Source organism: Nematostella vectensis, chromosome 4 (genome assembly GCF_932526225.1).
Source record: "Nematostella vectensis chromosome 4, jaNemVect1.1, whole genome shotgun sequence".
NCBI classification, from domain to species: Eukaryota; Metazoa; Cnidaria; class Anthozoa; order Actiniaria; family Edwardsiidae; genus Nematostella; species Nematostella vectensis.
This window is the reverse complement of record NC_064037.1, coordinates 16,017,325-16,158,956: the sequence shown is the minus strand read 5'-3', so window position 1 is coordinate 16,158,956 and position 141,632 is coordinate 16,017,325. Positions and strand designations below refer to the sequence as shown.

The window sequence follows — 141,632 nt, the reverse complement described above, 5'->3', positions numbered from 1 at the left end:
TGTCGTTATGTGGCTACTGTGTGCGTGTCGTTATGTGCCTACTGTGTGCGTGTCGTTATGTGCCTACTGTGTGCGTGTCGTTATGTGCCCACTGTGTGCGTGTGGTTATGTGCCCACTGTGTGCGTGTCGTTATGTGCCCACTGTGTGCGTGTCGTTATGTGCCCACTGTGTGCGTGTGGTTATGTGCCTACTGTGTGCGTGTGGTTATGTGGCTACTGTGTGCGTGTCGTTATGTGCCCACTGTGTGCGTGTCGTTATATGCTTACTGTGTGCGTGTGGTTATGTGCCTACTGTGTGCGTGTGGTTATGTGCCCACTGTGTGCCTGTCGTTATGTGCCTACTGTGTGCGTGTGGTTATGTGCCCACTGTGTGCGTGTCGTTATGTGCCCACTGTGTGCGTGTCGTTATGTGCCCACTGTGTGCGTGCCGTTATGTGCCTACTGTGTGCGTGTCGTTATGTTCCTACTGTGTGCCTGTCGTTATGTGCCCACTGTGTGCGTGTCGTTATGTGCCTACTGTGTGCGTGTGGTTATGTGGCTACTGTGTGCGTGTCGTTATGTGCCTACTGTGTGCGTGTGGTTATGTGCCCACTGTATGCGTGTCGTTATGTGACCACTGTGTGCGTGTGGTTATGTGACCACTGTGTGCGTGTGGTTATGTGCCCACTGTGTGCGTGTGGTTATGTGCCTACTGTGTGCGTGTGGTTATGTGCCCACTGTGTGCCTGTCGTTATGTGCCTACTGTGTGCGTGTGGTTATGTGCCCACTGTGTGCGTGTCGTTTTGTGCCCACTGTGTGCGTGTCGTTATGTGCCCACTGTGTGCGTGTGGTTATGTGCCTACTGTGTGCGTGTGGTTATGTGCCCACTGTGTGCGTGTCGTTATGTGCCCACTGTGTGCGTGTCGTTATGTGCCCACTGTGTGCGTGTCGTTATGTGCCCACTGTGCGCGTGTCGTTATGTGTCCACTGTGTGCGTGTCGTTATGTGCCCACTGTGTGCGTGTCGTTATGTGCCTACTGTGTGCGTGTCTTTATGTGCCCACTGTGTGCGTGTCGTTATGTGCCTACTGTGTGCCTGTCGTTATGTGGCTACTGTGTGCGTGTCGTTATGTGCCCACTGTGTGCGTGTGGTTATGTGCCCACTGTGTGCGTGTGGTTATGTGCCTACTGTGTGCGTGTGGTTATGTGCCCACTGTGTGCGTGTGGTTATGTGCCTACTGTGTGCGTGTCGTTATGTGCCCACTGTGTGCGTGTGGTTATGTGCCCACTGTGTGCGTGTGGTTATGTGCCCACTGTGTGCGTGTCGTTATGTGCCCACTGTGTGCGTGTGGTTATGTGCCCACTGTGTGCGTGTGGTTATGTGCCTACTGTGTGCGTGTGGTTATGTGGCTACTGTGTACGTGTCGTTATGTGCCCACTGTGTGCGTGTCGTTATATGCCCACTGTGTGCGTGTGGTTATGTGCCTACTGTGTGCCTGTCGTTATGTGCCTACTGTGTGCGTGCCCACTGTGTGCGTGTGGTTATGTGCCTACTGTGTGCGTGTCGTTATGTGCCCACTGTGTGCGTGTGGTTATGTGCCTACTGTGTGCCTGTCGTTATGTGCCTACTGTGTGCGTGTCGTTATGTGGCTACTGTGTGCGTGTCGTTATGTGCCTACTGTGTGCGTGTCGTTATGTGCCTACTGTGTGCCTGTCGTTATGTGCCTACTGTGTGCGTGTCGTTATGTGCCTACTGTGTGCGTGTCGTTATGTGCCCACTGTGTGCGTGTCGTTATGTGCCTACTGTGTGCGTGTGGTTATGTGCCCACTGTGTGCGTGTCGTTATGTGCCCACTGTGTGCGTGTCGTTATGTGCCCACTGTGTGCGTGTGGTTATGTGCCTACTGTGTGCGTGTGGTTATGTGCCCACTGTGTGCGTGTCGTTATGTGCCCACTGTGTGCGTGTCGTTATGTGCCCACTGTGTGCCTGTCGTTATGTGCCCACTGTGCGCGTGTCGTTATGTGTCCACTGTGTGCGTGTCGTTATGTGCCCACTGTGTGCGTGTCGTTATGTGCCTACTGTGTGCGTGTCTTTATGTGCCTACTGTGTGCGTGTCGTTATGTGCCTACTGTGTGCCTGTCGTTATATGGCTACTGTGTGCGTGTCGTTATGTGCCCACTGTGTGCGTGTGGTTATGTGCCCACTGTGTGCGTGTGGTTATGTGCCTACTGTGTGCGTGTGGTTATGTGCCCACTGTGTGCGTGTGGTTATGTGCCCACTGTGTGCGTGTGGTTATGTGCCCACTGTGTGCGTGTGGTTATGTGCCTACTGTGTGCGTGTCGTTATGTGTCCACTGTGTGCGTGTCGTTATGTGCCCACTGTGTGCGTGTCGTTATGTGCCCACTGTGTGCGTGTCGTTATGTGCCTACTGTGTGCCTGTCGTTATGTGCCTACTGTGTGCGTGTCGTTATGTGCCCACTGTGTGCGTGTCGTTATGTGCCCACTGTGTGCCTGTCGTTATGTGCCCACTGTGTGCGTGTCGTTATGTGCCCACTGTGTGCCTGTCGTTATGTGCCTACTGTGTGCGTGTGGTTATGTGCCTACTGTGTGCCTGTCGTTATGTGCCCACTGTGTGCGTGTGGTTATGTGCCCACTGTGTGCGTGTCGTTATGTGCCCACTGTGTTCGTGTGGTTATGTGCCCACTGTGCGTGTCTATCTGTGCCCACTGTGTGCGTGTCGTTATGTGCCTACTGTGTGCGTGTTGTTATGTGCCTACTGTGTGTGTGTCGTTATGTGCCCACTGTGTGCGTGTCGTTATGTGCCCACTGTGCGTGTCGTTATGTGCTCACTGTGTGCGTGTCGTTATGTGCCCACTGTGCGTGTCTATCTGTGCCCACTGTGTGCGTGTCGTTATGTGCCCACTGTGTGCGTGTGGTTATGTGCCCACTGTGTGCGTGTGGTTATGTGTCCACTGTGTGCGTGTCGTTATGTGCCCACTGTGTGCGTGTGGTTATGTGCCTACTGTGTGCGTGTCGTTATGTGCCTACTGTGTGCCTGTTGTTATGTGCCTACTGTGTGCGTGTCGTTATGTGCCTACTGTGTGCGTGTCGTTATGTGCCTACTGTGTGCGTGTCGTTATGTGCCTACTGTGTGCGTGTCGTTATGTGCCTACTGTGTGCGTGTCGTTATGTGCCCACTGTGTGCGTGTGGTTATGTGCCCACTGTGTGCGTGTCGTTATGTGCCCACTGTGTGCGTGTCGTTATGTGCCCACTGTGTGCGTGTGGTTATGTGCCTACTGTGTGCGTGTGGTTATGTGGCTACTGTGTGCGTGTCGTTATGTGCCTACTGTGTGCGTGTGGTTATGTGCCCACTGTGTGCGTGTCGTTATGTGCCCACTGTGTGCGTGTCGTTATGTGCCCACTGTGTGCGTGTGGTTATGTGCCTACTGTGTGCGTGTGGTTATGTGCCCACTGTGTGCGTGTCGTTATGTGCCCACTGTGTGCGTGTCGTTATGTGCCCACTGTGTGCCTGTCGTTATGTGCCCACTGTGCGCGTGTCGTTATGTGTCCACTGTGTGCGTGTCGTTATGTGCCCACTGTGTGCGTGTCGTTATGTGCCTACTGTGTGCGTGTCTTTATGTGCCCACTGTGTGCGTGTCGTTATGTGCCTACTGTGTGCCTGTCGTTATATGGCTACTGTGTGCGTGTCGTTATGTGCCCACTGTGTGCGTGTGGTTATGTGCCCACTGTGTGCGTGTGGTTATGTGCCTACTCTGTGCGTGTGGTTATGTGCCCACTGTGTGCGTGTGGTTATGTGCCTACTGTGTGCGTGTCGTTATGTGCCCACTGTGTGCGTGTGGTTATGTGCCCACTGTGTGCGTGTGGTTATGTGCCCACTGTGTGCGTGTCGTTATGTGCTTACTGTGTGCGTGTGGTTATGTGCCCACTGTGTGCGTGTGGTTATGTGCCTACTGTGTGCGTGTCGTTATGTGTCCACTGTGTGCGTGTCGTTATGTGCCCACTGTGTGCGTGTCGTTATGTGCCCACTGTGTGCGTGTGGTTATGTGCCCACTGTGTGCGTGTGGTTATGTGCCCACTGTGTGCGTGTCGTTATGTGCCCACTGTGTGCGTGTGGTTATGTGCCCACTGTGTGCGTGTGGTTATGTGCCTACTGTGTGCGTGTCGTTATGTGTCCACTGTGTGCGTGTCGTTATGTGCCCACTGTGTGCGTGTCGTTATGTGCCCACTGTGTGCGTGTCGTTATGTGCCTACTGTGTGCCTGTCGTTATGTGCCTACTGTGTGCGTGTCGTTATGTGCCCACTGTGTGCGTGTGGTTATGTGCCCACTGTGTGCGTGTGGTTATGTGCCTACTGTGTGCGTGTCGTTATGTGCCCACTGTGTGCGTGTCGTTATCTGCCCACTGTGTGCGTGTGGTTATGTGCCCACTGTGTGCGTGTGGTTATGTGCCCACTGTGTGCCTGTCGTTATGTGCCTACTGTGTGCGTGTGGTTATGTGCCCACTGTGTGCGTGTGGTTATGTGCCCACTGTGAGTGTCTATCTGTGCCCACTGTGTGCGTGTGGTTATGTGCCTACTGTGTGCGTGTGGTTATGTGCCCACTGTGTGCGTGTCGTTATGTGCCCACTGTGTGCGTGTCGTTATGTGCCCACTGTGTGCCTGTCGTTATGTGCCCACTGTGCGCGTGTCGTTATGTGTCCACTGTGTGCGTGTCGTTATGTGCCAACTGTGTGCGTGTCGTTATGTGCCTACTGTGTGCGTGTCTTTATGTGCCCACTGTGTGCGTGTCGTTATGTGCCTACTGTGTGCCTGTCGTTATATGCCTACTGTGTGCGTGTCGTTATGTGTCCACTGTGTGCGTGTCGTTATGTGCCCACTGTGTGCGTGTCGTTATGTGCCCACTGTGTGCGTGTCGTTATGTGCCTACTGTGTGCCTGTCGTTATGTGCCTACTGTGTGCGTGTCGTTATGTGCCCACTGTGTGCGTGTCGTTATGTGCCCACTGTGTGCCTGTCGTTATGTGCCCACTGTGTGCGTGTCGTTATGTGCCCACTGTGTGCCTGTCGTTATGTGCCTACTGTGTGCGTGTGGTTATATGCCTACTGTGTGCCTGTCGTTATGTGCCCACTGTGTGCGTGTGGTTATGTGCCCACTGTGTGCGTGTCGTTATGTGCCCACTGTGTGCGTGTGGTTATGTGCCCACTGTGCGTGTCTATCTGTGCCCACTGTGTGCGTGTCGTTATGTGCCTACTGTGTGCGTGTCGTTATGTGCCTACTGTGTGTGTGTCGTTATGTGCCCACTGTGTGCGTGTCGTTATGTGCCCACTGTGCGTGTCGTTATGTGCTCACTGTGTGCGTGTCGTTATGTGCCCACTGTGCGTGTCTATCTGTGCCCACTGTGTGCGTGTCGTTATGTGCCCACTGTGTGCGTGTGGTTATGTGCCCACTGTGTGCGTGTGGTTATGTGCCCACTGTGTGCGTGTCGTTATGTGCCCACTGTGTGCGTGTGGTTATGTGCCTACTGTGTGCGTGTCGTTATGTGCCTACTGTGTGCCTGTCGTTATGTGCCTACTGTGTGCGTGTCGTTATGTGGCTACTGTGTGCGTGTCGTTATGTGGCTACTGTGTGCGTGTCGTTATGTGCCTACTGTGTGCGTGTCGTTATGTGCCTACTGTGTGCGTGTCGTTATGTGCCCACTGTGTGCGTGTGGTTATGTGCCCACTGTGTGCGTGTCGTTATGTGCCCACTGTGTGCGTGTCGTTATGTGCCCACTGTGTGCGTGTGGTTATGTGCCTACTGTGTGCGTGTGGTTATGTGGCTACTGTGTGCGTGTCGTTATGTGCCCACTGTGTGCGTGTCGTTATATGCTTACTGTGTGCGTGTGGTTATGTGCCTACTGTGTGCGTGTGGTTATGTGCCCACTGTGTGCCTGTCGTTATGTGCCTACTGTGTGCGTGTGGTTATGTGCCCACTGTGTGCGTGTCGTTATGTGCCCACTGTGTGCGTGTCGTTATGTGCCCACTGTGTGCGTGCCGTTATGTGCCTACTGTGTGCGTGTCGTTATGTTCCTACTGTGTGCCTGTCGTTATGTGCCCACTGTGTGCGTGTCGTTATGTGCCTACTGTGTGCGTGTGGTTATGTGGCTACTGTGTGCGTGTCGTTATGTGCCTACTGTGTGCGTGTGGTTATGTGCCCACTGTATGCGTGTCGTTATGTGACCACTGTGTGCGTGTGGTTATGTGACCACTGTGTGCGTGTGGTTATGTGCCCACTGTGTGCGTGTGGTTATGTGCCTACTGTGTGCGTGTGGTTATGTGCCCACTGTGTGCCTGTCGTTATGTGCCTACTGTGTGCGTGTGGTTATGTGCCCACTGTGTGCGTGTCGTTTTGTGCCCACTGTGTGCGTGTCGTTATGTGCCCACTGTGTGCGTGTGGTTATGTGCCTACTGTGTGCGTGTGGTTATGTGCCCACTGTGTGCGTGTCGTTATGTGCCCACTGTGTGCGTGTCGTTATGTGCCCACTGTGTGCGTGTCGTTATGTGCCCACTGTGCGCGTGTCGTTATGTGTCCACTGTGTGCGTGTCGTTATGTGCCCACTGTGTGCGTGTCGTTATGTGCCTACTGTGTGCGTGTCTTTATGTGCCCACTGTGTGCGTGTCGTTATGTGCCTACTGTGTGCCTGTCGTTATGTGGCTACTGTGTGCGTGTCGTTATGTGCCCACTGTGTGCGTGTGGTTATGTGCCCACTGTGTGCGTGTGGTTATGTGCCTACTGTGTGCGTGTGGTTATGTGCCCACTGTGTGCGTGTGGTTATGTGCCTACTGTGTGCGTGTCGTTATGTGCCCACTGTGTGCGTGTGGTTATGTGCCCACTGTGTGCGTGTGGTTATGTGCCCACTGTGTGCGTGTCGTTATGTGCCCACTGTGTGCGTGTGGTTATGTGCCCACTGTGTGCGTGTGGTTATGTGCCTACTGTGTGCGTGTGGTTATGTGGCTACTGTGTACGTGTCGTTATGTGCCCACTGTGTGCGTGTCGTTATATGCCCACTGTGTGCGTGTGGTTATGTGCCTACTGTGTGCCTGTCGTTATGTGCCTACTGTGTGCGTGCCCACTGTGTGCGTGTGGTTATGTGCCTACTGTGTGCGTGTCGTTATGTGCCCACTGTGTGCGTGTGGTTATGTGCCTACTGTGTGCCTGTCGTTATGTGCCTACTGTGTGCGTGTCGTTATGTGGCTACTGTGTGCGTGTCGTTATGTGCCTACTGTGTGCGTGTCGTTATGTGCCTACTGTGTGCCTGTCGTTATGTGCCTACTGTGTGCGTGTCGTTATGTGCCTACTGTGTGCGTGTCGTTATGTGCCCACTGTGTGCGTGTCGTTATGTGCCTACTGTGTGCGTGTGGTTATGTGCCCACTGTGTGCGTGTCGTTATGTGCCCACTGTGTGCCTGTCGTTATGTGCCTACTGTGTGCGTGTGGTTATGTGCCTACTGTGTGCCTGTCGTTATGTGCCCACTGTGTGCGTGTGGTTATGTGCCCACTGTGTGCGTGTCGTTATGTGCCCACTGTGTGCGTGTGGTTATGTGCCCACTGTGCGTGTCTATCTGTGCCCACTGTGTGCGTGTCGTTATGTGCCTACTGTGTGCGTGTCGTTATGTGCCTACTGTGTGTGTGTCGTTATGTGCCCACTGTGTGCGTGTCGTTATGTGCCCACTGTGCGTGTCGTTATGTGCTCACTGTGTGCGTGTCGTTATGTGCCCACTGTGCGTGTCTATCTGTGCCCACTGTGTGCGTGTCGTTATGTGCCCACTGTGTGCGTGTGGTTATGTGCCCACTGTGTGCGTGTGGTTATGTGCCCACTGTGTGCGTGTCGTTATGTGCCCACTGTGTGCGTGTGGTTATGTGCCTACTGTGTGCGTGTCGTTATGTGCCTAATTTGTGCCTGTCGTTATGTGCCTACTGTGTGCGTGTCGTTATGTGGCTACTGTGTGCGTGTCGTTATGTGGCTACTGTGTGCGTGTCGTTATGTGCCCACTGTGTGCGTGTGGTTATGTGCCCACTGTGTGCGTGTCGTTATGTGCCCACTGTGTGCGTGTCGTTATGTGCCCACTGTGTGCGTGTGGTTATGTGCCTACTGTGTGCGTGTGGTTATGTGGCTACTGTGTGCGTGTCGTTATGTGCCCACTGTGTGCGTGTCGTTATATGCTTACTGTGTGCGTGTGGTTATGTGCCTACTGTGTGCGTGTGGTTATGTGCCCACTGTGTGCCTGTCGTTATGTGCCTACTGTGTGCGTGTGGTTATGTGCCCACTGTGTGCGTGTCGTTATGTGCCCACTGTGTGCGTGTCGTTATGTGCCCACTGTGTGCCTGTCGTTATGTGCCCACTGTGTGCGTGCCGTTATGTGCCTACTGTGTGCGTGTCGTTATGTGCCTACTGTGTGCCTGTCGTTATGTGCCCACTGTGTGCGTGTCGTTATGTGCCTACTGTGTGCGTGTGGTTATGTGGCTACTGTGTGCGTGTCGTTATGTGCCTACTGTGTGCGTGTGGTTATGTGCCCACTGTATGCGTGTCGTTATGTGACCACTGTGTGCGTGTGGTTATGTGACCACTGTGTGCGTGTGGTTATGTGCCCACTGTGTGCGTGTGGTTATGTGCCTACTGTGTGCGTGTGGTTATGTGCCCACTGTGTGCCTGTCGTTATGTGCCTACTGTGTGCGTGTGGTTATGTGCCCACTGTGTGCGTGTCGTTATGTGCCCACTGTGTGCGTGTCGTTATGTGCCCACTGTGTGCGTGTGGTTATGTGCCTACTGTGTGCGTGTGGTTATGTGCCCACTGTGTGCGTGTCGTTATGTGCCCACTGTGTGCGTGTCGTTATGTGCCCACTGTGTGCGTGTCGTTATGTGCCCACTGTGCGCGTGTCGTTATGTGTCCACTGTGTGCGTGTCGTTATGTGCCCACTGTGTGCGTGTCGTTATGTGCCTACTGTGTGCGTGTCTTTATGTGCCCACTGTGTGCGTGTCGTTATGTGCCTACTGTGTGCCTGTCGTTATGTGGCTACTGTGTGCGTGTCGTTATGTGCCCACTGTGTGCGTGTGGTTATGTGCCCACTGTGTGCGTGTGGTTATGTGCCTACTGTGTGCGTGTGGTTATGTGCCCACTGTGTGCGTGTGGTTATGTGCCTACTGTGTGCGTGTCGTTATGTGCCCACTGTGTGCGTGTGGTTATGTGCCCACTGTGTGCGTGTGGTTATGTGCCCACTGTGTGCGTGTCGTTATGTGCCCACTGTGTGCGTGTGGTTATGTGCCCACTGTGTGCGTGTGGTTATGTGCCTACTGTGTGCGTGTGGTTATGTGGCTACTGTGTACGTGACTTTATGTGCCCACTGTGTGCGTGTCGTTATATGCCCACTGTGTGCGTGTGGTTATGTGCCTACTGTTTGCCTGTCGTTATGTGCCTACTGTGTGCGTGCCCACTGTGTGCGTGTGGTTATGTGCCTACTGTGTGCGTGTCGTTATGTGCCCACTGTGTGCGTGTGGTTATGTGCCTACTGTGTGCCTGTCGTTATGTGCCTACTGTGTGCGTGTCGTTATGTGGCTACTGTGTGCGTGTCGTTATGTGCCTACTGTGTGCGTGTCGTTATGTGCCTACTGTGTGCCTGTCGTTATGTGCCCACTGTGTGCGTGTCGTTATGTGCCTACTGTGTGCGTGTCGTTATGTGCCCACTGTGTGCGTGTCGTTATGTGCCTACTGTGTGCGTGTGGTTATGTGCCCACTGTGTGCGTGTCGTTATGTGCCCACTGTGTGCGTGTGGTTATATGCCCACTGTGTGCGTGTGGTTATGTGCCTACTGTGTGCGTGTCTTTATGTGCCCACTGTGTGCGTGTGGTTATGTGCCTACTGTGTGCCTGTCGTTATGTGCCTACTGTGTGCGTCTCGTTATGTGCCTACTGTGTGCGTGTCGTTATGTGCCTACTGTGTGCGTGTCTTTATGTGTCCACTGTGTGCGTGTGGTTATGTGCCTACTGTGTGCGTGTCGTTATGTGCCCACTGTGTGCGTGTCGTTATGTGCCTACTGTATGCGTGTGGTTATGTGCCCACTGTGTGCGTGTCGTTATGTGCCCACTGTGTGCGTGTGGTTATGTTCCCACTGTGTGCGTGTGGTTATGTGCCTACTGTGTGCGTGTCTTTATGTGCCCACTGTGTGCGTGTGGTTATGTGCCTACTGTGTGCGTGTCGTTATGTGCCTACTGTGTGCGTGTCGTTATGTGCCCACTGTGTGCGTGTCGTTATGTGCCCACTGTGTGCGTGTCGTTATGTGCCCACTGTGTGCGTGTCGTTATGTGCCCACTGTGTGCGTGTCGTTATGTGCCCACTGTGTGCGTGTCGTTATGTGCCCACTGTGTGCCTGTCGTTATGTGCCTACTGTGTGCGTGTGGTTATGTGCCCACTGTGTGCGTGTGGTTATGTGACCACTGTGTGCGTGTGGTTATGTGCCCACTGTGTGCGTGTGGTTATGTGCCCACTATGTGCGTGTCGTTATGTGCCCACTGTGTGCCTGTCGTTATGTGCCTACTGTGTGCGTGTGGTTATGTGCCCACTGTGTGCGTGTGGTTATGTGGCTACTGTGTGCGTGTCGTTATGTGCCTACTGTGTGCGTGTGGTTATGTGCCCACTGTATGCGTGTCGTTATGTGACCACTGTGTGCGTGTGGTTATGTGACCACTGTGTGCGTGTGGTTATGTGCCCACTGTGTGCGTGTCGTTATGTGCCTACTGTGTGCGTGTCGTTATGTGCCTACTGTTTGCGTGTCGTTATGTGCCTACTGTGTGCGTGTCGTTATGTGCCTACTGTTTGCGTGTCGTTATGTGCCTACTGTGTGCGTGTGGTTATGTGCCCACTGTCTGCATGTCGTTATGTGCCGACTGTGTGCGTGTCGTTATGTGCCCACTGTGTGCGTGTCGTTATGTGCCCACTGTGTGCGTGTGGTTATGTTCCTACTGTGTGCGTGTCGTTATGTGCCCAATGTGTGCGTGTCGTTATGTGCCCAATGTGTGCGTGTCGTTATGTGCCCACTGTGTGCGTGTCGTTATGTGCCCACTGTGTGCGTGTCGTTATGTGCCCACTGTGTGCGTGTCGTTATGTGCCCACTGTGTGCGTGTCGTTATGTGCCCACTGTGTGCGTGTCGTTATGTGCCCACTGTGTGCGTGTCGTTATGTGCCCACTGTGTGCGTGTCGTTATGTGCCTACTGTGTGCGTGTCGTTATGTGCCCACTGTGTGCGTGTCGTTATGTGCCTACTGTGTGCGTGTCGTTATGTGCCTACTGTGTGCGTGTCGTTATGTGCCTACTGTGTGCGTGTCGTTATGTGCCCACTGTGTGCGTGTCGTTATGTTCCCGCTGTGTGCGTGTCGTTATGTGCCCACTGTGTGCGTGTCGTTATGTGCCCACTGTGTGCGTGTCGTTATGTGCCTACTGTGTGCCTGTCGTTATGTGCCTACTGTGTGCGTGTCGTTATGTGCCCACTGTGTGCGTGTCGTTATGTGCCCACTGTGTGCGTGTGGTTATGTGCCTACTGTGTGCGTGTCGTTATGTGCCTACTGTGTGCGTGTCGTTATGTGCCTACTGTGTGCCTGTCGTTATGTGCCCACTGTGTGCGTGTCGTTATGTGTCCACTGTGTGCGTGTCGTTATGTGCCCACTGTGTGCGTGTCGTTATGTGCCCACTGTGTGCGGGTCGTTATGTGCCTACTGTGTGCGTGTCGTTATGTGCCTACTGTGTGCGTGTCGTTATGTGCCCACTGTGTGCGTGTCGTTATGTGCCCACTGTGTGCCTGTCGTTACGTGCCCACTGTGTGCGTGTCGTTATGTGTCCACTTTGTGCGTGTCGTTATGTGCCCACTGTGTGCGTGTCGTTATGTGCCCACTGTGTGCGTGTCGTTATGTGCCTACTGTGTGCCTGTCGTTATGTGCCTACTGTGTGCGTGTCGTTATGTGCCCACTGTGTGCGTGTCGTTATGTGCCCACTGTGTGCCTGTCGTTATGTGCCCACTGTGTGCGTGTCGTTATGTGCCCACTGTGTGCCTGTCGTTATGTGCCTACTGTGTGCGTGTGGTTATGTGCCTACTGTGTGCCTGTCGTTATGTGCCCACTGTGTGCGTGTGGTTATGTGCCCACTGTGTGCGTGTCGTTATGTGCCCACTGTGTGCGTGTGGTTATGTGCCCACTGTGCGTGTCTATCTGTGCCCACTGTGTGCGTGTCGTTATGTGCCTACTGTGTGCGTGTCGTTATGTGCCTACTGTGTGTGTGTCGTTATGTGCCCATTGTGTGCGTGTCGTTATGTGCCCACTGTGCGTGTCGTTATGTGCTCACTGTGTGCGTGTCGTTATGTGCCCACTGTGCGTGTCTATCTGTGCCCACTGTGTGCGTGTCGTTATGTGCCCACTGTGTGCGTGTGGTTATGTGCCCACTGTGTGCGTGTGGTTATGTGCCCACTGTGTGCGTGTCGTTATGTGCCCACTGTGTGCGTGTGGTTATGTGCCTACTGTGTGCGTGTCGTTATGTGCCTACTGTGTGCCTGTCGTTATGTGCCTACTGTGTGCGTGTCGTTATGTGGCTACTGTGTGCGTGTCGTTATGTGGCTACTGTGTGCGTGTCGTTATGTGGCTACTGTGTGCGTGTCGTTATGTGCCTACTGTGTGCGTGTCGTTATGTGCCTACTGTGTGCGTGTCGTTATGTGCCCACTGTGTGCGTGTGGTTATGTGCCCACTGTGTGCGTGTGGTTATGTGCCTACTGTGTGCGTGTGGTTATGTGCCCACTGTGTGCGTGTGGTTATGTGCCTACTGTGTGCGTGTCGTTATGTGCCCACTGTGTGCGTGTGGTTATGTGCCCACTGTGTGCGTGTGGTTATGTGCCCACTGTGTGCGTGTCGTTATGTGCCCACTGTGTGCGTGTGGTTATGTGCCCACTGTGTGCGTGTGGTTATGTGCCTACTGTGTGCGTGTGGTTATGTGGCTACTGTGTACGTGTCGTTATGTGCCCACTGTGTGCGTGTCGTTATATGCCCACTGTGTGCGTGTGGTTATGTGCCTACTGTGTGCCTGTCGTTATGTGCCTACTGTGTGCGTGCCCACTGTGTGCGTGTGGTTATGTGCCTACTGTGTGCGTGTCGTTATGTGCCCACTGTGTGCGTGTGGTTATGTGCCTACTGTGTGCCTGTCGTTATGTGCCTACTGTGTGCGTGTCGTTATGTGGCTACTGTGTGCGTGTCGTTATGTGCCTACTGTGTGCGTGTCGTTATGTGCCTACTGTGTGCCTGTCGTTATGTGCCTACTGTGTGCGTGTCGTTATGTGCCTACTGTGTGCGTGTCGTTATGTGCCCACTGTGTGCGTGTCGTTATGTGCCTACTGTGTGCGTGTGGTTATGTGCCCACTGTGTGCGTGTCGTTATGTGCCCACTGTGTGCCTGTCGTTATGTGCCTACTGTGTGCGTGTGGTTATGTGCCTACTGTGTGCCTGTCGTTATGTGCCCACTGTGTGCGTGTGGTTATGTGCCCACTGTGTGCGTGTCGTTATGTGCCCACTGTGTGCGTGTGGTTATGTGCCCACTGTGCGTGTCTATCTGTGCCCACTGTGTGCGTGTCGTTATGTGCCTACTGTGTGCGTGTCGTTATGTGCCTACTGTGTGTGTGTCGTTATGTGCCCACTGTGTGCGTGTCGTTATGTGCCCACTGTGCGTGTCGTTATGTGCTCACTGTGTGCGTGTCGTTATGTGCCCACTGTGCGTGTCTATCTGTGCCCACTGTGTGCGTGTCGTTATGTGCCCACTGTGTGCGTGTGGTTATGTGCCCACTGTGTGCGTGTGGTTATGTGCCCACTGTGTGCGTGTCGTTATGTGCCCACTGTGTGCGTGTGGTTATGTGCCTACTGTGTGCGTGTCGTTATGTGCCTAATTTGTGCCTGTCGTTATGTGCCTACTGTGTGCGTGTCGTTATGTGGCTACTGTGTGCGTGTCGTTATGTGGCTACTGTGTGCGTGTCGTTATGTGCCCACTGTGTGCGTGTGGTTATGTGCCCACTGTGTGCGTGTCGTTATGTGCCCACTGTGTGCGTGTCGTTATGTGCCCACTGTGTGCGTGTGGTTATGTGCCTACTGTGTGCGTGTGGTTATGTGGCTACTGTGTGCGTGTCGTTATGTGCCCACTGTGTGCGTGTCGTTATATGCTTACTGTGTGCGTGTGGTTATGTGCCTACTGTGTGCGTGTGGTTATGTGCCCACTGTGTGCCTGTCGTTATGTGCCTACTGTGTGCGTGTGGTTATGTGCCCACTGTGTGCGTGTCGTTATGTGCCCACTGTGTGCGTGTCGTTATGTGCCCACTGTGTGCCTGTCGTTATGTGCCCACTGTGTGCGTGCCGTTATGTGCCTACTGTGTGCGTGTCGTTATGTGCCTACTGTGTGCCTGTCGTTATGTGCCCACTGTGTGCGTGTCGTTATGTGCCTACTGTGTGCGTGTGGTTATGTGGCTACTGTGTGCGTGTCGTTATGTGCCTACTGTGTGCGTGTGGTTATGTGCCCACTGTATGCGTGTCGTTATGTGACCACTGTGTGCGTGTGGTTATGTGACCACTGTGTGCGTGTGGTTATGTGCCCACTGTGTGCGTGTGGTTATGTGCCTACTGTGTGCGTGTGGTTATGTGCCCACTGTGTGCCTGTCGTTATGTGCCTACTGTGTGCGTGTGGTTATGTGCCCACTGTGTGCGTGTCGTTATGTGCCCACTGTGTGCGTGTCGTTATGTGCCCACTGTGTGCGTGTGGTTATGTGCCTACTGTGTGCGTGTGGTTATGTGCCCACTGTGTGCGTGTCGTTATGTGCCCACTGTGTGCGTGTCGTTATGTGCCCACTGTGTGCGTGTCGTTATGTGCCCACTGTGCGCGTGTCGTTATGTGTCCACTGTGTGCGTGTCGTTATGTGCCCACTGTGTGCGTGTCGTTATGTGCCTACTGTGTGCGTGTCTTTATGTGCCCACTGTGTGCGTGTCGTTATGTGCCTACTGTGTGCCTGTCGTTATGTGGCTACTGTGTGCGTGTCGTTATGTGCCCACTGTGTGCGTGTGGTTATGTGCCCACTGTGTGCGTGTGGTTATGTGCCTACTGTGTGCGTGTGGTTATGTGCCCACTGTGTGCGTGTGGTTATGTGCCTACTGTGTGCGTGTCGTTATGTGCCCACTGTGTGCGTGTGGTTATGTGCCCACTGTGTGCGTGTGGTTATGTGCCCACTGTGTGCGTGTCGTTATGTGCCCACTGTGTGCGTGTGGTTATGTGCCCACTGTGTGCGTGTGGTTATGTGCCTACTGTGTGCGTGTGGTTATGTGGCTACTGTGTACGTGACTTTATGTGCCCACTGTGTGCGTGTCGTTATATGCCCACTGTGTGCGTGTGGTTATGTGCCTACTGTTTGCCTGTCGTTATGTGCCTACTGTGTGCGTGCCCACTTTGTGCGTGTGGTTATGTGCCTACTGTGTGCGTGTCGTTATGTGCCCACTGTGTGCGTGTGGTTATGTGCCTACTGTGTGCCTGTCGTTATGTGCCTACTGTGTGCGTGTCGTTATGTGGCTACTGTGTGCGTGTCGTTATGTGCCTACTGTGTGCGTGTCGTTATGTGCCTACTGTGTGCCTGTCGTTATGTGCCCACTGTGTGCGTGTCGTTATGTGCCTACTGTGTGCGTGTCGTTATGTGCCCACTGTGTGCGTGTCGTTATGTGCCTACTGTGTGCGTGTGGTTATGTGCCCACTGTGTGCGTGTCGTTATGTGCCCACTGTGTGCGTGTGGTTATATGCCCACTGTGTGCGTGTGGTTATGTGCCTACTGTGTGCGTGTCTTTATGTGCCCACTGTGTGCGTGTGGTTATGTGCCTACTGTGTGCCTGTCGTTATGTGCCTACTGTGTGCGTCTCGTTATGTGCCTACTGTGTGCGTGTCGTTATGTGCCTACTGTGTGCGTGTCTTTATGTGTCCACTGTGTGCGTGTGGTTATGTGCCTACTGTGTGCGTGTCGTTATGTGCCCACTGTGTGCGTGTCGTTATGTGCCTACTGTGTGCGTGTGGTTATGTGCCCACTGTGTGCGTGTCGTTATGTGCCCACTGTGTGCGTGTGGTTATGTACCCACTGTGTGCGTGTGGTTATGTGCCTACTGTGTGCGTGTCTTTATGTGCCCACTGTGTGCGTGTGGTTATGTGCCTACTGTGTGCGTGTCGTTATGTGCCTACTGTGTGCGTGTCGTTATGTGCCCACTGTGTGCGTGTCGTTATGTGCCCACTGTGTGCGTGTCGTTATGTGCCCACTGTGTGCGTGTCGTTATGTGCCCACTGTGTGCGTGTCGTTATGTGCCCACTGTGTGCGTGTCGTTATGTGCCCACTGTGTGCCTGTCGTTATGTGCCTACTGTGTGCGTGTGGTTATGTGCCCACTGTGTGCGTGTGGTTATGTGACCACTGTGTGCGTGTGGTTATGTGCCCACTGTGTGCGTGTGGTTATGTGCCCACTATGTGCGTGTCGTTATGTGCCCACTGTGTGCCTGTCGTTATGTGCCTACTGTGTGCGTGTGGTTATGTGCCCACTGTGTGCGTGTGGTTATGTGGCTACTGTGTGCGTGTCGTTATGTGCCTACTGTGTGCGTGTGGTTATGTGCCCACTGTATGCGTGTCGTTATGTGACCACTGTGTGCGTGTGGTTATGTGACCACTGTGTGCGTGTGGTTATGTGCCCACTGTGTGCGTGTCGTTATGTGCCTACTGTGTGCGTGTCGTTATGTGCCTACTGTTTGCGTGTCGTTATGTGCCTACTGTGTGCGTGTCGTTATGTGCCTACTGTTTGCGTGTCGTTATGTGCCTACTGTGTGCGTGTGGTTATGTGCCCACTGTCTGCATGTCGTTATGTGCCGACTGTGTGCGTGTCGTTATGTGCCCACTGTGTGCGTGTCGTTATGTGCCCACTGTGTGCGTGTGGTTATGTTCCTACTGTGTGCGTGTCGTTATGTGCCCAATGTGTGCGTGTCGTTATGTGCCCAATGTGTGCGTGTCGTTATGTGCCCACTGTGTGCGTGTCGTTATGTGCCCACTGTGTGCGTGTCGTTATGTGCCCACTGTGTGCGTGTCGTTATGTGCCCACTGTGTGCGTGTCGTTATGTGCCCACTGTGTGCGTGTCGTTATGTGCCCACTGTGTGCGTGTCGTTATGTGCCCACTGTGTGCGTGTCGTTATGTGCCTACTGTGTGCGTGTCGTTATGTGCCCACTGTGTGCGTGTCGTTATGTGCCTACTGTGTGCGTGTCGTTATGTGCCTACTGTGTGCGTGTCGTTATGTGCCTACTGTGTGCGTGTCGTTATGTGCCCACTGTGTGCGTGTCGTTATGTTCCCACTGTGTGCGTGTCGTTATGTGCCCACTGTGTGCGTGTCGTTATGTGCCCACTGTGTGCGTGTCGTTATGTGCCTACTGTGTGCCTGTCGTTATGTGCCTACTGTGTGCGTGTCGTTATGTGCCCACTGTGTGCGTGTCGTTATGTGCCCACTGTGTGCGTGTGGTTATGTGCCTACTGTGTGCGTGTCGTTATGTGCCTACTGTGTGCGTGTCGTTATGTGCCTACTGTGTGCCTGTCGTTATGTGCCCACTGTGTGCGTGTCGTTATGTGTCCACTGTGTGCGTGTCGTTATGTGCCCACTGTGTGCGTGTCGTTATGTGCCCACTGTGTGCGGGTCGTTATGTGCCTACTGTGTGCGTGTCGTTATGTGCCTACTGTGTGCGTGTCGTTATGTGCCCACTGTGTGCGTGTCGTTATGTGCCCACTGTGTGCCTGTCGTTACGTGCCCACTGTGTGCGTGTCGTTATGTGTCCACTTTGTGCGTGTCGTTATGTGCCCACTGTGTGCGTGTCGTTATGTGCCCACTGTGTGCGTGTCGTTATGTGCCTACTGTGTGCCTGTCGTTATGTGCCTACTGTGTGCGTGTCGTTATGTGCCCACTGTGTGCGTGTCGTTATGTGCCCACTGTGTGCCTGTCGTTATGTGCCCACTGTGTGCGTGTCGTTATGTGCCCACTGTGTGCCTGTCGTTATGTGCCTACTGTGTGCGTGTGGTTATGTGCCTACTGTGTGCCTGTCGTTATGTGCCCACTGTGTGCGTGTGGTTATGTGCCCACTGTGTGCGTGTCGTTATGTGCCCACTGTGTGCGTGTGGTTATGTGCCCACTGTGCGTGTCTATCTGTGCCCACTGTGTGCGTGTCGTTATGTGCCTACTGTGTGCGTGTCGTTATGTGCCTACTGTGTGTGTGTCGTTATGTGCCCATTGTGTGCGTGTCGTTATGTGCCCACTGTGCGTGTCGTTATGTGCTCACTGTGTGCGTGTCGTTATGTGCCCACTGTGCGTGTCTATCTGTGCCCACTGTGTGCGTGTCGTTATGTGCCCACTGTGTGCGTGTGGTTATGTGCCCACTGTGTGCGTGTGGTTATGTGCCCACTGTGTGCGTGTCGTTATGTGCCCACTGTGTGCGTGTGGTTATGTGCCTACTGTGTGCGTGTCGTTATGTGCCTACTGTGTGCCTGTCGTTATGTGCCTACTGTGTGCGTGTCGTTATGTGGCTACTGTGTGCGTGTCGTTATGTGGCTACTGTGTGCGTGTCGTTATGTGGCTACTGTGTGCGTGTCGTTATGTGCCTACTGTGTGCGTGTCGTTATGTGCCTACTGTGTGCGTGTCGTTATGTGCCCACTGTGTGCGTGTGGTTATGTGCCCACTGTGTGCGTGTCGTTATGTGCCCACTGTGTGCGTGTCGTTATGTGCCCACTGTGTGCGTGTGGTTATGTACCTACTGTGTGCGTGTGGTTATGTGGCTACTGTGTGCGTGTCGTTATGTGCCCACTGTGTGCGTGTCGTTATATGCTTACTGTGTGCGTGTGGTTATGTGCCTACTGTGTGCGTGTGGTTATGTGCCCACTGTGTGCCTGTCGTTATGTGCCTACTGTGTGCGTGTGGTTATGTGCCCACTGTGTGCGTGTCGTTATGTGCCCACTGTGTGCGTGTCGTTATGTGCCCACTGTGTGCCTGTCGTTATGTGCCCACTGTGTGCGTGCCGTTATGTGCCTACTGTGTGCGTGTCGTTATGTGCCTACTGTGTGCCTGTCGTTATGTGCCCACTGTGTGCGTGTCGTTATGTGCCTACTGTGTGCGTGTCGTTATGTGCCCACTGTGTGCGTGTCGTTATATGCCCACTGTGTGCGTGTGGTTATGTGCCTACTGTGTGCGTGTGGTTATGTGCCCACTGTGTGCCTGTCGTTATGTGCCTACTGTGTGCGTGTGGTTATGTGCCCACTGTGTGCGTGTCGTTATGTGCCCACTGTGTGCGTGTCGTTATGTGCCCACTGTGTGCGTGTGGTTATGTGCCCACTGTGTGCGTGTCGTTATGTGCCTACTGTGTGCGTGTCGTTATGTGCCCACTGTGTGCGTGTCGTTATATGCCCACTGTGTGCGTGTGGTTATGTGCCTACTGTGTGCGTGTGGTTATGTGCCCACTGTGTGCCTGTCGTTATGTGCCTACTGTGTGCGTGTGGTTATGTGCCCACTGTGTGCGTGTCGTTATGTGCCCACTGTGTGCGTGTCGTTATGTGCCCACTGTGTGCGTGTGGTTATGTGCCTACTGTGTGCGTGTGGTTATGTGCCCACTGTGTGCGTGTCGTTATGTGCCCACTGTGTGCGTGTCGTTATGTGCCCACTGTGTGCCTGTCGTTATGTGCCCACTGTGCGCGTGTCGTTATGTGTCCACTGTGTGCGTGTCGTTATGTGCCCACTGTGTGCGTGTCGTTATGTGCCTACTGTGTGCGTGTCTTTATGTGCCCACTGTGTGCGTGTCGTTATGTGCCTACTGTGTGCCTGTCGTTATATGGCTACTGTGTGCGTGTGGTTATGTGCCCACTGTGTGCGTGTGGTTATGTGCCCACTGTGTGCGTGTGGTTATGTGCCTACTGTGTGCGTGTGGTTATGTGCCCACTGTGTGCGTGTGGTTATGTGCCCACTGTGTGCGTGTGGTTATGTGCCCACTGTGTGCGTGTGGTTATGTGCCTACTGTGTGCGTGTCGTTATGTGTCCACTGTGTGCGTGTCGTTATGTGCCCACTGTGTGCGTGTCGTTATGTGCCCACTGTGTGCGTGTCGTTATGTGCCTACTGTGTGCCTGTCGTTATGTGCCTACTGTGTGCGTGTCGTTATGTGCCCACTGTGTGCGTGTCGTTATGTGCCCACTGTGTGCCTGTCGTTATGTGCCCACTGTGTGCGTGTCGTTATGTGCCCACTGTGTGCCTGTCGTTATGTGCCTACTGTGTGCGTGTGGTTATGTGCCTACTGTGTGCCTGTCGTTATGTGCCCACTGTGTGCGTGTGGTTATGTGCCCACTGTGTGCGTGTCGTTATGTGCCCACTGTGTGCGTGTGGTTATGTGCCCACTGTGCGTGTCTATCTGTGCCCACTGTGTGCGTGTCGTTATGTGCCTACTGTGTGCGTGTTGTTATGTGCCTACTGTGTGTGTGTCGTTATGTGCCCACTGTGTGCGTGTCGTTATGTGCCCACTGTGCGTGTCGTTATGTGCTCACTGTGTGCGTGTCGTTATGTGCCCACTGTGCGTGTCTATCTGTGCCCACTGTGTGCGTGTCGTTATGTGCCCACTGTGTGCGTGTGGTTATGTGCCCACTGTGTGCGTGTGGTTATGTGTCCACTGTGTGCGTGTCGTTATGTGCCCACTGTGTGCGTGTGGTTATGTGCCTACTGTGTGCGTGTCGTTATGTGCCTACTGTGTGCCTGTTGTTATGTGCCTACTGTGTGCGTGTCGTTATGTGGCTACTGTGTGCGTGTCGTTATGTGGCTACTGTGTGCGTGTCGTTATGTGCCTACTGTGTGCGTGTCGTTATGTGCCTACTGTGTGCGTGTCGTTATGTGCCCACTGTGTGCGTGTGGTTATGTGCCCACTGTGTGCGTGTCGTTATGTGCCCACTGTGTGCGTGTCGTTATGTGCCCACTGTGTGCGTGTGGTTATGTGCCTACTGTGTGCGTGTGGTTATGTGGCTACTGTGTGTGTGTCGTTATGTGCCTACTGTGTGCGTGTGGTTATGTGCCCACTGTGTGCGTGTCGTTATGTGCCCACTGTGTGCGTGTCGTTATGTGCCCACTGTGTGCGTGTGGTTATGTGCCTACTGTGTGCGTGTGGTTATGTGCCCACTGTGTGCGTGTCGTTATGTGCCCACTGTGTGCGTGTCGTTATGTGCCCACTGTGTGTCTGTCGTTATGTGCCCACTGTGCGCGTGTCGTTATGTGTCCACTGTGTGCGTGTCGTTATGTGCTCACTGTGTGCGTGTCGTTATGTGCCTACTGTGTGCGTGTCTTTATGTGCCCACTGTGTGCGTGTCGTTATGTGCCTACTGTGTGCCTGTCGTTATATGGCTACTGTGTGCGTGTCGTTATGTGCCCACTGTGTGCGTGTGGTTATGTGCCCACTGTGTGCGTGTGGTTATGTGCCTACTGTGTGCGTGTGGTTATGTGCCCACTGTGTGCGTGTGGTTATGTGCCTACTGTGTGCGTGTCGTTATGTGCCCACTGTGTGCGTGTGGTTATGTGCCCACTGTGTGCGTGTGGTTATGTGCCCACTGTGTGCGTGTCGTTATGTGCCCACTGTGTGCGTGTGGTTATGTGCCCACTGTGTGCGTGTGGTTATGTGCCTACTGTGTGCGTGTCGTTATGTGTCCACTGTGTGCGTGTCGTTATGTGCCCACTGTGTGCGTGTCGTTATGTGCCCACTGTGTGCGTGTGGTTATGTGCCCACTGTGTGCGTGTGGTTATGTGCCTACTGTGTGCGTGTCGTTATGTGCCCACTGTGTGCGTGTGGTTATGTGCCCACTGTGTGCGTGTGGTTATGTGCCTACTGTGTGCGTGTCGTTATGTGTCCACTGTGTGCGTGTCGTTATGTGCCCACTGTGTGCGTGTCGTTATGTGCCCACTGTGTGCGTGTCGTTATGTGCCTACTGTGTGCCTGTCGTTATGTGCCTACTGTGTGCGTGTCGTTATGTGCCCACTGTGTGCGTGTCGTTATGTGCCCACTGTGTGCCTGTCGTTATGTGCCCACTGTGTGCGTGTCGTTATGTGCCCACTGTGTGCCTGTCGTTATGTGCCTACTGTGTGCGTGTGGTTATGTGCCTACTGTGTGCCTGTCGTTATGTGCCCACTGTGTGCGTGTGGTTATGTGCCCACTGTGTGCGTGTCGTTATGTGCCCACTGTGTGCGTGTGGTTATGTGCCCACTGTGAGTGTCTATCTGTGCCCACTGTGTGCGTGTCGTTATGTGCCTACTGTGTGCGTGTCGTTATGTGCCTACTGTGTGTGTGTCGTTATGTGCCCACTGTGTGCGTGTCGTTATGTGCCCACTGTGCGTGTCGTTATGTGCTCACTGTGTGCGTGTCGTTATGTGCCCACTGTGCGTGTCTATCTGTGCCCACTGTGTGCGTGTCGTTATGTGCCCACTGTGTGCGTGTGGTTATGTGCCCACTGTGTGCGTGTGGTTATGTGTCCACTGTGTGCGTGTCGTTATGTGCCCACTGTGTGCGTGTGGTTATGTGCCTACTGTGTGCGTGTCGTTATGTGCCTACTGTGTGCCTGTTGTTATGTGCCTACTGTGTGCGTGTCGTTATGTGGCTACTGTGTGCGTGTCGTTATGTGGCTACTGTGTGCGTGTCGTTATGTGCCTACTGTGTGCGTGTCGTTATGTGCCTACTGTGTGCGTGTCGTTATGTGCCCACTGTGTGCGTGTGGTTATGTGCCCACTGTGTGCGTGTCGTTATGTGCCCACTGTGTGCGTGTCGTTATGTGCCCACTGTGTGCGTGTGGTTATGTGCCTACTGTGTGCGTGTGGTTATGTGGCTACTGTGTGCGTGTCGTTATGTGCCCACTGTGTACGTGTCGTTATATGCTTACTGTGTGCGTGTGGTTATGTGCCCACTGTGTGCCTGTCGTTATGTGCCTACTGTGTGCGTGTGGTTATGTGCCCACTGTGTGCGTGTCGTTATGTGCCCACTGTGTGCGTGTCGTTATGTGCCCACTGTGTGCCTGTCGTTATGTGCCCACTGTGTGCGTGCCATTATGTGCCTACTGTGTGCGTGTCGTTATGTGCCTACTGTGTGCCTGTCGTTATGTGCCCACTGTGTGCGTGTCGTTATGTGCCTACTGTGTGCGTGTGGTTATGTGGCTACTGTGTGCGTGTCGTTATGTGCCTACTGTGTGCGTGTGGTTATGTGCCCACTGTATGCGTGTCGTTATGTGACCACTGTGTGCGTGTGGTTATGTGACCACTGTGTGCGTGTGGTTATGTGACCACTGTGTGCGTGTGGTTATGTGCCCACTGTGTGCGTGTGGTTATGTGCCTACTGTGTGCGTGTGGTTATGTGCCCACTGTGTGCCTGTCGTTATGTGCCTACTGTGTGCGTGTGGTTATGTGCCCACTGTGTGCGTGTCGTTATGTGCCCACTGTGTGCGTGTCGTTATGTGCCCACTGTGTGCGTGTGCTTATGTGCCTACTGTGTGCGTGTGGTTATGTGCCCACTGTGTGCGTGTCGTTATGTGCCCACTGTGTGCGTGTCGTTATGTGCCCACTGTGTGCCTGTCGTTATGTGCCCACTGTGCGCGTGTCGTTATGTGTCCACTGTGTGCGTGTCGTTATGTGCCCACTGTGTGCGTGTCGTTATGTGCCTACTGTGTGCGTGTCTTTATGTGCCCACTGTGTGCGTGTCGTTATGTGCCTACTGTGTGCCTGTCGTTATGTGGCTACTGTGTGCGTGTCGTTATGTGCCCACTGTGTGCGTGTGGTTATGTGCCCACTGTGTGCGTGTGGTTATGTGCCTACTGTGTGCGTGTGGTTATGTGCCCACTGTGTGCGTGTGGTTATGTGCCTACTGTGTGCGTGTCGTTATGTGCCCACTGTGTGCGTGTGGTTATGTGCCCACTGTGTGCGTGTGGTTATGTGCCCACTGTGTGCGTGTCGTTATGTGCCCACTGTGTGCGTGTGGTTATGTGCCCACTGTGTGCGTGTGGTTATGTGCCTACTGTGTGCGTGTGGTTATGTGGCTACTGTGTACGTGTCGTTATGTGCCCACTGTGTGCGTGTCGTTATATGCCCACTGTGTGCGTGTGGTTATGTGCCTACTGTGTGCCTGTCGTTATGTGCCTACTGTGTGCGTGCCCACTGTGTGCGTGTGGTTATGTGCCTACTGTGTGCGTGTCGTTATGTGCCCACTGTGTGCGTGTGGTTATGTGCCTACTGTGTGCCTGTCGTTATGTGCCCACTGTGTGCGTGTCGTTATGTGCCTACTGTGTGCGTGTCGTTATGTGCCCACTGTGTGCGTGTGGTTATGTGCCTACTGTGTGCCTGTCGTTATGTGCCCACTGTGTGCGTGTCGTTATGTGCCCACTGTGTGCGTGTCGTTATGTGCCCACTGTGTGCGTGTCGTTATGTGCCTACTGTGTGCGTGTGGTTATGTGCCTACTGTGTGCGTGTCGTTATGTGCCCACTGTGTGCGTGTGGTTATGTGCCTACTGTGTGCCTGTCGTTATGTGCCCACTGTGTGCGTGTCGTTATGTGCCTACTGTGTGCGTGTCGTTATGTGCCCACTGTGTGCGTGTCGTTATGTGCCCACTGTGTGCGTGTCGTTATGTGCCCACTGTGTGCGTGTCGTTATGTGCCCACTGTGTGCGTGTGGTTATGTGCCTACTGTGTGCGTGTCGTTATGTGCCCACTGTGTGCGTGTGGTTATGTGCCCACTGTGTGCGTGTGGTTATGTGGCTACTGTGTGCGTGTGGTTATGTGCCTACTGTGTGCGTGTGGTTATGTGCCCACTGTGTGCGTGTCGTTATGTGCCTACTGTGTGCGTGTGGTTATGTGCCTACTGTGTGCGTGTGGTTATGTGCCTACTGTGTGCGTGTGGTTATGTGCCCACTGTGTGCGTGTGGTTATGTGCCTACTGTGTGCGTGTCGTTATGTGCCTACTGTGTGCGTGTCGTTATGTGCCCACTGTGTGCGTGTCGTTATGTGCCCACTGTGTGCGTGTCGTTATGTGCCCACTGTGTGCGTGTCGTTATGTGCCTACTGTGTGTGTGTGGTTATGTGGCTACTGTGTGCTTGTCGTTATGTGCCTACTGTGTGCGTGTCGTTATGTGCCTACTGTGTGCGTGTCGTTATGTGCCTACTGTGTGCCTGTCGTTATGTGCCCACTGTGTGCGTGTCGTTATGTGCCCACTGTGTGCGTGTGGTTATGTGCCCACTGTGTGCCTGTCGTTATGTGCCCACTGTGTGCCTGTCGTTATGTTCTCACTGTGTGCGTGTCGTTATGTGCCTACTGTGTGCGTGTCGTTATGTGCCTACTGTGTGCGTGTCGTTATGTTCTCACTGTGTGCGTGTCGTTATGTGCCTACTGTGTGCGTGTCGTTATGTGCCCACTGTGTGCGTGTCGTTATGTGCCCACTGTGTGCGTGTCGTTATGTGCCTACTGTGTGCGTGTCGTTATGTGCCTACTGTGTCCGTGTCGTTATGTGCCCACTGTGTGCGTGTCGTTATGTGCCCACTGTGTGCGTGTGGTTATGTGCCTACTGTGTGCGTGTGGTTATGTGGCTACTGTGTGCCTGTCGTTATGTGCCTACTGTGTGCCTGTCGTTTTGTGCCCACTGTGTGCGTGTCGTTATGTGCCCACTGTGTGCGTGTCGTTATGTGTCCACTGTGTGCGTGTCGTTATGTGCCTACTGTGTGCCTGTCGTTATGTGCCCACTGTGTGCGTGTCGTTATGTTCCCACTTTGTGCGTGTCGTTATGTGCCCACTGTGTGCGTGTGGTTATGTGCCCACTGTGTGCGTGTCGTTATATGGCTACTGTGTGCCTGTCGTTATGTGCCTACTGTGTGCGTGTCTTTATGTGCCCACTGTGTGCGTGTCGTTATGTTCTCACTGTGTGCGTGTGGTTATGTGCCCACTGTGTGCGTGTCGTTATGTGCCTACTGTGTGCGTGTCGTTATGTGCCTACTGTGTGCGTGTCGTTATGTGTCTACTGTGTGCGTGTCGTTATGTGCCTACTGTGTGCGTGTCGTTATGTGCCCACTGTGTGCGTGTCGTTATGTTCTCACTGTGTGCGTGTGGTTATGTTCTCACTGTGTGCCTGTCGTTATGTGCCTACTGTGTGCGTGTCGTTATGTGCCTACTGTGTGCGTGTCGTTATGTGCCCACTGTGTGCGTGTCGTTATGTGCCTACTGTGTGCGTGTCGTTATGTGTCCACTGTGTGCGTGTCGTTATGTGCCCACTGTCTGCGTGTCGTTATGTGTCCACTGTGTGCGTGTGGTTATGTGCCCACTGTGTGCCTGTCGTTATGTGCCTACTGTGTGCGTGTCGTTATGTGCCCACTGTGTGCCTGTCGTTATGTGCCTACTGTGTGCGTGTCGTTATGTGTCCACTGTGTGCGTGTGGTTATGTGCCTACTGTGTGCGTGTCGTTATGTGCCCACTGTGTGCGTGTGGTTATGTACCCACTGTGTGCGTGTCGCTATGTGCGCACTGTGTGCGTGTCGTTATGTGCGCAGGGTGTGTGTGTGTGTGTTCGTCCGTGTGCGTGTTTGACCCGTTTTTTCTCCATTTGCTCATTCCCTATAATTGTATAAGAACTTGCAAAGTAGAAGCACGAGCTCCGATGGAACCGCATACTAATGATCTTCAATACCAGAATTTCGTCTTTGAATTTTATTGTGCCTCCTCCATCCCCCCTCCCATCCCATCCCATCCCCTCCCCCCCCCTACCCCTGCCACTTTTACGATAGGCCCGCCGCTCCTGTTAGATTACTCCACACTTTCACGCACACATTAGCTTTTCCAACAACTGGATGTCTGTCAAGTTTTTATACAACAAAGGCTGCCGATGCAACCAACACCGAAACTCAATTAGCGTATCCAGCTTCGCATTGTTTATTTGTGTGACGAAAGCAACGATTACGCTTTACAGTTTGATAACAAATTATATCCTAATGCGCGCCTTGTTAGGAAAGCTCATGAAAATGCAGGTCTTCTGAGAGGGTAAAATTATAAATTCTGTTGATTGCCTCAAATTCCAAGTTATTGCATTACATTGAAAAGTGCCTAATACCCTCTTTTTTATATATAAGATTTTTTATGAGAACGTCCAGCCTGAGTTATAACAAATTTTAAGAACATGCCGAGGCTCAAAAAGCATCAAAATATTGCTTACCCCGAGTGTCAGGCCCTTTTGTCGTTCCCTATGATATACCGGCTTTTATTTTTCCTCTCCGACTTTGGAAACACTAAAATTACTGATACTAGGAATAAATATTATTTTGTCAGTGTGATGCTTAGGAGACAATTATCCCTCGCAAAATAAATTTGTTAAGGGGGATTAAGCGATTAAATGAGAACAATTTGTTTATCGATTCCTATAATAAGAAACCAAACAACATTACCAAAAACTGCATCATAATTGTTTCTATATATTTTTGGAGGCCATGTTTGAGAGAAGTTGTTGAGAGGTTTATTTAATATTCTCTAGATGGACTTTGAGCAAGGATGTAGTTTGAATGAGATACTTTCTACAATGTGATGAATACATTTTTGAACCATAAGCTAATATCCTAAAGCTGTTGGGAAACCATTGATATGAATAGAGTGGTTTCAATTATAGTGGTTTTCATAAGCCTGTGCAACAAATTGTAATAGTCAAAGTGTAGTTAGTCATGCGCGGTGGGAAGGACTCTCCAGAAAAGTAGACGGGGGTGATCGCAACATCTTTTAGGGTAAAAAATTTCTACCAACTCCCATCCCTTAGGAGGTGTTGAAGGATTTTTCTGATTTTGCTATCTCTAAGGGTATAAAATTCGACCAACTGCTATTCCTAATGGGTTGTTTAACTTTTTTTTCCGAATCTGTTATCTCTTAGTGTTTAAAAATTGACCAATTGCTATTGCTAAGGGGGTGTTTAAAGTTTTTTTTCTGCTATCTGTTAGGGTTAAAAACTCCTTTGACCACTCCCAGTTTGCTATCACTTAGGGGTAAGAATTTCTGTTGACCACGCCCAAAGTACCATCCGTTAGGTTTAAAATCAATTTTGCCGACAATCACCCCGTATGTTTTTATTGGAGTACCCCCCTCTTGTTAGAGTGCATTAGTGGTAAATACCCTGAAGTGTATTTCACAGGTTTATGAAAACCACGCTAATCTGTGAAACACTAAATTATTATTATTAAAAATGTAGGTTATTATTGGGTTTATTAAAGCACTTTTCTTGTCAATTCTTTTTTCCAACTTGTGATTCGTAGCTTGTTATGTCGACAGTCAGAATCATATGACATATGACGTCATGACCGCAAAAATTCAGTAGCCTTGTTTACTGTTCATTAAATACACCGAGGGGAGTGGAGGGAAGATATTGGGGGGGGGGGGGGGGGGGGGGGGGAGGGGGGGCTTTTAGCCACCAAAAGGAGGGGCGCCGAAAAAAACGGTCCTATAAAGGGGGGGCTCTGAATTTTTTTGGAACCATACTTTTTAGCTTTTAATATTTTACTGATATGATCTAGTCTGTTGCACAAATCCAGATTAAATATTAAGCCTAAGGACAAATGTATTTAATACTTCTTTATAGCTGTCTTTATTAACCATAATATAGATACTTTCAGCTTTCAGTATATAACAGTTGGATTTACAGATACAGTTTATTATCCAGAATAACAGGAACAAATTGAAATAAACTTCTAAACAGTGTTTGTGGTGAAAAGCAAACAACTGATTGAAAAAATCCATGCACCATTCAACATGATTTTACATGCAAAAAAAATGAAGTATGCCTAGAAGAATTACCGCCTTTTGATCGTGAAAGAAAAAAAATCCTGCTGACTTGAATTCACCCCCCTCCCCCTCCCCCCTCCCCCTCCCCAAAAATGTCAGATACTAAGAATGCCTGCATAAGAGATTGTGTGGTGCGCTGCCTTTAAATGGCCTTCTAATCTGTGTCCGAGCTACTCTCTGATGTTTGTATGTCTTTTTTGACGATGATGATGCCTTTGAGTTCGATGCCTTTCTGGCTGAGAGCACATCCATGAGCCTTTGAGCTTCATCTTATCATCAAATGCACTAGCCTCGATTAGATACTTGATCGCCTTTAGGAGAAGCCTTGGTAGCAGTTTAGCTTTCCCGGGTGCTGACCTTTTTTTCAGGCTCTTCTCACATGACGCGATTCGCAAAATCTGTGGTATAGTTGGGAACCAAGTTTATGCGCAAGCTTCTTGGCAGCATTTTTCCTTCTTTTGACTTTCTTCTTTCTTTGCTCCTTTATTCTTTTGGCTACTCTCTTCCCTTGTTCAATTGCAACGCTGTCGCGGTTGAATCCAGCACTTACATATTTAAACGTGTAAGAAATCGCAGAATTAATTGAAATGAGATTCTTCTCAGTGGCATGTATTGATTTGCATGTGTTCATCTATAAACGTAATCTCACTAGCAGATTTCGGGATGTGGTTCACATCATACAAGGCTTGTCTCCTGTTTTGCAGCCGATGTTTAACTTCCTTCACTTTTTCCTCTAGCACCGATTGGATCACCAACTCTGACAAGGAGGGCAACTTCGCAGTATTAATTTTCCAGATTTGAAGCCGTTTTTGTTTATTGAGGTCGTAAGGGGGGGTTCTGAAAGGGGGGACACCAAATTTTAAGGTGTCTTGAGTAAAAATCTTTCCCCCCACCCTCTCGGTGTATTTAATGAACACTCCCTTGCCAATTTCTAGACATAAATGGCTCATCACACTGGTTTTGCAAGATATTTGCCTGGGCAGAGCTCAAGTTCGCTCCTCGTCCCGTTTATGCGCACCCAGCGTACTTTGCGGGCTCTCCCAAATGGTCACTACCGCAAAAGAGCTTTTCTGCGGTATTGAACTTTGGGAGCGCCCGCAAAGTATGCTGGATCCTCGAGCATGCGTCCTGTCAGATTCGCGCAAAACCAAGATAAGGGATAGAGGCACAGGGAACTGATAAAGCACAGCGTATAATGTATGAGGTCAACGAGGTACCGCTTGTATGGATACACCTCAAAGATGGCGTAAGGCTCGCTGCAACCCTTTGGATGCCATTAGTAAGAGATGGAAGCGAGTGCTCTAAGTTTCCAGCTTTACTTGGTAAGTGAGGCTTACTGTAAAGGCCGCATTAACATCGTTAATTCGGCCTAACATGGTTAATAATTCGGCGTCTAAAACCATTTTATACGGCCAGCCGATCCCCGGAAAAATTCGCCTGGTCCAGTCGAATATTACGGTCATAAGTCAGATGGTTTTAGACGCAATTTATCCATGTGCCGTATAAAATGCCTAAGTTATTATAATGATTGCAAATGTAGCAAAACCATTAAAATACCGCTTTAGGACGGCAAGGAAATATTTATTTGAATTAAGAAGTCACGCGAAGCCAGCGGTTTCAAATAACGTTTTGGCTAAACCCTTTCGCCTTTGAGTATAAACAATAATTTTGAACAATGTATAGATTGTGTCGATGTATACTCACAATCTATATTATTCTGTATATTATTCTGTAGATATAGCTAAATTCATTTTTATGGTATTACTTTCACCTTATTTTTATAAGAATCCCCACTTGAAGGAATACCCTTTTACTACTTTTACTGGCTAGAAGTAGGGTAACAGTAATACATAACATGTCAACCAAAGCCTTAGTCTCAGTTATTGTTTTCATTTTAAATTGGAAGGCAAATTATGTGGGAAATGATGAATAAGGCAATTAAAAGGAAAGTTTACCAAATTCAATTTAGAATGTCATGATAGCCATTGTTATTTTTCTTTTAGAATTTCTGCCCTACAATCGACTGGACTGGACTAAAATTCGTGATAACCTGCACTACCCAAAGCTAGCAGCACATGGTTTTGTGGGGGTGAGAGTGGACATGCGTGGCTCTGGAGACTCTGACGGGTTGTATTTTGATGAGTATGTGCGCCAAGAGCAAGAAGACTGCTGTGAAGTAATAGAATGGATCGGTAGACAAGAATGGAGTGATGGATCTGTTGGTATAACTCACAAATTCTTATACTGTTTTGGTTACACCAGGAACTTGGCTCAGGAATCTGGTGTGGACATTGAGTCGGTGGGATAATTGATATTGTTTTCATACTTTGTAATGCTTTTCTTATAATCAACCTGATCTGAATGCACTACTGGAGAGGAACCTGTTATTGTGTGAAACCTTCATGTGAATAAATCTGTGAATTTCACATGTTTATTACAGAAAATCTGTGAATTTTACATTTTTATTACAGATTTTTTTATTACAATTTTTGAGAAAAGATTTCTTGGGGAAGGGTTGGGCTTATAACAGTTATTACAGGCAGCCAAAACAGCAGGACCAGATTTCCAAGTCAGTTATTATGGAACCATACATAGTAGTCATGCAAACTTTGCAGGCAAAAATATGGCACTACATAAGATTCTTTTCATTACTTAGTTATAGGATATAGGCAAAGTAACATTCTTTCCATACAGAAAAAACTTTTTATAATGCTAAAAATTGGGAGATTTGGTGCTCCACACAGGAGAGTGTTAGAAGAGGTAAAAAATCTTGAAACTCCTTTCTAATGCCAGAGAGTTGGCAGCTTTGGGGTTCAAAAACTGACAGAAACCTGTTCACAAGTTTCAGGATGTTTTCACAGGCTCTGAGGTATTTTTAGCATAGCAATGTTTGGGGTGCAGGTGTTTTTAGGGGTATTTTTCTAATTTGCCGACGAGCATACCTATCACCTTTACCCTAAAGAACCCCCCCCCCTCTAGCTAATTTAGTCAAATTCCATTTATCATAGACTTCTTGCTCTCTTAATGTTAAACAAAAATGATCATGACTTCAAAACATAATCGATGCCTTTGTCACCAGCAAAGAGAGTGGGTAGTAAGCAGGGGTGTAAGAAAGGTTTCTCTTTCCCACTTTACATACATAATCTACTTAGTCCTTTATACCAGAACATTTAGAATCAAAATGATTTCTACAGCATCAGAAATGTAGAAATTTGCCCTGGGGAAAAGAGGCACGCTCATAATTTTTTACCGTGTGTTGCCAATTGACAAATTGATCCACTCTGGGTAAGACTTACATATTAAGGCGTTAAATTCTCTTTTTTTCAGGAATGTTGGGCAAGAGTTGGGGAGGATTCAATGCTTTGCAAGTTGCTGCACTCCAGCCTCCTGCCTTAAAAGCCATTATCTCAGTCTACTCCAGTGACGACCGATATGCTGATGATATTCATTATCTTGGTGGCTGTGTTATGGGCAATAGTGGACTGGCCTGGGCATCCATAATGGCTCTGTGGAATGCTAGACCCCCAGATCCACTCTCTGTTGGAAAAAGGTTTGAATGTATTCCTTTTATCTTGGTCATGTAGCTATGGTCTTTTCTTACACCAAGTACTATAATTCTTTTCCATATGATGTTTATAACTTCTCACCTTACTCTAAAAACCCTAGCTGTGTGCCTGTATCTCTCTTATAGCATTTATATACAATCTTCAAGCATGGTTGACTCAGGGGAGGGGCCTCATTATGAGGGGCTCAACAACAGTCCATTATAATTGTCATGCATGACTCGTGGGTATCAGTAATTTAGAGGATATCAGTTAATTAGAAGATTTACAGTAAGCTATCAGAATAATTTTTACCTTATTATGTCTATCTAATCAAATATTCAAAATTTTTCCATTCCCTCCCCTAAGAGAAGGTTACCTCTATTGCCCTCAATTTGCCCCATCAATTTGTTCGCTGTGCTTGTACTTGCGTAACATCTCGTCCGGTAAAGAATTAATCATGATGTGCAGATGACGAACATATTTACCTACTTTTCTATACTTGGGGATTGAGGATTTACAGCAATTGTTTCAATCACGTGAACCTACAGGTAAAAAGGCTTACCTGCCCAACATCCATAAAAAAAGAGAATACACTTTTATATGTTTTCTTGAAAAAGCATCCCCGAAACAGATATAATTTGTTCATTAGCAACACACTTTTCACACCACTGCCCCCCTTTGCTTCAGTTAGAAGGAATAAATTATAGGAACCAATCACTGTTTCCGCCTTCATGTTTGAGTAGCGGACTCCCACTAAAAACTCATGGGTGCCCTACCCACAGGGTACCTGTCACTGCTACTGTGACTGTAGAGGTTGTGTGGGTATAGAGGTCAGACCCTGGTCAGACTCCAGGTAGTTTTGGCTGTTTATAGTGTCTCAATTCTCAGAAGAGTGATCTTTGACCAGGGAGAAGTGAAACCCTCAAAATACCAGCAACTGCTGGGGGTCTAGTCCTACATGGGTTGAATATTATAAACTTTGCCGCCCAATAATACCCCTAAATCCTCAGCTTCCACTAGAATATTTAGGTCAGTTTATAAGTGTTATAAAGACAAGGTCCAAGAAATAACTACTAAAAAACATTCTTCCTTCAGGTGGAAAGAAATGTGGAAGCATCGTCTTCACCACTCTAGCCACCCATGGATGAACACCTGGCTTTCGCACCAGACTCGTGATGACTACTGGAAGCATGCATCCATTTGTGAAGACTTCTCCCAGATCAAGTGCCCAGTGCTCTTGATTGGGGGGTGGGCCGATCTGTACACTAATCCTGTCTTCCGCATGGCCGAGAGCTTAACCTGCCCCTTGAAGGCCATTGTTGGCCCTTGGAGCCACTGCTGGCCCGGCCATGATGTCACACCTGGACCTGCTATCGACCATCTGGAGGTATTTCGTCAGTGGTTTGATTGTCATCTCAAAGGAAAGACCAATGGTGCTATGCAACAGCCTAATCTTAGGATATATATGAAGCAAGGTAAGTTGTTGTGGACGTGCATTTTTGCACGAGGCAAAGATGAAGGATTGCTCAAGACGCGTATGGATTTTTGCACTGTGGTGGATAAAGTCACAAGCAAACATACACAAATAAAGTCGTGATCTTAGACCAGAGTACTGAATATAATACATTTAATCTAGTATTTGATCAAAATACATTACCAGAGTTAATTACTTATTGCCAGCCACAAAACAACGAAGCCTTCCTATGAGAGAGACTCGTAAGTCATAAGCACAGACGGATACTGTATGTTCATAGAGGTCGCTGAAATTTGGCGAGATATTTGGAGCTTTTCAGATCTTTCATAGTCAATTTCTCATCTGAATCCAGGGTTATAAGGGCCTAGAATATTCATTTAAACACTGATGTGTTTGCAAATACGTCGTTAATACCAGATAATGTTATTTTGGCGGGAAATCGAGGCTTTTTAGGTCGGAGTTTGAAATTTAGGCTCGTTTTGAAAAGCTTAACACCATGTGATGCGGTAATGTGGTAAAGTAAAAGTTGCAAAAAAGAAACATGCAAGACAGCGGTATAGAAAAGACTGACACTCCAAACCCCAGCAATTTTCCAACTACCTTTATAACTAGGCGGTTTCCGTCACGTTCTGATGCACAATCCAGCATAATCTTGGCCACGCTGATTGGCTAGTGGATTTCATGTTAATCAGTACGTGTCACGCATCCTCATTGGCTTACTGTCTAAAACCGCCAAGTTGGCCACAGTATCGCACCATTTCCATTGAGGTGGATAGTGGCGAAATATCTATCGAAAGCCACTATCCGCCGAAATTTTTTCGAGTTTGATATACTAATAATATTAATCGCTATTGGGATAACCGTGATAGCCATATTCTGTTTTATTCTATCCAGGAGTGAAAATGCCCCAGAATCTTTCTGACGTGAAAGACTGGCCCGGTGAATGGATCTGTGAAGAGCAGTGGCCGTCCACAAACAATGTCTGTCACCTCTACTCCTTATGCCAAAAATCAGAGAAACTTGTACAGACAACAAGTACACAGGAATCGCGGGATCCCTCCCAAAGGACCCGCAGCATTCAAAGTGATCCCGCGTGTGGAATTAATGGTGGCTATAACATGGCTTCAAGTTCTTTAGACATGCCAACTGACCAATCACATGACGACGGACTCTCCCTCCGTTGGGATTCCTGTGCACTCGAGCATGATGTCTCTGTGCTTGGTTTCCCTGAGGTGGAGTTCGAGTTGAGTAGTGATCAACCCCAAGCGCAGATTGCTGTTCGCTTGTGTGATGTCTTTCCTGATGGAAGTTCAACGCTCATTTCAAGAGGTAAGACACCATACACGATGTAAGATTTCTATTTTATTTTTTTTCACGTTAGTTTTTTTTTTTTGCTTATGGTGCGATGTACATTTCCATCTTCACTATGACAACGTTTTCAGAAATGAAAGATCTAAGTTTATTCTTTATTTTCCGCATTAAATATCGCGATGGCCCCCAAACTAGCCGATTGATATGGGTGTGTTCTCAGACTTTATGATTTTGCTGGGGTTGCATAATCGCGGCCAACAGAGACTCAGAGACTATGCGAACATTAAAGCCGCATTGTCACCAGTTTACTTCCGACGGAAACCTCAACCGTTAAAGGACAAAAGAATCTATTAAAATCCGAGATATTAAACAGGCCATCCGCGCTAAATTATCAATCTCATCCTCAAAGAAACTTTCAATAAACACACTGCTTTCAATATTTTGAAATATTTTTCGCGTTTTCCGTTAAAAATCATCGGAGATAGTTACGTAATCGACCGGAAGTAAACTGGTGACAATGCGGCTTTAAGAGAACCAAACTCGTTTGTCACTGACTCTACACTCGTTACCAGGTATTCTCAATCTGACTCACCGAGAAGGTCATGGACCCGAATCCGTCAAGGACCTAGAACCTGGAAAACTGTACACCATCAAAGTCCAGCTCGACGCAACTGGTTATGTGGTACAGCAAGGCAACACCTTGCGCCTGGCAGTATCCCCCTCATACTTCCCCGTGGTTTGGCCCTCTCCGACCCCCACCACCCTCAACATACATTATGGGGTTCTGCGTCTTCCGGTTCGAGAAGCCAGCTGCGAATCAAGGAAGGTGGATTACAGTCCTCTTCCTTTGTGTGATGGGGTGGAAGACGCAAGGGTGACCGTGCTGACAGCTGGACACTCTGAGAGGTAGGCCTAAAGAAATAGTTCGGGGTACTACCATAAACATGGCGCGGATGGGATGATGGCATTCTTTTAGGTATTCGACATTAAAATGGATTCTAGGTTGTAGGCGATGTAGGAAGGATAATAAAAAGCAAAATAATATGCGGGTGTACATAACACTGACGGAGAAGTAAAGACAGGCGGAGAGATAGAAAGACAGGCAGTCGCACTCAGTTTAACAAACGTAGTTCAACAATGGTTAATGATGATGATATTATTTCTGCCGTTGTTCATGCTGATGACGATAATTGCGATGATAATGATGTTGATGATGATAATGATGACAATGCTAATGATGATGTTGATTATAATCATGATGATGATAACAATGGCGATTATGATGATATGAAGATGATGATGGTAATAATACTAAAAATTATGATGTTTTTTGCGAAGATTTCAACGATGAAAATGCTTATGCATTCAGGGCTATAGAGTTCGATGACGAGAGTAAGTTACCAAAGTTTACAGTGATCGAAAACTCCGGCCAAGTTTACTTCCACGACACAGGCACGCTTAGAGAGGAGACTAGTACCGAAATCCATACGATGAGTCGTGCAACATCTGGCCGAAATCCTGAGCCCACGATCACCATCACAAAACAGCTGAAGTTGAGAAAACTGAAAAGCCCAGATAGCAAGAATTATCAAGCGTTGCTCTTTGATCGTAAGGTAAGCTTAAAATATATCCTTATCACAAATATCAATTGTCCACTATATTTATACAGTAACTAATTGATTGACAGGCTCTACCAAAGGATGAGTTAAAAAGGTCGGAATTGTTGACAAGGGTAAAATACCAAAAATTGCAATAAAGGTTGTTGCCGGCTTTTTTTGCAAAATACCAAAAAATGCAATAAAGCTTGTTGCTGGCTTTTTTGCAAAATACAAAAATTGCAATAAAGGTTGTTGTTGGCTTTTTTGCAAAATACCAAAAATTGCAATAAAGGTTGTTGCCGGCTTTTTTTGCAAAATACCAAAAAAGGCAATAAAGCTTGTTGCTGGCTTTTTTGCAAAATACCAAAAATTGCAATAAAGCTTGTTGCTGGCTTTTTTGCAAAATACCAAAAATTGCAATAAAGGTTGTTGTTGGCTTTTTTGCAAAATACCAAAAAATGCAATAAAGCTTGTTGCTGGCTTCTTTGCAAACTACCAAAAATTGCAATAAAGGTTGTTGCGGCTTTTTTGCAAAATACCAAAAATTGCAATAAGGGTTGTTGTTGGCTTATTTGTCTATGGCAAAAAGTCGCGATGACCAAACAAATTATACATAAAAGGGAATTCTTGACATCACGTAAAACTTTTTTTAAAAATTTTGTAACAAAATTTGGAATACAATTGACGCACTCCGCTAACAATTTGTTGAATATTGACGCAATGTTCTAACAGGAAAATTCAAGTTATATTAAAAATTACCTTACTAAGAAGTGCGTCAGATATCATAGCATAGTTTCTTATAAAAACTGCGTCAGTTATTAAAAAAAGCGGCAATTGATAGTTGATAGAGACCTTATCAATTTTGATTCAACAACCTGTCTTTCGTGAGGATGCTAAAGAATGATCTATTTCGTCTGCAGTATATCGATGGTACCGACAATGCCAACAGAATAAACGAACAAGAATTCTTGGAATGGAACATACGCATTACCCACGAAAGCAAAATGTGGAGCGACGAGACAGATTTCTATGTGCGCAACAAGCTGGAGTGCTACCATTGGAACGAGCATGTATTTAACCAAACTTGGTTGAAAACCGTGAAGAGACCATGTTTGAAATGATGGTTATGGTAATTATTTTACTTCTTTATATGAAATTTTGCATCATTTTAAATTTGCGATTGTCAAAACGATGCAAAAATCTTTATAATGTTGATGCTGACGAAAATGGTGCGTCTTAATGATAACGATCTGATGATGATGTGAATGTTGTGGTTGTTGTTGTTGATAATGATGATGTGGTTGTTGTTGCTGATGATGATGTGGTTGTTGATGATGATGATGATGTGGTTGTTGTTGATGATGATAATGTGATTGTTGATGATGATGATGTGGTTGTTGTTGATGATGATGATGTGGTTGTTGTTGTTGCTGATGATGTGGTTGTTGTTGATGATGATGTGGTTGTTGATGATGATGATGTGGTTGTTGTTGATGATGATGATGTGATTGTTGTTGATGATGATGTGATTGTTGTTGATGATGTGGTTGCTGATGATGTGGTTGTCGTTGTTGCTGATGATGATGTGGTTGTTGTTGATAATGATGTGGTTTGTGTTGCTGATGGTGTGGTTGTTGATGATGATGACGTTGTTGTTGTTGTTGTTGATGATGTGGTCGTTGATGATTATGATGATGTGGTTGTTGTTGATGATGATGTTGTTGTTGTTGATGATGATGATGATGTGGTTGTTGATAATGATGATGGAAAAAGCAGTGAGGAAGATAATAACAATGAAGATGATGGAGATGATTTTAGATTTTTTTCGTTGAATATGAAGGTGATAATGATAAAGAAGATAACGGTGGTGATGATGACGTGATTATGATGGTGATAATGAAGATGATGATTGTCGAGGAGGAGGAAAAGAATTATGATGATGATGATAATGTTTACATTTGTTTTGCGGATATAGGTGCGTAAGAAAATTGGGGTCGTATGTCATTGGCAGATAGTGCTCCGAGTAACTCATTTTAGTAAATCATACATAACCTACAAAGTGAAAGGATCTTACGAATTTTGACAGTTTTAAAATCTCTTTTTTTATTTTTCAAAATGATGCCATACAAATAAATATGTTACTAACTCATAATTAAAATCATATACTAGCCCAATTTCATGTAGTCCAGTAGCCCGTCTCGTGAGGCCAGGCAAAGAGGTCGAGTCGCTTTCCCCGAATTCAAGCCCATTTCTCACTGGAACGCAGCTCCGATAATGATGACAATGACGCTTAAAAGTTGTTTAATACAATATAATATGCTATATTCTTAATAAATCGTGTCTGTTTGAAGCAACTGGTGCTCAACAAGTTTTCAGAAGTAAAAAGCACTCGGTTATTTAAGACCAAGATAAAAATCACATTAAAGTTTATAAGGTTAATATCACATGGTACCCTAGCCATTTTTTCTTTCCTGGTACCTCAATCATTTATTTCCCCTCCCCTCCCTCCTTCGACTATATGTTTCCAGGCATTTATTTCCCATGACTTGAAGACTCCGTCATTTGTGACGTAGATCGAGATGTCACACAAATTACATGAGAAAATATATCCGCGCGCTAAAGGCGCTAAACCAGTTCCCGTCTTTTTACTTATTGCTGAAGATCGTTGTGTGGTTACAAGTTTTACCGTCATCTTTATATCTCAACCTGATAATAAAATGATTTTTTAACTTCAGAAAACAAATCTAGCAGATATTTTGTAGTCTATGAATTGTTTTTCTTTTTTTGCATTGTGCGCGCGCTGCATTCGCAATCATAAATGGCGACATCCTTACAAGCCCGCGCTGTTTTGAAACCTACAACAAAACGATATTTCTTTTTTTCGCATATAATCGTCGGTTTTAAACTATTATTCGCTTCATTGTGGGTAGCATTGCAATAACACTTCGCCAATATTTTGTGGTATTGCCGTCTCTGGATTTTAACGGTTTTAAGGAAAATACGTTGTTTTAGATTTTCCCGCCAAAACTTGAAATTATTCACTCGATTCAATCTCTTTTCGCGCGGCCAGGAAAATTTTCAAAGATCTGTAGAAAATTCAAATCTGTCAAATTCAATCCCCCCCCCCCCCCAATCTCTCCATATACAAATCAAAGTGTGTTTTTTTTTTTCTAGTAAACTGATATCACGTTATTATGTCTAAAGCGTGTCAGTGGTGAATAAACCACAGATAGATACTTCAACTGGATGTATTCGCCTCGGTTTCGCTCCTACAGCGAGCCCTGTCCGGACGTGCTTACGACCTTTCAAACGACGCGCTATGTAACCGCCCCCTGATAAATGAATAACGCGGCCGCAAGCTACGCGTTAAAACGCAGGCAAATAGGAATAGTATTTTTTTTTTGCCTGTTGTTCTCATATATAATATCCCTCACCGATAATAGAATCAAAAAGCCCAAACTGTCGCGATCTCGTACCAGAACAATGAATACAATACACCAAAAACTGGAAATCGACTCTGCCAAATTTTCGTCTTTAATAAGACTTCTTCAGGGCAGACTGATTGTGTCTGCCCTGAAGAAGTCTTATTAAAGACGAAAATTTGGCAGAGTCGATTTCCAGTTCCTCACCGATAATACGTATGTCTAGTTTACTTACATGCAGTATTCTGCTATCCACCTCTCTGGCGGCGCACTTTACGCGGCAGTTGTGCACTGGGCTAGTGTTGTTTTCCTTTTGCTTGATTTCTTGCCATCGAAAATTAGATATTTCTTTACGTAAGTGTCTAAAAATAGAGCTATCTGTTAGAATGGGAGATGTAAGAATTGCTTGTATGGAAATAAACATTTGGTTTACGCGCTTTTCAACACTTTTTAACTATTCTTAGCATCAGAGAAGAATCACTTCAGACTTGTAAATTTACTTGGAAAATTTTCGGCAAAACGTAAAATGCATCGATGATGAGGGAAATTTTGATGACGAAAGAATATCATTTGTCTATCCATTAAATTTCCCGATTGAAGAGATAAATAATTTTCTACTTCCTGATCTGAAGTCCAGTTAGATTAGGAAGCATGGGAGGAATATAGCTAAATCGAAGAAATCAAGTCAGGTATCTGTAGAACTGGTGTCGACAGTTCGACGCTTTACCTGGTGTTGTATGCGACGTGACAAGATAAAGAGCCCGGATGATCTCGATCTCAAAGATGCCATGCCCCATCGCCATCCCAATGCGGATGTAACCAAACTCTGATAACCAAGAAAAAAAACATTATTTTAGAAATATGAACGCCATGCTTATCCTAAAGGATTGAGACGTGCTCAATCTATTTTATCCGCGCACACAAGGCCATTGATTATCCCACTATTAATGATAATAATTTTAATGATAGCTATTATTATAATCATCATAGTACTCTAATAGGGTAACGCTGAAGTTATATAACCGTAAGATCGGCTAAGATGATAGTTATAATAGTGTTGATAGTAATGAAGATGATGATGATAAAAGCAGAAGTAATTATTATTGTCATAGCGTACTTTTGACTGACGGCTGAAGATAATAAAGTATGTGACCACATGCGGATCTGACCTTCATTGACCAAAATTCCCAGATCCCTTACCTTGCTTAGGAATAATCCGTATCTGTCCCGGTCCAGTTGCTCCAGGTTCCGGATCTTCCCCATAAACTAACCAATCTACAGCGTCTTTTTCCAGATCGGACCTGGAAATACAAACAATCTTTAGACTTATATTCAAAATATTAGGGGCGTCATAAGAGTCATACGATTTTCCTGAATATCGGGTTCCTGTATTGTATGCTTTAATGGCGTTTCTTTTATTCTGCTTTACCTGTTTCCTCCTTTTTTACCCTGTTTTACTTCCCCCTATAAAACCCACTTTTTTTACTTCGCTGGCTTCTCATTTCTTCCAATTGTGATCTGTTTACACATTTCTGCCTTACCTTTTTTTAAAATCTGTTTCCCAGCCTCGTCCCAGGCGTTCTTACCGGGTTTCCTGTGCTCGGTGACCAAGGCATTATGGGGGCTGGAAGCTAACCCTGGTTTCCTTTTACGTCACATTTCTCACCATTAACCGGAAAACCAACAATCGGAACCCAATAAAAGGCCTGGGACTAGGCTGCCTGTTTTCCACTTCTACATAACCTGTTTTTTAACCAGTTTCGACTTCTTCCTTACCTGTTTTCCACTTCTGCCTTACCTGTTTTCCACTTCTGCCTTACCTGTTTTAACCTGTTTTCCATTTCTGCCTTACCTGCTTTTTCTCGATAAAGCAGGACTGGATCTTCCTTTCATGCCTAGAGAGAGTCTACTCAGGAATCTTCTCGGACTCGTCTGCAAGGGACCGGCTGTTATTTAAGGATGCGGATGATGGCGTCGTAGGCGACGGATTATGACTTTGGACTCGAGGTCGTAACAGCCTCGATGCGCCATCGGGACTCATTCGGAAATCGTTCGGATGGCGTATTTGGCGCACTGCAGGTTTTAGGGACGGCTGGAATATTAAGTACACATTTGGCTTTGGCCTCCTCCCCCCTTTTCCACGTATTCTCTAGCTGCTGCTTCTGTTCCCCCCTCCCCATTCGTTCAAGAGTCTGGAAAAAATTAGATTGTTCCCGAAAAAAAAAACATGCCAATAGAAACCCCTAGCATACAACTTGATAAATTATGTTATACTCCTACCCCCCCCCCCCTCCTTTAGTGAAATGCGCTTATGGCGCATTGCCTTGTGTATTGTGTGTTTATAATAATTCATTCGAACCTTTTCCAGGGCAAAATACTCCCGATTTCTTATACAATTAATACATCTCCGCAAATTTCCGGCTCGGACTCCCAGAGTCCAAGTTTTTTTTCTAATTAATACGGTTTATTTTTCTAATAAATACGTTTAGAGATAATCTGGCTCAATTGTTTTTATTGTCAATTGATAGCTTAATAAACTTTCACTACAAAGCTATGTAATAATGTAATTGTAAAGATGTTCATGATCCCTGGTGTGGTCTTCATGTATATGCAATCGATTTGTCCCCAACACAATTCAAGTTAAGGTTGACTTAAAACATCTTATTACAACTTTAATTGGGCTCATATTTAAACATAGGCACTCAAATAAAAATGTTTTTGTCCGGTATCTCTCCATTGTCTCGCTAAACCGACGTCCCTTAGTTTTTCTTCTGATCCGGACTTGGTCTGCAAAGAAAGAAAAAAATGTTCAAGCTTAAAGTATTAAAATTCCCTACTTACTCCCTGAGGTGCAGGAGTGACTCCCTACTTACTCTCTGAGGTGCAGGAGTGACTCCCTACTTACTCCCTGAAGTACAGGGTGACTCCCTACTTACTCCCTGAAGTACAGGGTGACTCCCTACTTACTCCCTGAAGTGCAAGAGTGACTCCCTACTTACTCTCTGAGGTGCAGGAGTGACTCCTACTTACTCTCTGAGGTGCAAGAGTGACTCCCTACTTACTCTCTGAGGTGCAGGAGTGACTCCCTACTTACTCCCTGAGGTGCAGGAGTGACTCCCTACTTACTCTCTGAGGTGCAGGAGTGACTCCCTACTTACTCTCTGAGGTGCAGGAGTGACTCCCTACTTACTCTCTGAAGTACAAGAGTTACTCCCTACTTACTCCCTGAGGTGCAGGAGTGACTCCCTACTTACTCCCTGAAGTACAAGAGTGACTCCCTACTTACTCCCTGAAGTGCAAGAGTGACTCCCTACTTACTCCCTGAAGTACAAGAGTGACTCCCTACTTACTCTCTGAGGTGCAGGAGTGACTCCCTACTTACTCCCTGAAGTACAGGAGTGACTCCTACTTACTCTCTGAGGTGCAGGAGTGACTCCATACTTACTCCCTGAAGTGCAGGAGTGACTCCCTACTTACTCTCTGAAGTGCAGGAGTGACTCCCTACTTACTCTCTGAGGTGCAGGAGTTACTCCCTACTTACTCTCTGAGGTGCAGGAGTGACTCCCTACTTACTCTCTGAGGTGCAGGAGTGACTCCATACTTACTCTCTGAGGTGCAGGAGTGACTCCCTACTTACTCCCTGAAGTGCAGGAGTGACTCCCAACTTACTCCCTGAAGTGCAAGAGTGACTCCCTACTTACTCTCTGAGGTACAGGGTGGCTCCCTACTTACTCCCTGAGGTGCAAGAGTGACTCCCTACTTACTCCCTGAGGTGGAGAGTGACTCCATACTTACTCCCTGAAGTGCAGGAGTGACTCCCTACTTACTCTCTGAGGTGCAGGACTGACTCCTACTTACTCTCTGAGGTGCAAGAGTGACTCCCTACTTACTCTCTGAGGTGCAGGAGTGACTCCTACTTACTCTCTGAGGTGCAAGAGTGACTCCCTACTTACTCCCTTAGGTACAGGAGTGACTCCCTACTTACTCTCTGAAGTGCAAGAGTGACTCCCTACTTACTCTCTGAGGTGCAGGAGTGACTCCCTACTTACTCCCTGAAGTACAGGGTGACTCCCTACTTACTCTCTGAGGTGCAGGAGTGACTCCTACTTACTCTCTGAGGTGCAGGAGTGACTCCCTACTTACTCCCTGAAGTGCAGGAGTGACTCCCTACTTACTCCCTGAAGTGCAAGAGTGACTCCCTACTTACTCCCTGAAGTGCAAAAGTGACTCCATACTTACTCTCTGAGGTGCAGGAGTGACTCCATACTTACTCTCTAAAGTGCAGGAGTGACTCCATACTTACTCCCTGAAGTGCAGGAGTGACTCCCTACTTACTCCCTGAAGTGCAGGAGTGACTCCCTACTTACTCCCTGAAGTGCAGGAGTGACTCCATACTTACTCTCTGAGGTGCAGGAGTGACTCCATACTTACTCTCTGAGGTGCAGGAGTGACTCCCTACTTACTCCCTGAAGTGCAAGAGTGACTCCATACTTACTCCCTGAAGTACAGGGTGACTCCCTACTTACTCCCTGAAGTACAGGGTGACTCCCTACTTACTCTCTGAAGTGCAACAGTGACTCCCTACTTACTCTCTGAGGTGCAGGAGTGACTCCCTACTTACTCCCTGAAGTACAGGGTGACTCCCTACTTACTCCCTGAAGTGCAGGAGTGACTCCCTACTTACTCCCTGAAGTGCAAGAGTGACTCCCTACTTACTCCCTGAAGTACAGGGTTACTCCCTACTTACTCCCTGAAGTACAGGGTGACTCCCTACTTACTCCCTGAGGTGGAGAGTGACTCCCTACTTTCTGAAGTACAAAAGTGACTTCCTACTTACTCCCTGAGGTGCAAGAGTGACTCCCTACTTACTCCCTGAGGTGGAGAGTGACTCCCTACTTTCTGAAGTACAAAAGTGACTCCCTACTTACTCCCTGAGGTGCAAGAGTGACTCCCTACTTTCTGAAGTACAAGAGTGACTCCCTACTTACTCTCTGAAGTGCAAGAGTGACTCCCTACTTACTCTCTGAAGTGCAAGAGTGACTCCCTACTTACTCCCTGAGGTACAAGAGTGACTCCCTACTTACTCTCTGAGGTGGAGAGTGACTCCCTACTTACTCTCTGAGGTGCAGGAGTTACTCCCTAGTTACTCCCTGAAGTGCAGAAGTGACTCCCTACTTACTCCCTGAGGTGGAGAGTGACTCCCTACTTACTCTCTGAAGTACAGAGTGACTCCCTACTTACTCCCTGAAGTACAAGAGTTACTCCCTACTTACTCCCTGAGGTGCAGGAGTGACTCCCTACTTACTCCCTGAAGTACAAGAGTGACTCCCTACTTACTCCCTGAAGTGCAAGAGTGACTCCCTACTTACTCCCTGAAGTACAAGAGTGACTCCCTACTTACTCTCTGAGGTGCAGGAGTGACTCCCTACTTACTCCCTGAAGTACAGGAGTGACTCCTACTTACTCTCTGAGGTGAAGGAGTGACTCCATACTTACTCCCTGAAGTGCAGGAGTGACTCCCTACTTACTCCCTGAAGTGCAGGAGTGACTCCCTACTTACTCTCTGAGGTGCAGGAGTTACTCCCTACTTACTCTCTGAGGTGCAGGAGTGACTCCATACTTACTCTCTGAGGTGCAGGAGTGACTCCATACTTACTCTCTGAGGTGCAGGAGTGACTCCCTACTTACTCCCTGAAGTGCAGGAGTGACTCCCAACTTACTCCCTGAAGTGCAAGAGTGACTCCCTACTTACTCTCTGAGGTACAGGGTGGCTCCCTACTTACTCCCTGAGGTGCAAGAGTGACTCCCTACTTACTCCCTGAGGTGGAGAGTGACTCCATACTTACTCCCTGAAGTGCAGGAGTGACTCCCTACTTACTCTCTGAGGTGCAGGACTGACTCCTACTTACTCTCTGAGGTGCAAGAGTGACTCCCTACTTACTCTCTGAGATGCAGGAGTGACTCCTACTTACTCTCTGAGGTGCAAGAGTGACTCCCTACTTACTCCCTTAGGTACAGGAGTGACTCCCTACTTACTCTCTGAAGTGCAAGAGTGACTCCCTACTTACTCTCTGAGGTGCAGGAGTGACTCCCTACTTACTCCCTGAAATACAGGGTGACTCCCTACTTACTCTCTGAGGTGAAGGAGTGACTCCTACTTACTCTCTGAGGTGCAGGAGTGACTCCCTACTTACTCCCTGAAGTGCAGGAGTGACTCCCTACTTACTCCCTGAAGTGCAAGAGTGACTCCCTACTTACTCCCTGAAGTGCAAAAGTGACTCCATACTTACTCTCTGAGGTGCAGGAGTGACTCCATACTTACTCTCTGAAGTGCAGGAGTGACTCCATACTTACTCCCTGAAGTGCAGGAGTGACTCCCTACTTACTCCCTGAAGTGCAGGAGTGACTCCCTACTTACTCCCTGAAGTGCAGGAGTGACTCCATACTTACTCTCTGAGGTGCAGGAGTGACTCCATACTTACTCTCTGAGGTGCAGGAGTGACTCCCTACTTACTCCCTGAAGTGCAAGAGTGACTCCATACTTACTCCCTGAAGTACAGGGTGACTCCCTACTTACTCCCTGAAGTACAGGGTGACTCCCTACTTACTCTCTGAAGTGCAACAGTGACTCCCTACTTACTCTCTGAGGTGCAGGAGTGACTCCCTACTTACTCCCTGAAGTACAGGGTGACTCCCTACTTACTCCCTGAAGTACAGGGTGACTCCCTACTTACTCTCTGAGGTGCAGGAGTGACTCCCTACTTACTCCCTGAAGTGCAGGAGTGACTCCCTACTTACTCCCTGAAGTGCAAGAGTGACTCCATACTTACTCTCTGAGGTGTAGGAGTGACTCCATACTTACTCCCTGAAGTGCAGGAGTGACTCCCTACTTACTCCCTGAAGTGCAGGAGTGACTCCCTACTTACTCCCTGAAGTGCAGGAGTGACTCCATACTTACTCTCTGAGGTGCAGGAGTGACTCCATACTTACTCTCTGAGGTGCAGGAGTGACTCCCTACTTACTCCCTGAAGTGCAAGAGTGACTCCATACTTACTCCCTGAAGTACAGGGTGACTCCCTACTTACTCCCTGAAGTACAGGGTGACTCCCTACTTACTCCCTGAAGTGCAAGAGTGACTCCCTACTTACTCTCTGAGGTGCAGGAGTGACTCCCTACGTACTCCCTGAGGTGGAGAGTGACTCCCTACTTACTCCCTGAAGTGCAGGAGTGACTCCCTACTTACTCCCTGAAGTGCAAGAGTGACTCCCTACTTACTCCCTGAAGTACAGGGTTACTCCCTACTTACTCCCTGAAGTACAGGGTGACTCCCTACTTACTCCCTGAGGTGGAGAGTGACTCCCTACTTTCTGAAGTACAAAAGTGACTCCCTACTTACTCCCTGAGGTGCAAGAGTGACTCCCTACTTTCTGAAGTACAAGAGTGACTCCCTACTTACTCTCTGAAGTGCAAGAGTGACTCCCTACTTACTCTCTGAAGTGCAAGAGTGACTCCCTACTTACTCCCTGAGGTACAAGAGTGACTCCCTACTTACTCTCTGAGGTGGAGAGTGACTCCCTACTTACTCTCTGAGGTGCAGGAGTTACTCCCTAGTTACTCCCTGAAGTGCAGGAGTGACTCCCTACTTACTCCCTGAGGTGGAGAGTGACTCCCTACTTACTCTCTGAAGTACAGAGTGACTCCCTACTTACTCCCTGAGGTGCAAGAGTGACTCCCTACTTTCTGAAGTACAAGAGTGACTCCCTACTTACTCTCTGAAGTGCAAGAGTGACTCCCTACTTACTCTCTGAAGTGCAAGAGTGACTCCCTACTTACTCCCTGAGGTACAAGAGTGACTCCCTACTTACTCTCCGAGGTGGAGAGTGACTCCCTACTTACTCTCTGAGGTGCAGGAGTTACTCCCTAGTTACTCCCTGAAGTGCAGGAGTGACTCCCTACTTACTCCCTGAGGTGGAGAGTGACTCCCTACTTACTCTCTGAAGTACAGAGTGACTCCCTACTTACTCCCTGAGGTGCAAGAGTGACTCCCTACTTACTCCCTGAAGTACAAGAGTGACTCCCTACTTACTCCCTGAGGTGGAGAGTGACTCCCTACTTTCTGAAGTACAAAAGTGGCTCCCTACTTACTCCCTGAGGTGCAAGAGTGACTCCCTACTTACTCCCTGAAGTACAAGAGTGATTCCCCACTTACTCTCTGAGGTGCGGGAGGGACTGCTGGTACTCGATGTTGTGGAGTTTAATCTCCAGGGAAACTCGGTCGAGACGCACGAGCTTGCCTTTCGTCTGAATGGGCTGATGAGATAGTCCACTTTGACGTCATCCTCCTATTGCTTGTTTTCGTCGTGTCTGTAGGGGGTTATTATGCTGCTACGAGTCCTGCGTAGAGGCAAGGGGAACACGAATATGTCGTATTTACTCTTTTCATGTGAAGCTGTCAGATCCTCTGAAATGAAATAATAGATTTGTTTCATGTCGACCGGTCCAATCTTTGGCCGTAGCCTGTGTGCCATGTCAGTGACAGTGCTTTCAAAGGGCTGATTATAAGGTTATATGGGTCACGGTTTCCACAAATTTTTGTCTTCCGCTTGGTGTATTTAGTGGAGCGTTGCACACTGGAAAATGATATACTCAAAATAACATTGCTTACCTACTATTCCGCTGCATGAGTGCCTCCTGTTCAATGGTGTTGGTGGATCCGAATCAGGTGAACAGTGTGTGGCCAGTTCGTACCATGATGGGGTTTGAACCAGGGTGTTCAGATCAAGATAAATGCTAACCTGCACACAAAAAGTCCCTGGCGTGCTGTTCAGGATTTATGTGGCTTGTCGTTAGGCGAGAGGGGCTAGATATAGATAGATAGATATGTTTATTGAAAACCTTTGGCAGTTGATTTACAATAAACCGAATAAGAGGCATCAGTCAGAAACACATACTACTAAGACAACAAATAAGTTACGTATTACATATATAAAATCATAAATTTAGAAGTACAAAAATCGCTTAGTCTGTTTGTGCGAGGCCTTGGAGTAAGAGCATTGGTACTCCCTGACCTGAGAGAATACCCATGATGGTGGATACCATGCGCATCACTCAGCACGGATTTCCAGGGCTCTGAGGAGAGCACTTCCTGTGTCCTCACTACTCTTGACAACAGGAAGCCCGATCCGAGCGCTTGAGGGGAATAGTCTCGTTAGTGACCTTTGTAGCAGGTTAGTTAGAGAATAGAAATGTGATGTACCAAACATGAAAGAGCTTTATACCATGAAAGTAAAAAAACAAAGCCTTTTTGAATTAGGGTATTATTTTCCGAAAAAGCTCTCCCTTATTAAAAACTTGTAGTTCCCAAATAATCCCCCAGTATCGTTATGAAATCAGCTGTCAGGCGTATAAAAAGATAATTTTTTTTAAATTGTACTTTGAGGTTTGTAGCATCGATTTGATGATAATAAGCATAGTAGCCCGTAGCCAGAGGGAGGGTAAGGTCCGTTTTGATATTAGCAAAACGACTGCCTCTCGTCATAAGGTCCGCGATAAATATGTTAAACGAACCCTCTCTCCTTCAAACATCCTGGCTACCTTCCTTTCTAAGAAGTAAATTATTACCATGGAGGCTATTGTCACCATAAGACTAACCTTTCTAAGAAATCATGAGTGTCATATTTTTTATTAGGATCATCACAAGACTTACCTTTCTAAGTAATGCATGACTGTACGTTTTACGCTCATTCCATAATACCACCTCTAACTGGCGTGTGCTAAACTGTCGATGAAAAGGAACATAAAAGTAAATCAACGATAACTAATTCAATGTGATTTTATTATGGCCCATTCACAATCTTGACAAGCCTGATCATTCATAAAAAAACAGCTTTCGCGATTACTTGAAAAAAATTTCGCGTGTGATCGCACGTGTGTTTTACGCGTGTGTGATCCTGTCACCACAAAATGGCAAAAAAAAACAAGCCGCCGTAGCTGGTTGACCAATTGGATACAAGCCAACCCTTTGTAGTAGGTTGAGCCTCAAGCCGTTACAGTGAGTTGAGAATCTTCAAGCTCCTATACTACACTATGGTCCCAAGACGCCGTAGCGGGTTGACCAACCGAAAAGAGGCCAACTCGTTGTAGCAGGTTGAGCCTCAACCCGTTACGTAAGGTTGAGAACCTTCAAGCTCCTATAGAACACTAAAGTCCCCAAGCCGCCGTAGCGGGTTGACCAGCTGGATAGAAGCACAGAACAGTGTTATTTTACTATAGGAAAGCTTTTAACTTAATTTACCATAGCATTCTGGTTAACAAGTTAAGTACCCTTGATTTACCGGTCAGTATAATTAATTGGATTTTATTGTGGAAATATGTCGACGATATAATCGTTCAGATGTTAAAAGGGCAAAATGATTCAGGCTCAGCTAGTAGTTGACGAAGTAGCAGAGTGGTCGAAGCTAAATAGGCTTCAATTGAATACTGAAAAGCGCAAGGAGTTACGCATATCTTTCGCCAAGAAAAATCCAGACCTGCCCCCCTTGATGGCATGTGGAAATGCCATTCACGTAATGGAAAGCGCCAAGTTACTAGGTGCTACGATTAGCAGCAACTTAACGTGGAATGCCCACGTTGGCGAGGTTATAAAAAAGTTTCAAAGCGTCTTTATTTCCTACTGTAAATTGAACGCGCGTCTCTAAGAGTGATCTATTAGCCTATTCTAGCTGCATCAGATCTCATCAGTGACTACGCTATTCCCATTTCCATGCATCATTCCCACATTACCTGGTGAACGATTTCTAGCGCGATCTCTAGGGCTTTTAAATATCCATATGTGGGTTACGATGACGCGCATTTGCAGGCGAATACAAACCGCCTAACAGAGCACCACAAAAGGCTCTTTAAGTCCCTGTTCGATGATACTCTAATGACACAGGGCATCGCCTATACCACCTTTTACCAACTAAATTTGAAAGCACGTATGCGCTTAGGAAGGCTCGGACTTACAATGTAACTTTCAAAACTAATAGGGCAAAAGCACCTTTTTTAATGCAAAATGCCACCGTGTCAGTAGTTTTATAACCTAGATCTTTGAACTTATTTTAACTTTTAGAACCTTTTATATTGAATATATTGATTAGCATAAGTTTTTATTGTAGTTTTATCTTGTGAACATAATTTAGCCTACTGGCTGCGACGTTCACATTAAAAAAGCTATTTATCTCGCTATTTTGTGTTTTAAGCGGTCTTGCGAGTGTGATACGTGATGCGTGGTGAGCGCACTGCGCGTTTGAGCGTGATCCGTGTTGTGTTTTAAGCGGACTTGCGTGTTTGAGTGTGATGCGTGTTTTGGGGTGTTGCGATTATGTTTACGTGTCTCACTTGCAAATGCTTGTCAATGATTCGTGTACGATCGCGTACGCAGCTTTTCGTGCTCATGCGAATCCGAGCTGCCTTTCGGAGCGGTCATTTAAGGGTTGTTCTGATGTGCGTGTCTGTGCATGACGTATGTGCGTGATCTCGGCTTGCACGTTTGAGTAAGATGGGTGTATCTGTATGATCTCATGTGCGTGTGTCTGCGTGATCTATTATGCCATGCCCTACCTCCTCTGGAGTGAAGTCGCTGTAGATGAATGAGAGATTCCACTTAGGAGAGGTGGTGGTGTAGTGGACTGGTGTTCGGAATTGATTTGTGATCCTGAAAACGAGATTGCAATACAAAACTTCGTATAAATACCGGAATTAAGATGGAAATACGTTTCCTTTCCGTAGCTAATATCAAGTTCTAATTCACCTACTAAAGTCTGCTCTATTCAAGCTACCCTCAACATACGTTCTAACCTCACCCTTGCCACACATCTGCCCCTTCCCCCTTATACACATCCACTCCATACTCCATTACATTTGCTATGTGTTCCCAGCAATTCCCACTCTTGGAATTGGAAACTTATAACATGAAGCTTACATTATCTCTGGAAGCATGGTTATGAGGCTACTTACGTTCTCTCTGGAAGCATGGTTATGAGGCTACTTACGTTCTCTCTAGAAGCATGGTTATGAGGCTGCTTACGTTCTCTCTGGAAGCATGGTTATGAGGCTACTTACGTTCTCTCTGGAAGCATGGTTATGAGGCTACTTACGTTCTCTCTGGAAGCATGGTTATGAGGCTACCTACGTTCTCTCTGGAAGCATGGTTATGAGGCTACTTACGTTCTCTCTGGAAGCATCGTTATGAGGCTGCTTACTTTCTCTCTGAAAGCATGGTTATGAGGCTACTTACCTTCTTTCTGGAAGCAAGGTTATGATTGCGTACGGATTGGGTATCTCTTCCCCTGCTATAACACCAAGTGGCAGCCCAATCGCTTGCAAAACGCCGATGACTAAATTTTGACCGTGACTTTCGTACCAAAGGGAAAGCTGCAGGAAAGAGCAGCAGTTATCATTAGACTTTTGCTTACCCATGGACTCCTGATTGAATAGAAATTAAAAGCTATGTCCTCGTTTCAAAACCCGCCTATTTTGTTACGGTTGCGGAGACGCCGCCTGGGAATAAGGAAGAGAGTCTACGTATCTTTTTGGACATATTTCGCTTCCCAGGGACGGATCTAGATTTTCGCTAAAGAGGGGGAGGGGGTTTCTGGAGCCTAAAGGGGGGGGGGGTTAAACCCCTTAAACCCTCCCCATAGATCTGCTACTGCTTCCCATGTACTATATAATCTACTATTTTTTAGGCCACAGTGGTTTTTGTTGTTTAGTTACCAGATAAACTCGAAGTGATTTCTGTTTATCTTTATTACTATGTATTCGTAGGTTACTACTAGAGACTCAGGTTTTAAGAGTGAACTGTATCTACCTCTATTTGTCCCGATCCTCCAAACACGTCTGTTTAGAATTCCTGTAATGGTAAAAGTATGACTACAGCATTATATCTGTTTACCTTTAGATTAATTAGTCTTCTGAATATCCATGCAGCATGGCCTACGGAAACAATTTGTGTTCTATATGACGATCTTGGCCTTATTGAATGAGTCTCAAACTGCACAAGTAATCTGAAAAAAAAAAACAGTCTTTCCCCGAAATTAACCCTTGCAACCCCGGGAGAGAACTAATTCGACCTGATCTAACTTGCGATTCGCATACCTCAGGCGTGGCTGGAAGTCTGTTGCTGTCGCTATCCATGATATCCAAAGATTCTGTTGCTTGGAGTTGATCGAATACGGATGTCCGTTGGAAATCCTCTCCTTAAGAAACAACCATCACAAAGTAAAGTTAATTTATTCTTAGGTACCCTGCCTCCAGAGCCTCTAACGTGGCTAGTTGATCACTAACTTCTCTAAATTATGTGTACTAGTCGCATGGAACGATGAACTTCTGTTGTCAGTGGTGTAGCCCTTTGCAGCGTCTTTTATTAACTATAGTATATATTTGGACTTTTGATGGAAGCTTTAAGCACGCCCCCCCCCCCCCCCACCCAAACAAATACAAAATCATTATAATGAGATGACGACAAGCCTAATAGTGAGTAGTGACATTTTTTGGTTGTGGTGGCGTTGGGATGGCTGCGGAAATTACTAAATGATATAAATATGATTGCACAAACGATGGCTTTTGGCGACAGTATGGTTATATAGTGATAATAATATGTTAATAATAGTATAATAATGGTAAAATGACGAAAGATAGTGGCTTACCATAATCGCTTCTCTCTTCAATGGGCTTCTCATATGACTGAAAAAACGAAGAAGTCCCGAAGTCCCCCCCCTTCATTACAGCACAATACATTCTTTCAGATCCCTTTCTATTTCATAGTTTTTCATGCATTCTTTAATAATCCAATGTAAGACACAAAATACAGAAAAAGGAGATATAAAATGCCTTTGACTGGTTTACTATGGACTGATTATTAGAAGAGTGCGTCTTATTCTCATCCACAAAGTTTTTTTTTTCAATATAAAAGAACTGTAATTCCAAAAAAGGAGTATGAACCATTTCATTAGGTTGGGCTGGTCGACATAGTTATTCTTATACCTTCTATGTATGGTCCCTGATTCGGGTTGGCCAGCGTTACGCGTTCGATAAGTGGTCTTCCTCGCTCCATATGTAGACTGGTTGACTGGGTGGGGAAAATGAAAAGCTCAATTTAACCATTGAACAACATTCGTGGGTGCACATTTATTGGTCTGGTGAAAGATGTTATTCTGCTATGTTATTTCCCGAAGATACCAGGTTGCATGTTGTATGAATACATCTATATACCTTCCTCTGCCTTTGCGACTGTCTCTCGCAACTTGCATCAGCTCCTTCGCTGTTCAGAAGAAAATCAAAATAAATATTTTGAACTTTCTACATCACGTATTACTGTTCACCTTCTACCAAAGAGGAGGTGGCTCGAGGGCAGCTAGGATTGTGAAGGGGCAAAAAAAACTATCATTGCTTAAAATCTCATAATTAGACCAATCAAGGTAAGATTTGTTGGCAGTCAGGGGGAGAAGGAGGGGTGGGGGGGCGAGATGGTCGCGCCCTGCCCTCTGTGCATAGTTTATACCGTATATACGTGTTAAATGACCGAGAAATTATTGTGTCGGCGCAGGCATAGGTCCAAGGTTCGATCTTTCGGTTCAGATGAATTGAGTTAGTTATCCTCGCATTTGCAAGGGTTTTTCTCAACCTGTGGTGTCCATGGTAAGAGATGTAGTGGTCCGAGTTGCATGCCATACAGGCATCACATCTAATCTCTTCGACCCGACGCGTTCTGTGCTCTCGAAATTCAGCGTTACAGCTTCAGCGAGTGTAAATAGCCTCCCATATCAATTTAGTTATTCTTTATCTCATATAACTACTTAGATCAAACTTACGCATAAGCTACCGTTGATGAATCCGAGCTCATCTCGCTTTAGTGGTTATTCAAGTCTATAGAAGATCCATTTCCTGAAAAACCTACGTAAAAATGGTAATGTGATATAATGCTGTCCATCTACAAAAGAAACGATTCCATCTGATGGAATAGCCAAACTTAATTTTCTAAAAATTTCCGTATCCGGAGGAAGCATCTCTCCTCAAGAAAGTTGTTTTTTAAGTTGCTGATCACCTTTTCCTCTGTTACCATCACAACAACATCAACATCACGTGGCATTATGTACATTATCCAGTGCGCAATTTGGCGGCAAAGTTGGTTTCACGTGACAACATGCGCAATACCACGTGCAAAACCTTGGAATATCACGTGGCGTTATGGGCAATATATCACTTGCCAATAATTATGTGCAATTGGCATAATACGCAACATCACGTGCAAAACGATGCAACCCCGAGAAATATCCCATGGTTAGCCTAAGGATCATACGCAAATCAAGTGGTATCAGATGCAATATCACGTGCTTCAATGGCAAAATAACTTGTTATTTACCTGATGTAATACTCCCGTTACTAACACCGCTGTCTAGGCGTGGAAAAGTATTTTCCTGCACGGGAAGGTTCAGATACTCCTGCCCACAATTATTGTCCAAATTTTCAGACCTGTCCTCTTCTTCCTCTACCGCTGACAAATTTCTAAAGTTCCTGATAGCGAATATTTGTCGCTCTGGAAGACTTCTAGTCGGTACATAAGTGCTTCATCTTCATCATTTTCTCGTTCATTATCATTTATGGCTTCTTCTTTCCTCCCTCCTTCCTCCATCCCTCCATCTTCCCTTCCTTCTCCTTCCATTCCTCCTTCTTCCCTCCTTCCTTCCTCTGGTTCTGCTTGCTGAGGTTCGTTTGGAAGATCTGGGTACGTCTTTAAATCACCCAGTTTCTCGAGGAAGAGCTAAGCTGGTGCAATAAGCCCTTGAGACTCGCACCACGTCCCAGTTATGGTCAGGAACTCTACCTTCTTTTTGCACAGAAGGTAGTGCCATCCCTTTGCCAGTTAGGCAAAGTGCAGCCCAGAACGACATGAAGTACCTCTAGATCTGACCACTGAATCCATCAGTTAGACGACTTGACGTGCAGGTATTCATTGTCTGATTCCAGAGCAGATGCCTTCTCAAGTTTTTTTTTTCATTTTTTTTTTAAAGTACATTAAATATATAATTAATTAGACGAATACATGGCGAGGAGAGCCATAAAAACCACAAGGCTTATACGAGACAGTCCTCCCCATTTATAAGAAAAAATACATAATATTAAGTCATGGCTAAATATAAATAAAGGAGATTACATACTAATATACCTGAACTATGATTTTATATAAAAAAACAACAACACATACACACATACAAAAAGTCAAAGGGAAAAAATTCAATATACTAGTTGAGAAGAACACTTTTAGGGCTAGTCAAAAAAAAAACTAAAGTAGTTGCAGACTGAGTATCAGTGTCTAGGGAATTATATAATGCAGGCCCTTGATATCTAAGTGCAAATTTGCGTATGTTTGTTCTGCATTTAGCAATGTGAAATAGCTTAGCACGTCTTGTATTGTAATTATGAATTAGAGAATTGAAAAAAAATATATTGTCAAAGTATCGAGGAAGTATTTTAGTCTTAAATTGAAACATTAGCTTACCAATATGAAATAAATAAATGCAGTGAAATTTCAAAATTTTTAGATCTAGCATCATATGGCTTATTTAAAATAATGCGTACAGCTCCTTTCTGGAGCAAAAAAAGACGATTGAGATTTGAAGGGTATGTTGAACCCCAAACACAGATACAATATTGTAAGTACGGATATATTAGAGAATAGTAGAGAGTCATGAGAGAACGCTTAGGAAGGCAAAAACTTGCTTTGTACATGATGCCCACTGCTTTGGAGACTTTCCTAGTAACATTAGAAATATGTGGAATCCACGTCAAATGTTCGTCTAAAACGACACCTAGAAAAACTGTTTCTTCAACCTGCGAAAGATAATGATGGCCAATACATACATCAACTTCAGATGTTTGCCTTTTTTGCCGTGGTCTAAATATCATATAATTCGATTTTTTTATATTAATAGATAATTTGTTAGCTGAAAACCAGTCTGCCATTTTCTCCAACTCGTTATTAACTATTTCTGATAAAGCAGCAAGATTACTATGAGAGAAAAATATGCTAGTGTAATCAGCAAATAGTAATATATCTAAGGCGCTCGAAACTGTACAAAGATCATTAATATATATTAAAAAAAGTAGAGGGCCAAGAACGGAGCTCTGTGGTACACCACACTTGACCAGCTAACGAGAGGAACAATGGCCATTAAAGATAACGAACTGCATCCTTTCTGAGAGATAGCTCTCAAACCATTTCAATGAAGTTCCACGCACGCTATAATATTGTAGTTTGGTTAATAATATTTCATGATTGACCGTGTCAAACGCCTTAGAAAGATCAATAAACACGCCCATCGTATAATTCCTTATTATCTATGGCAGATGAATATGTGCAAGGGCGGTTGAGTGGTGTTTTCTAAAGCCATATTGATTATCGAACAATAAATTATATTTGATTAAGAATTTATATAGACAATCATACATAATTTTCTCTAGAAATTTTGAGAAAATTGCCAAGATCGACACAGGCCTATAGTTAACATAGAGAGCCTGATCACCAGATTTAAAAATAGGTATAACACGAGGTATTTTTAGCTCTTTAGGGACAACGCCCGATGAAATGGACAAATTGATAATATTAGCTATTGGCTTCGAAATTATGTCAATAAAATTTTTTAAGACGTCCATATGGATATTGTCATATCCAGCAGCAGTGCCTGGACGCAGGCTTTCACAAATTTTAATAACTTCTTGGTCATTAGTGCTCTCAAAAAATACAGAATTCACTACCTCATTTTGTAAGAAACTAGCGAATGACTTAGTCGAAGAAGGGATTTTAGCTGAAAGAGTAGGGCCCAGGCTTGTAAAATAGACACAAAAATCAATTTGCAATTTTAAGTGGATCGCTGATTTCAGAATCAGCTACCTTGAAAGTGGAAGGCAACGAATTTGTTTTACTTTTGCGATTATTAATTACTTCATTTAAGATTCGCCAGGAATATTTCACATTGGATTTATAATCATTGAGCTTTCTTTTATAGTAATCACGTTGCAATTCTTAAAAAATGATTAAGCTTGTTCCTAAAACTCTTGTAATGACGCTCACGCGAAGGCGTTGGCATACAGAGATATCGCTTATATAACACATTTTTTTCCTAATTGATTTGAAAAGTCCTTTTGTTAACCAAGGCTTTTTTCTAACGCCTTTCTTTGTTCTAGTTTTCTTGACTGTAAAACTTCTTGACTTATAAAGTGATGTAAATTTATCTAAGAAAATCCCATGGAAAAAATATCATGGGAATGGATTGGGAACTTGGGTAAATGTCGTAGATGCAGTGGTTTTGATTTCTTACTCGGTTTCCAGGGCATGAAACCCCTTTGTTCCTAGAAATACTGCATTTCAGGGATTGCTAGAACTCCTGCGATCGAGGGTGTACCTGCCGCTGACATTTCTGGCTATGTCGCATTACGGTTGTCGAGACCTTGGTTCTGTGGCTGATCCTGCAAAGCAGAGGGTCCCTGGCGTACCTTGCGGCGTTTGCTAGTCGCTCCTCCAGTTGCTTTATCTCAAGTTTTAGATACCTGAATGCAGCAAAAAGAACAAGTGAGTTTGACGTGATGAGGCTAATGTGTTTTACGAGTTTTGGTATGACGTGTGGGACAGAACAAAGTGAAGGTTATTGGGAGTTTAAATGCAACCCAATGTGTTATTCTCTAGTGTGTCTATTTGCGTCAATACATTAGCAAAATAATAGTAATATAATGATTTGTGATATTCTGATGTGATGATGTGACATAATGATGTTAATGAGCTATACCAGTACCCTGTGTATTTATTGTTCTGTCAGCACTATCAAAGGTGGTCACTCTCAGGGTTTTTATGTTTTCTAGGTGTACATAACGTGACTATAAACGTGAGTTGGCGTGACATACATTACATCTGGTCACGTCATTACACCGTTACATCTTTTGACCGTTACATCTGTCATTTTTCAGGGGCATAGTTGGAGAATTTTCTTAAGTACGCACAATTGCCATATTTTAAACTCTCGACCTCTTCCCCATAAAAAATATAAAACTGCGCTTTACTGCTGAAGTTCCCATGACGTTCACAAGTACGCATGCGCGTAACAGCGTACGGGAGCCACGACCCAGACATACGTCTTTCTCCGGTCTGTCAGTTCCTCGAAGTATCTCTGCTTTTCCAAGACCCTTTTGAGTAACCTGGCCTCTTGTTTGCTTAGCTTAGAGAAATCAATGTTTCTCAGAGCAGTGTCTCCCATCCTTTGGCATTAGCTCGTCTTCTTAGCATAAAGAGAAATATATAATATAAAAATATTATTGGTTCTTTGGTAATCTATTTAAATTACATCACCCAACATAAAATATCACTTTTACGTTTTCGCAAAGTGCGCAAATACACGAATTATTGATATTGCTTGATACGTCTCTCTCACTCTTTCAAATGGTTATTGACATAATTCCGTCTACAAATCTCAGTTTTATCTTGAAAATTGCGCGCGCTGTTGTCAATAATTCTAATTCATCACCCCTGCATGATTGATAAGCACCTTTCTTATTATCGTCGTCACTCTACTGCCGAAGGTCACAAATATTCCTTTTATTTGTTTTTAAGTTCCACTGGCAGAATTTTATCGAAAATTCTTTCGTGTCGTTATTCGCGATAACTATACCTACCACTTATGTAAACAACTTTTTTCTCCTCTATATGTTCTCGTGTTTCGACTGGGGCGAGTGTCGCCCCTGTTCTCGTTCCTGATTGGCGGAAATAATTTTCGGATAATTTACGACAATTGCTTACGATGACTGCAATCATGCGTTCAATCTCCGCTATTATGACCGTCAAATACCGCCTTCTTTACTCAAAAAACACCGCTGTCGAATATTTCATTGTTCCAATTTGTTTATAAGATTATCTAGCTTTTAGAAAATGCTCTTTAATTTAGATTTTCAACAATTGCCTTATTGTTCAGGAACTGGACTGTTGCTTTCGTAACCATTCAGTAAATACAAGAGTATCCCCTCCTTCTTGTGCAATAAGGAAATGATATTTGCAATGTATCATCGACCGAGGCTGGTTTATGATCTTTTATGTTCCCAAATTTCAAGAAAATTGATCAATTTCCAAGGGTTGTAGAAACGCAATATATTTTCATACAAACAATGATCTCGACAAATATCCAAGGAGGAATTCCAAGGGGCAGAGGGTCGTTTGAGACCAGCACCCCCCCCCCCCCCTCCCGCACCCGTGGATACCCTGACACAGTCACGTGTGATAAAAGCAAAACAATTTTTGAATTTCAAGGAAAACAAAGACCCCCAAGGCAAGGAGCCGAGGTTAGTTTTAGTTATTAAGATGGCTTACAGATTTTTTAACCTCACCCTCACAATAAAAATATATAATAATAGATAATAATAATTTATTTAAAAAGCGCTAAAACTATGTAAAAATATTCTAAAACGCTCGACAGAAGACAAATTCACACAAAAACATTTAACCCAATTTAACAAATTTTCTTTAGCCATACACAGAAGCGTGTCGACAGAAGGTGAAAAAAACCGGAAATTTTGAATGGCTTCACTTTTACTACTGGTAATTTTATCTTTTTAACCTTATCTTTTAGAAATTAATATGTTGTTTTACTTAACCCATAACAAATCCTATTTAATTGTAGATTTTGCTCCTAAAAAGTAAAGTAGTTGAGATAGATAATAACAAGATGACTAAAAAAAAAATACTACTTTTCAAAGGTAGTTTGATTGAAACATATCAAAAAGTTTTTAAGATCCGGACTTAAAACTGTTATGTACTTTTTACTTTTTTTTCTTTTTTAAGCTAATGCTAGTAAGAAAGAACTTATTCGAGGGGAAAAGGACGTCATTCTATTCATAATGCATACAAAAAAACAGACACTTACCTACACTGTGCGCTGACAAGAACATCAACGTACATCAACGTATATCGTATAATGCTTCGTGTACCAGTACCGTGTAGCATATTTTTAACGCGAATTCCCCGAGTATCTTTGCCACGTCAGAGTTTTCTCCAGCAAAAAGAAAAGATAAAAGTTGTAATACCCATTGCAATATTCATCTATCTTTGACATATTCATGTCACCGACTTCTGTTCGCGATAAAATGATGCTTCAAAGAACCTATTTTTGGCGAACACGTCAGTTGGTGCATTACAACGTGACGTCATCAGAAAATTTAAATTATGTAAACGCGCAAATCTGGTTAAAAACAAGATGGAATTAGAATAAGAACAATAATAGAAAAATCAATGTTCAAATCAGACATAAATGGACCAGTTTTCAGAAAGCTGTTTATATCCCATAATGCCTCTTACCAGCCCGACCAAAACGCTTCGAATACCGTTGAAGACCATAACACGAACACTCGGTAACCCAAACCCTCGGTAACCCAAACCCTCGGTAACTCAAACCCTCGGTAACCCAAACCCTTGGAACTCGAACCCTCGGTAACCCAAACCCTTGATAAATCAAACCCTTGGAACTCGAACCCTCGGTAACTCAAACCCTTGATAAATCAATCCCTTTGAACTCGAACCCTCGGTAACTCAAACCCTTGATAAATCAAACCCTTGGAACTCGAACCCTCAGTAACTTAAACCCTTGGTAACTCGGTTCCTTGGTAACTAAACCTTCGGTACCTCAAACTCTCGGTAATTCAAACCCTCGGTAACCCGAACACCCGTCACTCAAACCCTCGGTAACTCAAACTCTTGGTAATTCAAACCCTCGGTAATTCAAACCCTCGATAACCCGATAAAACCCGGTCACGCAAACCCTCGGTAACTCAAACCCTTGGTAATTCAAACCCTCGGTCACTCAAACCCTCGGTAATTCAAATCCTCGGTAACTCAAACCCTTGGTAATTCAAACCCTCGGTCACTCAAACCCTTGGTAATTCAAATCCTCGGTAATTCAAATCCTTGGTAACTCAAACCCTCGGTAACTCAAACCCTTGGTAATTCAAACCCTCGGTCACTCAAACCCTTGGTAATTCAAATCCTCGGTAACTCAAACCCTCGGTAACTCAAACCTTTGGTAATTCAAACCCTCGGTAACCCGAACACCAGGTCACTCAAAGCCTTGGTAACTCAAACACTCGGTAACCCGAACATTCGGTAACTCAAACCCTCGGTAATTCAAACGCTCGTTAACTCAAACCCTTGGTAATTCAAACCCTCGGTAACTCAACCTTCGATAACTCAAACCTTCGGTAACTCAAACCCTTGGTAATTCAAAGTCTCGGTAACTCAAACCCTCGGTAACTCAAATCCTCGGTCACTCAAACCCACGTTAACTTCGGCAAATTTGCTCGAACCTAAATAAATTTCCCAATTTGCTACACATAATTATCATGTAAAAAGCTCAATTGCTAAAGAATATGATCTAAAAGTATTTTATTACTAAGCGTAGTTTATTTGTAATAATATCTTGTCATTCTCGTTCATTGAATTTCTGATGGTTGTTTCATTTATTTGAATTGATTGCAGTGTAAAACAAAATAAAGAAATGTCATGCGAAATTCAGAGTTTTAAAATCAATACCTGTACCTGCTCACGTTAGTAATCTACATTTTAATTTTGTATTATAAATATCCTCCTCTATATAGAGATTATTTAAAAAACTCTCACGTGGCATATATTCTGTACCATGTAGGCTCTACCACGGACAAGAGGGGTAGTAGATAAAGAGGAAGTTGTCACCAGATCTGATAAGCTGAGGTTTAACACAGCCAGATGTTTTTTTTGGTAGTGCATTGTTGGGGTGCATGGTATGGTATGGTTTATTGCTGGTATACAAGATTGCTACTCCAAAGTGTCTTTTCTTGCCAATATACTTTATCCAGTTCCACTCTGGACCAGTCTTGTGTCCTGCTGGCTCTTTGGCGTGATCACCTCAGCACTCCAACACCGAGTGGACCAATGCCAAATAGAGATTCAATCCAGGATAGACTGTACCCTTGGCGATGCAATCAGAACGCACAAGAAACTCCACTTTCTCATCATCAACACATCCGCAACATTCGCACTATGGCTCATTGTTCACTGCCTGTGTAATTACCACTGTGTTCTGGTTTGCTAATTTTTCGTACTTCTTGGATGTGGTTCTGCCAAGCACTGTATTTCTGCTGTTCTGTCTGATTTAATAGCGGAGCCAAGCGCGGCCGCAGGCAGCGCGCGTAGACCGATAGGCATAGAAATATGGTATAGGTATACGACTTGGTTTTTGTGGTCATCGCGCGGGTACCCTGTGGTGTCACTCGCCAGCCAGCCAGCCAGCCAGCCAGTCAGCCGCGCGACTCCCAGGCCCCACTCGGCCCCGAAATGGCGACTAAATACAAGCACGGAGCAGGGGAAAAAGTTCTTGTCGATTATGCGATGATTATTTATTTTGCCTCAAATTTTGTGACTTAAGGATAAATTCAACTAGAGGAGATCTACTAACATTCATTCACGCCAAGATTTATCTGGTTTTAGCTAGTAAATTTAAGCAAGTCACAGTTCACATTAAAAAGCGAACACAATCACAAGAAAGCGACCAGAAAAACAATGCAAGGTGAGTTTCGGACGACGATTTGTATTGTCTATTGAGGATATGACAGTTATTAGGCTTTTTGTTGTCCTTTTTGTATGCTTTGAGAATGCGAGTACTTAACTTAGTAATCAAATTATTTGAGCATATCAGGTTTTGTTTTGACATTCTTCGTTTTATCTATATTCTTGATTGTGTTGAATAAAATACAATACAACAAAAACTGGAATTCGTCTTTAATAAGACTTCTCCAGGGCAGATTAATTGTGTTGAGATATTTCATAAAGGCTATCAAATATCGTGTTGCATTTGTCAAATACTGCTAGAAGACCGTTCTTGTCTTTATATCCTGTGCTCTTAGTCCTAAGAAGATACATATCCTTAGAAGATACAGCAACTTTTTCAACTTACAAGAGAAATTTTCCTTACCGAGGATAAAAAAAAACTATTTTCAATATGTATTGTTGTTATTGTCTGCATCTTGCATCTCATGTGTTTATTTTTTTTCAAATAGTTGTGGAAAATTAGTTAGATTATAAATGGCTTGATAAAAAGATTGTTTTGAAAGAAATAATAAATAATTGTTTTCACTCTTTTATGAACCAGGAACTACCTGAGGGCCAAGATGAATGCTAAGACTGGAAGACATGAGAATTAAAAATCATGTCTTGAAGAGAACAGTAGGATGTTCTTATTCACTAGTCATTTGATACCCCCACACCCATGGTCCCAGGGCAGGGTGGGGGATTAAACTTTAATAAAAACCTGTTTCCAAGTTAAGAGTCAAAAACAGTCAATACCACCACCCCTCTTGACATATTCTGGTTAAAAGGTGGTCTAAAACCCCACATTAACCCCTGACTTCTGCGGGACCATAAGGGAGGGGCGCAAATGACTAGTTCATTACTATGTGATTCAGCAGTACACACTCATAGTTTTTTTAGAACAAGATACTTATATAATACAAAACTAAAAACAAACTTTTGCTTTTTAAATAATAAATCTGTAAAGAAAACATTTTTCTATCAACCTAAAGATAATGGGAAAGGGGATATTTTAGAAAAGTACTGAATATAACTATCACATTATTGTTATTATATTTTCTTTTCAAACATTTAAGGAAGAGTCATATTTCTTTCTTTTTCTTCTCCCTGTTGACTATTTTTATGCAATTGATGCTCTTTGCTATTTCCCCTCTACACCAAAAATAAATTAATAACCAGATTTGATTTTTAAATTAGAAATTTTCATTTATTACTTTCACTTATATTTTCTTTATAGGATTTTCTTTCCAAGTCTCTTGCCCATTACATTTATTTTAGATGTTTAGATTTATTTCATTGGAATAGTTAGATCCAGGGTTTCTCAAAACACCAAAGTATAATGCATTACTGGATGTATATTTGTAGATATTAATTTCCATGGGGATGGAAAATCACCACTTAAAATGATACATTAAATCTTCAGCATTGCATCTTATCTAAAATTGTGTCTGACACTATATTCCATCTTTGAAATCCTGTTTCATCCATTGTTCTTCGCAAGGACAAAGCTTGTCAGAATGTAGCTTTACAAATGTACATTAATGGAACTTTTAAGGGGAAGGGTTTTTTAGGGCAAGATACTTAAACTTTATAACACTAGCAACAACCTTGTTCTTTTTCAATAATAGAATTCTGTTCACATAGCTTGGATAGCAAAGACATGGCCTCTTTAGAGGCCTGTGGTGGTGAAAGGGTTAAGATAATGGGAAAGGGGAAATGTCAAGAAATGCTCGATCAAATTATTTTCATAACTGTTATATTTTTTTCACCAAACCTTTCAAGTTGAGTCAATTCACTTTATATCTCCTCTCCCGTCGATTATTTTTTAGTCAATTGATATTCTTTGCTTCCTCTCTACCCCAAACATAGATCAATGAAAGGGTTTGGTTTGAAATTCAAAGTTAGCATTTTCAATCTGTTTTTTCTTCATTGCATTCATTTGGGAGTAGGCCACCAACAACAAGGCCACTATATAGTAAAGTGGGGTGCACTAATATGTAATGCATGAAAGGAGATATATTTTTGGATTTTAATTTCCAGACATTTTTCTGAATATTCGGTCCAATGAAGGAGAGAATCGCCACTAAATCAATACATAAAAATTACAGTATGGCATCTAAACAGTCTAAATATATTATTTTGAATCTTTGGAATGCTGTTACATCCATGACATTTTCTGCACAAGGGCAAAGCTTGTGGGAGTATTGTTTTGATTAAAAAAAAGATATTCATAATGGAACTTCTATGATGGGACATAATAATTTACCATTAGACTCATGACAACATTGACAGCCATATCCACACCAGGAATTGTGTTTGTTAACTTTGATGTACTGCATAATTTAAATTATTGAATAAGGCCTGGATCCATTTGTTTGGTACAATAAATAAATCTCAGTAGAGAGCAGGATCCTAGATCCCCCAATAATACCTTTGATCAGTCAACACAAAAGGTGTTTATGCTGGCTCCGCTTTTAGGCAGTGCCTAAATCTATATATTATTCTGGGTTTACCCTTGTTACTGTGCCGCTAGTTTGACAAGAAGGTTTCAGCAACACTTCTTTGATTTGAACTAGACAACAGCCGAGAACTGGCCTCTATCACACCCATTTCACCGCAGGGAGAAGCTACGCGTGTCTCTACAGTACGCATGCGGACACGGGTCACCGAGTGAGTGGTGTTACTCTCAGTTCAATATATGTGTTCCGATCCTTTCTGCACTGCTGGCTATTGAAGCTCATATAAATGGTGAGAAATTAGGAACCATATTGAAGACACTGCTGCCCAGGGGGGATACTCCCTATATTTAGAGGTATGGGTGACCGCCGTATTTTTTAGGGTTTGAAATCCGAGGTTTGGTATTTTTTTAGGGTCTTCGAAGCAAAGCCTATAGAAAATAGTAAAAAAAACCATGGTATTTTTAGGGTCTACGAACGCGAGGTACTTTTTTTTTCTAAAATGGCTACCATACAGTTTTGCCAAGTTTTCGATATAAAAGCTGTCATAAGGGGGTGCGATATTTTCTGCATTGTTCTATTCGCGGAGCCGCCGCGTGAAAGTAGGATAAACACGGGATGACAATACATTTTTAAACTTCAAGAAATGTTTTTAATGAATGATATTAAAGAGTGTATGAAAAAAGCCTTTTTTATTGGTATTTTTTAGTTTTTTTTTTCGGGGTCTTCGACGGTCACCCCAACCCCTTTTACCCCCAAAGAAACCCCCCTCCCCGGGCACTGCTGCCATCCAAAACACTGTTTTACCCCTCACGTTGGAAAATCAAGTTCGTTCTGTTGTGTCAAAGGCGAACAGGATGCTGGGACTACTAAAGCGGACATGCCCGCAGCAAAATTGTACAACAATCGTACAACTTTCTTCAGGGTAAAAGTGAAAATTTTTCGAAAAGTACCCATAAAAATACCTGGACACCAAAAGTTGCTACCCTAAAAATACCTTAGAAGCAAAAACTACCCCTAAAAACACCAAAGCGCACTTTGTATCTATTAGATACAAAATAAAATAATTTTGAAAATTACCCAGAAGACCCTGGGGACGAGGTTGTTTGAAACCCATATTAAATCTATGGACGAAACGGCTATGGTTATGGACGAACCGGTTTTGCTGTGGACGAACCGGTTTATGGAGGAACCAGCTAGCTTCAGGTTTGTTTTTCGAAGTTTCTATTTTACTCGCGTATAAATCTGTATGAAGATAACATAGCCGTTAGAATGCATTTATCGGTTTGCTGGAAGAAAGTTATAACTACATGAGGATTTTATTGAGGATTTTTTGATTACGTAATTTTCTGCCAGTTAAAATGTATGCTATTTTATTAAGATTGTCCCAACTCGAAGTTCGAATTGTGTTAAACACCGCTTGATTCATAATTTTTAACCGTATGACATTATGGTGTAACATGTAAAACGAGTTTTTCGATTGTTTGAGTTATGACGTTTTAAGTATGTTGACAAAGATAGTTTTTATCTTCAGTTTTGCCAAAAAAAAACCATGATCAAACCTATGATATTATAGTCAACCAACCCTGTTGCGGAATACCATCCTACATTATTTGAAAACTTTACGAATTCTCAAGAACGTAGCACGCAGCTTCATTAATGAACAGTTTGCTTTTAAGCATTTAAAAATGTTAGCCCCAGTCCCCATCTTCCCTTGAGCCGCTACGCCGGCTACTATCCAGTTGAGCGTGGAACGCCAGTAGTTTTGTCGATAAGTAATAGCGCGGAATGACGTCACGACTATGTTTTCGAGATGGCAACTACAAGGTGCGCCCGCTGAAAGTTTGTAGAATGGAGTGAATGAATAAGAAAGGCCGAACACATAAACCAGGTTGTCCTCTTGGTAATAATTTAGAGAACATTGATTATTGACGATATAAATCAAGGCAGGTAGTCAGCCGCGAATTATCAATTTAGTTATTTCGGGATTTAGCTTGGAACATTTGCGTGATGGCGTGGTTGTATAACGGGCTTCTCGGCGTACGACAGGTCGAAGTAACAAGCCAAATCAAAGTGCTGTAACGTCATGTTGGTCACTAAAATTTGGAAAAAAAGTTTTGCGCAAAATAAATACAATACAGTTTGCGTCTCCCACGCCTCTCCTTAACCGTCGAATAAAAAATCTTGGTATTATTCGACTTTAACTTAAGTTTGGTTAATTGTCAAAAGAATTACAGAGTCGAGAATGCGTCCTACAAACACTCTGACGTTTGAAGACACTTCGACCAGTCGTATGTCGTGAAGCCAATACAACCACGCCACCACGCAAATGATTTCACGCTAAATCACAAAATAGCTCAAAATGTGCTTTTGGATGTCGGGCCACCCCCCCCCCCCCCCAAAAAAAAAAAAAAAAAAAAAAAAAAACAGACAGCCCCCTAAATTCCTCTTACGAACAACATTCAAAGCTCGCCTTAACAACATGCTGTTGCAAAAACTCATCGACAAAACTACTGGCGTTCCACGCTCAACTGGACTGAATTCGTAGATTTTGGTTTATTGCCGTTGTGAACCTTGGAATCCATTGTTTTACAATCCTTATCGCCCCTGTATCGCCCCAGAATGCATCTTGGGAAGCGTTTATGACGTCAAGCTAATCACATGATACGCTTCCCGCCAATCAGCACGAGATAACTATATGATATGCGTTTGCTTGCGTTCTTTCTCTAGATTCTGTCGTTCATCTTGTTTGGCTGAAGTCGACTTCGATGTTGAAGCGTTCTTTTGCCACCATTTACTTCATCAATTTCAACTTTTTAGCGTCAACATTTCGCGCTTAAAGGTTATCGAGGCCTGTTTCTCTGCTAGGGTGGTTGATGTAAGTATAATAGATGTGTTTCTACGAGAAAAGTTGAGTTCTTGTTGTAACCACGTTTTTTTCTGGGTCGTTGAAAGTAAGATGGCGGGCTAACATTTGAACTTGATTTTTCTCTACAGAGCCACGCAGCCCTAAAATTTACAAGGTACCCAGACGCGGACCAACTTCTTAAGAAGAAGAAGTGGGAGTTTTCGTTCATCATCGATTCAGAGCCAAGCTAGCGTTTGCTAAGGGCGAATTTACCGGAAAGTCTAAAAAACGTAAGTTTACGTGGTAAAAAGCAATTCGGACCTACTTCCTGCCGAAAAAGTCTGTCTGTTCGTAAAATCAACTTATTTTTTTATAACCGTGTGTAAAACAATACAGATTATGGATTGAAACTATGTTTTTTTATGGTTTTTAAGTAAGTTGTCGTATAGTTTTTCTTTAGTAGGATATGATTTAGACAGGTTTTATTCTTTTAAACCTGTTTGAAGCTTCTTTTTAACTCGCGAATTTAAATGGATTTTCCGTTTTATTCAAACAGTTACCATAAATCTGTGTGATGATAACATAGCGGTTAGAACACCTTTATCGGTTTGCTGGGAGAAAGTTCTATCTACATTCATCATAGAGCATTTTTTTAAGTATTTTTGAAGATTGCCAGCCGTTTTCTCCATAAACCGGTTCGTCCATAGATCGGTTCGTCCTTGACGACGACGCAATTTTCTGCCAGCAAAAATTATGCTATTTTAATACTTCAAATACTGCTGCTCTCTGCAATTTTCTAGAATGTCATCCACCCACAGTTCTTATTTTTGGAAACTCATTTTTTTATTATATTCTGCATGAGTTTCGAATTAAGTCAAACACCGCTTCATTCATCATCGGGTATTTTTGAAGATTGCCAGCCGTTTCCTCCATAAACCGGTTCGTCCATAGATCAGTTCGTCCACAGCAAAACCGGTTCGTCCATGACGACAACGTAATTTTCAGCCAACAAAAATTATGCTAATTTAATACTGCTGCTCTCTGTAATTGTTTTTGGAAACTAGTGTTTTAATTATATTCTGCACGAGTTTCGGATTGAGTTAAACACCGCTTGATTCATTGTTCAACATTATGGTGTAACACGTATATAATGTAAAACGAGTTACTTATAGATTCATCCGTAGACATATATTACAACATTATGGTGTAACATGTAAAACGAGTTTATCGTTTGTTTTTAGTTATGACGTTTTAAGTATGTTGTATTCAAAGATAGTTTTTATTTTCACTTGCCATAAAAGCTATGATCAAACCTATGATATTATAGTCAACCAACCCTGTTCCGGAAACCACCCTGCATTATTTGAAGACTTTAAAAATTCTCTAGAACGTAGCATGCAGCTTCATGAATAAAGAGAGAGATTGCTAAAATGCTATCACGCATGGTGGTATTCTGTGACCAATATCTAATTCTTAAATTCCCTGTTGTAAAAGCAAAAAAGTCTCATTAAGGCTGTGTATAAAATTATTTTATATTCTTATGTACTGAAGTAATTTGTTGATTTTGTTTTCATTTGCATTGTTTATAAATAATTAAACGCCTGATTGCAACTGTGGAATGGTGGATTTCCACCTGCTACCTGAAGACCATTTCTCTTTAAAAGTGGGACATTGTAGAGCAACATTATGGCTGGGCCTCAAACACTCATTCGATTTTAGGGAATTTGGTTAGATGTAAATCAATGTTTAGGATAGTCCTGGAATGCAAACTGAGAACTATATTCTAGTTAACCCAACAGATCAGATTTTATTGGCCATGACTGGACATGTCTATCTCTATTGTTCTCTTGAATATCTGCTTGCTGTATTAAGATTTTAAACCCAAATTTTGGCCCATGAGAAAGAAATTGATAAATGTTGTAAACTGAAGACATGGCCTCTTTGAGGTTTGCTTCCCTGACTTTTTGTTATCTATTCTAGCTTACTGTGAATCATTACATGATGAAGCAGTCTATTGGAACGGATTTGGCTATTGAGATTGTGAAAGACGGATTGTCCCACAGGGACGTGATCACAGAGAAGATTGACTCTCTGGGTCGGGAGGAGAAAGATGACGCCTTCTACATTGTAGACTTGGCTGATGTGGTCCTCAAACATAAGAAGGTATTGTTGAAATCATCACAAACTCTTACTTCTACCCCACACCATTAACTATTATGTGAGATGATCAAGAGGCTGCTTCCATCAGCCAGTGTTCTATGTTTTTTTTTTAATTTCCAGAATTATTTATACATCTTAGTTCCAAGAGACAAAGAAACAAAAAGCCTAACCCTATTTATTTTTTTTTGCAAATTATGTTGAGCAATATCTTAGAAAATTTAGATTTATCTAGCTCTGAAAAAACATTGCTATGCTTTAATGTCTTTCTGGTGTCGAGTCCTGTTTCTAAACTGTACATTTGTTATGTTTTTCTATTTTCAGTGGGTTCAGCTTCTACCAAGAGTTGAACCTTTTTATGGTAAGTTACATAAAAATAGTGCAGTATATTTTAAGCTCTTTTTCCCATCTTCATAAATCATCTATTTTTGCAATCATAATCATATTGAGTGTAATCATGTTGACTGATTTGTTTGCCTTTTTATTCTTCTAGCCATGAAGTGCAACAATGACCCTGCTGTTCTGAAGTTACTAGCAGGGCTTGGTCTTGGCTTTGACTGTGCCAGTAAGGTGTGTTGAATGAAGAGTCTGGAAATCTGTTCAAAAGTGCCAAATGGCAGATTAAAGAATATTAAAAAAAAGAACCTGAATGGATAATTGTCCCACATGATTTCCACTCTACTCAAACCACTCTTAGCAGGGTTCAAAATAGTGGCCCGCTTGCGGCGATGGCTATCTGTTTTCTGGTCTTTGCCGGCTCTTTTTTTCTGTATCCCATTCTCATATTTTAAGTATGCAGGCTTTTTTATTCCCACCAAAATCCATTAAGCCAGCAAAATCTAAAAAAATAGAAACTTGCTTAGATGTTTAGTGCACCTTTTATAGTTTGGCTATGATGAATGGTAACTTGCCCTCGAATAACTCATTGTAGTGATGATTAGAACCTGTTACCTAATGACTGAGCCAGTTCACTCTACTCTCACTAAGAAATCAGTCTTCTGTATATGTTCTAATGAACATTTTCTGTTTTGATAGGGTGAGATCCAAACCATACTAGGCCTTGGGGTGAGCCCTAAAAAGATTGTCTATGCAAACCCATGCAAGCAGGCTTCTCACATCAAGTAAGTCTCTACTTCCTAAGAGGGGAATTGGATACAGTGTTACAGTATGTCTAGCAAATCTTGGTGTGTATGTGAACCCCGATTGTTTCAAACTAAGATCACCCATTTTTAAATGGCACTGAATTTCTCACAGACATAAGCTCCTTAATTAAAGCCGCTTAAAATTAAAACAGCTGACAGAAACCTCAACCAGAAAGAGAAAAGAATCTATTATATTCCACGCTTTAAATTATCTGTCAAATCCTTGAAGAAACTTCCAATAGACACACTGCTTTTACAATGTTAAAATATTTTGCAATTCCATTAAAAAATCACCAGAGATTGTTATGTAATCGACCAGAAGTAAACCGGTGACAATGCAACTTTAACCCATTCGCTCCTGGGATAATAGCACGCGCGATTCGCCCTCTCTCTGGGAGTTTTCATGAGTTTTGCAAATTCGCTCGAACAGAAAACAAAACACATATGCGCAGTAAATTGCGAGACAATATTACATAAAAGCAAATAGTGCATCTTATTCAGAAAAAGATAAGGAATCCGATGGTGTAAAAATTAATCTGTAAAGAACTAGAAAATAAAAAAACTAGACGATTATTTAACAAGTTTATTGAAATTTTATCAATTTAGTGAACATGAAGAAACAAAACACAACTTATGACAAAATTATTTTTTAATAAATAAATAAATCAATACAAATTTTAAATAAATGTACTCACAGTATTACTGAATACATTCCGTGAGTTTATTCCATAGATAAGATTTCTAGACTTGGTAAAACAAAGACATTTTATCAATCAGTTTAACGATTTCAAACTGCGTGTTCTGGACACAGCGGCGGTTGAACTTTCTATCAATGTTTCATGTTTAGAGAACACAATCTTAGTGCTTTCTGTGGATTTCCAAAACTCACAATTAGTTCACAACATCTTCAATGTATTATCAACTGAAAGTATTGATTACTTATTGACTTTCCTTAATTATTATTTACCAAGAACGGAGGAATCTAGAATTGATTTAAATCGTTCGCACGGATTTTGTAAGCCAAATCTATCGTTCTCAAACAGAGGAAAAATAAAACGTGCGAAATATTCGGGTTAATCCATCTAAAAAACTCTTTGTGACATCCTTGTTGCCTTGCAGATGTTGTGTGATCCAGTAAAGGTTATTTTTGTACCATTTTGACCTCATGAAATGAGTATTTTGAGATGAGAGCAACCACAAGTGGTCTAATTATTGAATTCACCCCGGCCTGATTTAGCCAAAGTAAATATCTCATGATACAGGTCTTATCACAAAAATAAGAAGCCTCCATTCATACAGCAGACTTTTAGTGGGTAGATAATTCATTCTCACCAGACTAGAGGCAGTGTACTTCTCGAAACATGACAAAATCTCCACTGTGAGACTCCAAAAGTTAGATTTCACTGTCAGTATCCTGAGTATCCTGTCAGATGTCTTTACGCACTATTTCCCGTCATTTTTCATTAAAACGATCTTTTCATGGGCTGTAATTGTCCTTTTCTAATTATCTTTCTTTACAAAGCCTTAAAAGCGAGAAAATAATAAAAATATTGCGATTTTCAAGCGCTACCCGGGTCGCTAAAAATTCAACATGGCGGTCGTGCAAGACAAGTGAATCTCATTTGATTGGTCAATTCTTTGTTATGCTACAGCTGAATTTGCAAAAGCTTTATTGCTGGGGTGGGGAGCTAGAGAGGTTTTTCTCGCGCGCGCTAAAAACGGCCGGTACAGGCCGGTTCAGGGAAATAAGCAGGTTTTTCCGACGGCCGGTACAGGCTGGTTCAGGGGTCAATGGGTTAAGACCCAGTGCTAACACTTAAGTATAAGTATAAGTAGTATATAATTACTACTACTACTACACAGTATAAGTTAAGATTGACAAAGGGCCTTGATTCAGAGCCTTTTTGCATATCTTAATTTATGTGTCACAGGCTGATTTGGAATATTGTGACTATGTAGGTATGCCTCCCAGCATGATGTTGCCATGACCACCTTTGACAATGAGATGGAGTTGCATAAAATCAAGAAACTTTACCCCGATGCTCAGTAAGTATTTTAGTACTGTACTGATTGATGATTGGAAGGAGTTCTTGAGAGTGAGGAAACTGTTGGCCCACCTATACCACCCTGCCCTCCCCATCCCTGTGCCAGGTTAGTGCCATGGGCCAGTAATAAATAAAAACCAATAAAGCACACATGTTATCACTAAGTGTTAAAGTTGGTTGTAGGCGAGTTGATTATTACTCCCCCCTGGAAACTGTGCATAGAGAACTTTACAAAACCACAATGCCTAAGAGTTGCATGTTTGTCCTCAGACTGATTCTTCGTATTCGCACTGATGACTCCAAGTCCCTGTGCCAGGTTAGTGCCATGGGCCAGTAATAAATAAAAACCAATAAAGCACACATGTTATCACTAAATTTTTGTTTGTTTGTTTGGCTGTGATGAATGGTAACTTGCCCTCTAATAACTGTGGTATTGATTAGAACCTGTTACCTTATGACTGAGTCAATTTACAATAATATCAAAGCATACTTGTAGCTGTAGCTTCATTGGTATCACTAGTGGAAATCACCATTGCTTATATGTACCACACATTCAGTGAACTTGCAAAACATTATTATTAGAATAGCTACTGTATGTATCACATAGTACACAACCAATGTTCACTTGTGACATAAAAAAAGGGTGGCTGGAAGAAGGTTGTAAAGACTGTTTTACAGCCCTAGTGTTTTTCTTGATACTTTAAAAAGCCCTTATAGACAAACTTTTAATATTAAAAAAAGGCCTAATGCATAACTGTAAACAGATGGTGGCCATTGCTTTTTTAACACATTCCTGACTCATTTCAGCTTGGTATCAAGTTTGGAGCCCCCCTGAAGCAGTGCCGTCATCTGCTCAAGGTAGCTCAGGATCTTGGGCTCAATGTGGTTGGTGTTAGGTGAGTTCAAAGAGATCTAAATATTTTGCAATATCTTGCTTTAAACCATTGTATACCATAACCATGGATTTGCCACAGAAGTAGGCTGATCAGTTTTGTCTATTGCTGTTTCAGTTTCCATGTTGGAAGTGGGTGCTTTGATGCCAGTGCATACGCCACTGCAGTGATTGCTGCACGCAGCGTTTTCAATCTAGCTGTAAGTATAAGGATGTTAAGGTTTAGACTTGACATTAACTGCACGCAGCGTTTTCAATCTAGCTGTAAGTATAAGGATGTTAAGGTTTAGACTTGACAGTAACGAGTAGTGATCATGTGGTATGCGAGAAATATCTAGATGTAAGTAATAGAATGTTGTTAGTGACTCTTATACAGTATGGCACTAATGTAATCAAACACTATTTTAGGTCCAGTTTGGCTTCAACTGCACCCTGCTTGACATTGGTGGTGGTTTCCCTGGAGACCCAAATGCTGCTATCACATTTGAAGAGGTATGTAGTGACTAAGGCATCCAAGACTCCTTTAGGTGACTTGCTGTCACTCAGTCGACAGGTGGCTGGCAAAAGAACAAATCCATCCATCCAAAGTTGAATTCGTACTATATTACAGCTGCATTGTCACCAGTTTACTTCCGGTCAATTACGTAACAATATCCGATGATTTTTAACGGAAAATGCAAAGAATATTTCACAATATTGAAAGCAGTGCGTTTATTGGAAGTTTCTTTGAGGATGTGATTGATAATTTAGAGCAGATGGCCTGTTAAATATCTCTAATTCTAATAGATTCTTTTGTCTTTTTACGGTTGAGGTTTTCGTCGGACCTCCGGAAGTAAACTGGTGACAATGTGGCTTTAACAATATTTAAATGGGATAACCTCTTGATGGGAATAAATTGTCCTAATTTCTCTAATAGATTTGTACCACCATCAACCCCCTGCTTGAAGAGCACTTCCCTCCCTCCTCTGGCGTCCGCATCATTGCCGAGCCTGGTCGCTACTACAGTTCTTCTTCCTTCACTTTGGCCGTCAACGTCTACTCTAGACGTGAGGTGCAAAGCAGCTCTGTCCTGGCTGAAGATGTCACAGCACCAGAGAACAATGGCAACCAGGTAAAGCCTTGCACCAATGAGATGACATGTTTGTATTTGTTTTGGTGAATCAGAAGTAACAACAGACTGATTGCTTGTAGTGTTCCTTGAAAACAAGGTAACTCTAACCCAGGGATGAATGCCCTTTTTATCCAATCAGATGTCAAGATAGCTGTATTTATCGGTGGGTTAGCGCTAACCTCCTTTCTAGGAACTGGCCCCTAATGAGTGTAGTGTGTAGCTGATTTGTTTAATTTCTCTGTGTGTAACTCTAGGGGTTCATGTACTATGTGAATGATGGTGTGTATGGTTCCTTCAACTGCCTCATCTTTGACCATGCCACCGTTGAGGCAATACCAGTGAAGGAGAGCAGTGGTCAGCCACTGTATCAAACAAGCATCTGGGGCCCCACCTGTGATTCCATGGACTGCATCACCAAGAATATGATGCTGCCTAAGGTAAATTAGTGCATACCCCCACCTTGAATTTGATTATATACAAGTTAAATCCTATTCTCCAGGCCTCTAGGAAGTATGGCCTTCACCCGTCATTACCTCATGATAATTTAGGATTCTTTAGTTTTTTTAAAACTTTCAAACCCCTATAAAGGGGCCTGTTAAATGAACCTTGATGCTGGTTAGAGCTGTACTGTGAACATTCTATATGCAGTGGAGATTTGGTATGGCATACAGAATTGCGTAATCAAGATATACTCATATGATCTTTGTATTTAGTTGAAAGAGATGGGATTAGTCAACACCACCCTTCCATCACATGTAGAAACATATTGAATAACTGATTAAAAACTAATGAGACATTGTTTGGCTGTGATGAATGGTAACTTGCCCTCTAATAACTCATTGTGGTAATGATTAGAATCTGTTACCTTATGCCTGAGCCAATTACAATAATTTCTAAGCATACTTTGTAGCTGATTTGACTTGTGGAAATTACCAGTGGTATAAATGTGCTGCTTCGGAATATAAAACTACTTTAATGTACCAAATTCTTGCTGAATTTGCAACGCGATGCTCAAAAAAAGCCATCACATGGTACACATACGATGGACAGAATTCTGACAGTATTCTTATGAATCTTAAATAATGTGTTCAATTCGTCCAGGTTGAAGTTGGGGAGTGGCTGTTCTTCAAGTACATGGGTGCCTACACGCAATCGGCGGCCTCAACCTTCAATGGTTTCAAAAAACCCACCAAGTTTTACCTGTGCACTGAAGAGCTCTGGTAAGCACTTAAACTGATTTCCACAGCTAGAATTGATTAACAAATTTGGGTATCCAGATTAAGCATACCAGATTAAACTAAGCCATTGAAGAGGGATAGGTTTTGTGTATTGCTTGTGTATTGTGTAATACTTTTTGTCCTAGGCATGTGTGTTACAAACGTATTGTAATGACCATGCCTTTTGTTCTGGGCACATGTCTTGGTACAAGTGTATTTTAATGACCATGGCTTTTGTTCTGGGCCTTTGTCTTGCTACATGTGTATTGTAATGCCCATCAAACCTTTTGTTCTAGGCCTGTGTTGAAGCAAGTGATTGATCCTTGTCACATTGAGTACAAGACCTGCCATGCCATCTCAGAAGAGTCCAAGTCATTTTTGCCCTTCACTGAGCCTTTAGCTATTCTCTCAGCTGCCATGTAACTACTAGCAGAGAAACAGTGACATGCCACCAATAAAACAATTAACTTTACATTTGCCAGTTAATGCCTTATGACTTACATATCTATATTTGTATCTTTGATCGATATAATGATTCTTTTGTTTAAATGATTATTTCTGATAATTTTAAATTTGTATTTCGAATGAACAATTAGTGGAACTGACTCGGCTGCATATACAGCTATGATTTACCAAATTATTTGCTGTATGGGTTGTATTGCTTTTTGATATATACGCTGTTTACATCATTTGTTTTTAGCTTGCAGAAACGGTGACCATGTTTTGGTGACCATGTTTTGAAGCTTGCAAAAACAATGTCCAGAGTTTATCATGAATATTTTTTGCGCAGTTTGTATTACATAAAAACCAACTAAAGGCTTGTTTCTTGTATAATGATGTTTGATTTAATAAAACTGGCAAGAAAAATGTTTTCCATATCTTGTGTTATTTACACTGCAGTGCCATTCCCAAACGATATGTTTATATTGGATAGATCTGGATGTAAATATTGCTTACAGAGCCCCACTTGTAATTTTATGGTATCTTCTGTAGATGTGAATAATTTTTACAACACCACACAATTTTAATTTCCTTATTCTAAAATTGTTACCTCTTGAACCTTAGGAAAGAATGCATTATTTTAAAGAACGTAGATAAGATACTATTTAATTTTTTTATATTAACCCATTGACTCCTGGCTTTTTTTGAGCTGAATTTACAAAAAACAGACTGAAAACAGATACCTCCCCCCTATTCTAAGTTTTATACAGCCTGTCAAAGTCGAACACAGCTGCACCTAGTCAGTGGTATCCAAGCTTTCCAACAGTGCTTTGTGGTCCCCACTTAATCCCTCGTCGTTGTGCTGAAGCCAGCACAAGTTGATGGTTGCTTGTATTTTTCATCAAAAATTGTTTACACTGCTATTCTGGGTCTGTATGACCTGGAATTGATTTGTTTGGCTTCAGGGTGAAAAGACTTATAAAAAACCATCTGACTTTGGGGAGAGGAGTGTTGGCTGGCCCTCCCCTGGTGAATTTTCTTTTCCCCCTGGATCTCCCAGAATGCTTTGCAATACGTGCAATTCGTGGTTGTACAAGCCTTCAAGGAGTGGGCATTGTTTTTTGAGGCCATGGAAATGTACCTGGAGGATCAGAATAAAGGTATCTATTTGTGTCTTGAGCTGTGTTTGCTGATCTCTCTCCCTTGTGTGGTATTTTGAGCGTTTTATTAAGAGGGGTGATTCTGCTTTTCTCTCCTTGTTCGATTTGAGATTTGTCAAAGAACCTGTGCTATTATTTGGCTTAAGAGTAGATGCCAACACCTTGGTTGGATGCATATCTGCAAGACCATTTATCCCTTAGACTGATGCCTGAGTATCTTCATCTTGTTGTGTTTATTTTGCATTTATGAATTTTTTGGGTGGTGGGTACTTCCCAAAGCCGGTACAGGCCGGTTGAGGGGTCCCCCTCCATAACAGGCTTGAACTCCTTGCTCAAATAGACCACAACCATTTTTGTGCCATGCTTTATCTCGTCCCACTCCCAAAACCATCTCATTCAAGAAAATGTTTTGGGTCCGCTACAAATTCTTCATGCATTTTAAAAAAATGTGATGTGGCCTAACAGAGACACATGTTACAAGCCAGGCTTAGCCAGTCCTTGAAAAATATTCAGTGTTTATATATTTTTACAGATATTGATGAGGTTATGTTTTTACTGGGATACCTGTGGTATCCCAGTCATAAAATGCAACTGTTTTTTTTCCCGTGGTCCCGGGAAATCTGCCATATATTGAGCAATAACTTTGTGTACCATCTATTTTGTGTCCCCATTTGTGATTACGCTATGGCTGAGCTTACATAAAGTACGTCACTTCTGCCCTTATAAGGTCATCGCTAATTCACTTCAAGACAGGAGACGCGCCATGTTGGATTTGAGATTTCACCCGAGCATTAGCTTATATTTGTGCAGGTAAAAAAGGCAACTTTGGCAATTATATTATTGCAAATGCAATCAAAGCTTTTCTATCTATAATGCTATTGTGGAAATTCATTTTAATTTTTACCGCGTATTTCCTTCGTCGATTTATGATACGATTAGTCGAAGACCCGACCCGTAGGGCCGTAGAGAAAGAAACAAGTGTTCGGGGGCTTTCTTCAAGGCCAAAATTTGAGGTGATTTAGCTTCATACACTCAGGAATGAAGTAAAGTTAATTACATTGATTTCTTATGTGCATTTTGTATTTTGGTGGGAAAACGGCTGATATAGTCAACAAGGGAATGCAGGAAATGCTGTTGAGACCCAAAATAAATTGTGGCTAATAATCGCGGGTTTATTGGAACAATTTGGAACAATGAATTAAACAATGATATGTAAGTACTTATTTATTACAATAATTACTGCTACTAAATTTAAAAAAAAGAGAGTTTGTTGTTTAGTCTTTCCTGAAGGAGTAATTCAAACAGCACCAGAAATATAGGGCCAGCTCATTGCCTCACAAGAGTAGCTGTTGGAAAACAACTTGGTGGACTAAATATATCTTTTGACTTTCCAGATTATTTGCTTGAAAATTGCTATATCCTAAAAACTGTTGTGACCCCCCCCCCCCCCCCAAATGTGCTATCACTTATAACAATTTTCAAACACGTTTTCTATGACAATGCTCTGCTGTGGATTATATCTCTTTCTATGTAGTTTATGTGTATGCGAGTGTATGCTCTCTACACTGCTGTATGATAGCATTTGGTAGAAATTTACACTGTAAAAGATAGGACAATCAGTCATGTCCACTTTCATGGTGAGTCCCCCCCCCCCAATCAAACCTGGAGAGTTGGTGCTTCTTACCATTCTTGTCCCATTGTTATGACATGGCATTTATAATATAACTCAAGATTTTACAAATGTTTTTAGTATATCCAGGCAGTATTATTATGGCCAAAAATATTGTCATACATATACACAGATTACCCATCAGGTATCCCAGTCAACCCTGCGTGCAGGGTCTTGTTTAAAATGGGTTCAATAGAGTGGCTTTCAAAAACCTATGAAATGCTACCTATTTAGTTTATGTAGTACTAACACAATGTAATGTCTTTGTTCTCTTTTGTTCTGGCTTGACTATTAAACTTACATTTTGTTGCACAGGATTTTGAAAAATCAGAAGGGTACCGCTAGTGGGGTGGGAATGTATTTCTTCTACAAAACTAAAGATATGTAGTAGCATCATCCCCCCCCCCCCCCCCCCAGGGAATGCAACCACCACTTGTTTTTTTTTTCTAAGATAAATCACTAAAACGATTCTACAGTGATGACTTAGTATGGGTCTGAAATCTCGATATCCGGTATGGATACAAGTCGTAAGATGGCTTTTCTCTCAAGGCAAGCTGACTCAGGATTTTACCAACAACGGGTGCCATCTTGAACCCATGTCCTGCAAGGGAGCAAGGGTTAATGAATGCCACAGTAATATATTGCCACAATCTTAATTACACAGAGCTCAATATAATGAAGCAGTCAAAATGCATGACTATACCTGAGAACCCTGCACCTATGATGATATTGTCATAAGATGGATGCCGGTCCAATACAAACATGCTGTCTGGGGTGACCTGTGGAACAGAGGATAAGGCTTTATCAGCATCATTGGACCAAACCACATCATCTCGACAATTTAATCAGCTCAACGACAACATTTTCATTATCATCATCACTGCATCATTTTCATAGTCTTGACCTTAACCTTAACCATCGTCACCACAGCAACAACACCATGATAACCATCGTCACCATAACAACAACACCACGATAACCATCATCACCACCACAACAACACCACAATAACCATTGTCACCAGAACAACACAACCATCATCACTACAACAATAACAACACCACGATAACCATCATCACCACCACAATAACAACACCACGATAACCATTGTCACCACCACAATAACAACACCACGATAACCATTGTCACCAGAACACAACCATCATCCCACAACAACAACAACACCACGATAACCATCATCACCACCACAACAACATCACAATAACCATCATCACCACCACAACAACACCACGATAACCATCATCACCACCACAACAACATCACAATAACCATCATCACCACCACAACAACACCACGATAACCATCATCACCACAACAATAACGCCACAATAACCATCATCACCACCACACCAACACGATAACCATTATCACCACGACAGCAACACTACGATAACCATCATCACCACAACAACAACGCCACAATAACCTTCATCACCACAAAAACAACAACACGATAACCATCATCACCACCATAACAACAACACAACCATCATCACAACAACAACAACACAACCATAATCACCACAACAACATGATAACCTTCACCACCACAACAACAACAACAGGATAACCTTCATCACCACAACAACAACACCAGGATAACCATTATCATCACCACCACAACAACAACAACACAACCATCATCACCACAACAACACAAAGATAGCCATCATCACCACCACAACCATCATCACCACAACAATAACACCATGATAACCATTGTCGTCACCATCACAACAACACCACCACGATAACCATCGTCACAACAACACCACGATAACCATCATCACCACGATAACAACAACACAACCATAATCACAACAACAATAACACCATTATAACCATCGTCACCACAACACAACACCACGATAACCATCATCACCACAACAACCCAACAATAACCATCATTTGGATTAAAAATAACAAATATAAGGAAATCTACAGTAGTATAGTGAATCCCGCCCCCCCTTTCTTGAAAACCTTGCTTCAGCACCCCCTTTTTGGAGTTCCTGGATCTGCCCCAGCTGTAATAATTGTCATCACTAACTCCCAGGCTCTTCTCATTATCATCACCAGCATAATTGTCATTATCACAATGGCCATCACCATAAACTTATAGCCAATACACATCACCAACACCAGCCAATTGCCCATCAGATAGCCATTACCTTATCAACTAGTGACTTACAGATTGCTCACAGACTGCTTCAACTCCAAAAGAATTCAATGTTCCCGGCTATACACTAGACTTTCACAAAAAGCAAATCTTGAGATCTTACCGTGTACATGCAGGGCTCTACAATGCTTGGCTCTGCATCTACTCCATTGAACATTGTTCTGACATTATCTTTGAGCTTGCTGATAATATCTTGGGTTATGGTTGGATCTTTATCCCTGAGTTCAGGATCACTAATCAGGGCACCACTATGGTGACAAACCTAACAAACATGATGTTTAGAGAGACATTCAGTATAGCAGAGCTAAATCAGGATGATATGACACAAACAAGGGCATGGTGCAGGATTCTCTACAGGGACATACATAGCAGTCAACTCACCCACATTTACACTGGTGTCACAAAGTTTTTGGACCTCATCATAAGCCTCTTTTTTGTGAGAATGTTCATATACATTCTCTGTATTCACCCACAATGGCTCTTTTAAGTTTTTTAACATACTGTTACTGTATTTTAACTGAATTCACAAGTTTGGTTGACAGCCATGACATGGCTAGGGGTACAACTGTTCCACATCAAAAGGGGCAGAAATTCACAAAAGGAAAGGCTTCCTGATTGCCAAACAATACAGTACCTTCAGCAAACCAGGATATTCTTGAATTGGAAAGCCATAGATATGATTGTGGTCTCCTAAGCTTTCGTCTCCATAGAATATGAAACCAGGGAAGCCACTTTCTGCTGTGAATCTCTCAGGATCACTTGGTTTCCAGAAGCAAAGCAGCACCCGCCAAACCTTAAGGAATAAAAAAGCAAAAGGTCACCAGTTGATATGTTGCAACAATACCACAGCCTACAGTAAGCATGAGGTGGTGTAGACTGCGTAGCAAGCCCAAAGGGTTGGAAAAAAAGAGACACAAGGCAAGGCATTCTTCATCCCTTTCTCCAGGCGTGCGGAATCTATCCCTCCTCGTATCCTGCCCTTTGGGCTTGCTATGACAGCTAGGAGTAGTGGGCCTTTAGCCACGCCATAACAACTATAGGAGCTAGGGAAACCTGTGACCACCCCCCAGTTTTATTCCTTCTAAAAATTATAAGGAAATGACAAGTAGGGGTATGGCTGTGCCCCCCCAGTTTTTTTAATTGTCTCTTGCGTCATAAGCCCCTCCTGTATTTAAATGCCCATTTAAGGATATGTTTATAGTGATTGACAAAGCTAGTGCTTGTAAGGAGCTTAAGACCCCTCAAAATTGCCGTGTTAGGTTGTACTATGCGATACCTCAACTGGGAGTTGGAGGGATAATGGCTTCAAGATTTTATTGATCCATGGGCCTAAAAAATAAAGTAAATTTTTAAAGCTAAATTGATGGAGAGAACGATAAATAAACTTCTTGTGAAAATATAAAAACAGGTTAAACCCGGGCAGAAAGCAAACCTGCAGTTATGACAACACTTTTAGCTCTGTGAATAGCTTTGCTGGTCTTTATCTTGATAATATCTCCAGGGATAATTTCTAGCACCTTCTCCCCATCTTGCAACACTCCACCAAATTGAACAAATTGATCCTACAACAAAGCAGTATAAAGTAAGTTAATTAGTTTTATAAAATAATTGAGATACTGTAGGACAGGCACTCTGATTGGTGGGATTGGTCACTTTTATAACATGATGAAGGTCATGTGATGACACAGCATAAAATTGTATAAGGAGAATTTGTGCATCATCAATCATCAACACTGAATTCCAACTGATTTCCGTGAATTCCAAAAAACTTTTTACCTTTTAACACTAAAAAAATATTATTCTTTAGGAGTAATGTGTCCCAGGTAGATAGGAAATTGCAAAATAAGTCGAAATAGATGAACAATCAAACAATGAAGTAAATATTGCTTGGAATTTGAAGCCAGTTTTTCAAACTATTCTGCACGTGAGCTGACGTGCACTGGTATGACGCCATAAGCGCTAGCTGTTGTGGATAATTTTATAAAAGCAATAAAATAATTTTATAAAAGCAATAAAACATTCTTTTTGTGCCTTCATTGAGTTTTGAAAACCTCAGTGTTTGTTTGGGGAACTCTCGAGCAGAAGCACTCGACCTGTTAAGTTAGTAATATAATGTAGTACAATTTTAGTATAGATAGTTGAAATTGTATATAAGATATAATGATCAATTTTGTTGGCAGTATGTTCATTATAGAATACACTTAGATGATCATTAGAAAATTAATAAATTTAGAAAGCTTATAACTCTCATTGCAGCTTGATAATGCTGGGTTATGTGAGATCAGATACATCATGCTTGAGTCAAGTTGAAGGCACAGAAAGGTGCCTCGGGCTGTAGCTTTACACCTGTCCACAGGACACAATTAGATTGAAATTGTTGGTTTTTGTTGGGGTAGGAATCAACATTACATGCAATACATGCATGGTCTGAAAACTGTATTAAATGTTTTAGGACCTAAAAGTCTCAAATATCTATGTCTGTGCAACCCCTTCAACAAATTGGAAATTTTGTACCCTTAGGTCAACAACAGCACTTTTAAATGGGTTTGTAGGGGGTAGGATCTCAAGCCATGACCCTGTAATGGTTCTAACCTGTAAAGCCTTCAGGGCCTGTGCAGCCATAATGTAACCTCCTCCAGGCTCTAGGGTAGCTCTCCAGCTGTCAGGGAAGTTAAACATAGGATATCTCTTACATAGCTGCTCACCCTCAAGCACAAGACACTCTTCGCCAACATGCCTAACATTTGCGGCAAGTCGGCTGATATTGCCATAGGGGGGAGCTTCAATGGATAGTAAGCCAACTCTCCTGGAATAAATCAAGAAAGAATGCATTAGTCGTCGGCATCCTTCCATCTAGAGATGATGGTGCAACTCTTTGTGAGCCTATCTGAACCGCAGGTTGTGCAGTGCGACTCAATGGTTGTGCAGTCTGACTCAAGAATGGCAGTCCATGCCGCACTTGGTGCAATTAAAGATAGAAGGCTGCTGATGGTGTTGCTGCCTCGGCTTCCTCCAGAATCTTTAAGTTTTTTCCCCAAATTTCTTAGAAATTTTTTTATTTACAAGTTTGCCATAGTTTTTGTCAAGACTGCATGTTTGCAATGTCTTGATGTCAAAAATATTTTAAGATGCAGGTCTCAGATTCTCAATTCATAAATATTGGTTTCTGAAAAAAGAAAAATCTCAGTCTCAGCTTAATATAGCAATTTCGTAAAATCTTGTGTTGACTGTTTGCCATCCAATTTATGAAAATTTGAGAAAAATTCCTTTTGAAGTCCTTTTGAAGCAACAAAGAGTGTATAAGTAATGTGGTTCTAGCTCATACATAAAAAGAAATTACAAAACATCTGAGAAAAAACTGGCTGGAGGTGACACCCCTATCCAATTTTTTTTTTGAATGACCCCATCCATATACAGACAGAACTCAACACCATATAATATGATAATCACAGCATTTATTCTGATATCTTTGCATAGTAAAAAATGTATTCTTGATATTTTTTTCTCTTTGGATTTTTTTTTCAAGTTGGTCCTTTACCCCCTCCTCCAGCTTTCGAAGTTTTTCTCAGTTTATGGAATTTCTTTAACCTTTACAAGATCCCTAAAGATCAAAGTATACTACGAATAATTATACCCAATATTGAAAACTCACTTTAAGAGCTGCTCTCCTGCCATTTTCTCCACATCCGTCCAAATGCTGAAAGACTCAGGCATAAGGCTGACAAGGCTGCTACTGGAATACCCATGGCGCACCAACCTTGTTGAACCATGTGAGCTGCCGCGGGAATGTGGCAAAGTAAACTACAAAGAGCACAAGGTAGGTTGAAAATTAAATAGTCATGGCTGTTCAGCACCTAGAATGATACTAAAGGAGAGAGTGGAAGAGAGGTGGGCAAAGGGGGTGTATGTGGGAAAGTGTTGGGCAGTATTGTAGGGAAAATTAAATAGTCATGGCTGTTCAGCACCTAGAATGTTACTAAAGGGGAGAGTGGGAGAGAGGTGGGCAAAGGGGGTGTATGTGGGAAAGTGTTGGGCAGTATTGTAGGGATAAGGGCAAGTGCTCATTTTGTTTGGAAGTGAGGTTTTAATTTTGTAGCATGGGAAAAGGCTCGGAGGGGGAAGTGGTATAAATAGGTACCAGTAACTCACATTCTGGTTTCCATCATTCAAAATCCCTATATATAGATATATAAAAATAAAATGGTTTCCAATCTATCATGCTGCCTTTCAGTAAGGCACATGTCAATCAAAAAGCATCAAAGGTAATTCTGTTAATTTCAATTATGGAATCCTAGACGCAGTTTAGCAGTTGAACCACTGAAGGAGTTCACAGTATTGAAATTGGCACAATATGGAAAATGGCAGCAAAACAATCCTGGCTTGTAGCAAATCCAAAGAATTGTATTCCATATATCAGCCTACACCCCCTCCCCCCCCCCCCCCCCTCCCCTCATTTCTGTAATTTGCTACACACCCTTCAGTAGCGGATCTACTCCCTTTGGGCTGCCAGAAAGCCATATGTAACAAAAAAATACCCCCTGCCCACTTTAACACTGAGCCAAAAAACATCAACATAGAATGACTGAATAATCCGAAGAAGGTGAACGGGAGAAGTGAGAGAGGCATGGGGAAGGTGTCGAACCTGTTCAACTAGCAGAGCTTTCTTCCCCCTAGACGCTAGATATCTCCCAGTTGCGCTCCCCTCGACGCCTGCACCAACAACACACACGTCAAACACGTCTTCGCTGTCCATTATTTGGAGAGAATACAGGATATATCTCAAAAGAATATTTGATCAACGATTACCAACACATCGTGCAGTTTCGTCTTTTGCAAGAGGGTTATTGTAGGCCCCAGTCTTTCATCGTTCATAGTAACCACAGGGCTTTTGTGGTCCGGTCACATTCAAAGCGAAACTACGTAGCTCCCAAATTTATATCTTTTCCTCGCGAACTCCAGCCCAGCGAAATACAGAGAAAAGAGGCCTCTGCTAGCAGGGAAAAATTTACTGTTTTGAAGTTATGGATTTATGATCCGTCATTCATATATCTGATACGCGCCTACACCCTTTGACCCATCTCGTAGCACGCTCTATTCGGCTTTATGGTCGATTCCACATAAAGTAAACGGGGTTGATAGTCCTTTTTTAGGTTAAAATTCAACTAACTGCTATCACTTAGGGGGTCTCACGCTAAGGAATCATTACATCCTAATAACAACTGGACACGAAGTAGTCGGGAAAGGTATGTGCTCCATGGTGTTAAGAACGGCAATTTAGGAAAACAGAAAATGTGTTGTTTTCAGCATCCGCCCAGGCTCCCTCCGGGGATGTGCTGTTAGTGCTTTGCGTTAGAAATTGCTTGTGTGCTCGCGCATCCCTCTTGGCGGCCAAAAATAGGGTCATTTCTTATGAAGGAATCTTCAAATACTATGCCTCTTCCGTATTGAATGGACACCCCCCCAAGCCAATCCTAGGTACGCGCCTGGACCACATCTAATGTACGATATCTTAGGGGGAATAACAATTGCTGTTGTCCACACCCAAAGTGCTATCCCTTAGGGTTTAAATCGATTCTGTTGATATTTATGGACAGATGGGGCTCCAATTCCGAGGCATCAAACACATTATTATTATTATTATTATTATTATTATTATTATTATTATTATTATTATTATTATTATTATTATTATTATTATTATTCCCGAGGCGCTTTCGCTCTGCGGCTTGGGTCCCAAGGAAAGACACGAAAGTGCCACGGGAAAAATCGAATAGTTGAAAGGGAGTCTTCTCGTCCTCTTTCTCGAGAAGTTGTATGAAAATATGTTTTTGAAATAATGGCTTTTAAAAAAAAATCATCGCGTAGGCGACTTTGAGCTTGTACAGACACCTAGGGGTAGTCACTAACTTTCTCGATTTTTTAATGTTTTTTTAATTGACGTTATTGACAAACTCACATATTCAGTTTGGCTAATTTTCACCTATTATATGTACACTGAGCACATGGCACACTGGAAAGGCCATCAGCACCAAATTCTCTTTTCCAATTTTCCATATTGCCTTGTATTGTCGTCACCTTCCACCCCCACAGCAGTTTTTGACAGGTTTTTGCTCTTGTTCCTTCCTTGCTGAGATCTCTAAAATAAAAAAAATAGTGCAATATTTTCAAGCTTTGAATAAGGTAAAACAACCGTTTTCTTGGCATTTAAAAAAAAGTGGAAAATCATTCTTATAAAAAATTGAATTGCTCGACAAAACGGCAATTTCTTGGAGCCTAGGGATTTCTTGGTATTTTCTTATTGACAACATTTATATCATTGGTTAGGGGGGGGGGGGTGGGTAGAGAACTTACTCAACACATCTCCCTTGCCCACGTGGGTGCCTATTTGTCCACCGATCTGCTTAGACTCTGCGTTGCGCTTCTCTTGTAGTTCAAGCCCTCGAAGCAAGGATTGCTCAAATGCCACAGCCGCCATGCGTGAGAAAAACTCCACGACATTCACACCTAAAATGACACTAGCTAAGTATAGTAATTATTTAAAACACACCACAAACTACTCACGAGGCATAATTATATATCATAATTTATAATTGTGAATACGCATCAACCAAAAAATCAACAGGATCAGAAGTACTTTTACATTTGTTTATACCTACTTAAAATAAGGCTGCACCCTGAGAATCTGTGTATCCAACCTGCAGTGCTTTATTGGTATCAAGAAAATAAGCAAATGAGCATAAATAAAATACTAATCCAGTTTTCAAAAGCTGTAAAATTCTTTTTGACATTCTTATGAACATTCACATAGCTTTAAGATACATTGACTCAACCATTTATACGCTACCCATGAACCACCACGAGTAATGACATATGGGTTCTTAAGTGCAACCTTATTTGAAATAGGTGTATGTCGGCATAACCTTTCTTCACACACCACTACCAATACCATCATTTCCATATCATCCTAACATCGTCATTATCTTCACCTGTTTTAGAGGAGATAGACCAGTACTCTGCATTAAGTCCCTGTGCTACCTCAATAGCTCGCATTTCCATCTGATCAAAATCGCTGCATTTCTGAAACACAAACAGGTGGCTTGGCTAAAGCATAAAACTCAACTTTCTTACATTCTACTTCATATGAGCTTAAAAAGAATATAATAGTCAAGATAACTGGAAATATTGGCTCTGAAACTGGAGAGGCTTACTACCTTTGATATTATTTGTTTATAATTTCATTACACTTCAAGAAGACAACACATGAAAATAAACTTACACATAAATCACTCTTGGTGCCAACTAGAAATATATCTGGGTAGTTTGAGGGGTTAGATTGTAAAGCTTCATCCAGCCAAATCCTGTTAACACAAGACATTTCAAACCAGATTACCAAACCAGATCGGATCACAAAATGAAAAGCAAATTTTTTGGTAGAACACCTTGTATTTTCAAGACTCCTTGATCTTGATAAATCAAACACTAAAATAATAACTGGAAACAAAAAGAAAGAGAAAATGCACATCGTTATTGCACACACACATCTCCATCAACTCCACTAAAATTATCCTTCTCTATATTGTGTCAGTAATTAAGACATCCATCACTTCTATATCCATTTGAGTTATGAAGAACTTAACCACTAAACCAACTCCATCACCACCATCAGCCCCTCCATCACCACCAACAGCCCCCTTCATCACCACCAACAGCCCCCTCCATCACCACCAGCAGCCCCCTCCATCACCACCATCAGCCCCCTCCATCACCACCATCAGCCCCCTCCATCATCACCAACAGCCCCCTCCATCATCACCAACAGCCCCCTCCATCACCACCAACAGCCCCCTCCATCACCACCAACAGCCCCCTCCATCATCACCATCAGCCCCCTCCATCACCACCAACAGCCCCCTCCATCACCACCAACAGCCCCCTCCATCATCACCATCAGCCCCCTCCATCACAACCAACAGCCCCCTCCATCACCACCATCAGCCCCCTCCATCACCACCAACAGCCCCCTCCATCACCACCAACAGCCCCCTCCATCATCACCAACAGCCCCCTCCATCACCACCAACAGCCCCCTCCATCACAACCAACAGCCCCCTCCATCACCACCAACAGCCCCCTCCATCACCACCAACAGCCCCCTCCATCACCACCAACAGCCCCCTCCATCACCACCAACAGCCCCCTCCATCATCACCATCAGCCCCCTCCATCACCACCAACAGCCCCCTCCATCACCACCAACAGCCCCCTCCATCACCACCAACAGCCCCCTCCATCACAACCAACAGCCCCCTTCATCACCACCAACAGCCCCCTCCATCACCACCAACAGCCCCCTCCATCACCACCAACAGCCCCCTCCATCATCACCATCAGCCCCCTCCATCACAACCAACAGCCCCCTCCATCACCACCATCAGCCCCCTCCATCACCACCAACAGCCCCCTCCATCACCACCAACAGCCCCCTCCATCATCACCAACAGCCCCCTCCATCACCACCAACAGCCCCCTCCATCACCACCAACAGCCCCCTCCATCACCACCAACAGCCCCCTCCATCATCACCATCAGCCCCCTCCATCACCACCAACAGCCCCCTCCATCACCACCAACAGCCCCCTCCATCACCACCAACAGCCCCCTCCATCATCACGACAAGCCTTGATAATTTCTCTATTACTGTGTGTGTTAATCATCACCATTAGATCACAATATCCACAATATCAGCACTACATCCATAATGTGCATCAGGCTCTCACCGTGTGCAGCTCTATAGTAAGCAGCAGCCATACATTTGAACCTCTCCTGGCCAGCAGTGTCCCAGCTGCAATTTAGAAATGAGAAAATATTGACACAGAAGGAGAGGTACTCAATACCCTTATTGAGCTTTGGAAAAGATGAAATCTTTAGTATTTTGAGAGCAATTACTTTACAATTACTAATCTTACATTTGCATATTAAATTCCTGGTCCAAAATCTTAAACCTTTCAACCTCAAAGTCCACACCAATTGTGGCTTTATAATCATGGTCAAATGCATTTCGGCAAAATCTGTTGTGAAAAAGAAAAAACATTAGTAAAACTACCTCTGACAAAATTATCAATTACCACAATTCTACCATCACTATAACCATGTACCACTGGCCACTAAATATTGACTATTGATTACTATACCTAATACAAGATATAAATCCTCACACAATCTTGGAAAATCTTCCCAAACATGTATAATCATGCATCAAATGTACCTATTAATCAAGCTTGTCTTTCCAACAGCAACATCTCCAAGGACAATGGCTTTGCAAATTTTGAGCCTACAATTATCACATCAAAAAGCAATCAGTAACAATTGAAAAATCCCTCTATTTGTTATCTCTAGGTTACAATTAGACTTGCCCGAAGTCGCCCTCTTTGATTTCCCCTAACAGGAGCACGCGATCTGATGGGAATCTTCCTCAATGATCAGTAAAAAAATCAGGCGCGTGGAGAGGACAACTTGTTCCGTTTGCATGATTACGTTTGTAATTTGCATATTTTTGCCGCGAAAAATATATGTGCGTGCTCGTTCAAAATGACGCTATTCTTTAGTGCGTGCGGGAAAATAAAGAAACTTGAAAACGTTTTTGCTTCAAAATCTTTCCAGTCTATATTTTTTTGTCGCATTACTTTGGGCCCCGCCCTGCATTACTTTGGGCCCCGCCCTGCATTACTTTGGGCCCCGCCCTGCATTACTTTGGGCCCCGCCCTGCATTACTTTGGGCCCCGCCCTGCATTACTTTGGGCCCCGCCCTGCATTACTTTGGACCCCGCCCTGCATTACTTTGGACCCCGACCTGCATTTATATATCAACTGATTATTGTTATCCTTTAATAGTCCCATCAAAAACAGTGTAAGAATATCTGTTTTGCTTGTGTTGAGGATAGGGGGGTTGATTTGAATGGGGCAGCGCCCGACGGAGTTTTAGACTAGCAAAGATCGCATGTGTGATCCGCACAATTGGCATCACGCTAGCCCGGTCGCAGCTCTAGATCCCACATGGATCTAAGCTGTGGTTTAAAGCACTTCGTTCGAGTCGAAGTCGCCCTGCAGTTTTTTTGCCAATGAAGTTTAACTGAGGCAAACAAGCTATGCCATGCTGACGAGTCCTAATATGGACGAAACAGCTGTCCATGGTTGCCGAACTGCACAGGTAATAGACTGTGCTAGCGTCCCGTCTTGGCCCGACTGGTGCCAATGTGTGTATGCTAGTGTGCTTTTAAAGTCCACATTTATAAAAAAAGCAATTAGTATAACAGCTACCTTCCCATCATCAAATCCTTGATTAAGGTTCTTGCACACAACTTACCCAATATTTGCAGTTTGTCCAGATACACATGCATCCCTTGTTTTGAAATGGAAGTTCTCAGCTTTCCTTGGTGCGGCATCATTTGTATAGGGCTATACAAAATAATTAATACGAGATCTAGAAAACATGGGTGCTTCCAAGACAGAGAAAGTATGTTTTTAAAGATATGAAATCGACATAGAAATCTATAGGAAGGGAGAATGAATTCTACCTCCATTATATTAGATCCCACCCCCTCCCCCCATTTGGAAATCGTATATCAACACCTATAAGATAACGCAAAAAAAAGAACTTTAAAATAGAATAAAGCTATTCCAGCTATCATACATTCATATCATTTTTGTCCTTATTTTTACGATTAACTTATTATAATGTTGTATAAGTACTTCATAAACCTTTGATCATCATTAACGAACCCTTGGGCCGCCATTGACAGCGAACATTTCGTAAGAAATAGAATTTGCATAACCTAGGTACATAAAAGTGTTCATGGCTTTATAAGTAAATGACATAAGATTCGCCTCGATTAAACACCCATACCAGCGACTTATAGGCACTTCATGCATAAAGAAACGCATTATTGCAACAGCGCACTCGGTTCCACATCAAAAATCTTGAGTACACGAAATTAACGAACAGTCTTCAAGTTTTTGTGTAGTTTACCTTTGGATATTTGTTGATCGTTCTTCTCTTGTCTGCCATAATTCAAGCAAATCTTTTTTGATCAATCAGGAATGCTAGAATCGCGACTTCACCAACCGGAAATATCCAACTGCAGTGGATTTTGTAGTGGATTTTGTAGACGTGACGATGTGTTGATTTCACATGACAACGGGAAGCTTCACTTGACTACAAACCGTGAAACTTCTCTAAACTAGTAGATCAAAATCCTACGCAGCCGATTGCATTCGTGCAAGATCTCAATGTTTAAAATTCGTTAGTTCTTGAGTATCTTGGCGGTTTATTTAGTGTTTGCAAAAAGATTACAGATAGAAATAAATGGGAAAAATGGCGCGAAAAACCGCTGACATTTGGAATACGGTATGAGAACAATACGTCTTCACTTGTTTACTTCTACTTCTACTTTATTAACTGATAAAACCATGTCGGTATCACATCAGTATAAATAAATACAAGGTAAAAATATACAGATCTGGAATAATTTACATAACTTATACAATATATTCATAATTTGTAAAATAAATTTATAAAATAATTTTCAATAAAGTAATTCAATTAAATAATTTAGCTTAATTAATTTATAACTTGAATACTAGAACCACTGGCCATTATCAATGTTTATCTTATCAAATAAATTCCCTATAAGGAAACCTCGAGAAAGCAATTGTGACTAGTAGATGCATAAATATATTTCTCCACGATTTTTAATTTTTTTTTTTCAGATTGTGATAATACATGTTTGCGAAATAACAAATGGGGCTACTGTGGTTTCCTGCTACACAGGCAACCCGTTAGCAATCAGTGTAGACGGAAGCAGAAATCCAAGATGGCTGTACCACTACTTGGTTCGCATTTGTCCAATGGCAGGATTAACGTCGGGCTGTTGAGAGAGTGTAGCCGCAGAGAACTCTTGCAGTGCTTGGATAAACACCCGGGCAGTAAGGTATGCTTTGAATGTGCTTGAATGACGTGTTTGAATCTTCTTGTGTTGAGTACGTAGGTCTGTTTCTGATGTTATACCCTACTGGCTTTACTGGTTAGGAGTTTGTTTATATCAATGGTTTACTTCAGGCGCTCGTCTGGGATGAGAAGTTGACTGGACCTTTCGGCCTGGTTGCTGAGTATCCCTTGCTTAGAGTGAGTACAAACTTCATTTAAGGAAGAGGGAGGTGGGGGGGGGGGGGGGGGGCTCTCATGATGAAAAATAAACAAAATTTAGGTAAGCAATAAGTAAAAGTATATAAGCTTAATGTGTTTATTATTACCTAAACCTAAACTATTTTGAAATTAAAGATTTATCCTCTTCCCCTCCAGATTTGACATACAATAGCCTCTGTAGTAGCCTGCAAAAGAGAGCGGAGAGAAAGAACAAAGATTGAGATTTCCAATGTTATTGCATACCCCCCATCCATTCCCCAGCAGAGCCATAGCATTGAAAATCTGGATCATCGTTTTTGTCCACTCTAAACCACCAAAGAAATGCTTGCTTAACAAGCTAACCCTCTTGTTCTAAGACTGCCTTTTTGTCATGTCTTTGATGTGAAAGGTTTTTTGGCAAAGAGGATCTGCCTCCTCTCATAATACAAAACTGGCTCATCCCTCCCCTCCCCTCCCCTCCCACCAAGGTTGCTATACTGTCCTCCCTTACTGTTTTATAGATATGTAATCATGATTGCTTTGTGTTCAGGAACATGAAGTAGATGTCATGTTTTCCCTCAAGCCGGGTCAACTCCCACCAAACCAGGTCGTGAATGTTATCTTTATCACAAGACCCATATTGTCACTTATGGATATAATTGCTGATAATATATTAAAGTAAGTTGCAAGCCTAACCAACTCTACTACTACCGTATTCTTCTTTATTTTCGCACTTCTTAAATTTTGTGAAAATTTTCTCAGCACATTTTTGAGTCGCTAATTTAGAAGAGAAAAATTGTGTTGGCATGAACAATAGACCAAGAAACATGACGATCATGAAATGATAATAGAATGCTCATAACTACACACAACAAGGAGCCGGGACAGGATGATCGATTTGATGATGGTACAAAGGACATATTGGAGGAACTTGATTACTATTCAGATTAGGCGAATCTTTAAATATAAAAAAAATTATAGGTGATGACTCCTTGTACCAAGGCTTGTACAGACTAGAAAAGAGCTCTGAAAATGCTAAAAAAAGAATTTCATATCTGATGGAAAATTTATTAATTTGTCTATGAAATCAAGTATTAAACTTGTGTGTATCTTTGGGTTAAAAGTTCATAAATTCAAGTGTAAGAGGAGGAGTGGGTGAATTGCCACCCAAAGTGATTTCCTCAGTTAAATTATCTCTTACCAGCAAAACAAGTCCTCTTGTAGCAATGTAAGAAGTTACACATATGATAACCTTGTGGGTACTCTCTTACCAGCAAAACTAGTCCTCTTGTACAAATGTAGCAATGTAAGGGGTTACACATAGGATAACCTTGAGGGTACTATCTTTACCAGCAAAACAAGTCCTCTTGTAGTAATGTAGCAATGTAATGGGCTAAACATAGGATAACCTTGAGGGTACTCTCTTACCAGCAAAACTAGTCCTATTGTACAAATGTAGCAATGTAATGGGCTAAACATAGGATAACCTTGAGGGTACTATCTTTACCAGCAAAACAAGTCCTCTTGTAGCAATGTAAGGGGCTACACATAGGATAACCTTGAGGGTACTATCTTACCAGCAAAACAAGTCCTCTTGTAGTAATGTAGCAATGTAATGGGCTAAACATAGGATAACCTTGAGGGTACTATCTTACCAGCACAACAATTCCTCTTGTAGTAATGTAGCAATGTAAGGGGTTACACATAGGATAACCTTGAGGGTACTCTCTTACCAGCAAAACTAGTCCTCTTGTAGCAATGTAAGGGGCTAAACATAGGATAACCTTGAGGGTACTATCTTACCAGCACAACAATTCCTCTTGTAGTAATGTAGCAATGTAAGGGGTTACACATAGGGTAACCTTGAGGGTACTCTCTTACCAGCACAATAATTCCTCTTGTAGTAATGTAGCAATGTAAGGGGTTACACATAGGGTAACCTTGAGGGTACTATCTAACCAGCAGAACAATTCCTCTTGAAGTAATATAGCAATGTAAGGGGTTACACATAGGATAACCTTGAGGGTAATCTCTTACCAGCAAAACAAGTCCTCTTGTAGCATTGTAGCAATGTAAGAAGTTACACATAGGGTAACCTTGAGGGTACTCTCAGAAAACAAAAAAACACATCTATAAACTATTTATTTGTTAAAATGTTTATTCTTTCCTAGTGAAAAAGGAAAAACAAAGGACTACCACATTCTCTTTGTTCCTCGAAAAACTGTTCTCTGTGAGAATAGGCTAAAGGTAATGTATTATTGTATTCACTATACACTGTTAATTGAGTAATAATTCTCTCTTTTTCTCTCCTAGGCTCTTGGGGTTTCATTTGTAAATATTGAGGAATATCCGCTGGATTTTATACCTCTTGATAATGACTTGCTTTCATTAGAAATGGAATCATCATTTAAGGTACTTTAAAGTATGTTTTTTTATTTACCAAAGGGGATCAATCAAGAAAGTTGAATAAATATACCAGGCATCACCCCTCTAACTATATCCATGCACACCCCCCACTTCGACTTGTTTGCAGTCTGGTAATTTAGTAGAATTAACCTACTCTTCTGGCCCTAAGCAAGGGATGGAATCCAATGAGTATTTGATTTTTAATTAAAATAATAATTACACAATATCTGATTTCCTTTTTCAGGAATGTTATTTAGAATCCGACTACACCTCCCTTTTCTATGTAGCAAACTCCCTGATGAGTTTGCAGCTGCTGTATGGAGTTGTACCAAAGATTTACGCCAAAGGGGAAATGGCCAAGGCAAGTATGCTGTTTGGATATTATATTGTACAGTTCAGTGACATGTCAACTCTTAAGCCTATTGAAAACAGCGCCAACGTTTTCAAGCATTGAGTGAGTTTATCTGAGATTACAAACACCCTAGCAACTGCACAGCATCCCCCTATGCAACCCCCTAGTCTATTTTATGGAAAATCACTAAATTTATATTAGTCCTTACTTGATTAGGGTTGCTGAGATGTTTAAAGATAATTCAAATGTTGGAAGTTGCCTGATTAAATGAAAATGAGATTACTGCTTGGAGCCCTACATTTTATGTATAGTTTGCAAACAGACCCAAACACAGCTGTGTGGTATAACTAGAAAGGCTACAGACAAGCCTTGAAAAGATTAGATGGCTCTGAGTAAGAGCTAATGCTCAAAATGTCATTGCAACTATGTATTCTGTTTCAATTACACTTTTTCAACCTTGTGTTGATTTATATCTTGCCAACACACTGTCACTTTCTCTATGAGACAAAGAGGATGTTTGCAAAATAATGGGCAAAGGTTTGACCTCATTCAAACTGTAAAAATAACCTTTAGAAAGCATTAAAGTATAACTATGGTCTTAGCTAATGAGTGCTTTGACTGTCTTACCTCCTTGTAAACTCAGGGCATTTCTAGCTCCACAAAAGCTGTTTTTTTTTTGTCTTTGTATTCAATTTAATGCTTCCTGATGGAGGCTATCAAGTCAAGAATCCTTCTCATGCCAAAAGTCAAATTTAATCTTAGCAAAATAAACCCTAATGTTTATAAGTCCCCCTACCCCCTTAGGGGTTAAGTACTACATGTCTTACCAAAACAGTTAGTGGGACTGAGTACTGTATAACCTCAGCCCCTTTCATAAGCTGACCTAGAGCATACCATGCTATCAACAGCGTTTACTAAAATTGATTCCTTTGACCTTCCAGTTTTACTCAGCAGCAGCCCCTAAGGGTGACCATGGAACTGAGATAAGGACTGTTTAAAGCCCTGGGCAACAATGCTGTTGACCAAAATAGCCAACATTGCTGGCCCAGCGAAGCAAGCACTGTTTCGTTTGCATACCTTGTTGGGTGGTGAAATAGCTTGGCTACATTCCCCTTGTACCCTTGTGGCCAACCAGGCATATCAGTGCCAGCAATGTTGGCTAATGTTGGCTCTGTTTTCATGGGTATTTACATATTTCTCTTTTTCCTGAGTATGTTGTCTTCAGTTAAGTTGTCTGTGTCCAATCTCTTCAGCGTGTTCTAGACATGATGATGCGCAAGAAGAGAGAGATGGCCGACAGCGAGAGCCAACTGCCCCCACAAATAGACACCGTTCTGCTACTGGATAGAAATGTCGACCTCTTGACGCCCCTCTTCACACAACTTACATATGAGGGCTTGATAGATGAGCTGTTTGGTATTCACAACAGTGAGTACTTGATGGTTTTCCAGATAATAAGTGTTTTGTAGAATTTGAGTAGGGAAAAGCTATTTGCCAGGTCTCCCAAGTTTGTTGATAAACACCCTTACATTGATTAAGTTTATTTTGTTTTTGGAAAAGGGGCCACGGACAAAAAAACCTTCTTCTCTCAAAAGAAATAAGTTTCCACTAGCCATCAATATCTGAGTCTATAATCATGAGTAATGCACAGGAGTTTACCCCTCCTGAGCAAAAGACATGTTGGCAAATAAGGAAGAGTTGTGGGATTGTCCCAAAAGAAGACTTAAACAGCCTCTGTCACCCGCCATTTTGCCATCCTAGCAAAGCACCACGTATTGAAGAGCATCTATTTCCATCCGCTGATTTTGGGAAGCTAAAGCAATTTTTTTCAATTGCTTTTTAAAATAAAGTATTAAACTTTATTTTTTATGGTTATTTCGAAATTTAAACACATTATGTGCCTAAAAATCTGAACTAAGTCCCTGCAATTAGCTATCGCTAAAAGACAGTGACCTGCCGTCTTGTAAAGTTATTGACTCATTCAGGGCTAGTCGAAAATGGGGCGAGGGTGCGAAGTGCACATCGGTCTTTGCACACGCCATAGGATTCCCAATATTCGAAAACAAAACAATTCCGAATGACCCCAAAAGAGAGCCAGCTAGCAGCCTCTACATCAAGTTAGCAAGGCTGTGAATGGGCAACTTTTGAGGGCATCCATCATCTGCAAAAAATAGTTATCATAATTGTTATTGAAGTTATTGCCGAAAGGTCATAGAAAATCAGCAAATGATTTTGATGAAAATCCTGTTATTTTCTTGTGTCGCAGCGACCGCCAAGTTCCCTCATGAACGCTTCCTCCAGCCAGATGATAAGGGAGTCAACCCACAGCCATCAGGGCCCCAGACCGACAAGAAGGTCGTGCTCAACTCGGCGGACGAGCTCTTTAGTGACATCAGAGACTTGAATTTCTCCGCTGTTGGCGTCCACCTGAGCAGAAAGGCCAAGCAGATCAGTGCAGCATTCGAGGTTTGTACAGCGAAACTAACCTTCTTGATAGGCATTATTTCTTTATTACAAAACCTGAAATCTCTTACTAAGATCCTGTCTACATGGGGTGTAGTCTGGAACATCAGATCAGAGTTCGGGTACTTGACTTATATATCTATAATCCTTCATGACTTCAGCTTTATATAATGCTCCATGTATGTTAGCCTGTAATATTAGTCTTCTATTATACCCCAAATTTTTTTTTTGATGATTCTATTCCCTCCCCAAGCTGAATATCTTTTTGGTGTAGTGCTACAACCTGCGCCTAAACTAGTTTAGCCATTCACCGATTACGCTACACCCATGTCTGGCAATCATGTGTGTCACACAAATAAATGCTGCCCCTCCCCCCGTGCCAATGTTATCATTAGTATGTGATAGCTGAGTTCCAGGCCTAAGTCAACAACATTGGTTCGGGGGATGGGTGTCGTTGACAAAAGGTAAAAAGGTATGCACCCATAGATGTAAAAGGGGCACCGGTTTTGCGAAATACGTCAACGGTTTTGGCATTGTAGGTATTAAACCTTTATTACGTGTCCAAAGAAGGACATCCGATTGATCAACATGTCTATAAAAAATATTGATGAGTTTTATAAGTTCAAAACAAAAACTGTGCGAAGAGAAGCCTGGGTGCGGAAATAAATGCCCCCCCCCCCAGTCAATTAAACTCGCAACAGGATGTCCTAATGCTAGAAATTAACTCCAAATTAGTTATCCAGGTTTGAAGTAGAGTTATTCTAGTAAAAGAGTAACTACTCTTTCTTCCTTGGTATGATCTCACAGGAACATAAATCTGCCAAGACTGTTGGTGAGATGAAGCAATACGTCCAAAGATTACCGTACATGCAGAAAGCAAAGGCCTCCTTAGCCATGCGTAAGTACAACGTGATAGCCTTACTTGCCAGCGTGAGTACAACGTTATAGCATTACTTGCCATGCGTAAGTACCACGTGATAACCATACTTGCCATGCGTAAGTACCACATGGTTTCTTTACTTGCCATGCGTAAGTACCACGTGATAGGCATTTTATCATGTTTTTTTTCCTACTATTTTAGACATGACAATTGCTGAGCTCATAAAAGAAGAGACAGACAAGGAAGATTTTCGAGAATCGATTCGAATAGAACAAGGTGAGGAAAGCCTTTACCCGTGCTTTTCTGGTTAAGTTTTCTCATAATGAAAGACATGCAATCTCAGAATTACCTTCGATAGTTGAGGATTGTTGAAATAATGATTTTGCCTCCCCTTCCATAGAATTCGCACAAGGACTGGATACGGAGAAAATCAATTCTTATATTGAGAAGTACATTGCACTGAAAAAGCCTCTCACCAAGGTGACACACCGAAAATGCTCTATGCGCCCTAGGCGCTTATTTGAAATTTTTGGGTGTGGATGTTTGTAAGGGGAGGGCTAGACTCACAGGTTTTTGATATTGTTAATAGATTAACTTTACAACTCTAAAACGTTTTTACATCCTTTTTTTCCAAAAGGACAAAATATTTTACGCTCCTATATCGATGGTCTAAATCAAGCGAGAAACTGAGACTGTCTACTCAGATCATCTGATTTGAGTATCATATCTTAATTATAAATTGAGAGATTAATGAACCTGTATTTTTCCAAATGCGAAAAATTACCCGTTATTGCTTTGCAAAGGAGTGTCTTATTGACACTGAAGTTCGCGCTCATCATTTGCCCTTCTTTTCTCTCCGCCAGGTGTTACGTCTGATCTGCATTCAGTGTCAAACTAACAACGGCTTCAAGCCCAAGATGCTGGAGTACTACATTCGAGAAATCGTACACGTGAGTATGGTTGTATGCACAGGGACTTTCCTGAACATTCAAGCCGCAAAGTACTTCGTAACTTTTTAATTTGTTTCCGTCACGCTGTCTAAAGGTCTTAACGCCGTCAGTAGGCCTTGACGCCGTCAGTAGGCCTTGACGCTGTCAGTAGGCCTTGACGCCGTCAGTAGGCCTTGACGCCGTCAGTAGGCCTTGACGCTGTCAAAAGTTCTTGACGCTGTCAGAAAGCCTTGACGCTGTCAGTAGGCCATGATTTTATCAAAAGGATGTGATGATTTTTAAAGAATGCTAGAACGCTTGAGCCTCGCCCCACCTTTCCTTTTTTGCCGATCCTATATTTTTCATTCTTACTAAGATGCAAATCAATGTTTTAAACACAAAGAAAATTGCCCAGGGAAGTTTGTTTGTATGGAAAACATAGCTTGTGGCTCAGTATGATTGGCTATCACGGGAGTTCAGGCAGTATATGTTTTCACTCGTAAGGTATTCCTTACTCATCCTTACTTCATCAGACCTACGGCTTCGAGCAAGTGTCCAAAACACTGACTCCACTGGAGACGGTGGGACTCCTGAGGCCACAGGGAGCCCGCACGTATACGGCCATGAGAAAATCCATCAAGCTCTTTGTAGAAGATGTCAAGGAACAGGTACGTTTGTTGACAAAGGCGTGGCGGTAAACGGTGTGACGCTATACTTGTTTTACATCAGAAGTCACGATGGACTGTACAATGACTTGATGCTAGATGTCACGTTATACTTGCTTTACATTAAAAGTCACGGTGGACTGTACAATGGCGTGATGCTAGATGTCACGCTATACTTGCTTTACATTAGAAGTCACGGTGGACTGTACAATGGCGTGATGCGAGATGTCACGCTATGTGCCTGTATATCAGAATTCACGTTCAATGACGTGACACTAGCTTTCTTAACGAAATGGAAACAATAGATCGGAGAAATTCCTTTAAATATTATTTAAAAAATGCCTTTTTGCCTATTTATAGTTTTATTTTGAAATGTTAAGTGTTTTGTAGGAAAGTTAGTTCTGCGACTACTACCACTACTACAATAGATGATAAAAGAAATCCTTTCCTACCGAAGCGTTTTTCTTAAAAAGGCACTTAATGTTTACACTTTCTCTCCATATCGATACAGAACCCAGACGACATAGCGTTTGTTTACTCTGGCTACGCTCCACTCAGTGTGCGACTTGCCCAGTTCCTATCTCGCCCCCAGGGGTGGAGGGGTCTGGAAGAGGTATGTTAATGTTCCTATCTGATCCCTAGGGGTGGAGGGGTCTGGAAGAGGTATGTTAATGTTTCTATCTCGCCCCAGGGGTGGAGGGGTCTGGAATAGGTATGTTAATGTTCCTCCCTGACCCCTAGGGGTGGAGGGTTCTGGAAGAGGTATGTTAATGTTCCTATCTGACCCCTAGGGTGGAGGGGTCTGGAAGAGGTTTGTTAATGTTCCTATCTGATCCCTAGGGGTGGAGGGGTCTGGAAGAGTTATGTTAATGTTGCTATCTAGCCCCTAGGGGTGGAGGGGTCTGGAAGAGGTATGTTAATGTTCCTATCTGATCCCTAGGGGTGGAGGGGTCTGGAAGAGGTATGTAAATGTTCCTATCTGATCCCTAGGGGCGGAGGGGTCTGGAAGAGGTATGTTAATGTTGCTATCTCGCCCCATTGGTGGAGGGTCTGGAAGAGGTATGTTAATGTTGCTATCTCGCCCCTAGGGGTGGAGGGGTCTGGAAGAGGTATGTTAATGTTCCTATCTGACCCCTAGGGGCGGAGGGGTCTGGAAGAGGTATGTTAATGTTGCTATCTCGCCCCATTGGTGGAGGGGTCTGGAAGAGATATGTTAATGTTGCTATCTCGCCCCTAGGGTGGAGGGGTCTGGAAGAGGTATGTTAATGTTCCTCCCTGACCCCTAGGGGTGGAGGGGTCTGAAAGAGGTTTGTTAATTTTCCTATCTCGCCTCCAGGGGTGGAGGGGTCTGGAAGAGGTATGTTAATGTTCCTATCTGACCCCTAGGGGTGGAGGGGTCTGGAAGAGGTTTGTTAATGTTCCTATCTGACTCCCACGGGTGGAGGGGTCTGGAATAGGTATATTAATGTTCCTATCTGACCCCTAGGGGGGAGGGGTTTGGAAGAGGTATGTTATTGTTCCTATCGGACCCCTAGGGGTGAAGGGGTCTGGAAGAGGTATGTTAATGTTGCTATCTCGCATGGGTGGAGGGGTCTGGAAGAGGTATGTTAATGTTCCTATCTGATCCCTAGGGGTGGAGGGGTCTGGAAGAGGTATGTAAATGTTCCTATCTGATCCCTAGGGGTGGAGGGGTCTGGAAGAGGTATGTTAATGTTTCTATCTCGCCCCATTGGTGGAGGGGTCTGGAAGAGGTATGTTAATGTTGCTATCTCGCCCCAGGGGTGGAGGGGTCTGGAAGAGGTTTGTTAATGTTCCTATCTGACTCCCACGGGTGGAGGGGTCTGGAATAGGTATGTTAATGTTCCTATCTGACCCCTAGGGGGGAAGGGTTTGGAAGAGGTTTGTTATTGTTCCTATCTGACCCCTAGGGGTGGAGGGGTATGGAAGAGGTATGTTAATGTTCCTATCTGACCCCTAGGGGAGAGGGGTCTGGAAGAGGTATCTTAATGTTCCCATCTGACCCCTAGGGGGAGGGGTCTGGAAGAGATATGTTAATGTTCCTATCTGACCCCTAGGGGTGGAGGGGTCTGGAAGAGGTTTGTTAATGTTCCTATCTGACTCCCACGGGTGGAGGGGTCTGGAATAGGTATATTAATGTTCCCATCTGACCCCTAGGGGGGAGGGGTCTGGAAGAGGTTTGTTAATGGGGGTCGAGGGGTCTTTAATTAGTGAGTGATGCTTCCTGTACTTTATTGTATTTTCAGGTGCTTCGCTTGCTCCCGGGACCGACAATCGAAGAGCGACAACCACTACCACCGGGTCTTCAGAAACGTTAGTCCACTGTTTATTCTGTTACACTGTTGGTCCACTGTTTATTCTGCTGACTTTATTAACAATTGTTATGGGTGACGTAACTATTTGTTACACGTCGATTTTGTACGCGCAGATTCTTACAGAACACGTTTTGGTAATAAAAGGTTTGGGCTTCAAGGTTTTAATCAAGAGGTTTTTTTTTGTTTTGCGGCCCTTTTCTCTTGCAACTTGTCACTTACAAACACGAGTTGTAAGTCACATGCACCTTTCTTGTGTTACACACCGAAGAATTTACGCGTGACATTGCGCGTGCGACATTGCGATTATTTGTTTGCAAGTCAGGCTGCAACCAATATGTTTACGTGACAGATCATTTACGAGTTTCTTCGAATCTAGATTAATGGCAGAGATACCGTGTTCATTCGCATAAGCGCCTTGGGCGGGAGGAGGGTAAGCTTATTGGAGAGGGGGCGCATTTTGGCAAAAAAATAACAGCTTCTGAATCGATTTAAAATTAAATTTAATTGCGATAACTGAAACGACAGTAAAAGTGTTTTCTTACATTCATGGAGGGGTTTTCATTGTTTATAAATCGATGACAATATCGTCTTCACAGTCGCTTACATCGGTAACTAGATTCTCGGGCGCAGAATCCTCGATATTTACATCATTTAAGTGGTGCTTTTGTTGAGATGTTTAAGGCGCTTATTGGAAAGGGGGAGCTTATTTAAAGGAGGACGCTAATTGGAATCATTACGGTATAAACCGATAATAAAGACACCTTGCCACTTTTTGCTTGAAGCTGTTTTGAACCCAGATTTTGTTGTTCCAAGTTTAGTTATAAAAAAAAGGGAAACGGTTGTGGTCGTGAGATAATGAAACCCATGCAAGCAGGGTCATGTCACGTGTTTGCAGGGTCATGTCACGTGTTTGCAGGGTCATGACGCCATCTTGTCACGTGTTTGCAGGTTCCGGTTCAGAAAGTACCGGGGACTCTCCGCCAAAGGTGACGCTCGTCTATTTCATCGGCGGCTGCACCTACGCGGAGGTGGCCGCCCTTCGATTCCTTTCACAACAAGATAACAGTAAGTAGCACTGTGTTATTACTTTTGCAATCACAGTGTCGGAGTAGTTTACATTGGACCCTGATATTTTGGACACCACATGTTAATTTTCGAATTTCAATGATCAACTGTTTAACAATTCCTATGCGAAGTCTTTGGTGCCCGCCATTCTAGTGTTCCCTCGTCTCCGCCTGCATAAAATACGTGCGTTGTTTTTTTTAAGCATTGTCGTCACACCTCCAAGCAGGGGAATAAAAGTACCTTCCAACAGGAAACTTGCGCTAAGAAATCACGTGACCTTTTCGGTGGCAAATTCGAAACAAAATAAGCAAAGAAGTGGCTGTAACCATCTCGTCGGAGAACGACTAAAAAACTAAAGTCTTTAAATGACAATAAACCCTTTTTGAAAAAAAAAACTTTCTGGCTTTATTCGTAAGCGCTAAATAAGTTGCTTTTTGTTGCTGTTATTTTGCCGCTTTGAGCGCGCGCTAGTTTGCCACCCAAAAAGTCACGAGATATCTTAGCGCAAGTACCCTATTAGGGGGCAGAGCGCCGACCTTAGTATGTCCCCGTCTGGCCACGCCCATGTGGGACACTATGTGTTGGTCACTACTACTTCTTAATAACACCGAGCTCTCATCATTTCAGGCCCGACAGATTTTGTCATCGCTACGACTAAAATGATAACAGGCAGTACATGGCTGAATTCCCTTGTGGAAGATCCACTGCCAAAGGAGACTCAGAAAATCCATATTTAAACACAGAATTCTAGTAAGAGACCATTAGAAATTTGATGGGAGGAGGGGGGGTTGTATGCAGAATAACAAGAAAAAAGAAGTAACCCAAAATGTAAGAAAAACAAATCGTGCACAGGGAAATCAAAGAAACAAAAGATGCACAGTCACGAAAAACGATATCCTGCACTAACTACCAACGAAAACTAATTGCCGACACAACCAGAACCCTGCACGCCCCACGTCAAATTTCTAATGTACGTCCATTAGTTCAGTTAGTTAGCAGCCGTTCTCGACCTCGTACATTCTAATGTACTGTCCTTTAGTTCAGTTAGCAGCCGTTCTCGACCTCGTACATTCTAATGTACTGTCCGTTAGTTCAGTTAGTTAGCAGCCGTTCTCGACCTCGTACATTCTAATGTACTGTCCTTTAGTTCAGTTAGCAGCCGTTCTCGACCTCGTACATTCTAATGTACTGTCCGTTAGTTCAGTTAGTTAGCAGCCGTTCTCGACCTCGTACATTCTAATTCCATCTGCACCGTCAAGCTGGCTACGAGGTGTACCAATAGTGTGCTTAAAGAGGCTACCGTATTGAAGCGAAGGGGCAGCTTCCAAGTGAAACTTGAAATGTTTTATATGGGAAATCATATGGGAGAAAAAAATCTTGACACGATAATGACAATTGTCTTCTAAATTTGTACAAATATAAAGATTTATTACAGAAGACATCCTCGTTGTGTTGAATCTCTTCAGGGTGTTAGGAGAGGCAAGAAACAATTGGTATGGCCTCCAAATATTTCAATGCCGTAGTTAGTTATTTCGATGTTTCTTCATATTCGCAAGAGGGATTGATTATGTCTATATAAAGTGTCAGAGGCCCCGACTGATCCCCTTAACATGACATGCTGACACATAGCTGTGCCCGGGGGGGGGGGGGGGGGGGGGGGTATGTTTGGGTATAGGGGTGCCGCTGTGGGTTTTAAAACCTGACCCTGTTTAGGATAAAAATTCTGAAAAACCATACGGCAGGATCAACGGTTACGAGTTTTAGCAAAGCAACCAAATCTGTACCCTGTTTAAGACAGCCTTGCTTAGAATTATATACCCTGTTCAGGACAGCGAGGCCTGAAATATATACCCTGTTCAGGACAGAAGGCCTGAAATGTATAGGACAGAGAGGTAAAAAACCATACCTTATATGTCCAGCGGCACGTCCCCGTATAGCCCATATAAGGGAGTACCCCTCTCCCCCCCCCCCGGGAGCTGTGCTTGTATTGTTCCGCGCCAAGAGACCATGGTCTCTTGTCCGCGCTTATTCTCGATTGCTTGGAAAATGGTCACTTAATCATTCGCTCGATTTAATGTAAAATTTGTAATGGGGAATTTCTCCAGAAAGGTAAAGCAGATGCATACTTCGTACCAATTGCAGCTACTGACGGCCAGAGGAATCACACAACGAAAAAACATTCCTAGGTAGGGGGGGGAGGCTCCAATAAAAACAGGTGGGGGTGATCGTCGCCAAAACTAATTTTAACCCTAAAGGATAGCATTTTAAGTGTGGTCGAGGCACATTTCTAAACGTAATAGAAAACAGACACATTTCCAGTAATCTTAATTGTAGTGCGGTCCAATCAAAAGTCACCGCCATCGAGCGCGCTTTTTTTCTGACAACTTTTTAAAAAGTGCTGTCACCTATTCTTCAAATCCATTGGCGGAGACCCAATCGGAAGAATTTCAGCCTCATTTTTTGTTATTGTTTACATTCAAACAATGCAACAGTCTTAATTGCAAGATATCTTAAAAATAACCATCCGCAATGGAAGTCTGATACCTCAAGTGCATAATCTCATTTCGCTATCGCTAGCCAATGGCAATGGGTACTTCAGTATGTCCCTCTGCAGGAGTGTAAAATAGCGGCGTGAATTACCTATATTTATTTATTTATTTTACCTGTATTTATTTTAATTTTTTAATTAATTTTTTTAACTTATTCTAATTTTTAAATTTTAATTTTTTAATATTTTTTAATTTTTCAAACCAAAATACTCAAATCTCGCATCAAAACTAAATGCCCAGGCCCGTACACAGGATTTTTCTTGGTGGAGGGGGGGGGGTGCGAAATCAGAAAAAAGGGACTTAATTTTTCGAGGGGGGGAGGGAGTTTTTCTGATAAAAAATTAAACCACCTCCGAAAACAAAAATGGAATTTTTCGCCTTTGCAGTATCACCACGGGACGTTTATTGTCGGATTTCGCTTATACCAGAGTGATCTAGCTTATGATTTTGAGTTTTGTCTTCAAAAATAGCATGTCTATTGAGAGCCAAAAGTGGACTTTCGGCCGTTGTGGGGCGGGGGGGGGAGGGGTGCACCCCCTGCACCCTCCCTGGGTTCGGGCCTGTATAGAATGCTTACAAATCTTGAAGGAAATCAGTAAAATACATATTTCTACTATTCTTACTCATTGTTTTTTTTAGCTTCCCACGCCATGCCAGCCAGCGAAATAAACAGCTCCAAGAAACGTGCTATCTAGTCGAGAGGCAGCGAGGTATAGCGTGGTAGAAAAGTGCTTCAGTGCTCGGGAAAAAAACATTTGGTTGCCATCGTGTATCATAATGTGAAGTCTGCAAGGTGAACAGGGCTGGTCAAGGCATTTTGACACGGCTGTCATGTGACCGGATTTGGGGACGTATAGAGTTTCGTCGCTCTCACTGGAGGCGACCATTTTGTAGTGGATCAGCCAAGATGAAGCATTTTGCGACTCTCGCGGTCATTCTCGCGGTTTTTTCGCAGAGCTGTGACGTGGACGCATTCTGTGGTAAGTCATTGTCCTGTTGCTAATTCAAACATTAATGATATTTTGAAGTAAACTGTATGCGTCAAGGATGTAGATGTTGCCACGCGATAGCAGTTAATGAGACTATCTGCCTCGACTTGTTTGTTGTGCAACGTCTGATTATGATATAGAATCGCGTAATGCTGTTTTTATCTAGTTTAAAGGCGGCCATATGATAGCATTTTTCTACATATTCCATTTAAATGCTCATAACTGTCAATCTAATCTTGCGTAATATTTGGATATATATCGTTTTCTTTCTAGCATTTATAACTTCTTTTTTCACAACCGTGTTCAGTCTCGTCATCATGAGGGCAGATATGCTCCATTGTAAAGTGGAATCTCTTGAACCTGAATCACAAAACTGTTCGGTTTAACTGAGGAAGCGGTTAATTAAATGTAAGGGTTAAAAAAAATAAAATCCTCATTATTCGCATTCCTGGTTACATGGAGGTGTTTTGACTGCAAGAATATAGCCGCAGTTGGCAGAGCGTCGCTCTGTAGTGCCTGTGCCTCTCACCACAGGTTTCCCGGTCGCTCTGTAGTGCCTGTGCCTCTCACCACAGGTTTCCCGGTCGCTCTGTAGTGCCTGTGCCTCTCACCATAGGTTTCCCGGTCGCTCTGTAATGCCTGTGCCTCTCACCACAGGTTTCCCGGTCGCTATGTAGTGCCTGTGCCTCTCACCACAGGTTTCCCGGTCGCTCTGTAATGCCTGTGACTCTCACCACAGGTTTCCCGGTCGCGTTGTAATGCCTGTGCCTCTCACCACAGGTTTCCCGGTCGCTATGTAGTGCCTGTGCCTCTCACCACTGGGTTACGGGTTCGATTCCTGGCTCCGACGTTGGTTTTTTTTTCTCGGGGTTCACCGGTTTTCTTCCCTCCAGAAAACCAGCAATTTCGATCTTAGTTGTTATCTGTGGTCAGACATGAGTTGTATGGTATGGTGGCAGCCTGAGGCGCCTTCAACCGACAGTGCTGAATACCGTATGCGCATGCGCGTGCTCTGGCGAAAACAAGCACAATCGTAGTGTTGAATCGTTCGAGAAAAGGTACGAAAGGCTGACTTCAGTCGCTGATTTGACTAACTGTACAGCATTAAAACCATACTGTACAAAAGATGACAGATTTGTGTGATAATGAGGGAATCATAAAGAAAATTATAGCCTTAGGTTTGGTCTAGTTTTCTTAGCATTCGCCAAAATGTGACAGTTCGCCGGTAAAAAGCCGCCATTTCAAAACGAAATGGCTGGTTTAACCGCGCGGTACTGGAACTAGTCTTGCGTTTTTCAGCACTGGCCCTTCAACCTTCATTTCATGCCTTCAACTCGACCACGTCTTAATCCTCGCTCTCATAAACAATCATGCAGCTGCAATTAGAGTGATAAGCTATTTCAATTCACAATTTATTTATTCACTCACTCATTAACTCACACCCACCCACTCGCTCTCTCGCTCGCTCACTCACTCGCTCGCTCACTCACTCACTCAATCGCTCGCTCGCTCGCCCAATCACTCACTCGCTCACATATCTTCAAATAATATTGGAATTAATGAGAAAAATATTTATCTGTCTTTAAATAGCTTTGTAGACTTTTCCGCAACACACCGGTTTAACGCAGCCCTCTCTAATACCATTTATTTTGTTCATACAACAGGGGACAGAGTTCTGTCAGGTAAACTCGCTCGCGCGTCCGTCCGGGCAGGAGAATGGGTCCAAGACAACCTTCGGCGTAACCTAGTAACCACTGATGGTCACGTCCTGGCGTCAGCTGCGCAAGCGCTAAGGCTTGTGGGATTCAGCCTAAACGAAACCGCTGACGACATTGAAGCGCGCATGCAATCCGAGATAACGACCGCTGGACTGAAGACAATACCGATGGGGCGTGTTGCGCAGTACATTCACGGTGTGTTTAGCATCTGCGCAGACCCTAGAGCTTTCCACGAGCATAACCTTGTCAAAGAGCTAAAACTAGGCACCAGTCGATTCCCAGAGCAGAACTTTGACCATTTTTTCCAATACAGCACCGCTGTGCTCGCTTTGTGTGTCAGCGGTTACACGCACGCGTCCTTTCTCACCAGGCCTCTAGTAAACCAAATGCTCACGTGGTCAAAAAGTAAAAAATCTTATAACGCCGATACAGTTGCCGTAGCTACCATGGCGCTGTCCTGTATGTATGGCGGGCGCAGATCTGGCTCGGTTAAAGACAGGGAAAATCATCGTAGAGTTCGCGCGGTGATAAAGAAGGCGACAAAATGGCTGGCTAAGCAGCAGCGACGAGATGGGTCTTCCGGTGATGGCGTGACCACGGCACTCGTCTCACAGGTAACACATTCATGAGCAGTTGGCAGCTTTTTAACCAACTTTCCAACGGTCAGGCGACCCGCGCGTGTAACAGATAATCACAAGACCCGCGCGTATTACATAGACTCAATTGCCTCACTTGAATAACAGAGACTCACACGACCCACGCGTGTAACAGAGTATCACAAGACCTGCGCGTATTAGGTTCACTCGCCTCACTTGTATAACAGAGACTCACGCGATCCGCGCGTGTAACAGAATATCATAAGACCCGCGCGTATTACATAGATACATTTGCCTCACTTGTATAACAGAGACTCACGTGACCCACGCGTGTAACAGAGTATCACAAGCCCCTCGCGTGTTACATAGACTCACTTGCCTCACTTGAATAACAGAGACTCACGCGACCCACGCGTGTAACAGAGTATCACAAAACCCGCGCGTGTTAGATACACCTGCCTCACGTGTATAACAAAGACTCACGCGACCCGCGTGTGTAACAGACTATCACAAGACCCGTGCGTATTACATAGATACACTTGCCTCACTTGTATAACAGAGACTCACGCGACCCGCGCGTGTAACAGAGTATCATAAGACCCGCTTGTATTAGATTCACTTGTCTCACTTGTATAACAGAGACTCACGCGACCCGCGCGTGTAACAGAGTATCATAAGACCCGCTCGTATTAGATTCACTTGTCTCACTTGTATAACAGAGACTCACGCGACCCGTTCGTATAACAGAGAGGTACAAGCCCCTCGCGTGTAGCAGCGAGTCACGTGGTTTGCTGTAGTCATGAGATTTCTAAGTGGTATATAGTCCCGTCAGTTTGACCCCCGTAAGCATATTCCTTTTTTTAAATTACTGTACTGTAAATCAACGCTTTTACAATAGAGGGGATTACAACAAACAAACCCCTACCTATTAGTTTTTAGAACTATGTAAGTCACGTCTTTTGGAAAGCTTCTAAACAGTTCAGAAAACATGAATGCTTTACGCGAAATCCTAACTGACATCTGAGTAAATAACCATATTTCACACTGTTTAACAGGCTCTCCTTTCGGCTGAAAGTATCGCGGGCTCGTTCAAAAAGTGGGAATGCGCCGCGAGTCTGCGATACCTAGTTCAGCAGCAGCAAAGTGACGGATCCTATGGCGACCTGATGTCAACCATCCAGATAATGCCCGTACTGGTTGGAGCGATACCCGCTGACCTCAGAAGCCTCAAGTGCCAGGAGAAGTCAGAGAGATCCCAAGAGGTAGGTAGTGGCTTTGAGAAGAGGGGAGGGTAGGTAGTGACTTTAAAAAGAGGGGGGGGGGTAGGTAGTGGCTTTAAAAAGAGGGGGGGGTAGGTAGTGGCTTTAAAAAGAGGGGGGTAGTTAGGTGGTGGCTTTGATAAGAGGGGGTGGGTAGTGGCTATTGAGAAGAAGGGGTCTAACTAAAAATATCACAATCACAGCTCATTTTAATTTTTCTTAAAAGCGGGCCATACGCTAAAAATGTCAAAAGCGTATCTTAGATACACATTTTAAGGTAATATGCTTAGTTTCTTATCTTGTAAAGGCATTGCAGTTTTTTTGGTCAAAACTATAACAACTTGAAATTTTCTCTCCAGCTTATACAAGTCTGCGTTCAGCTCCAGATCCCCCAAAGCGCCATCAACCATCTCTCCTCCCCACCCCCTCCCCCCTTGTATCTAAATTTCACCAGCGGAACTAACGCCCATAAGATTCTCCGCCTAGCGGCTCAACATGACCAGCGGTATGCCTTCACCACGCGCAAGAGCAGTTACGGTCACATGATCACGTCCATATATGGTCTTGAGGAAAGACCCGAGAAGAAGATGCACTGGATGTTGTTTGCGACACAAGACAAGATGGCGTCCACTGGGATTGATGGCTACCGCCCGCAGCACGGCTCTTGTGTCATTTTTAAGTATATGAATGTTTAAAGTCTGTACAAAATGTGTACACACTGTCCAAATTGAATATACCAGGGGCGTGTCTAAATAACAGGGGAAGGGTAGGGTCCAAAGTAGTAATTCACTGATCACGGAAAATCGGCACCCTTAGCTCTGGTAATAGGTCACTAGATCTATCTAGAAACTTCTCTATCGAAATACACACATAAAACTGACCGTCTCCTTTACTGGTGTACCAACGAAGGGGTCACCCGAGTCGAACTCATCACGTCACATGAGCAGGGTGGGGTGCGCCCCCTCTCCCCCCCTCCTTCCCCCCCCTCCCCCCCCCCCCTGGGCACGCGCCTGACGGGCCGCTTTTCTGACTAGTAACAAACATTCCTACGCAATCTATGATTATCTGCGGCTACAGTATGCAAATTATCGAGGTTATTAAAGCTGGAACTGATTTATATAGGAGTCGATTGGACATGCGTTTTCCTTCATTCAGGATATCACCCATGGGCTTCTCTATATTACCGATTATTTCTTTTAAAAGGCTTTAATTTTCCTTCAATCCCTAAAATTTTATCATAACGCCATTCTTATTTTGATAATGGAGCAGCAGCTCCGTAGGATGTAAATATGATATAACTACGACGCCTTAGTTTTTGTGGTCACCGCGCGGGTACCCTGTGGTCAGTCGCCTGTCCGCAGGGTAAAAGCGATGCTTGTCGGGGAATTCGAAAACTACCTCTAAAAATACCTGCACGCCATAAATTATTCATCGGTAAGCCAAAATTATCCCTTATACCAAAACGCAAATTTAAGTATCCCATTGTATAAATCAACACTAGGTTGAAAAGGTATGTTAAACAGAGTGGTTTCACAGAGACGTTTAACATACCCTTTCAACCTTGTATTGATTTATACCTTGTCTACACCTCGCCTACGCAGACCATCTGGTTTTTCTACAGCTTGCCTGTAGTCTTTCTAGTTATGTCACGTATTTTATCGCGGTCTTTTACCGCCGAACTCATTTGGATTGGCTCGAACTTTATAAATAGGAGGATTCCGTCGTGTTTTGATGCACTGAAGCACTTTTCTACCACGCTATACCTCGTTGCCTCTCGACTAGATAGCACGTTTCTTGGATCTCTTTATTTCGCTTGCTGGCATGGCGTGGGAAGCTGAAAAAACAATCAGTAAGAATAGTAGAAATATGTATCTTACTGGTTGTCAAGATTTGTAAGCATTCTATACAGGCCCGAACCCAGGGAGGGTGCAGGGGGTGCGAATGAACCCCCCCCCCCCCCCCACATCGGCCAAAAGTTCACATTCGGTTATCAATAGACGTGTTATTTGTAGAAAAAACTATAAAGCATAAGCTAGATCACTCTGGTTTGTTATTAATCTATAAGCCAGACTTTTTTGTAGCCAAATCCGACAATAAACGTCCCGTGGAGATACTGCAAAAGCATAAATCCCTTTTTATTCTTTTGAGGGTGGTCTCACATTTTTACCCCCCCCCCCTTTCCCCCGGAAAAATTAGGTTTCAGATTTCGCACACCCCCCCCCCCCCCCCAGGAAAAATCCTGGGTTCTGGCCTGTAGAATATCTATACATCATACAGTCGTTTGACAAAAGGTTGTAATCAACCGGCTTTGCGACTACGCGACAAGCCCGCATGTAAGCATGGGTAAAAACCACTGAAGCGCTTAGCTGCATATATTAGCCACTGCATAACTTCAGAATTAGACTAGGTAGCAGTGGCTAATATATGCAACTAGGCGCTTCAGTGGTTTTTCCCATGCTTACATGCGGGTTTGTCGCGTAGTCGCAAAGCCGGTTGATGGCAACCTTTTGTCAAACGACTGTATGTCACGCAAACCCAACTGTGCAGTCCTGGGCTTGGAAGCATGAGTGGATGGATAGATCGCCGGCCCGCCTGGATGGCGCGCAATGTTTCACAAGCACTCAGACTCGGTATTGGTTATCTCGTATAATAAAAATACTTCTTTGAAGTAGAATACACTTAATCAATATTTTATTGCCATTAAATGCTATTAAATTCCGCCTCTAAATTGGTATGTCACATTTTTAATGGATAGCGCGGGGCCATTACCGTGAATAACTGGCAATTTGGAGTCTATAGCCAATAAAGGGCATAACAAACATACCAATTAAAACCTTAATTTTAATTTTTTTCCTTATTAAAAAAAAAGCATTGGAACGTTTATCCCTATTATCTACATACTCTTTGATAGTTCTAAGCATATAAAAGGCTGATCTTTCTTACTCTTTCCCTCCTTACAGTATATTTCGCTTGGTCAACATTTCGTTCTTTCCATCGAATGTTTTTGAAATATTTTATTTAAAATATCACTTATCGCAGAGATAATTCATTAATATAACCCTAAAAAGCCATAGGGTAGAATATAAATGATTTATATTTTTTTGAATAGAAAGACGCCGACAAGTGAGGATATCTAGTTAAATATTCACGTATTTTCTCACCACACTGTTTGCATAAATCAGTTCGGCAAGCGTTCTTGCAAAGTCGGGATGCTTGAAGGAGCTTATAAGAAGAAATGGCCTCTGCAGAAGAAACAGAGGAATCAAATAAATTCCATTTTAAATCTCTGGCGACGAAAATAGCAATCTTCATCTGTGTGCTGCTGGTGGGAGCATCAATCTTCCGTATTATCGAAAGGGACAAAGGATTACAAACAACACACTCAAATACTGAAAATGTTAAAGAAGAAATTACCTCTAAATATAACATTTCTGCAAAGGATCTTCGCAAACTTTTCACTGCTTTTGAAAAAGAGTTGGCCGATGCTACAGAAGCTCGAAAGCCTCAATGGACTTTCAGCAATTCAGTGTTCTTGGCTTTTTCAATTATGACCACAATTGGTAGGTAGAAATATGATAAGTAACGTCATCTCACTCAAGAGGGAGCTTGTAAACTGTAAATTTATAGTCATACCTCTACTACACATAAAAATCTAGCTTTATCGGAAGGAGATAAGAATTAGACAGAGGAGATAAAAATGGGCCGTTCCTGTCACCTGCTAAATAACAGCTTATCTCTTCACGAATTAACCTTTATTATCGCCAGCGTTTTTAGTGTTATGATTTTCCAAAATCCCTCCTCTCTCTTGTGCAAATCTAGCTTTTGTTTTTAATTAGGATGAGATATATATATCTAGCTTTATGCCAGCATAAGTTCAAAGACAGAAACAGCATATTATGAAAAACGCAAAAAGAAAAACAAAATAATGTTATGACCATAATCCTTCTTTCCTCTCCAGTCAAAGAACGAGGTGTTATTGTTTGGTAGCGCTGCTAAGGGGGTGACAAATCTTTCCAATTTTGCTGAATTTAAATGGTCGTCAAACTAATAGCACAGCGCGGGCAAAATTGCAGGTGTGATTCATCTCTTTAATTAAAAGCCTCTAGGGGGTCTGGCTTCCATTGACCACATCATATCCTCATTGAAAACGCCCCTTTCATTCCCCAAACCCAAATAAGTAAACAAGCCACAAACAGCGCCAAACTTTGCTGGTACCCCTCGCACGACTGACAAATGAAATGCAGGCGAACAACAAAAACCTACCATCGCATATCGGCTCCAGCATTGTTTTTCCCGCAATATCAACCATTTTTGTCAGCAATTTTCTTTTCAGACTAAAGTTGGTCACAGTCACTGTTTTTCTCTTCTTAGTATAAGTCATAAAGTTTACGGAGAGCCTGCAGTACGCTCACCTTAAAAATGACAAGAATCATGTGTTTTTTTTCAAATAAGGAATATATTAGTTTCCTTTTGGCTAAATTTTCTTGATATGATAAAAATTAGCTGACCCGGTGAAAAAAAATCGAACCCGGTGAGTTCCTCACGAGAATCCGACAAAAATCTAGGTTTAGCACTGCAGGGTCTGTTACAGAGAGCTGGATTAGGGAAGTTTCCACATCCACAAGTAAACCTAGTGATGATTCGTAAAACAAAGGCGACTGAAAATCACACGGTACGGAACATCTGATTTCCTAAGCCCCCCTTCTAGCCAATCACTTAAAACCTAAACATGTCCAGAGATAACACGATTTGTGCTTAGTGTGAACGTAGCATTATTTTTACCCGCTATTGTTTCCAGGTTACGGTTATCTCACGCCCAAGACATGGCAAGGGCAGTTGTTCTGCATCTTCTACAGCATGGTCGCGATCCCGGTCACTGGCATTATGCTAATTAGCGTGGGAAACCACGTGACCTTAGCGCTACAACGCCTCATTTCCATGCTCGAGACCAGGCTCCTTCGCCGAGAGATGCCAATGAATCCGCAGCTCAAAAGTACCGTCGTCACATTTGTGTTCATGGTCGTCATCATCATTTCCGGTGCGCTGCTGACGTCACATACCGATGACTGGACTTTTATCGAAGGAATGTACTTCACGTTTATTAGCCTATCAACGATCGGCTTTGGTGACTACATCATAAATAATGGGCAACTGAAGGACCCGGATGTACAGAAAACTATAGCGGTTAATTTCACTGTTGTGTTGATTACGGTCGGCTTGTGTGTCGTGTCGAGCGTCTTGTGCTCGGTCAGTGACCTGATTGAAGAAAAAAGAAAGCGAATGCATGTTTTAAGCGCTGCCGCCGCGCTAGCTAACTCAGCGCCGAATAAATTGTCACTGAGGAAAACTAAAGCTAGAAAAACTAAAAAACTAGAAACTCGTCGGCCTTTGAGCACCATTGAAGAAGCTTCGGTTTGATAGAAAATTGAACAAAATTTCTCATATAAAAATTGTAAATATCCATGAAAATAGTACAACTTACAGTGTGTTAATTAATGAAAAGATATGCGTCTAGTACAACTACCCTTACTACCAATTGTTACAGAAGGAAAGGTACCTGCGTATCTAAACAGAGGGATGGTGGACGCGTGTTGTGATAGAGAGATGAAACCAGCGTGTTGTGATAGAGGAATGGTATCCGCCTGTCGTGATATAGGGATGGTACCCGCGTGTCGTGATAGAGGGATGGTACCCGCGTGTGGTGATAGAGGGATGGTACCTGCGTGTCGTAATAGAGGAATGGTACCCGCGTGTCTTGATAGAGGGATGGTACCCCCATGTCGTGATAGAGGGATGGTACCCGCGTGTGGTGATAGAGGGATGGTACCCGTGTGTCGTGAAAGAGGGATGGTACCCGCGTGTCGTTGATAGAGGGATGGTGACCGCGTGTGGTGATAGAGGGATGGTACCCCCATGTCGTGATAGAGGGATGGTACCTGCGTGTCGTAATAGAGGGATGGTACCCGTGTGTCGTGAAAGAGGGATGGTACCCGCGTGTCGTTGATAGAGGGATGGTGACCGCGTGTGGTGATAGAGGGATGGTACCTGCGTGTCGTAATAGAGGAATGGTACCCGCGTGTGGTGTTAGAGGGATGGTACCCGCGTGTCGTGATAGAGGGATGGTGTCCGCGTGTCGTGATAGAGGGATGGTGTCCGCGTGACGTGATAGAGGGATGGTGCCCGCGTGTCGTGATAGAGGGATGGTACCCGCGTGTCGTGATAGAGGGATGGTACCCGCGTGTCGTGATAGAGGGATGGTACCCGCGTGTCGTGATAGAGGGATGGTACCCGCCTGTCGTGATAGAGGGATGGTACCCGCGTGTCGGGATAGAGGGATGGTACCCGCGTGTCGTGATAGAGGGATGGTACCCGCGTGCGATGATACAGGAATGGTGTCCGCGTGTGGTGTTAGAGGGATGGTACCCGCGTGTCGTGACAGAGGGATGGTGTCCGCGTGTCGTGATAGAGGGATGGTGTCCGCGTGACGTGATAGAGGGATGGTTCCCGCGTGTCGTGATAGAGGGATGGTACCCGCGTGTCGTGATAGAGGGATGGTGCCCGCGTGTCGTGATAGAGGGATGGTACCCGCGTGTCGTGATAGAGGAATGGTACCCGCGTGTCGTGATAGAGAGATGGTGCCCGCGTGTCGGTTTTGACATCTGACCCTGTTAAGGACAACACCCTTGATTTAAGGACCCTGTTAGGAAAACACTCTTGATTTTAGGACCCTGTTTAGGACAACACCCTTGATTTTAGGACCCTGTTTAGGACAACACCCTTGATTTTAGGACCCTGTTTACAACAACACCCTTGATTTTAGGACCCTGTTAGGACAACACTCTTGATTTTAGGACCCTGTTAACGACAACACTCTTGATTTTAGGACCCTGTTTAGGACAACACCCTTGATTTTAGGACCCTGTTTACAACAACACCCTTGATTTTAGGACCCTGTTTAGGACAACACCCTTGATTTTAGGACCCTGTTTACGACAACACTCTTGAGTTTAGGACCCTATTTAGGACAAACAAAAATGACACACTTAATGTATTTATAACTTCTTTATTGGGTAAAAACACACCCTTAAGACACGTTTCATCAAGCATTAAACTCCAATTACTTAGTCTAGAAAATAGCCTGCTTGCAGGCGGTACTCGGTGTTATTATTGCGGAAAACCCTCTCCGCTCGCGGCTCTTGCGAAGTTCGGAGCCTCTATGGAATAATTTTTCGGAAGCGATAAAAATCGCTAAAAAGCGGGAGATTTGGTGCTCAACGCGGGAGAGCGGGAGAAGGGGTCCGCCTAATGAGATGATAACACCGAGTACCGCCTGCAAGCAGGCTATCTAGAAAAATGCTGTCATATATCTGTTGAAAGACTATACAAAATAGAATGTCAAATGACCAATTTGATAACGGATGCAAAGACAGCACTGTTAATTAGTGCAAGGTCCTACAACAGAAATGTAAACTAAAACTCTTAACATACTATTAAATGTACATCGTATTATATACACTAAATTCAATTTGATATCAATAACAATTTGCAATGGCATAACTATACACTTTATAGTAATAGCTATCCCGGCATTACTTCCGATATTACTTGGTCTCCCTGGATACTTCTCGCACAACACAATTCTTTAGGCGATCGCATAAAACCGAGGCCAGGTTTAAATTCATTCTATACTTTTTTGCGGCGGTCTTTTATCATCGCAATATCGATATCGCAGAACCAAGCACCCGGTTAGCACGTGAGAGCAAGCAAGGCAATCAGATCTGCGGCGAGATCAGCGGTTACGAGTTTTAGCAAGGCAACCAAATCGGTACCCTGTTTAGGACAGCCTTGCTTAATATTATGTACCCTGTTCAGGACAGAGAGGGCTGAAAATATACCCTGTTCAGGACAGAGGCCTAAAATGTATAGGACAGAGAGGCAAAAACTATATTTTTATTTATCTTACTGTCCCTCGCAGTGTTTTAGAGTCCCTCGCTTTTTGATATGTTGTTGATGTTGTTGCTATTGTTGTTGTTGTTGGTTCTGGTGGCATATCCACAAATCTGGCATGGCCAAAGTGCTCGGTTCCATAATGCAATGCAGGCTTGTGCGCAGAAAATTCGGGCTCAATTATTACGCACTATAATATGAATTCTACCAAATAATTCCTGTCGAATTTATTGTTTACGCATATTTATATTTCCCACGCATTTCACGCAACAGGGAACTTCCGGCTGGACCACAGGCCTGGCACCATAGCGACAATACTGATCATGAGCAATGAAGTGCAGCTCGTTGAGTTATGATCAAGAATGTGCTGAAAACTCTGCAAAACACTCCTAAATAGCACATAAACATGCAGGACTTTCCATCCTCCATCAACTACTGCGCTACATGCGGAGAGCCGTGTATAAAGACAGAATATAAGTACGCTATTGGAAAGCGCTTCCATAATGCCTGCTTCAGGTAAGCAAACGAACAATGAACATTCGCACTTCACACGGCAAAGAGACGCAATGTAAGCTAATAGCAAACCCTTGCTAATGGTTGTAGGTGTGTTGTTTGTGAAGAAAGGCTTTCCACGGATTTTTACGCCCGAGGAAGTGAGTTATACTGCAAGAAAGACTACCTTTCGAAGTTCAACTCCGTTTGTCATATCTGTGCACATAACATCGCGGGCCTTGTTATGGTAAGGAGTTGTTTTTGTGTTTTTGTAAAGGTTAGTTGTTTAGCAATCCCTGATATATCACGCTATCCTTTTTTATTTATATTTTTATACCTAAATGGCGGGATTATATAAAATATTTATATATTCACAACTAACATGACTCTAGAACGAACTCTCGCGAAGTTTGGATTTTGTTGTTGTTATTAATTGTTCCTTTGTACTTAGTAAGTATGGTTATCGACTTATTGACAGTTTTTGCCATCATTCAACATTCAGTCAGTGACGTGTAAACGTCTTTGGTTCAGCGAATAACTACTTTGTTTTTATCTTTTTTTTATGATGCATGGCATGCATTATTTCATTGCTCGGCCTGAATGTGAATTTTACGTGTTAGCTTATTTGATTTGCTTGAATACAGTTATTTATCAAAAGTTGTTTTCAAGGGATTTTTTTATTAGTTTTTAACCACAGGCATCCCACTCATCACTAATATTATTTTAAGTTGTTGTAACATGTTTGCCCAGATTTCTACAGTACTTGCTATAATATAACCATAATTGCTCAAATAAGCACCTTCTGTTAATAGTTGCCTACTTGGATAAGTGCCTTGTCTATGAGGGAAAAAGAGAATAAGCACCTTCCAAAAAAGCGCCTTGCCTTAAAGTGTTGCACAATAGACTTCACTGACAAGAAGACTTTTAAGCGCCTTGCCTTAAAGTGTTGCACAATAGACTTCACTGACAAGAAGACTTTTAAGCGCCTTGCCTTAAAGTGTTGCACAATAGACTTCACTGACAAGAAGACTTTTAAGCGCCTTGCCTTAAAGTGTTGCGCAATAGACTTCACTGACAAGAAGACTTTTAAGCGCCTTGCCTTAAAGTGTTGCACAATAGACTTCACTGACAAGAAGACTTTTAAGCGCCTTGCCTGAAAGTGTTGCACAATAGACTTCACTGACAAGAAGACTTTTAAGCGCCTTGCCTGAAAGTGTTGCACAATAGACTTCACTGACAAGAAGACTTTTAAGCGCCTTGCCTGAAAGTGTTGCACAATAGACTTCACTGACAAGAAGGCTTTTAAGCGCCTTGCCTGAAAGTGTTGCACAATAGACTTCACTGACAAGAAGGCTTTTAAGCGCCTTGCCTGAAAGTGTTGCACAATAGACTTCACTGACAAGAAGACTTTTAAGCGCCTTGCCTGAAAGTGTTGCACAATAGACTTCACTGACAAGAAGACTTTTAAGCGCCTTGCCTGAAAGTGTTGCACAATAGACTTCACTGACAAGAAGACTTTTAAGCGCCTTGCCTGAAAGTGTTGCACAATAGACTTCACTGACAAGAAGGCTTTTAAGCGCCTTGCCTGAAAGTGTTGCACAATAGACTTCACTGACAAGAAGACTTTTAAGCGCCTTGCCTGAAAGTGTTGCACAATAGACTTCACTGACAAGAAGGCTTTTAAGCGCCTTGCCTAAAAGTGTTGCACAATAGACTTCACTGACAAGAAGACTTTTAAGCGCCTTGCCTGAAAGTGTTGCACAATAGACTTCACTGACAAGAAGACTTTTAAGCGCCTTGCCTGAAAGTGTTGCACAATAGACTTCACTGACAAGAAGACTTTTAAGCGCCTTGCCTTAAAGTGTTGCACAATAGACTTCACTGACAAGAAGGCTGTACCTTAAAAGAAAAGTAACAATAACTGACAGTACATCCAGCCACAACATTTTATTTCCTTGCTGTGTCTGGGTGCTGGGAAGGGTTTTTTGCTCCTTGCACATTCTGTAAGAGGTACTCTTTTATCTAGAAATATTATAAATTTAAGTGTCTTCCCAATAGTAAGCACCCCTCTAAAATTAGCACCTTGTCCAGGACAGTGAAAATTGAATAAGCACCACAGCGTTTTTATTTTATTATTTTTTTAGGGGGGGGGGGGCATCCATCACCCTACCCCCCGTGACTAAAAATAATGTGATTGCACAGTAACACAGGCTTACTCTTTAATTTTCTGGTTATTGTACAGGTTATAGGGGATCATAAGTTCCACACAGAGTGCTTCCATTGCCAACACTGTGACAGCTTCCTGGCAGTCGATGACAACTATGTGATGGTGGAACGGCATAGACTACTTTGGTATGCACTAAATTTTGCAAGTTAAAACATTAGGGTGTTTATAGATGAAGAAGACAGAAAACCTGATTCGTTATTCTTACAATATAAAATGCCTTTTTCCATTTTTATAAAACTTGCATTCATCATGGTCTTAACAAATTAGTGCCAATTTTTTTCATTTTTTTTATAGTTTTTAATTTGGTTAAGGTAGTTAGATCTAAATTCATCACTTATCCGTATAAAAATGCTAGCTTGTCTGAAAGCCTTGTGATTTTATCTACCTTTGGCATATTAAAAACAAAGATCAAAGATTAGGGTTCAATTAGTGCTTAACTTAAAACTTTCCTATTTAATTCTTGTAGATTATGTTCAAATTTATAAACTCAGATAAATAGAATGATTTTGCCAATATACTCATGTGGCTGCTGTCAATACCCTAGTATAAAGAGGAACAATTTAATAGGTCATATTGATGTAATAATTATTTGATTGCATATAATTATCAGGTTTATCACCAATCGTCAGGATGCATGTTTCCCCATGATGCTTTTTCTCATGACCACTTAGTGGTTTGAATTATGATGAGTGCAAAATCTACAACCATCTGATATAGTGCATGTGTTAAATGGTATATTTATTAATTGGTTCCATGCTATAAATGTCTGATGTTGAATGTATAAGTCGCATGGAATGCATCTGTGTTATACAGGATTTAGAAAGTAAAATAATCCTGTCTTGTATCAGTAAGAACAAAAATGACAGCTATCTTTCAGTTTCTGTGTGTGTTTAAAAGCACATTTAACCCTGTCATTGGAATGTAATACTAAATAAACAATACAACTGATCTAATTTTCAGTGGGAATTGCTACAACAAGGAGACTGAGGCATTGGAGTCTACTCAGAATGTCTCAACTTATCACTCCATTCACCATCTGCAGCTAAGACAAGATGACACCAAGAAGAGAAAGATATTTGTAAATGTTGAATCATCAGAGAAAAAGCAAACTGGAGGAAAAAGAAGAAACAGCATTGTCATCATCAAAGAGTAAGAAATAATTTAATTTCTTTCATAAATGACAGAGAAGAAAGAAATGATTTGCTGTTCCAATAAGTGTCATTATGTTTTCTGTTATTTTTATTTGTTATGGTTACAGCTTAGGCCTAGTTTAAATGCTGTTCTTTTCATGCGCCCTTCCAAATGAAGTTGTTAGGTACATGAAAAGAACAGCGTCTAAATCAAATTAGACTGGTCCATTCTATTTGGCACGGCTTAGTCGCTCTGCATGCCTTACCACCCATGCCCATCGCCTGTGGATCCGGCTGGATTTAGACACTGTTCTTTTCATGTGCCGTTCCAAATGCATAATGTAGTTTAACGACATTCAAATGCTGATTAATCTGCCCATCCATGAAAAGAACAGTCAATGAAAGATGTATAAAACAAATGCTGTACTTCTCATGTGCCTAGTTTATTTAAATGAGATTGGTCCTTCGTTATCTGTTAAAAAATGATGGTGTTGCACACGACCCTAAAAACAGAAAAGGACATGTTGTGTAGTTTGTGTTTTACCAATATATAATTTCAATGCATTGTGCCATTTCGCTCTTTGATTAGAAAACTAAAGGAACCAAAAAATAATTATAATAAAACAAAAACCTAAAAGATGCTAAATATGTTCTTTCATTTCTCAGCATATGCACTATAGTCTTTTATAAAATATCGTATTATAGCTAGACTTTAGCTAGACTTTAGCTAGACTATAGCTAGACTTTAGCTAGACTTTAGCTAGACTTTAGCTAGACTTTAGCTAGACTATAGCAAGACTATAGCAAGACTTTAGCTAGACTTTAGCTAGACTTTAGCTATACTATAGCTAGACTATAGGAAGACTTTAGCTAGACTTTAGCTAGACTTTAGCTAGACTTTAGCTATATTATAGCTAGACTATAGGAAGACTTTAGCTAGACTTTAGCTAGACTTTAGCTAGACTTTAGCTAGACTTTAGCTAGACTATAGCTAGACTATAGCTAGACTTTAGCTAGACTTTAGCTAGACTTTAGCTAGACTTTAGCTAGACTTTAGCTAGATTATAGCTAGACTTTAGCTAGACTATAGCTAGACTATAGGAAGACTTTAGCTATATTATAGCTAGACTATAGGAAGACTTTAGCTAGACTTTAGCTAGACTTTAGCTAGACTTTAGCTAGACTTTAGCTAGACTTTAGCTAGACTTTAGCTAGATTATAGCTAGACTATAGCAAGACTTTAGCTAGACTTTAGCTAGACTTTAGCTAGACTTTAGCTAGACTTTAGCTAGACTTTAGCTAGACTTTAGGTAGACTTTAGCTTATGTAAGTATTTACTACTTACTTGCTGTAAGTGCAAGTAAGAAAAGGAAATATTGGTCTTATTTCTTCTAGCATTTAGCCTCTTCAATTTGATTCTTTTGAATTACATGTTAAGACTTTAGAGCAAGTTGAGCTCGAGTCAAGTCGAGTGCAGTTTTAAATAAAAGATTTTGATAAATGCATGTCTAAAGAACAGCGTCTAAATTGCCAGGCGCGCTTTTGTCCATTTCAACCATGCCAAACGTGCATTTGGAACGGCAAATGAAAAAAAACGACGTTTAAATTATTTTTGTTAATTAGGTATTTGTTGACCCTACAAATAATTATACCAATATCTCGTTTTCTTTGAAGGTTCATAATAGGGTTCTTATCGTATGTACCTTTATTAGCCGTCTATTGACATTTCATTGATGTTTGAATCATGATTGAATCATCGTGGTTTGGCAATGGAATGGTTGAAATCTATAAGAAAGAATGCATAACAACATATGGATATGAATTTTTCGTGTTATGTTTTTTCTTGCCATCGTTGTATCATCCCTAATGTAGTAGAAATTCCAAATGTTCCACCATCTCTTGAAGGTTCAGCCTAGGCCGTGATTCTCAGCAAAGAGACTCTCTTCTTGAAGCAGGTGACAAGGTCTTGGAGCTCAACAATATGGAAGTCACAGATGAAACAGTGGATCAGGTACATAACAAAAAAAAAGTCACCCAAATAGGCCTGATTCAAGAATACCTTTTAAAAGGCAAAATCACCCTTTTTTCAAGCGAAACTTTCTAAAATCACACCAATATTTGGGCAAGATTTCGGCAAACACTAACTTAATCTACCAGATCTCCAATTTTTACTTATATCCTCTCCAGCCCGGGTTGCACAGTCTAGGGTGAAGGAGATAAATGAAAGGTTATTCTCAGATAACTCTCCCAATGACAGGGCGAGAAGGGGGAAAACATTCTTTGAGGGTTGAATTTTCCCTCATATTTGTTTTTGGTGGTATTTTATGGGTGAAGAAAATTACGAAATTGGAAATTGGCATAATTGTGAAATTGTTAGAGGTAAGTGTTAAAATGTCCAGTTGCCTTCGGGAATAGGATTCAGAGAGTCTAGTATTTATTTGTGGGTTGTGAGTTTCTGTCATATTACTTTTTTGTGGGGAGGGGGTATGAAAGCTTAGGCTTTCTCTCTCCTTGATCTGGTTATTGCTGAGTCTCTCCTTTATCTGGTTATTGCTGAGTCTCTCCTTGATCTGGTTATTGCTGAGTATCTCCTTGATCTGGTTATTGCTGAGTCTCTCCTTGATCTGGTTATTGCTGAGTCTCTCCTTGATCTGGTTATTGCTGAGTCTCTCCTTGATCTGGTTATTGCTGGGTCTCTCCTTGATCTGGTTATTGCTGAGTCTCTCCTTGATCTGGTTATTGCTGAGTCTCCTTGATCTGGTTATTGCTGAGTCTCTCCTTGATCTGGTTATTGCTGAGTCTCTCCTTGATCTGGTTATTGCTGAGTCTCTCCTTGATCTGGTTATTGCTGAGTCTCTCCTTGATCTGGTTATTGCTGAGTCTCTCCTTGATCTGGTTATTGCTGAGTATCTCCTTGATCTGGTTATTGCTGAGTCTCTCCTTGATCTGGTTATTGCTGAGTCTCTCCTTTATCTGGTTATTGCTGAGTCTCTCCTTGATCTGGTTATTGCTGAGTATCTCCTTGATCTGGTTATTGCTGAGTCTCTCCTTGATCTGGTTATTGCTGAGTATCTCCTTGATCTGGTTATTGCTGAGTCTCTCCTTGATCTGGTTATTGCTGAGTCTCTCCTTGATCTGGTTATTGCTGAGTCTCTCCTTCATCTGGTTATTGCTGAGTCTCTCCTTGATCTGGTTTTTGCTGAGTCTCTCCTTGATCTGGTTATTGCTGGGTCTCTCCTTGATCTGGTTATTGCTGAGTCTCTCCTTCACCTGGTTATTGCTGAGTCTCTCCTTGATCTGGTTATTGCTGAGTCTCTCCTTCATCTGGTTATTGCTGAGTCTCTCCTTCATCTGGTTATTGCTGAGTCTCTCCTTGATCTGGTTATTGCTGAGTCTCTCCTTGATCTGGTTATTGCTGAGTCTCTCCTTGATCTGGTTATTGCTGAGTCTCTCCTTCATCTGGTTATTGCTGAGTCTCTCCTTCATCTGGTTATTGCTGAGTCTCCTCCCTCTTGGCTGCCCGTCAATCCCAATTCACTTCACGCAGTGATGCAGCGAGAAAAATGGATTTTTCACAGAAAATTGTATGCATGGATCATGTCTATATCCAGGAAACAGATATAACAACAAGCACTTTTTCTTGCTTGCAGGTTGGTGCTGCTCTTACTAGCAAGCCAGACGAGGAATACAACATAACATTTGAGCGCAATACATTACCGAGGAGCAACCTCACCAGAACAAAAGACAACCCAGTATTGTCTTCAACATCCACATTCAAATTTCCAGCAACAAAAATAGAAATACCACCTACAACTTCCACAGCGTCGTCTACTTCATCATCAGCGACATCTACATCTTCACTCTCATTGAAGGCAACTAGTACGTGCTTAGTGGAGTCTAAACCACCGTTAACTAAACAAAAAAGTCTTGATTTGGACTCTAGACAAAGTAAGAAGGAGGAAGACGAGAAAGCCATTCAACGAGCGAAATCTGTGTCGTACTTCTCTAAACGTGCGTATAAGCGCACCATGACGAACCAATCCTCAGTGGACGACTCGGGTCTTCAGGTTTCCTGTAAGAATGGGGATTTATGCGAGGAGTATAATGGTAATGCGGTCGTCAGGACAGCATCTATGCCACGAAGGTATGGGCACTTTGGATGCAGGATTGTATTTTAAGTCCATATAACCTTTCAGAGTTAATAGACTTTGTCAATTCTTCCTATTTTCATCTTCCAAATGGTATGTGGTTCGTATGGACTCTATAAAACACGCGTTTGCGCGAATAACTCAAATCTGTAATATCGAGGTATTTTGGTCAACCTTCGGAAAAAAGGCCGTGAACTGAAAGGCCCGGGTCCAGTCATTTGTGACGTAGATCGAGATGTCAACCAAATTGCACGAAAAAACATATGCGCGCTAAGCCGGTTCCCATCTTCATGTCTTCTTAGTTATTGCTGAAGAACGTTGTGTGGTTACAACTTTTACCGTCATCTTTATATCTCAACCTGGTAGTCAAATGATTATTTAACTTCAGAAAACAAATCTGCAAAATTTAGCAGATACTTTTTAGTCTTTGAATTGTTTTTGCATTGTTCTCGCGCGCTGCATTCGCAATCAAGAATGGCGACATTCTCACGAGCGCGCGCTGTTTTTGAAACCTACAACAAAACGATACAATTCTCGACTTTAAATTATTCTTCGCTTCATTGTGGGTAGCATTGCAATTGAAAACAATTCGCCATTATTTTGTGGTATTGCCGTCTCTGAATTTTAAAGGATTTAAGGAAAATACGTTGTTTCAGATTTTCCCGCCAAAACTTGGAATTATTCACTCGATCCAATCCTTTCGCGCGGCCAGGAAAATTTTCAAAGATCTGTAGAAAATTCAAATTTCAATTAAATTCAATTCCTTTTTCAGAATTTGAAAGTTTATCTATGCTTTGTTTTGGCTAGATTGATGCAAGTGAAAGGTTTTAAGAACTTTAAGTTATACTAAGAAAATGGGAGAACATAGAAACGTTTAGTATTCTAGCTGACTAAAACCAAGTCTATCCTCACGCGCAGTGGTGGGGTGGTGGTTACTAAAAATAGCCGGATTCGGACGCGACATGGCGCGCGGGTAATACCAAAGTGTCCCTCTCTTATCTTATGCTCTCTTGACAATATACAGAGAATCTAGTAGTAGTACATATAATATTTCTAGGTTTGAGTAAACAAACATCCGCTCGGGGTTCGACGTTCAAAACACATTATGGTATTTATCTGAACGACCATAAATCATTAACTTAGCATGGGTGGTTATGTCGTTTTTATCTTTTTCGGTTAGTTCCCGAAATGACACTAAAATGACTTTCAGCTTGCATGTACACCTTTACAGCACATATATAAGTTCTTCCCTTTGAAGCGGTCTCAATTCCAAAAAGAGACAAGTTTTCAGAAGTTCGAATATCTTAAAAAGTTTTGGAGATCAAACTAAACGTTCCATGCCGCGCCCCAAAGGGACTGAATCCATGACGTAGTTTAGGGGTGCTCTGCTTTTTCCTCGCGCCAAATACTTTCTATACACTTTTCGGTGTGTGTGTCTTCTTGGAATGGGTCGTTTGTAGCCTATCCGGTTTCAGAATTCCTGGCTAAGTCGTTTGGTGTTTCATCCAAGAGGGCTTGTTCCTCTCCTTTCGCTTAGCTGGCTCTATAATGTCAAGATTATATGGACCAAAAGTCAAAAGTCTATATTCACATGCACACGGAGTGCTGTTTGCAACAACATGAGGACTTTGTCAAAAAGGAAAACGTTTGTTCTCTAGTACAGGCGATTCTAGGTTGTCTGTTACAATATGAACACAAACATCTATTTAAATTAACGGCAAACTGCGATTGTTCTACGACCGACAGGACCCATAAATCAAAAAATATTTCTTCCAAATTCAGAAAATATAAATAAAACATGCAATTATCCATTAAATGTAATTAAGATATTGTTCTGACATCGCTTAAGGTTATTTCCCATCTCCATTTTTAAGAATAATTACTACCCATAAGCCCCTTTCGGTCGTTTATCAATTTCCATTCGCCATTTGAGCTGATAACCGTTATTGAAATAGGTGTACGTGCATAAGATACTAACGCCCCAAATGAACTTCAAAATTAGATACTTCTTACACTAAGTAGTACCACACCATCTTAAACATGCATGGCCCATAATTTTTCTGTGGCTACTGCGCGTCCAGAAACTTCAGTTATCACCTGAAACGTTGACAATTCAGGGATCGGAGTCCAGTGGTAGAGATGAACGTATGTATGTGTTTTGTCTGTAGCAATTGTACTTCTGGTCTACCTAAACCAAAGTCGCCACTATTCAGAGCACAGTCCTTCAGAAATAACCTTAATAGCAGGTGGGTTTATGTATGCGTTATAATGTTGTATACGTTGCTATCACATTTTTAATGTAATCTAAGTTCCATATGTCACTGTTAACACCAACGTGTCATCATTACTTTCGTAATAATTAACTACCATATCGATATGGGATGTTCTTGATTTATTACCGCCACCATCAGAAGAAGCTATTACGATCGCAAAACAATCAATCATATATTAATCTATTTTATCATGGAGAAATATTAGCATGATTATATCACCACCAGCATAACATAATTAGAATTAGAATATAACAATTTTCAAACATCGTCAATTTCACCATCGCTTTCGACAGTCATCACTATCGAACATCATCATTTTCAGCTGCAAGATCACTGTCTTCATCAACACCAGCATTTTTGCCACCATCATCAACATCATTACCATGATCACAATCATCAGCAATAAAATTATTTTTATCATATCATCATCATGACAATTCTATCATGAAAATGCTATCAACGTTCCCACTATAAATGTGATCATGCAGATTATTATTGATGTTTATCATGCAGAATATATTTGCTGTTTATCATAACATCTACCAGAAGCGATAAACAAGCGCGTATATAAAAATATTATCATTGCAATCAATGATCACCATTCATCACCATGATAAATCCCTTATTCCACAGAGTATTTCTTCCTAAAGATTTGATTGTTGGTGAGGTCATTGGCAGAGGCTTCTTTGGACAAGTAATGAAGGTACACCAAGTGTGGAATGTATTGTTTTACTAAGAATCCTGACACAGCTATATTCGCGGTGCATTGAGGGTAATGTGATGCCTTCCCAACACAGGTAACCCACAAGACTACGGGTGAGGTGATGGTTTTGAAAGAGCTGATTAACTATGACGATGAGGCAAAGGCTGGTTTCCTCAAAGAGGTGTGTGGCATCAAATAAAGGGAATAAAGCTTTTTGTATGCTAGCCGGCTCTTCAGTGGGTTTATTTAGAAATTTCTGTTTTCTTGGTTTTGGGATTCCTGTGGCGAACAAAAAAAGCGAAGGAAGGAGGAGGGGGTCGGGGTGCTTTTTCGCGCCACAGGAATACCGATGGTCCGAAAAGAGTAAATTTTCGAAAAAAAACCCTCTGAAGAGCCATCCGTTTAAATCCGAAATCTTTTCAAACTAAGTAAAGTGAGGAATACCGATTAAGTGACTCTTTGATGGAATTTGCATTGAAAATAAACAGATCTTCTTGAAAAAAAAAATTCATAATAGCAATCCACGGTTGTCTGATACATTGTCGAGAATATTTGCTTGAAAGTGTCTCGCTTACTCGCCTGAGTTAGCCGATGGGAAAGGATCCCTTAAAAGGGACCGTTTAATTGCGGCTTTACTTAACTTACTTTAATTTTACAGGTCGCGCTGTTGAAGAGTTTGCAACATCCAAATGTGCTTCACTTCATTGGCATATTGTACAAGGGAAAGACTTTAAATCTGATTGTAGGTACGTACATGACAATTTTTGAAAAGGTACGTACACCAGGTATGATTATATCAATATTGAAGGAATGGAATATTTTTTTTTTGATCCTTAGCTACCTCCTAGACTAGATACTTTAATAAACATTGCTTTAATTGGATATTGAAGCTTTCTGGCTCGAAAATAGAAAACAATATCACAACAATTCAACGATTACTCTTACTATTATCTACAACCCCCTGGTACTTAAAAAATGACCTGGAATTCCTGGTAGTGTACCTCTGCTCCTGACTCTTTGTGAGTGATATCTTATGAATTGATATGTTTTTTTTTTCTTTCGCTAGAATATATACCAGGTGGCACGTTACAGCGTGTCTTAAAGGACAAGGTACAAAAACCTCTTCTATAAAAATACTTTACTTTTTTACTGTCTTTGATACAAGGTAAGCTAAAGTACAGCTCTCAGGTAAAAGAGAAACACCCAAATTTCAAAAATATAGCGAACCTCATCTAAGAGTAATCTGTTAAGATGCGTTACGTTCCGAAGCCATGGACTACCTGAATATATACTTATTTGGGTACTGATTTTTTGCAGTCCAGGCCATTGTCATGGGCTCAGAAAGTCAAGATTTCCAGGGACATTGCTGCTGGGATGGTAAGTTTTCGCTCATTGGATAATATAATTACAATACTACGCATGATCTCGTTTGTTGATTTAGCTACGTTGCTACGCGCGCTCTCATTGGTTGATACAGCTACGGTACGCACACTCTCATTGGTTGATACAGCTACGGTGCTACGCGCGCTCTCATTGGTCTATAAAGCAACGGTGCTACGCGCGCTCTCATTGGTTGGTACATCTACGAAGCTACGAGCGCTCTCCTTGGTTGGTATAGCTACGGTGCTACGCGCTCTCATTGGTTAATATATAGCTACGATGCTACGCACGCTTTTATTGGTTGATACAGCTACGGTGCTACGCGCGCTCTCATTGGTCGATATAGCTACGGTGCTACGCGCGCTCTCATTGGTTGATACAACTACGGTGCTACGCGCGCTCTCATTGGTTAATACAGCTACGGTGCTACGCGCGCTCTCATTGGTCGATATAGCTACGGTGCTACGCGCTCTCATTGGTTAATATATAGCTACGATGCTACGCACGCTTTTATTGGTTGATACAGCTACGGTGCTACGCGCACTCTCATTGGTCGATATAGCTACGGTGCTACGCGCGCTCTCATTGGTTGATACAACTACGGTGCTACGCGCGCTCTCATTGGTTGATACAGCTACGGTGCTACGCGCGCTCTCATTGGTCGATATAGCTACGGTGCTACGCGCGCTCTCATTGGTTAATATATAGCTACGATGCTACGCGCGCTCCCATTGGTTAATGGCGCTACCCAAAATGCTTTATGAAAATATCGTTTTGTCCCCATTTCACGCTTTCGCCGTACAAGAACTTATGGAGCCTCGACTTTTTCCATCGTTTATGGCCAAGACGACACTGATGGAAACGTTCTCGGTAAAAATTCTCGGGCAGCTCTTGTGCCATAAAACAACGGAAAAATTCTCGGGTGCATAAGTTCCCGTACGGCGTCATCCATTGTGTATTTGATAACCTGACAGTTTTTGTTAATAATGTGCTGTTTCGGCTGGTGCACGGTTTCATATTAAGTTGTATCCTTGACAGGCGTATCTGCATGAGATGAATGTGATGCACCGAGATCTCAACTCGAACAACTGTCTCGTACATAATGATGAGGTAGGACTGGTCATATTAGTCAGGTTTGAGTAAAGCCCTTATTTCTTGTTGAGCATATGGTCACATTATAAAGGTCTGTTTACATAGCTGGATATCCTAAGTATTCTATATTTTTTCCTGGAAAACGTTGAATATATTGACTCTAAAAATTCTGTTTGAATTTCGATTCCAGGAAATGACAGTTGTTGTGGCTGACTTTGGCTTGGCCAGGCTGCACCAGGAAGAGCCGCTATCACACGCAATGTACATGTCTGGCCAACCATCCGCCAACCTGACGACCGCCACAGACGGCGGTAAACCGCCTCTCTCCCCGGGCAGACCACCAGCTCCCAAGAAAAGGTGTGTTTTGTTGTGGGAATAGCATGTATCTGTCGTTGGAACATACTGTGGGTGTAACATTTTTCACGTTTCTTTCTTCTTGCTGTATCCTGCTGTCGGTAAAATGCCGACATTCTGTCTCGGAGTCTCCGATTTTAGGGCGGGGTCCGCCGAAGCGGAGCGCAATGTCCTTCGCTCACTCGCGAACTTCCTTCAGAATGCCCTTTGCATGTTGCAGCCTGGACAAACCCTGGATTGAAGTTAACCTGAATTCCCACATTGCTTTGTCCCGGACTTCGACTCCTTGTTTGTAATAACGCATCTTCCGTGTGCGGAAGTTCAACAGCATTTTGATAGTCGAAACACTGATATGGAAATTAAGGAGCTAATGACGTCCCCAGCCCGAGTCCCAACTCGGCTATATATTAAAAATGTATACTCATGGTATACTTTTGTACACAGATATACCGTGGTGGGCACTCCGTATTGGATGGCACCGGAAATGTTTAATGGTACGCTTAAAGCATTTGCGTGGCACATTGTGTGTCTATCGTGGTCTGTACCCTCTCATCTAATAAGCATTTTCGACTATATTCTCCCTTTAGGAAGAGACTATGATCATCGCGTTGATATCTTCGCGTTTTGTATCGTCGCTTGTGAGGTGAGCCATGCATCACTCATTACAGGTTTGTGTGCACTTGCTCTAAGAAAGTTTAACAAAATATGAAAAAAATATTATTTCAATTTTTATCATGACATGATGGAAATCGTTCCTTAGTAGTGTAAATACCACAAAACACTATTGGAATTTGTTTTTAAACATATTTCAATTTCATCATCAGATCATGTGAGATTATATAGCCAAGCATAGATTTAGCGTAATTCTAACAGAAACGAAGACTATATCAAATAATCTGGATTTCAGGAAGTTTGAAAAACCGTTGAAAAGTAATTTCCAAATCATTTCTGAAACACATGCTTATCTTAATGCGCCCTACTCTCAAGATTCATAAAAGGCATTCAATATTTAGTTTCGACTAATTTTACTTGAAATATTTGCTTTTGTCTGTATCTATGACGTCACCTTATGACGTCACGGGAAACGTCATCCTAATAGTCAGCACACTTTTGTTGGTCATCTTGGCAAATATCAGAGTCTTATGACTTTCTACAAGGCTTTTATCAGTTTTCCTTAGCAACAGATGTAAGTACACATTTTAAATAAACCTGGATAGTTATTTTGATTATTTTGCATGCTGCTCACTGTTTTTTGAGATTGCACAAATAATAATACACTAAAATTACACTGAAACAATACTGAAATCGCAGGTGCCTCTTTAAGCTCCGTGAAAGAAATGGTTTACATAAAAAAAAACAATGCACAAAGGCATTAAAGGCCCTCATTAAACACCAATGAAGTGTCACAAAGTAGTTCCCCAACATTTTATTCTGTTCGCTCAGGGCTTATAATTCCATAATGTGAGTGATTTCCTCCCATGCGGCCCCCTCTTTCTCAAGGCGCCCTAGGCTCTGTGATGCTGAAAGTGTGCAAGGGACAGGCCTTGACCGCTCTCATCTTGTGCTTGTAGATTATTTCTCCGCATACACGCACAGCGGTCTTGACTGCTTTCACATTGTGCTTAGGGATTATCACCCCCCGCCCCCACCACTACTCAGGCCTTGACGGCTCTCATCTTGTGCTTGTAGATTATTTCTCCACACACGCGCACAGCGGTCTTGACTGCTTTCACATTGTGCTTAGGGATTATCGCTCCCCCCCCCCCCCGCCCCCACCACTACTCAGGCCTTGACCGCTCTCATCTTGTGTGCTTGTAGATTATTTCTCCACACACGCGCACAGCGGTCTTGACTGCTTTCACATTGTGCTTAGGGATTATCGCTCCCCCCCCCCCCCCGCCCCCACCACTACTCAGGCCTTGACCGCTCTCATCTTGTGTGCTTGTAGATTATTTCTCCACACACGCGCACAGCGGTCTTGACTGCTTTCACATTGTGCTTAGGGATTATCGCTCCCCCCCCCCCCGCCCCCACCACTACTCAGGCCTTGACCGCTCTCATCTTGTGTGCTTGTAGATTATTTCTCCACACACGCGCACAGCGGTCTTGACTGCTTTCACATTGTGCTTAGGGATTATCGCCCTCCCACCCCCCCGCCCCCACCACTACTCAGGCCTTGACCGCTCTCATCTTGTGCTTGTAGATTATTTCTCCACACACACGCACAGCGGTCTTGACTGCTTTCACATTGTGCTTAGGGATTATCGCCCTCCCCCCCCCCCCGCCCCCACCACTACTCGGGCCTTGACCGCTCTCATCTTGTGCTTGTAGATTATCGGTAGGGTCGAGGCAGACCCTGACTACCTCCCACGGAAAAAGGTGAGATACGAGAATGTAGTCTTACATGCCTTAAAGCACAGGCCTTAAAGCATGCCAATCACCCACTCCTTTCTTATTGTTTATCGTTGAAAATGCAGCGGTTTACTCGCAAGGAAACTTCAAAATAATAATCTACGATTATTTCTCTGATATGTTATTGACGAGATTAAATTGAAAATATCTTGGTTACTCGCTTGAATTAGCCGATGGAAATGGATGCTTTGTGTCACTCGCCATTAAGCGGGAGCATAAAATGGCGGCGTGATTGGCCTTCTTTAAAGCACTTAAGCTACCACTTGCCAGACTATATATGGTCACATCGGCCTAATAAGGTCACGTCATTCTAGTCGGACTGGCCCCAGGTGTTCTTATCATGGTTTCTGATCGGGCTTCCTGTGGTTTGTAAGAGTTGTGACGTCACAGTAAACGATAGCTCGTCCCAGACTTAAAAGGCTGCCTCACGGTTCATCTCCAAGAACTGGAAACCCGTAAAAACGCCTGGGACTTGGCTAAAAGACTTTCAGCTTTCACAAATGAAATAGACATAATGAACATAATATGATTGGATATTTTATTGAATACTTTTCCGGAATATTATTCGGAATATTTATTGAAAACTGTAAAAATTAGACCAAACCCAACGCTTTAATTTTATACATGACTTCTTTATTAGATCGTCTATGCACTATATTTTAAAAGGGCTACACTTGGTGTAGACTGAAGTAAGCTTTTCTTAGTTTTACTTGAATAATTTAACCTTTTGTTGTACCATGCTTTGCCCGAGCGAGCGCATGCGTATAGTTTTAGTAGTTTACACTGTCGTTCAGCACCTGTTATCACAACTAATTATACCTCTTCGCGTTAAGGACTTCACCGTGGACGAGGATTCTTTTCGGATGAAATTCTGTGCTGGTTGTCCCGCAGTTTTCTACAAACTCGCATTTCTCTGTGGTCACCTAGATCCTGACAAACGGTTCGTACCACCCTTCCCTCCCCCCATATTTTACCCCTACCAGCTTCATAACAGGTAACCTCGCAAATTGATAAGTACAATGTTTGGAAACTGAATGAGTTTACTCCCGTCGTTGTTTCTGGCCTTTTCTTTGATCAATGGCCATACTCTTTTTAAACAATTTCAGCTAACCCTTTGCACATTTTATCGAAAATTCAAGTTTTGGATAATAAGAATCGTGGTAATCCCTCTTGAGATTTCTTACTTGGTTTTTCTACCTTGTAAACCCGTTTTGGTGTTTGGTGTTTTCGGCTGTTTGGTAACCTCCATTCAGGCGTTTGGTGGTCTTTTCATTGCGAAATACCAGCCTCATCTTGTTCCAAATCCAAGATGGCGGCTATAATCGCTTAAGATTCGCGATAACAACACCACCAAACGCCGGCATCCGGGCTAGCTATCTGGGGGTAAAGTGACGTCATCGCCACCGTTAAATAGGTTTTGTATTATGCTAATTGCAGGCCTCCTTTTGAGACCGTCCGGGAGTGGCTAGACGCGATTTACCTTCACCTGGAGGTAGGACTGCCTTTACCCGATGAGATAGAGTTCTCGCTCATGCCGCGGAGTCTGATGAAGACCATCAAGGAGTGTGCTGAGACGGATGTGTAGTGTACGTGCACGTGCCACGTCACTGATGTGTAGTGTACGTACACGTGCCACGTGACTGATTGTAGTGTACGTGCGCGTGCCACGTGACTGATGTCACGACGAACGAAATTCTCAGACAAATCAGTATGCCCCATTCTCTTGCCCATTTCCCATCTGCTTTAATCATGGGTCACCCTTGCCTTGCCATCCCCCCTTTCACTCAACCCCCCTCCCCCCCCCCCCACTCCCTCCACACCCACTCAAAAATTTTATTCATGTAAATTATTAAATTTTAAATAATCCTTTGATTTAATTTGTACTGTATTTTAAAATATAAAAAGTCATGTAAATACTTTTTATTGAAAATGGGCAAAAGCAAATATTTGCAGAACCAAAAAAAAATTAACGAGGGTCAACGAATGGTCCTGAGATGGAAGTCGATTTCAAAATAAGATAAGCTATGCCCGGGCAACCTTTTGAGTCTTTCTTGTCTACAGGCCTTAAAAAATGCCAATCACCCACTCCTTTCTTATTGTTTATCGTTAAAAATGCAGCGGTTTATTCGCAATGAAACTTCAAAATAATAATCTACGATTATTACTCTGATATGTTATTGACGATATTTAATTGAATATATATTATTTACTTGCTTGAATTAGCCGATGGAAATGTGATTGTATGTTGTATTAATAGAGCGGTTTTCAAATACCCCTGAAATACTATTTAGTTGATTTACTACTAATACTCTGTAAGGTCTTTGTTCTCTTTTTGTTCTGGCTTGACCATCTAGAGTGGTTTTCAAAAACCCGTGAAATACTATTTAGTTTACTTAGTACTAATACACTGTAATGTCTTTGTTCTCTTTTGTTCTGGCTTGACTATTACACTTTAACAATTACAATATTTTGTTTCACGGGATTTTGAAAACCACTCACATAGGGAACTTCATAAGAACGCGCGCTCTGATAATGGACAGTCTTCACCGCTGAAACTCGGAATAATGGGTCGATTTGTGAAATTGCCGTACAAAAACTTGCTTTAAGCACCCGAAATTTTCGAGCTTTACATTGAAACGGCAGTTTTGCTAAAAATGATTTAGATTCATTGTTCTTTACAGAAAATCGGCTTCAAACTCCCTGTGTTTTGAAAATTTCCCGCCGGGATGATTTTGCAACGCGCGCGACAAATTCAAAGTTTTCTGTAATTTTATTTGCGATAAACATATGAAGCGAATCGTCACTTTATACGAAAGAGAACGACAAGTTACTAAAAGTTTAGGCCTGCATAATGTATCCACACTCAAGGAAGTATTTTAGTGATTGTACTTTATCGTCTGTGGAGGATTCAAAGCGAAAGAAATAATTTCTACGATCAAATTCGTGAAAACGACGTGTCAAACGGGACTTAATAAGTCTACAATAATGTTGGTCAAAATTCGTATATTTATTGGAGTTTCTGTATTTCGTGGTGGTTAAAAGCATTGTGTGGAAAAACAAGATGGATTTGGTGCCCCTAATGCACTAGTCAATTGAAACCTCCACCCCCATGGTCCCGGGGGAGGGTGGGGGATTAGACTTTGACGCTGTACAAAGCAGAGAAACCCCCTCGGGACAACACTGCAGTAAAATGCCCTGCCCCTTGGGATGCAAACTATAGGCAACACTCAGAAGCGATACCTTGTTTCGCGCGACCATTAAGCTACACAAAGTTGGAAATTCGATAAAATAATTACAGCAAAATGTGTCTTGTTCAGGCCCGCCAAGTATATACTAAAACAATTATTCTCCTCAGGCTCAACGAATAGCGGTGAATAGTCCCCTCGCCGCTTCACGTCACGGGGACTATCCACCGCTAATAATTGTTAATTATTTAACGAAGGTAACACTTTACAGCAAAAACTAATAACATTGTAGCCCTGATGAGGAGACATTTATCGATTCTCGCTGTATTTTGCTGGTGTTCGTATGCTCGACAATATACACGCCGTGGCCCTGTAACGAGAAAAGCAATTCCAATAAGATCAGAACTCGATGTTTTCACGTAAAAATGTCAGTCTATATTTTAAAAGAAATTTAAGGAATATTAAAAAGATATTTAAACTATAATGTCTTCTCCACTGATTGGTTTGTTTATTTATTTGCTTATTTATTTATCATAATCCATGCGAAAGTAATCCAAGTTTGAGTTGTACGTGTTGAGGCAATTGTGCATAGTCGGATCTATCAAGCTCGAGAATTCGAGTCACATTAGTACGTTTCCATGATTCCCGTTGCCAAGGTTTTACCCACCACCCACCTCCCGACCACC

The 141,632-nt window shown here is 43.2% G+C and overlaps 8 protein-coding genes and 2 long non-coding RNA genes across 11 annotated transcripts; 6 read left to right on the top strand and 4 right to left on the bottom strand.

Moving 5' to 3' along the window:
* The first annotated feature begins 30,010 nt into the window (after positions 1–30,010).
* LOC5516120 (putative Xaa-Pro dipeptidyl-peptidase) lies at positions 30,011–38,084 on the top strand. 2 transcript variants are annotated; one of them, XM_048726787.1, is made up of 8 exons: positions 30,011–30,220; positions 30,902–31,120; positions 32,226–32,448; positions 33,539–33,918; positions 34,812–35,246; positions 35,801–36,134; positions 36,598–36,841; positions 37,747–38,084. In XM_048726787.1, exons 1-8 carry the CDS (start codon positions 30,094–30,096, stop codon positions 37,945–37,947), a joined length of 2,163 nt encoding a protein of 720 aa, XP_048582744.1. In that variant the 5' UTR covers positions 30,011–30,093; the 3' UTR covers positions 37,948–38,084. The 2 variants fall into 2 exon arrangements, with proteins under 2 accessions (XP_048582744.1, XP_048582745.1); XM_048726788.1 differs by lacking the exon at positions 30,011–30,220 and having other exon boundaries at positions 30,977–31,197.
* Positions 38,085–53,743: 15,659 nt separating this feature from the next.
* On the bottom strand, positions 53,744–59,558 carry LOC116620209. The gene is made up of 5 exons (XR_004297072.2): positions 59,416–59,558; positions 55,652–58,836; positions 55,101–55,182; positions 54,502–54,550; positions 53,744–54,358 (listed from the first exon to the last, which is right to left on the bottom strand). It is a non-coding gene; the product is annotated as an uncharacterized LOC116620209 (long non-coding RNA).
* A 9,494-nt stretch (positions 59,559–69,052) lies between these two features.
* Positions 69,053–78,620, top strand: LOC5516156 (antizyme inhibitor 2). Its single transcript, XM_001636201.3, has 15 exons — positions 69,053–69,217; positions 69,337–69,477; positions 71,168–71,350; positions 71,669–71,705; positions 71,838–71,914; positions 72,380–72,465; positions 74,446–74,532; positions 74,802–74,847; positions 75,339–75,427; positions 75,542–75,623; positions 75,832–75,915; positions 76,340–76,534; positions 76,789–76,971; positions 77,636–77,754; positions 78,048–78,620. Exons 3-15 carry the CDS (start codon positions 71,186–71,188, stop codon positions 78,172–78,174), a joined length of 1,377 nt encoding a protein of 458 aa, XP_001636251.2. The 5' UTR covers positions 69,053–69,217; positions 69,337–69,477; positions 71,168–71,185; the 3' UTR covers positions 78,175–78,620.
* A 1,883-nt stretch (positions 78,621–80,503) lies between these two features.
* On the bottom strand, positions 80,504–88,218 carry LOC5516117 (peroxisomal sarcosine oxidase). Its single transcript, XM_001636158.3, has 9 exons — positions 87,861–88,218; positions 86,871–87,019; positions 85,811–86,024; positions 84,651–84,780; positions 84,495–84,547; positions 83,853–84,011; positions 83,322–83,480; positions 81,725–81,800; positions 80,504–81,622 (listed from the first exon to the last, which is right to left on the bottom strand). Exons 1-9 carry the CDS (start codon positions 87,969–87,971, stop codon positions 81,492–81,494), a joined length of 1,182 nt encoding a protein of 393 aa, XP_001636208.1. The 5' UTR covers positions 87,972–88,218; the 3' UTR covers positions 80,504–81,491.
* A 913-nt stretch (positions 88,219–89,131) lies between these two features.
* LOC5516155 (ras-related protein Rab-36) lies at positions 89,132–94,611 on the bottom strand. Its single transcript, XM_048726533.1, has 10 exons — positions 94,245–94,611; positions 93,582–93,673; positions 92,484–92,549; positions 92,185–92,286; positions 91,996–92,060; positions 90,658–90,709; positions 90,495–90,576; positions 90,205–90,295; positions 89,570–89,722; positions 89,132–89,354 (listed from the first exon to the last, which is right to left on the bottom strand). The coding sequence occupies exons 1-10, from the start codon at positions 94,281–94,283 to the stop codon at positions 89,290–89,292; spliced, it is 807 nt and encodes a 268-aa protein (XP_048582490.1). The 5' UTR covers positions 94,284–94,611; the 3' UTR covers positions 89,132–89,289.
* Positions 94,612–95,034: 423 nt separating this feature from the next.
* LOC5516115 (vacuolar protein sorting-associated protein 33A) lies at positions 95,035–107,931 on the top strand. Its single transcript, XM_048726532.1, has 17 exons — positions 95,035–95,205; positions 95,334–95,399; positions 95,950–96,077; positions 97,571–97,646; positions 97,713–97,811; positions 98,050–98,166; positions 99,411–99,585; positions 100,424–100,623; positions 101,428–101,518; positions 101,702–101,776; positions 101,901–101,980; positions 102,364–102,450; positions 102,963–103,097; positions 103,606–103,707; positions 105,359–105,425; positions 106,376–106,492; positions 107,120–107,931. Exons 1-17 carry the CDS (start codon positions 95,089–95,091, stop codon positions 107,227–107,229), a joined length of 1,842 nt encoding a protein of 613 aa, XP_048582489.1. The 5' UTR covers positions 95,035–95,088; the 3' UTR covers positions 107,230–107,931.
* A 1,942-nt stretch (positions 107,932–109,873) lies between these two features.
* Positions 109,874–114,483, top strand: LOC5516114 (uncharacterized protein CG3556). The gene is made up of 4 exons (XM_001636198.3): positions 109,874–110,021; positions 111,695–112,362; positions 113,400–113,606; positions 113,963–114,483. The coding sequence occupies exons 1-4, from the start codon at positions 109,949–109,951 to the stop codon at positions 114,296–114,298; spliced, it is 1,284 nt and encodes a 427-aa protein (XP_001636248.1). The 5' UTR covers positions 109,874–109,948; the 3' UTR covers positions 114,299–114,483.
* Positions 114,484–114,802: 319 nt separating this feature from the next.
* Positions 114,803–117,158, bottom strand: LOC116620250. Its single transcript, XR_004297095.2, has 3 exons — positions 117,018–117,158; positions 116,765–116,845; positions 114,803–115,437 (listed from the first exon to the last, which is right to left on the bottom strand). It is a non-coding gene; the product is annotated as an uncharacterized LOC116620250 (long non-coding RNA).
* LOC5516153 (potassium channel subfamily K member 9) lies at positions 116,611–119,120 on the top strand. The gene is made up of 2 exons (XM_001636197.3): positions 116,611–117,163; positions 118,402–119,120. The coding sequence occupies exons 1-2, from the start codon at positions 116,839–116,841 to the stop codon at positions 119,019–119,021; spliced, it is 945 nt and encodes a 314-aa protein (XP_001636247.2). The 5' UTR covers positions 116,611–116,838; the 3' UTR covers positions 119,022–119,120.
* A 2,717-nt stretch (positions 119,121–121,837) lies between these two features.
* Positions 121,838–141,430, top strand: LOC5516112 (LIM domain kinase 1-like). Its single transcript, XM_032385962.2, has 19 exons — positions 121,838–122,066; positions 122,154–122,289; positions 124,285–124,394; positions 125,230–125,418; positions 127,305–127,410; positions 129,050–129,543; positions 131,716–131,793; positions 132,454–132,523; positions 132,618–132,704; positions 133,182–133,269; positions 133,590–133,633; positions 133,841–133,900; positions 134,942–135,013; positions 135,186–135,352; positions 135,794–135,843; positions 135,937–135,992; positions 137,681–137,728; positions 138,595–138,701; positions 139,199–141,430. The coding sequence occupies exons 1-19, from the start codon at positions 121,957–121,959 to the stop codon at positions 139,344–139,346; spliced, it is 2,220 nt and encodes a 739-aa protein (XP_032241853.2). The 5' UTR covers positions 121,838–121,956; the 3' UTR covers positions 139,347–141,430.
* The last annotated feature ends 202 nt before the right edge of the window (positions 141,431–141,632 follow it).

Coding starts and splice junctions, on each gene's coding strand:
- LOC5516117 (XM_001636158.3), bottom strand. CDS start 87,971: ATGGACAGCGAAGACGTGTTTGACGTGTGTGTTGTTGGTGCAGGCGTC. Junction 84,012..84,494: donor CCCTCCAACTCCCAGTTGAG/GTATCGCATAGT, acceptor TTATTCCTTAAG/GTTTGGCGGGTGCTGCTTTG. Junction 81,623..81,724: donor CATAGGTGCAGGGTTCTCAG/GTATAGTCATGC, acceptor GCTCCCTTGCAG/GACATGGGTTCAAGATGGCA.
- LOC5516112 (XM_032385962.2), top strand. CDS start 121,957: ATGCAGGACTTTCCATCCTCCATCAACTACTGCGCTACATGCGGAGAG. Junction 127,411..129,049: donor CAGATGAAACAGTGGATCAG/GTACATAACAAA, acceptor TCTTGCTTGCAG/GTTGGTGCTGCTCTTACTAG. Junction 135,353..135,793: donor CCACCAGCTCCCAAGAAAAG/GTGTGTTTTGTT, acceptor TTTTGTACACAG/ATATACCGTGGTGGGCACTC.
- LOC5516153 (XM_001636197.3), top strand. CDS start 116,839: ATGGCCTCTGCAGAAGAAACAGAGGAATCAAATAAATTCCATTTTAAA. Junction 117,164..118,401: donor TTCAATTATGACCACAATTG/GTAGGTAGAAAT, acceptor TATTGTTTCCAG/GTTACGGTTATCTCACGCCC.
- LOC5516156 (XM_001636201.3), top strand. CDS start 71,186: ATGATGAAGCAGTCTATTGGAACGGATTTGGCTATTGAGATTGTGAAA. Junction 71,706..71,837: donor AAGAGTTGAACCTTTTTATG/GTAAGTTACATA, acceptor TTATTCTTCTAG/CCATGAAGTGCAACAATGAC. Junction 77,755..78,047: donor CTGTGCACTGAAGAGCTCTG/GTAAGCACTTAA, acceptor CTTTTGTTCTAG/GCCTGTGTTGAAGCAAGTGA.
- LOC5516155 (XM_048726533.1), bottom strand. CDS start 94,283: ATGGCAGACAAGAGAAGAACGATCAACAAATATCCAAAG. Junction 93,674..94,244: donor CGATCAACAAATATCCAAAG/GTAAACTACACA, acceptor TATTTTGTATAG/CCCTATACAAATGATGCCGC. Junction 89,355..89,569: donor GGGCAAGGGAGATGTGTTGA/GTAAGTTCTCTA, acceptor TTTTTATTTTAG/AGATCTCAGCAAGGAAGGAA.
- LOC5516120 (XM_048726787.1), top strand. CDS start 30,094: ATGTATGAGGTCAACGAGGTACCGCTTGTATGGATACACCTCAAAGAT. Junction 33,919..34,811: donor TAGGATATATATGAAGCAAG/GTAAGTTGTTGT, acceptor TATTCTATCCAG/GAGTGAAAATGCCCCAGAAT. Junction 36,842..37,746: donor CGTTGCTCTTTGATCGTAAG/GTAAGCTTAAAA, acceptor TTTCGTCTGCAG/TATATCGATGGTACCGACAA.
- LOC5516115 (XM_048726532.1), top strand. CDS start 95,089: ATGGCTGTACCACTACTTGGTTCGCATTTGTCCAATGGCAGGATTAAC. Junction 97,647..97,712: donor TCTGTGAGAATAGGCTAAAG/GTAATGTATTAT, acceptor TTTCTCTCCTAG/GCTCTTGGGGTTTCATTTGT. Junction 101,519..101,701: donor AAAGGCCTCCTTAGCCATGC/GTAAGTACAACG, acceptor CTACTATTTTAG/ACATGACAATTGCTGAGCTC.
- LOC5516114 (XM_001636198.3), top strand. CDS start 109,949: ATGAAGCATTTTGCGACTCTCGCGGTCATTCTCGCGGTTTTTTCGCAG. Junction 112,363..113,399: donor CCACGGCACTCGTCTCACAG/GTAACACATTCA, acceptor ACTGTTTAACAG/GCTCTCCTTTCGGCTGAAAG. Junction 113,607..113,962: donor AGTCAGAGAGATCCCAAGAG/GTAGGTAGTGGC, acceptor TTTTCTCTCCAG/CTTATACAAGTCTGCGTTCA.